The following is a 144,179-nucleotide window of genomic DNA, read 5'->3' as shown; positions in this document are numbered from 1 at the left end:
TTTATAGCTTGCATTTAACTGAAAGTTTTGGATGTTTGCAATGAGAAACTGAAAATTAAACAGCTGTGTCTTGACAGCTTTGGAAATGCTGCTCATTGAACTCCCTGAGCAATTCAGAAGACACTGCTGAAGAAAAACCACGTGCCTGTGTTACAGCACTTGGAGGAAAGCACTAATGCTAGCTACGAGGGCTCTGGATTACTTTGCATAACTGGCATCACAACCTTTGTTTAATATTCAAGCAAGATTATACAGATAAAGAAGGAAGGCAAGAGGGAGGAAAACTTGAGCAAGCTGTGGTTAAGACAGTCTAAAGGTCAAAATTGTAATATTAAATAAATCTTACATGCTTTTATAAACCTTAATTTATTGCCTACGTGCAACTGACATTTTAGCTTTGGGTTTAATACCAAGTACTTCAAAGTATTCTTGTAGAAGAATGGTCGATAACCCTCTTACACAGTATAATTGGAATTCTGCATGTTAGAACATTTGGTTTCTGAAAGATTTTTGTAAATGTTAATAGCTGTCTTTTAAAATGGTGTAAGTGTGAAATGCTATGAAAAGCAAAGGTTTAAATGTCACCATGTCTATAATTTTCATATTGTAAAAACTAAATAAGCTTTTACAATATGAAAAACCTAAAGGCCTGCTGCAAGTTTGAAGATATAAGCTAGCTCATTATTAGTTTTTTGAAACTGATATGACAGACACATTTTTTAAAACTGTGCATTTTACTCTAAAATGTAAAGTTGAACATTTAATTGTCTGGAAGTGTTACTACTGCCAAGTCCTCCTCTTTCGAATCCATGATCTGAGTCTGGCAATAAAAACCTGGGAAGCCTCCTAGAGTGTTACCAGAAGTATTCTCCCCATACAGACCCACTGGCACTCAGACTGAAAAGCTACTCATGTTTATCTTGGTTGAGCATTATGATCTGCACCTACTGACAGGGTGCCCTGGCACATCAGTAGGATGGGAATGGAAAACACAGATGTTTTCACACAAGGTAAAGTGTGCAAGCTTCTGTATTCCCTTGGGTGAACCATCGTGCCATGAATTTTGGAGTGCTAAAATTTGGAAAAAAATAGATTTTCATAGCCTAATCCTCTGCATTCTTTGTTAATAAAGTCAATAATGCAGCAATGCTATATAAAAAAAAAAAAAAAAACAAAAAAAAAAAAAACCAAGAGACAGCTATTTATGACTTATTTATCCTTATTAGATTTCAATATATTTTAACAATAAAGAGGTGGCTCAAGACAGTCACAGTCTCAGCACTTTTTGGGTATCAATTTATCTTCCAACCTGCCTAAATCAAAAGGACAATAGCATTTAGGAAAGAAAAAAACCAACACATTATAAAGAGCAGACAACATAAACAGAAATCACATGAAGAACACCTTGTCCTCTCATGTGGGTTTTAGGAAGCCAAAGCAATCTTTTTCTAATGTACTGTAGTAATAAGGATTTACTCTAAGCAAAACAAGATAAGATAATCTTTGTGAGTTAAAAGAAGGAACTATTTAAAGTCTCATTGCAAAGTATGTGATTCCTCACTCCCTAAGCTTATTTCTTTAAGTAAACTTATTTGCAAGAATTTTATATAAAGAATGCATGAAGAGTTTCCACAATTTTGGCACTTACATCCAGGAATAAAACATGAAATGGACACAGACCACATCCTACAGCAAACAGCCACAGTGTAGGGGACAGGAGCACATACCAGGAGAGACTGTCACAACTGTAGTAGATTTATCACAGCAGAAAAACTTCTGTAACTTGAGTTGCTGAAGGTTGTTAAGTACCTCCAGATCAGAAAATTGCAATGGTTTTTATTATACTGTGGTGTTCTCAGGTCTGAAAATTGTGGGAATGGAAGGGGAGGCAGGGAGAGATCTGGGAACGGGTGGTAGGGAGCAGAAGAAGAAGAAGAGAGCATGTCAACCTTCACGTAGATAAGTCACCATGAAGGGTTGGAAAAAGACTGTTCTACAAGACTGGAATTAGTGCAGCATCATAAGGTCTACAGTTTAGAAGAAGTTTTCTGATATTCTTTTTCATGGTTTTTTATTACTGACTGCTGTGTTGCTGCTATGGAACACAAGAGTCTGGATCTATTTTTGTGCTCTTCTCATCATCCTAAAAATTAGCAAGAAATAATACAAGGAGAACAGGTTATAATTTTGCAAGGTATCTTGTTCCCAGCTGCTTTAGAAAAGTGAAACTCTGTCAGACAGAAACTAAAGCATGGTTATACTAATTTGGTTTTTTAACAGATACTGACTAGACAATAAGCAAAAATCTGAAAGTTTTGTTTTTCCATCAAAGAATATTTAGGGCACCAGAACTCTCAGCTATTACCTTTATATATATATTATTGTTAAAAGGGATTTATGGTATATTAATTTATAATTTGCAGGTGCTTAATTCTCCTATTCTGTACTCATATTATCATTCTAGGAATTTACAGCACTTGAAAATATATTACACATCCTGAAAACCAAGCCAGTGACCTTGTATAATGGCCCATTTTCTCCTGTAAGAGAATAGTTTTTGGAAATTATAGGGGCAACATAAAAGACAGCTACTAGCACCAAGTTTCATATTTACAGTAACAAGGGAAATCTTCATCATGGGTAGAATCCAGTAGGTTGATAGGAACATGCAGTAAATGTTAGCTAAAGTATATTATGTTAGAAAAGGACATTTGTTCCTTTCACATCCTGAATGATGCATGATTTTATGATGCCATCTCTCAGTCTTTTCATTTTCCCTTTTTCTCATCCAAATTCCATCTTTTCAGTCAAAGGAAATCATCAAGTGACCTTGAAATCTGCACTGGTATTTTCCTGGCAGAGAAAGAAGCTCACTTTTCTCATTTGCAAAAATGAATAACAATTTGATCATTCTTAAAACTTCTAAAAGGTTAATTATGCTCTCTCCATGAGCACTGAATAAAAACCTGCTTTATCTCTGCCCAAATGAAACCCACAGGGCTCTCATTCTCTCTAACTCTGCCTGGAGACGAAATCCTGCAAGCTGTCAATTAACTCCTATCAGCTCATAGATCTGTGCGAGCTGCAGATGATTTTTTCATCCAAAAACTATGACAGCTCTCATTTGCCAGAGCTGTTGGGTGACTTTAAAAAATTCACAGCAGGAAAGTGTTATCTGGCTTTGGGCTTGCTGGAGAGAAAAAGAGTGAGAAAATGAGAGGCAGAAAGGTCCTGGGTTATGGAGAGTTCATTTCTGGCTCTGAGATTTCCGTCTGGTTGCAAAACCCCACTTGAACTTGAATTACATGTTTTAAACAATAATAGAAACTGAACATGTACCACAGAGATGTTTCCTTGAGTGTTTGGGTTTGGTTTTAGATTTGGATTTTTTTTTTTGTATTGCTGTAAAATAACAGAGGAGCCACAGAGATGATAACGGCAAAGTACAGAATTAGTAGAACAGGCACCCCAATGTGAAGTATTTAGCCTGCTGATATTATTTCCTGGTTGAAAAATGGCTTGTTAATTTGGAATCTGAAAAGGAAAGTGTGAGAGACCATAAGAGTACTGTTTCACTTACCATGCAAGATGGATGCTGCTTCCAAATGAATAGAAAAAGAAAAAATTTCACTGAGCACTCGGTGATCACTATATTCCTGCCCATCTACTTTATTTTTGCATTGTGGGATAAATTATTGAAGAGTCAGCTATAGTAACAAAACCCTAGGGACAGGGGCTGATGGCTCTGTTTGTATTAGAAACTGGAGTTAAAGGGATTAATTTTAGATCTGTTATACAGTGATTGTGCTACAACTGCACATGCATGGGACTTGGAAACTTGGGGTTTGCTCCTGGCCCTGCTTCTTTGGCCTCTGGAAAGCTGTTCATTCTCCCACTGTGATATTAGTGGGTTAACCATAAATATCAATGCCTGCTCTTGTAGACAGACAAAAAACAGCTCAGGTGTACCTCAGTATCCACTTAGAGCATTCAATTAGCAACTTCAAAGAGCAATGGAAACTACAAATTCTTACTGGAAAAAAAAGAATTGATCCATCTCTTCATTCTCAATTTCTGTAAATTACAATGAAAGGTCTTAGGGACAGACACATTGAGACTTTCTTTTGGAAATTTTTATTCTAAAAACTAAAAGAAGGCAGGAGTAAACTCATTACTCTTTATTTGTGGAAACAACTTGAGAGACAATTTAAAAAATAAAATTAGTCTGATGTAGCTCCACATTTGTAAAATCTTCTGTTTCTGTCTTTTTCAAACTTTCCTGATGTGATGAAGCTGCTACCAGGGGAATCTTCCTCAGGATTAGTTGGTTGACTGATCTCAGCACAGAGCAGGATGCATTTTCCACCAGAAATATCTGAGTTGTAATGCAATTTTACTCTGCATGCACTAGGAGAGTCCCACTGTTGTTAAATATACCAGGATTTCATATCAGTTCTAACAACATTAATAAATGAGAGATTCCTGGACACTATACGAGCATAAAATCAGCCCAAATCAACTAACAGAGAGGAGTAATCAATAGTAAAACAAAGTGAACTAAAGGATAACTATACTGAGAATAAACTGAGAGAAAACTTTTGAAAGAACAAATGTGCCTACAGAGTTATCTGCTAATATGGTACCTGATTTTGGGGATGGTACAGGATTCCTTTACAGCCTTGCAATTTATCATAAAAATATTAGTATATGTACTCTGATGTTTTTGTCTGTAATATAATTAGCAATGGGGAATGAAATGATAGATCCTTTATTTTTGACAAATTTCTGAAACAGATTTCAACGTGATGTATTAAAACATCATGAGGCATTATCTTCTTCTCCTAAGGCAGCAGAACAAACCAACTGTCATGGAATATATGTTGTTTATAGGGCAATATTCTTCCACTTCTTTGAAAAGAACTAATGAAGGCTGCAAATTCACAATGATTTAATTACATTTTAAATGCACCAAGAAGCTGTAATGAAAAGATTTAAGCATCTTAATTATGCTATCAATATTACCTAATGCAGAGAGAAAAGGAAAACCTACTAGGCAGTAAGTAACTTAAATGCCTTAAATAATGTGAAATATTCAAGCATTATCTGATTTCACTTCCGGGTTCTAAAAAGTAACCATGGAAATTTTCACCTTAATATTCCCTATAGCAACACATATTTTAAATTTTCAGAAAAAGTCCTGGACAACACAGCTAAAAGCACAGTATCTCTTAACAATGCTACAGAGGTAGAATAAATTGGAATCCAATGTGTAAAACTTCTGAACACCTAGTAAACTATTACATATTTTCATTCTTTGACCTGTTAGTCTGTGTATGAAGCAACACCTATTCTTGGTTTTTGTCTGTTACTTTCCTGAGAGATTTGCTTTCCCTTCCTTTCTGTTTGTTTCTATCACAGTTTCTCCAGTTGAATTGTACTTGTCCCTGGCTGCTTTCTTGGAGGTAAGCATAGCTTAGTTTCTGCCTAAAGTAATCAGAATTCAGAAAGATCAGTAGTTTTGGGGTTTAGTTAATGAACTAAAAAAGTTGACAGGAATAAAATAGACTAGTATGGGGAAAACAATATATACTTCACTGAGATAAGTGTTTAAAAGTTTAATCTGCCAGAGGTACATGGCCCATCACTATGGTATATGCAGCTGGTTCATTAATGGTGTGATTTTGGGATCCATCAAGCAAACAAAATCAAAGGTAGCATGATCAGGACAGTTCAGTCAACTGAAACAGGTGGCTTTAGTCGGACTGGGAGCAAATGGACTGGCTGAGGGTCCAAGCAGTGCATGGGAGACTCAGCAGGATGCTTCATGCCATGAGTTAAAGCTGTGCCATCCAAGAGAAGGCCTGACCTCTGCCTGAGGTTTTAAATGTCGAAAGGAAAGAATGTGTGCAGGGAACAAGTGAGATGCTTTTGTGCAGGGACCAATACTACTTGCTGCGTTACAGATCTAAAAATTGTCTTCATTACAGATGAACCAGTGTCAGTCTGGAGTTCTCAGTGTAGACAGAAAGACATCAACATGTGGGAATGCCAGCTCCTCTTCCCTTGTCACCAGCGTGCCTCATTCCTCCATTTAATCACTTTAATCATTTCCAGGCACTCATAGGACATTTCTCCAATAGCAAATGTGGTTGGAGCTTTTAGGGAAAAAAAATTTGAAAAGCTGCTGGGAGCCAAAAGTAGAGTCAACCTACTATATGTCCTATGGAATTAGCACTTTCATGTACTTTTATCTTGAAAGGTGGGGCAGAATTTGGAAGCAAGGGTTTATATTCGAAGTTTGCTGTAACAAGTGCATCTGCAAAGCCCTGCACTTGTATATGCCTGCCAGGTGCAAACGTGGACTTGTGAGAAGGTTTCAAATGTTTCCTATTATTTACCAGTTCAGTGTTTTTAGCTATATACCAGTGCAAAACGGCCTTTTATGCAGAGCTCAAAAATGCTGGTGTATATTCAACTTTTTATTTTGAATTTGCATACCATTTTTTAAAAATGCAAAATAGGAACATATGTACCCCTAGAACATTTCTGCAAGTGCTCATAAACAGAACTAGTGAGTACATTCAACTCTTCTGCCAATGACAAACTGGTTTTCCCAATTTTCTATTTTTCTTGTTCTTGTGGAGTTTTTTGTCTAAAGGCACTCTGAATTCCAGATAATGATTTATCCAGATAATGATTTATGTAGTACTCCATGTTTCCAATAAATAGCTAGATTTGTGGAATGTATTAAGGATGTGATCATGTTGGTATTACATTTCTTTCCAGTTTCCATTATAATCAGGAAAAAATTCCCTTTGATTTCAAGGACAGTTCTATCAGACCAGGAGCACTTAATTTTTTAGAGCAATGTTAAGTGCTGCTGTTGGCTGACATTGTTTCCCAAACACCAGCGATTGTTCACTGACCCAGATGTGAACTTGGTTTTTTTCTGCCTCTGTTTATAGACACCCTTTCTCTGTTGTGCTTATCAACCCTACTCAGAGACCTATTTGACTTGCTGGGATGTTGTGATGGACCAAATTAGAAAGCCTGTGAAAATTGTTTATAGCTGAGTATGTGAAAAACAGCATTAAAAAAGGCACAAAATTAATATTTACATAGATCAGGGACCTCTACTTTACATTCCTGCCATTACTCAACTGTTGGAAAGAAGCATGGTCTTGAAAGGGGAATAAAAAGCAGTCCACATTGTAATGCCTAGACTCTGGAATGGATGCCATTGTCTGCAGCTCAGTACTTCAACCTGGCAAGGCAATGCACTAAGTTTCAGGAAATTCACAGTCTTTTCCAAATGCTTGTCCATAATTGTGAGCAAAGTTCCCTCTTGCAGGACACAGAGATCCTCCTGCCTAGCAAACAAATCCCTTTTTTCCCCTTTTTCTTTTTTCTTTGTTTTGTGGGGTTTTTTGTTTGTTTGTTTTTTCAAGCTGACAAACCTGTGAAAGCTGGAAAGGAAACAGAAACAAAATGGAAAGAGATGCATTCCTATCTGCAGTCTGCTTCAGATGTAATGATTATGATTATAATCAACAATGACTTTTCACAATGCAGTATTTTTGACCACTATTGGGTTCTACATTAACTTGCTCCTATCCACATAAACACTGTTAATGTGTCACAGGAAAGCTGTCTGATGTTTCAAACTTTCCATGTCAGATGTGTCTTTAACAAAGTCCCAACATTTAAAAAGTTAGGTATACAATGATACTAAAGACCTTTCGACTTCAGAAGAGTTATTTTGCCTGTGTAAATGAGCATGTGTTTTTTCTTCTCTATTATTCATTTAATGAATGTTCAGATCAACTATGGACAAATAACACTCCCAGGAAATAATCAGTTCTGAAACTAAAGAAGTTCCCATTTCTTTTGTTCACATTGTAACTATTTTTAAATTATCTCTGAGCTTTCTAACTTAGTGAAAATTTCAGAAAACTTGGAGCTTACTACCAGATAAGTACTTTTCAGTCTAAACTCATCATAAAAGGTACGTTTTATCAGGAAGGAGATAACAGACAAAAAATAAAGTATGTGCTCCCTAGTGACAGATGATATGATGTCACCTTTGAGATCTGTCCTGTTTTCAGAATACTATAAAACTTATTATCATTGTGGTAAAAGCTCAACAGTTATCTTGAATTTTTGGAGGATTATCTTCAATTATGAGTGTTTTCCAGTGACACAAGGGACACAGCCTCTGTGTGGGGAAGTCCTTCATTACTGCATGTAGGGTAGCACTGTAAATCAAAGCAGTGAAGGGTTTCATGGTAAATGTATGGACAAACATTTAGGGTTTCTTTTCCCCCTATGAATCTTTAGACCAGATCAGTGCATACCTGGTCCTGTATACTCACCAAAATGTATTGAGGAACAGATCTGGTGACTGTGACCTGAGCTTCTTCTGTGAAATTACCACATTTACCCAAAATATATTTACTGGGATCGTATATTTTAAAACATGTTGAGCAAACAATTGAGCTGGCATATTTAAGTAGTAATCTCCAGCAGGAGAAAGGAGCAGAGCAGGAGTGCACACTGAGATAACACACCCTCTTGAATTGGATCTTCCTTTACATCACTGCTCTTTTTGCAAATATCAAATCACTTCCGTACAGGTAACTGATGTATGTGACTGGCTTGGAAGCAAAAAAAACTGCAACATGTAAAAATAAACCTGGTCATTGTCCTGGTGCTTTCACTGACATAGAAATCTGTGCACTTAGAAACTGCACACTTGAAGGTACATCACAGCTTGTGAACTTCACACACTCACTCTGTTTTCTGTAGACTGGTATTTATAACTTCAAATATCAGGAAAAAATATTCCATGAAAAGATTTGAGGGATAAAAGTCTAAATTAATTGGAATAATTTTAGTCCTGAAGTCAGCTTAAATGTCAGTAAATTCTTTGCTGAAGTGTTCAATGCCTGATCATTCGTTGCCTCTGCAGTTAGCTGACTGATAACAGCAGATTAATATCTGACTGATTTGGCCTGACTTGGTGCTCAATTGATTATACTTATTTATTATTACTTATTATTGCCTGCTTCTTCCATATTTTTGAGATTATTTCAGGCAGATCTACTACAGGCTCAAACCCCTGTCCAGACTGTGGGGATAGGGATAACTTAGAAAGCTCTAGTGCTCTATCTTCATGCTCAGTAAAGTCACCTGCAGAGAACCCTTACAGTTTCATGTCATTACCATTAAAGCTGTAGTGGATGGCCCTTCTCTCTTCTGTTTAGCATAAAGCATTTGAATATTACATCTCCCTAGCCTGTCTTGCACTCCAGTTTAGAATTCTGTTTCTCTCACTGGCCACAGAGAACACCTTTCCCCTCTGCTGAGAAGTACAGGGTAATTTTACTGCACAGCATCCCCCTGGCCCATCAGATAAGTATTAATACACTTGTAGGCAGTCACTGCATGGCATACAAGGTTTGACATTATACTGAGCTATCTGGAAGGGGTTTTTAGCCAGAAAAAAATGTTATAATGGATTTCCATAGCAACTTTCTTGCACAAAGGCTATTCCATGTGTGAAAGTATTGTCTTTAAAGACTAGGGAGGCTTACATTGTATTCAGTCTGGGACAAAGATAAATGCACCAGAAAGGCAGCATGGCCTCTTGGAAATTGTTTCTGTGCAGGCAAGAGGAGAATGTCATGCAGTGTTGTGCAACTGGACATGGGCTGTGCTGTGTGCTGTGCAGAAAAATTGATTGCAGTCTTCTGAGTACATTTACAATAATATTTGCTGGCAAAACCATTGATCTGACTGTACTGACTATTGTGCAACATCTGCCTCTTCAACATCTGTGAACAACACATATCATTAAATTACTGTGCTGTAAGACACACTGTTAAAAGCAAATTTTAATGGTTATTTCTTAGAAGCTCTGAGGGAGCACTGGCAATCATATTGCTTCTTCACGGGGGCTAGATGGCTTAAATCACTCAGAGAGGCTTTGCTGCAGTGGAAGATAGGTTACTGAATTTAAATGATCCAGTACAATCATTAGAATTCCTGAAAATGTCTACAAGTCATTGCACACAGGTATTTTCAGATTACCCCTTGAATACAGGAAGATTGGCAATGAAAAAAAAGAGATGGATATGAAAAGACTGCTAGGCAGCCTTTCACTGTTGCTATAATAGACCCAGTTCTGGAGTTGCTAACTACTTTTTGCTGCTATTTAGCAGTTACAGCTTCAAGAGAAATAAACAGCACATACCAAGAAAAGCAAACCATTGTTGCATTCATGACCTTATACCAAACATCCTTCATACTGAGCTCGACTGACTGGCATGCAGATTTGTTTCATAAACAAAAAGTAGTGTTTTCTCTCTAAACAATTCATTGTGAGCAATTTGTCATTGCAAACAGCTTCTGGCAGTTGACCAACTCCTTTCAGATAATCCTTCTTTAAACCAACTGGCCATTAAAATCTTGCCTCCCAACAATGGCACCAATTAGTTCCTAATGAATAATTTGTCTGGATTACTGCATTTGCTGGACGAGATGGAATGGAGCTTGCGTGTCATAAGCAAAATTGTTACCACTAATTTATCATTTAATTGCCTTTCTCCTCATCTAAATAATCCTGGGTCATTTTTAATTCTCTCTTTTTCATGGGCAGCAACTGAACCTGTAGCATTTATAAGGCCAGAGGAATGTGTTTGATGAGAGCTATTGATTAGGTCCTGCATACACATACTTCAGATTTTAGGTAATTATTTTCCTTGTATTGGGTGGAAAAAACGTAGTCCACAATAAAATAAATTCACAGAAGCAGTTAATAATTATGATTTAAATTTAGTACAAAAATAGGGAAGGAACAAGCAAGCATCACAATAAATACAACGTAATGAATATTTCAAAACAGGTAAATTGGCATTATAAGTTAGTACTAAGTTCATATTTCTGGAATGTGGAACTACTAATTATAGATTGGAACAGCAGAATATGAATATTCACATTTACACCACATTCTTAAAAATCTTAAAATTTGGCTTGTATTTCTTTCTTTTACCCTTTTTTCCCCTCTCAATCAGCAGATTTTTATTTTTCTTTGTAGGTGTGTAGGTGTGTTGAGGTGAAACCAATTTATACTAGCTGTATGTGTCAACTGTCCCTGAAAAAAGATTGTTAAAAAGAAGGGGTTGGATTGAAAAGTAGAACAACTGAAATTCAACTCATATTGTCATAGTGATCAATTTTTGTTCAGCTTCCTGTGCTCTCTGAGGTCTGAAAGAAGCTATGTCTGCAAGGTGTGACTCCATTTTCACATCTGAGAGATGAAGACACTAATCTTTCTGATCTCCCAGGTGATGTCTGATGCTAACCTCATTGCTTTCTATGAAAGCCACAGGTAATTTGGAGATGAGAGCAACAGAAAGGTCTATAAATAAGATAAAATAAAATTCGTGAAGGAAGCATTGATTTTAGTCAGCACTGATAATATTTCTTGTCAATACTGACATATTAGTTTCATTTTCCATTATTTCTAGATGTTTTAGTTAAGCTAAAAAAGTATAGCCTCTCAAACAGAGTTTGAGAGGTCTTATTTATTGGTCTATAACCAAGTTCCAATGGCTATGTAACTTCCAGGGCAAGTCATAAAGTGTTATAAATATACACAAGAGGTGTCTTTTTGTGTCAGCCTTCTAGACTACAGAACCAAGAACACAAACATCATAACTAGTAGATGATGTGAACCAGAGATCTCCCTTGTAGAGAAACATTCACCTCCCATTGGTTGTCCATCCCTTCCCTGAGCTCTATGACACTACAGCTTTGCTTACATACTTTTGAAGAAACAAAAATTGCAGGAAAGGTACATTGCCTGAGATAATTAAACCTGCTGTAATCTTCAGATTTCTCTTGCACTGAAACTTAACGAGTCAATAAGATTTTGGAAGGCTAAAGGACTGGAGATGAGGTCAAGCCCAATGTTAACAAAGTGTTCCCTTGTTCTTCTGGTCTCATAATTTGTTAATAATTACTATGGAATGGATCAAAGTACCTGAGAAGAATTGCATTCTCACTACCAAATACTGCAGCAGAGACAGGGATATTAAAAAAAAAAAAAAAAAAAAAAAAAAAAAAAAAAAAAAAAGAGAGTATGGAAATGGAAATTTTGGTCTAACAATTTGTCTCTCGTATTACAAGCTTGCTCCTTGATTCATTATTGTGCCTGTACCACAGGGACTATAATTTTATCCATGTCCATAATCCTTTCTAGCAATTCCACAAGGTTTCTATAGTAGAACAATCAATTAAAAAAAGATCCAGAGAAAAACACTATCTTAAAGTGCAAGACAGCCTTAAAGCACTTTCAACAAGTGCTAATTTTCAGACCAAAAGGCAACCACAAATCTGCAGGAGCTGGCAGCAGGGCTCACCAGGAAGCCAGCTGGAACAGTTAAAAACACGTTAGCCATAGACTCATTGCTAGGTCCTGAGGAAAACACAGGAGTCACAACTTCTTGGGTTGAGTGGCACTAATGTGTCTTCATGCATAAGTGGTCTTAAAATCTTTTTCACTAAAGCCAGTAAAATCTACTGTGTGACAAAACCATTTGAGAGTATTTGATCCCAGAGGAATTGCACAGGATTCTCACCAGAGTGAATATGTGCAAAGAAACATACAGTCTTGATGCATTTGTTCTACTTCTCAATTTTCTTATGTAAGCCTGAAATTAAAGGCCTTGTGATTAAGAAGAGATAATGTCTGTGGATATGGATGCATAAATGCATATATATATATATATATATATATATATATATATATATATATATATATATATATATATATATATATATATACACACATATATACATATATATATATATATATGTACATAAGCATTTCCATACCTATACCCATGTACATAACTTATATTTACACTTAACTATGTATGTGGCTTCTTTCTGTCATCCAAATACCAATCCTGTATGCAACAAGACTCCCAGAAAGACACTACAAGAATAATTCTCTAATAAAGAATATCCAGGAGGCATATCCAGGACTAATTTCTTTCATTTTTTCCTGAGAGTAAGATTTCTATGATTTTGTAAATAATGTAGGGAGTTTTCTCTTATTTATTGTTAATGTTTATTCAAGGATAAAAAGTATGTACTTTTATTCATATTTATGCAATGTCATTGAAAGTGATGGTTTACTCAAATGTTAAGGACAATTGAAAGGCTTTTATGAGCACAATCCCTTTTAAAATAACTTATAACTTTTATATCCAAACACAGTCAACTGACAATTCAGAAGCAATTAGTAATAAAAGCTGATTATCATATGGTTTGCATCATGTCTCTGTGTGTTTTAAATCTCCTACTTCCTTCAGAATGATCAGTCTTTGGGGCTAATCTCTCCCACGTGAGTAATACTGTAAAATTGCCTTCACTACAGAGCAAAAGAGAAATTGTTTAAGTAAAGGTAGAGACTGTGTAAATCATAAACCACTCTCTCAGATAAAGGCCATTAGGTAGGTCTGTGTACAAATTTGGCACTTTGTTTCCCAGCCTTTGACAGCCGTTTAGAAAGGCTTAAATGTACAAGACCTGACTAAAGCTTTCAAAAATTCATCACGGAATATTTGTTAACCTTGTTCTCCGTGATAGCTGTAGAACAAAGATAATACTCTTCAAATGGAGATAAATTACAGTCTTTCAAAAGATTATCACCAGTCTTAATCGAGTTTGCTCCTACAGCTGAACGGTCAGTGACCTTGTTACTCGCACAATAAACATACCTGCTGCTTTACCCTCGCAGGGAGCGGGTTTACTCCAGCCAGGCAGCCCAGAACAGCTCCACAGGCCTGCTGTGGTTCTAACTGCTGCAGATAAGTTGGGAAACTCAGCTGGCTGGAGGACAATCTTTCAATTGCTTGAGTGCCGTGGCTCGTGAGACCCAGTTGGATTTCTGGTGGAGGTTGTGTACACAGACCGACCGACACGCAGACGTGCAGATGTGAATCAGCATGGCCCTGGAGATCTCCACACCACACCTACTCCACTTCAGCTGACAGCCTGCCCAGGCAGCCAGCTGCCCTCGCCTTCAGCAGCAAAGGAGCTCTGAACAGGCAGAGAGGGATTTTTAATCTAGCTTCGTGCCTTTTCAACGACCTCTTTTTGGTTTTATTTCAGCTAAGAGTGCTTGTACACCTCCTTATTTGACATAAGCATTTCAGCACCCATTTTTCATATTATAACACATTGGCTTGACAGGAGCTGCACTGCAGGAGTTGGCACTCGAGTCGGTCGTGCTCTCTTTCTTTGCAGGGATGTTGGGGTGGAGATTAGATTTTCATTATCTCCTAATGGCATTAGCACTGTATCAGTTTGGGACTGTCACACTAGCCCACATTCAGCAGAATCAAATTAAACATCACAGGTTTAATACGCAGTTTTTGCAGAGAGAGCACGTTTTTTCCCCCCTATTAGCAACAGGACCTTTATTGGAATCAGCAGCCCTTGATGTTGCACAATGGCACAGAGAGGTAAAGGATGAAGCTGGGGTGAAGGAACAGCTCTGTCTTCTCTGAAGCAGCCTGTGCACTAGCAGGCAGAGCTGTCTGAGCACAGTTCAGTCAGTCCTGACATGAAAGTTAAGCCAAGGCCACTGTAAGATAAAGCATTTGGCATTACAGCCACTACATACATTGGAGCTGTGAGACTCTCTGCTTTCTTCTCTTCTTTTTAGTTTAATAGCTATTGGGTTTACTGAGTATTTTTTTCATGCTTTTAGGGGGGAAAAAGGCCATTGTGAATGCTGCTGAGTGCTTCAATGTCTAAGTGACAGTGGAGGTCACCCAGCATCACACAGAATCAGCCCATTAGCAAAGACATCCTCAAGAATTGAATAAAATCTCCAAAATCCCATCACCCCAAAAAACATATTAAAAAAAACCCCCAAAAATAAAAACAAAAAAACCCCCACCAAAACCCCAAAACAACAACAAAACAACAACAACAAACCCTGAAAAAAAAAGTCCCCCAAATATTTCTTAAAATTGCATCCAAGGAAATTATAGTATTTTGCTCTCACCCTAGAATTCAAAAAAATATCTCAAGCACAATAAAAACAATAATAAAAATTGAATTTTACTGTTGTCACATAGCCTCATGATGAACTTTCATAAAAAACTGAAATCATGTTTTTGCTGTTTGACATTCCTCTGCCCTCTTTCATATCTAATTGGTCTCCCTATTCTCATGATTTCTTTTGCTTCTGTGATTATCAAACTGTCCCTACAACTTTTCCTTATACACTTCTGCAGCAGGCTTAGAATAAAAGAAACAAAAAATTCTTTGAAGCCTTTCACTCATTGACTCACCCTGCTGCTTCATGAGTTGATTATCCCAGGAAATGGTTAATAGTGCTAAGTGGTTTTATACACTAAAGCAAACCCCAGGATTTGACTGTTGCTTTTGTAAGTGAGCTCATGTGATTTTATTTTTTTAGGGGAGAGGAAAGAGTCTGTTTTAATCATACGGCTATGAACTGAGCTTCATTTTCTAAGAAAACAGCACATAAGACTTCCTTCACAAAAACAACAGTAAAACCTTAGATCCACAGGGTGGGTTTTTTTGTGGGTTTGACACAAAATTATTTTGCATAACCTCAAAATTATGCTTACAAGGCACAAATAAGACAAAGCTAAGCAGATTCCAGTATTTATCTTTTTTTAGCTGTGCCTTTGGGTCAGTTAGGCTCTGTTTTATGAAGAGATAGCTGTGCACCCTCCTTCCCCAGCTTGCTCTGTAAAACAGCCTAGGGCCCTTGGCAGGGCTGCTGTACTCACAGAGGTCAGCATTACTCGAGTTGTTTTGGTTTGTAATTGCCAGCAAACCCCACTAAGCTCTCTGGGTCTGAGGATTGGGCTGGACTGCACAGCCCCCATGCAGGCACAACACCTTCACGCCACCCGGGCACAGGGAGCCTGGTCCAGCCGCTCTCCCGAGCTCACAGCCCCTCTCCCCGGGATGAAAATCCCTCACCTGCAACACTGGCTCGGGAACTGCAGTGGAGCCAGCATTCCATCCACAGCTAGCCTTTGCTGGCCCTTCCAGGCCAGTGGCAACTCTCTGATGTGCTGCCTGAGGACTGTGTCTCAACACAGGGTTCTGAGGGCATCCTTGCTGTAGGTTTTGGCTGGCAGATTTAGCCTGGTGGGGCATGTTAACTCTCAGGTAGGTCTGTGCAAACTGGAACTTGCAGACCCTAGCTAGGCTTACTGCACAAATTCTGTAGGTATCTGCAGGCACACACTCACTTAGGATATGCACCCAAATCAGTTACGCTGACCTCTCTTCTATATTTACCACAAAAGTCTTGTGAAATCACTTAATTTTATAGAGTAAAAAAGCTGAGTGTTTTCAATTTTCAATTGAAACCTTCAGAAGAAAACCTTGAAGAGAGATCTCACATTAAGAAGGAGCTGCTAAAGTAGAAAACTTTGATTTCTTTGCAGAGATAATCTGAGGACTTCAACAGAGCACATCCAGGCACTGTGATGGCACACTAACAGAGGGAGCCAAAAGAAATTGTGAAATCTTGTGTAGTGGTGAGGCTTTTATTATGCTGCACATCTATTGCTTGTGACACCTGAGTTTCTGCAGGTTTCCAGCCAATATATTCTCTTAATCAGTAACCACAATAGTGCTACATGTTTGCACTTCCATATAAGAAATTGAAATAGAGACTGGAATTATCTTTGATCTCTGTTGCTCTTTTCCTGTAATTTATTCTCCCATTGTTATTCTGCATGAAAGGCTGTTACCTTGCCACAGCAAAGTATTTTGGGGCAGGTCATGCACATGAAGGGTCAGACTCAGTGCTACAGTGTCACCTGTAATCCCAACAGAGTGGGTGATGGCCCAACTTTCAAGCTCCTGCCACTTTCTGAACAAGACCTTCCATCATAAAACACAGGCTGAGCACTCTGTTTTAAAGAGTCAGAAATAAATTGCACATGTAAGCATGTATGTTCTCTAAGAAAACACTGAGTGTGTTAATTTGATATTTGCAGGAGTTATGTAATTGTCAGGAGGAAACTGCATGCAGCAAGACTGATCCACTCTCAGCTATGGCAACTCATAACAGGTTAGACAAGCTGCCACACACAAGGTTTTTCTGCATGATTGCACATTTGACCTTTCAAATTCTAGCCTGAAATGTCAGTGATAAATATTATTGTTTGTTATACAACTCTAGCGGTGTAATTGTTTTTTAGTCCTGTTCTCTGTTTTTACTACTGTATGTGGTTAACCCCAGGATTCCAGAGGAACCTTTTCTTGTTGTATTACATGCTAATTTTGCTTGTTGTGCACATTTTTCCCTTTACATGACTCAAAAATAAGGCACAGTGAATCTGTGGCAAGTAGCCACAGTTAAGAAAGAGTCTGTGGTTCCACAGAGCTGTTTGTTCGAAGGATAGCCAGGACAACATTGGTTTCCAGAGTTTTTTCTTTGACAAGAAAACATTCTTTTACAGAAGCATTCTTGAAATCTGGACTTTAATCTGTCTCATGGAGAATGCTTGTTTGTTTGTTGGTTTTACTTCTTTCTCTGCTGCTACCTTCATATCTTTCCTTACTTAAGGGAGAAAAACCTTAGCAGAAGAGCTCTCCTTTCTGAGAAGAGAGAAAACCTCCTTTTCTTCACTGACCTTTCCATACCAGGACACCTGTTCTTCACCAGCTTTTTTGTAGCATTCAGATGGTTAAATTAAAAATGAGCTGGAACTTGAGAGAAGTTATATAGAAATATAATACATTTCCCTTAGAACTTGGATAATATTGATTACAATTGTCTACAATCACAAGCTATTTTAGGCCTTTCCCAGTCCTTTCAAAAGTCTGCAAAGCAAAATAAAATTCTCTCACTGCATTTGTGGCAAAATTTGACAATTGTTCATGGTTTTCTTCTTGAAAAGTATCAAAAAAATAAAATGACCATATCATGATCCCCAAGGACAGGTCCTCATCTGCAATTAACATATCTAGCTAGATACAATTTTACATGAAGACACACCTTCAACATTCCCTGAATCCTTGCAAATGCAAATGATAGATAATTTACATAGCTAGCCAATAAAATTGGAATCCTCAATTGGAAACCTCAATTTATATCTATAACACAAGAATTCCTGCATGATTGTCAGCATAGACTATTTATAGCAAATGCATAAATTGCATTTGGGAAAGTCTTGTTGGTCATGTTATATAAAACCTCCATATACTCACATGGTGATTCACTCAATAAGTTTTTTATGGGACAATATTAACATTAGGACTTCCTTCCTTCCACCAACATCAGCAGTTAAATGTTAAATGTTGCAGAAGAAAACATGGTTCTATACCAAAGACATATTGTCTCCTACTTCAGTGCTACTGCACTATCATATTAACACACTTCCTAAGTGAAATATGCATTTTCATAACTATGACTACCACTCTAAGACCAACAGGTCAAACATTTTATCAACAAACTGACAATGGAATATCAGTAGAATTTAATTCCCCTAGGTGGCAGAGGTTAAGGGCAGTATTCATTACATATTGTGCTGTACTTCTGCCAAAAGTGCCTAAATTGGAATGTTGGACTTCAGTGGGTAAATCAGCCTGTTTAAGTACCTGCTTTGTCAGGCAGAGCCTAATTTTCTCTGTTAGTTTGTTAAGGAATGTAGAGAAAATACCTTTCAAAACTAAGTGCTTTAATTCAGGCTTTTTCCCCAAATTTTATCACGACACCTCTTCCCCAGATTACTTAGGGCCAGATTTTCCTAGCAGCTCTAGCCACAGCAGACTGCTTTAAATTGCCTGCTGCTAGAGAAAGATCCTTGAGTGTGCTGCCTGGTGTGTTTTGGAGAGCTTGGGGGGAGATAGGCACATCCCAAAAGGAAGCAGCACTGCCAGCACACAGAGCACTGGGGTCACCATTCTAGACAGACAGCTGGCACAGCATCCTTCTCCTGAATCTCCAGACTGGAACACCCTCCTGGAAAAGGCTATCTGAAATCTTTCCTCTGAGGATCATTTCTCTCTCCTTTAAATAGGAAGTGTAAAACTTGCACAGAAACTAATCTCATCAGGTGTCTCTTCAGCCAAAGGGGATCACCTCTGTCTTCTTTTTCACCACCCAAACCACCAAATGCTAGGGTATTTATGGTCTGAGGCACTCATAAGCCTTTTTTTTTTTTTTTTTTTTTTTTTTTTTTTTTTTTTTTTTTTTTGCTACAGCTACTTTATTTAAAAGAAAATAATATAAGATTACCAGAACCACAAAGCATGAACAGATTTCCTAGAATTTTCCTAGAATGATAGACACAACACATCTTATTAAACAGACAATTCTTTAATATTAGTCCACAAAGGCAAAGGTAGAAGGCTGCATCGGACTATACAAGTGCACAAAATACTAATGTTAAAATGGAGAAATATAAATGGGCAAAGCTAATTGCAAACTGATGAGAGTACCAGGGAGCACCAGAAGATACTCAGTCAGAAAGAAATGAGGACAAAGAAAACTGAAAAGAATACAGGCAAGTAAAGCTACAAAGGCCAAAAGCTGTAAACAGCAAGAAAAGTGTTAAAGAGAAAGGAGGGCTGTTGTTGGATGCTGCTAGGAAAACCAGGGAAAAAGCAGCCTTGAGACCTTGCCTTTCTCAGGCCTTTACAAGGTGAAGAAGTTATAACAATGATTATGCACCTGCAAGGTTCGTGAGAGACGTGATGTTTTGTAAAAAACGTTTTCAAAGAGGTGTTGCCTCCTTGGACCAATGAAAATTTTCTGTTTTGTTTTGCACGTACTATCCTACATAGATGTGTAGTGTTTCTTCACATAAAGCTCTCTCTCTCTTGCTTCTCCATTACATGAGGAACTATGTTGCATTATCCTTCTTGCCACTCCTATAGCCTTAAAATGCAACAGAGGGCAATTAAAACATTTATGAAAATTTATCAGACCATTAGTGATTTTACTGTTAAAAGAAGGATTGGCTTTGTCTGATAAAATGAGGCTTAGCTCCACTTGTTAAGCAAAAGAGCAAATGTGGATCATAATGAAAATTACAACACTTACTCTGTGGATGGATAATGATTCAGTTTTTTCAAAAGTCACAAGAAAATTGTTGAAGGAAATTGAAGAAATATCTTTTCACTCAGTGAGTGTTAAAACACACCTGAAAAAAATTATCCTGAAGTTTCTTTTCTTGTCTTTCTGTCTCTTATGTACCGAAGGGGGAGGAAAATCACCATTCCAGGTCCTTAGACTGAACAGCATCCATCGTAGACAAGTCTGTCAATGATGCCATTGAATCCAGGAGGTGAGGAAATCATGCCACAAGCTTGAATTTCTAAATGAGCAGACCAAGCTTCATTGCACATTGTTTGGTGTATTTTCAATTCTACTTTTCCTCATGAGCAAAGCATAGAAAATTTGAAGATGGCAGATACACTCAGATATTAATTGCTGTTTCAATTGCTTCTTGTTCAAGATGTTTCAATAATAGTCTTGTAAACAGCAATGTGGAACACAAATTCAATTCTGTACATTTTATTGGGAAAAAAACAGAGCAGATCAACATAATAAATTCTACTTCAGTATTTTCAGTCTCAAGAAATGCTTTAAAGAACCACTAAGACTTTCTTCAGACAATGTCTCCAGCATAGATTTGTTTTCCAAAAAGAAAAATCCCCCAGATTATTTTTAATAGCTTAACTATTGTTAATTATTTACATTTATATTAAGCAAATTGAAAACGAAAATACTTAACTAATAACAAATTAAATATAGTTATATCAAAATATGATCTACAAATAAACAGCAGAATAAAATGTGTTAGTATTTATATCAATTTTATCTTTGTGCTATTCATTCATTGGCTTAGGGATTAGATGGATGTCCATTGAGTCTGAGAAAACCTCCCCCTCACATTCTGGAAAGCTCAGGATTCAATGCCCAGCAGGATACTCTTGCCTGACATCCAAGTCACACTTTTGAGGAGCCATGCTGAGAGGCACCTCTGGCCTTTGCACATAAAAAGTGAATTATATTATTCCTGGATTTTATAAAGTCTTCAGAGGGATTTCATTTGGGACTAAAGAATGCTGACTGAGAGAAACCAGGACAAAGAAGAAGCTGCAGAAGTTTCAGCAACCACATAAGGAGTCACTGAAAAGACTTCAGCACCCTTGCTCACCCCCTCTGAAGCATATGCATGCCTACATTTATTGGGGAAAAAAATAATAGTGTCTGTTCTCATGCATATATGGTGTTCATCTGGACACTACTCTTTCATAGCTTTTTCATTTTCCCCAAGGCTTTGCTGATTCACTGCTTTTATTTCTAATAAATTAAAATCTTTTGTCCTGACAGACATTTGAGGTAACTGCATTTCATGGCAGAAAAACTGGGCTGTCACTTATTTCTGTGGACTTCCTAGTATCCATAATAGCTCCTACAGAATCCATAACAATCTTTTATTCTATAATTTGAGGAAAACAACAGTATATGGAAATCTATTTTGAAAGGTCATAATTGTCTATTAAGCTGGGCAACACCATGAGAGAAAATTAATCACAATTTTCCTTGATACACCACTTGTAAATTAATTTATTTAAAATGTATATTGCTTTTCATCAAACAGCCTTTAATTAATAGAAATCTTACAAAGTATGCTGGAACACAATATGCAGTGTTTTCCTGCCTATGTTTTCCGCTAGGTTTTCATGGCACTTTTCCTCAGCAGTCTCCATGTTCTTCATCCCAAGGGTAACCACTGCTTCTTTCACAGCAAAGAATCTGAGGGTAATTTTTCACATAAATATTGGAGATGTCCTCTAAACAGTAATGCCCACTTGATTTGGTTTGTTTGTTAGTTTGTTTTAGGTTTGGTTTGGTTTGGTTTGGTTTGGTTTGGTTTGGTTTGGTTTGGTTTGGTTTTGGTTTTGTTACTATTGCTATTATGATGTAATTTCTTGCTTGTGTGAAATTACAAGCAAGCAGCCAAGGACAGATGGAGGGAAGAACATCTCAGTTTGTTTCACCATCAAACATGCAATGCAATTACAAGCTGTAGTACATGCAGGTTACCCTGCCTGTTAACTTCAGCGAGGCAAACATGAGAAGACATGAAGCTGTGATTTGAAGCACTGAAATAAATGTTGTGACAGCAGAAGCTGGCCCATTTTCTATTTCAGCCTGTACAGCAAAGGTGGCACTTTGCCTGCTGACAATATGCAGGTGAAATGGCAGAGAAGGATCAGTGTGAGCATATGCTGTTTATTATAGTGCTTCCAGATGTGGGTTCTTAGAAGCTGCATTTTCTTCCCTGTGATCAGAGGTCAGGAATCCCCTCCAGTGACAGCAGTGGGAACCAGCACTGACAACCAGCACTGTTAAAGAAGTCTTAATGGAATTTATGGAGATTGAGATGCTGTTGGAAAGACTTCACTGGAGATTTAGGGATTGCCCACACTGAGATGCTTTGGAGTCATCTTCAAGAAGAATTTCACATCCTAGTTTTCCATAAGTTGCCAAGTCAGGTAACAATCAGTCTGAAAGGAAGTAAGTTTAGTTTCAAGAGCAATTTATGAGAATAAAATACTTGACTTTGCAGAAGTTTAGCCTACTAGTTTTTTCCACATCCCATTACATTCACTGCTCTTTGGGGCATGCCACAAAGTCCTTCTAATCTTTTGTAGGTATTTAGCAAGTCTGCAAGTTTGTAAGAGAACAAGTTGAAGATTACAGGAGACTTTGTTGATTTTTTATGATGTGCTATTGCCAGACCTCCTTCAAGAGCCTGTGAGAATCTGTTAACAGGAAAATTCATAATAGGCAATTTAATGAATAAGAGGTTTTACTGGGAAGTACTACATTTTCTGATTGAGTATTAAATTTTAGAGGATTCCAAGAAGTCTGGAGAGTTACCAGGAAATAAAATTAAATGGAATTAAATAAATAATTCCAAACAGTAAGAGATGAAGGTACAAACGAGGTCCAGTCTGGACTGAAATGTTTAACATTTTTTAAAGAGCTCCATCACTAACTCTTCTCTTGACAGGCTTATTCCTATAGCAAATATTTTTTAAAATATTTCTTTCCATGTGGCACTGCCATATGTTTTATATTGCTTAGTTTTCCATAAATAGAGCACATACACACATTTTAAAGACTATTGATCTTTTTCCTGCTCTGAACAACATCGAAGAGAGCTTTTTTCCTGGTTTTTATTGGAAAGTTTTTGGGTTTTTTTGTTTGGTTTTTTTTTTTTTTTTTTTTTTTTGCTGTTTTTTGGGGTTTTTTTAAAGACTGAACTATATCATGTGCTGTTGGGGAGGTTGGTACTTTTCTAAGCTATTCCTTATAGTGACTAAGTGGAGTCTAATAGATTTTCTTGTTCGGAAGAAGTATTCCGTTAGCCAGATATCCCAAATGCTCATTTCAGTAAATGAGGTCTACCTGGAGCTCTGCTACAGTCACTGAGGTCAGTGGGGACACCTCACCTTTCTGTGGCTAGTCCACATCAAGGCCTTGCTTATCATCTCTTAGTGCACTGAGACCACCAGTTTGAGTGCTTCCACTCTTTCCAAGTAGGACGCACTTTTCAGAAAATGCATCTCGTAAGGTATGCAGTTAAGCAAGGTGAATCACAGCCATGAATGCATCTCTGAGCAGTGCTAATGCTGTTGTCAGACACACTTAGCCAATTAGCTGCTGGATTTTGTTTGCTGTAATGTCAGCTTCCCTTAAATAGAGAAGAGTTGAGGAAGAGATCACAGAAGTATGTCACAAGGTTAAAGCCTTGCTATGAGGTCCATATGCCTCTCCTGCTGCTGCAGAGGTCTCTGCCCTCTTAGCTGCTGGCTGATCCTCTCCAGACTGGTGTCACCTTGCAGCCAGAGCCACCACAAGTGCTTATGTGCTTGTGCTGTGAGCTGGGATCAGGAAACTGATACAGCTCAGAGACAGCCCATGTCTGTCTCCATGTGTTTCAGCTGGATCAGCTCCCTTATCTGCTTTTAGTCTCTGCCTCACAAGTGCTGCTTCTGGCAGGCTGCTGGTCAGCACAGTGGGGGGAATGGGCAGTGTGGGGTGTGCATGGGAATGGTTGTGATTTTGGCAGAGCTGCCAGCCCACAGGTGCCTAATCCTGCAGCCTAAGATTGTCAATAAATGATGAGGCTTCATGACACAAGGGTTCCGTGGATTCTTTTCTCTTATAAATTAGGCATGACTGAAAAATTCTGTATACTACTGGTACAGAACTTATAAATAAACTAGGAATGGAAACAAACAGGCAATGCAGACTTAGCAATAATTTATCAGAGCTGCATTTTTCTCCTTTCTGTCTCTGTTCACAGCATTAAGTCACTCAGTTGAGCCCCCTCTTTATTAATCTCTTCTTAGTTGAACAGGATGGCCTTTTCTTATGACCTGTTTTAATTATAGAAACAATAGAGAATAAAGATCATATATGGATGCAGGATCTCTTTTGTCAAGATTATCCCAGGTAAAGCAGAGGTGAGCAATCACTATATCTGCTCAACAGATAAGATTTTCATCATGTAAATTTCTACCAATTCACAAAAAGTCATCATAGTGGGAAAACGTCTTCAGAAAGGGAAAACATGCATCTTGTCATATTCTGAAAGGATTGTGTGCAATTAGTAGAACAGTAATGAGAAAGTTAACATTTATATTCCTGTATCTTTCTCCACACAGACTATCTAGCAGATTATAATTGGAGGATTGTTACCAGTGGAATATTTTTACAAATGCCGTATTTCCCACGACCTGTCCAGGAAAGACCAGTAAAGTTCATTTGTACTCAAGGGAAGGGAAAAGAACAGAATTTTCCATTACAATACCATCCTAAACCTTCCTTTTAAGGCCATGTCTTTCACTGTAATAAACCACTATGATACACATTACAGAACTCCCACTCCATAATTATTCTTTTAGCAAATGGTAGCCACTGGAAAACAAACAGACAAACCAACCCAACCAAACAAACAGAGAACACCACCCACAGTTGCAAAAGCTTATGTGAACCATTTGAATAGCATTTGTCTGTAGCAGATACCACTGCAATGATAGAAAAAATGGTGCCAATTCATTCAACTGATTTTAACCACTGTTCCCAATGGGTCAAACGTTGACATGGCCAGGAAGATGTCAGAGCTGGTAGGGCTAGAGCAGTGCAGTCCACTGGGGTGTGAACAGCTTCCACCACCTAAACAAATCTGTATTTCATGTTGATTCAGCTGCTCCTGCTCTTGAATCCTCAGTTTGTTTTGCCTTGGTAGAGTCTAAGTTTTAGGACCTTGCCTAAAGCAATGTTCTGTTTACATGTGATTTTTAAGTGTTGGCTACTAATTGTACTTGAAGAGACCTGAACTCAAAAGATCTTGAACAAAATTTTTATCTCTCTTTTCATCCTGCCATGCAATAGCAAGACTATAAAAAAAAAAAAAAAAAAGTCAAAAGTCCTGTTGCTTGTCATGGTTGATAAAATAAATATGTTTTTCAATCCGTTAGTGATATAGTGCTTTCAACAGAGGAGTGAATAATACCAGGTGTTCTGTGGGATAGAGACATTGTACTCACATTTCGTTTCATAGGAAACCATGGAATAAAGCCATGTTTGCACTCTATAGCTGGAAACAAGGAAGTGTATACTCTTGAAGTGGCTGCCTTCAGTGTGAAATGTGGAATGAGAGAGGCTTTGTTTACTGTGAGGAATGTCACTACCAAGTTTCTTAATCCTTTGTCAACACCGAGCTAATTCAGCTTTCATAAAGACAGGGTAGGGCAATGAGTAAAGGGATCAGTTACATTCTTCTACTATCACACTACACTAACATTAGAATTTACAGGTTGCTCTGCTGAAAGGGCTGTCTAAAATTTATGTTTCACAGGGATTTTTTTATTTTTTTTGCTAAATCTTTGGCAGACGATGCTTTAGGAATACAAGCAACAAGCTAGGTGCAGAAAATGTCTGTGAAACAAACACGATGATTTTGCAATTATCTCAGCTGTGCAGTAATAGCAATTAAAAGCTAAAATACCTCAATGGTCACTACAATTAATGCCATTAAAGTAATTAGGCCCAGCAGCTGTAGGGTCAAATAAAGACAGCTCTGTAAATGACAATATGGCAAGTGAAAATTACTGACATTTTCATCTAAATTATATTCCCTAAATTATCACCTTAGCACTAAATAAATAAAGCTATGATAATTCAAAGACAGATTACAGATGGAAACTAGCGCTAACTGCTTGCTGCAGAGTTGGCTAGTGTTAAAATTTAGATGTAATTAATAGCCTTTGCTCACTGTCTCTGGTTATACATGGCGTTTCTCATTTACATTCCTTTGCAAGATGCTGACAGCACTAAACATCTGAGAAGAAAGATCTCATCCACCGGAGGAAAATGGTTCTTCATGTTATAGTGCTTATAATGGACATGGTTGCTGCACTGTTCCAATAATAATGACCAGGAAAAGGAATGTGGGAGAGGGAGGCTCTACGCTGTTTTCTTTTCAGTTTTGTGTTCCAAGCCTTTCCTGGAGTCAACGTGAAATGTAATTGCTCTTTTGACCTCTATCTTCTCTCTCCCCAGGTCTGAGGAAGAGCTACACTGGTTGATTATTGCAGGAATGAAAGGCACTCTGACCTTGCCGACCGAACGCCTTGCTGCTTTCAATGTTGCCCATTATGCTGGAGGCAGGCAGCTCCTGGAGAGAGGCTGGAATCCGCAGGAGCGCAGGGCTGCCAGCCAGGGCTCCAGCACTCTCGGGAAGCAGCTGGGGGAGGCAGGGGGAGCCTGTATCAAAACATGGCTAGCACCGGGGATAAAGAGCCCTCAGATGCCGATCGCAGATTGCTTCTTCGTTAGCGAGACTTTGCGTCACCCACCTGAAAGGGAAAGGAGCGGGGACGTAAGGGAGAAAGGAGAGCACAGCGACAATGTGGAAGTCATTAAACCTAAGGGGAAAAAAAAAAAAAAAAAGGAAAAAAAAATATAAAAAGCCAACAAACCAAACAAAAAACCTGAGCCCAAACCCACAATTTTCACAAGAATAGACAGATTGTTGCTGTATAAGGATCCATTGAAAATTTTCCTCCAAGGAAAACTGATCAAATATTCAGCTGCTAAAAACTATGCTAGATTGGAAAACATTCACCATAAAATCTTCCATAGAATATTTCTGGAGCTGTAAAAGACTGGAAAACATACCAAATTCTATGTTTGACAGATTCCCTCTCTTTTGTGTGTGTGTGTTGTTATATTTACATAAATTTCAGAAAACCAAAACCTCAGAATTCACAGAAGTAATAAGATATTATTTGAAATTATTTCCCATTACTCTGACTGTAGCTTTCATTGCCCTAAGCCAGCCACAACGACTGGCTGAATAGGTTTGTAATTTGACCTGGGGATAATATGGACACTCAGGTGGAACTCTTGAAGGGCACTGATAGTTTGAAGACAGCCCATTTTAAATGAAGCTGTCCAAAAAGATGTTCAAATAACATGAGCATATCATTTAGAAGCTGAATTTATCCCAGCAGGTCACTAGTATTTCAATGTCATCATGACTTGAAGGCTGCCTAGTGACTCGTACAAAATGAATTGGTGCTCTTTTGTTTGGTGGTTTTTGCTTTCTTTTTTCTCTCAGTCATTTAGTCGAGAAAAACTCAACTAAAATGCAGGCAAGAAACATGCATGTTGTTTCCTCAGGATCCAGCAGTCATGGCCCACATTCCCCAGCCCTGCCAGGCTGTGGACAGCAGCCCTGGCTGCTCCTTCTGTGTTGGCAGCCCCTGCAATGCCCCTTGCCATTCCCCATCCCCATTCTAGACAGCAAGGCACATGCCATGCCTTCACAGGCACCTTGAGAAGGGGGTTTTACCAGGTCACTGCTGCTCACCCCACTGGTGCTGTGCTGCTGACCAACAAGCCTGGAGGAAGAAAGCCAAATAAACTGGTTGTAAGTCACGACCAGAGCTGGGAATATGTTCTCCTCATTGCTTGGGCCAGAGTATTCGGACCAGCAAGACAGAATTTACCAATAGTCTTTGCATATGTTAATTGTTAATTTTTAGAAGGAATGCTGCCCATCAGGATGGCACTGAGGTGATCTGTTATCACCAACACACTCCACACAGTTATATCTCCAGTGGAGCTCCATATCATCAAATTTCTGATTCCTTAAAGGAATTTGTGACTATGCTCAACATTCTTATTCAACTTCTCTGTGATGAATAAAACTGACTACACACCCCAAAAATTTCACAATGAAGCCTGTTCTCCAGTTTTTCAACTTCTCCTCTAATTCTGTCTGCATTTTCTCTAGAATATCAACATCTTACCTGAACACAGTGCTCCTATACAAACTATCCTACTCAAAATATCTTGAACCTTATTTGAGAATCACCCAGCCTTGTTATTCAGTTGACTATTCCCAATAGGCCTCCACTCATTTTCAGAGCTGCTGAAGTCTTCTACCCTGAAATACTGACTTCTATTATTTGTTCCAAGCTGAATTGCTGTATGGTATGTCTGGTTCTTTTCTCCTTCCTTTTGTTGGATAAAGAAAAGCCATAGTCTTGTGTCAAATTGAAATAAGCTGTGCTTTAAAACACTATGTGTAAAGAACCTGACTGAGCAAATACAGGGGATCCTTTCATGCAGTTACCATACCTTCACCAGTTTTTCCACTGAATAAATACAGATTCTATTCTGTATTTATATTATTATATTAACACTTCACCTTATAGAAAAAGGGCATTCATATTGAATACTATTTCTGCTATTACTTTTATTAATGCCCTGTACATTCCAAGAAGCAGCTGCTAGGATTAGTGAGGGAGATGGGGGCATATTGTCCAGGCAGAATTGACATAGTAACAACAAGAAAGCCAGGTGAGCAGGAGTCTTACACACAAATGAGAGTAAATATATTTTCTTTAACAGACTAAGGAGCTAAGTGACTTTTTCCCCCATTCTTTACAGAGTTCAAATCCCCAGCAAATAGCTTGCTGCAGCTCATGTTATTTTGTTTGGAAAAATCTAAAAAGGTTAAGCCAACTAACACCATGAAACAAATGGATCAGAGGTATTTGAGCTCAAAAGTCAAAGTATTAAATAAATTGTAAATTCATACTGCGCCAGTTCTTAGTTTTCATTGCTTTAATTTGAAGGATGAAGTAAAATACAACTATGTTAGGTAAAAACATAACAAAATAAAAAGGTATGAGTAACATGGCATGACATATATAAAATACTAAATAATTGTTTTCACTCAGTCACTTTACATAGAACCTCAGCAAATCAGCTTATTTTTCTTGAAAGCAGCTCAAAGAACACAAGCTGCCATTTGTACCCTGTGATTTTTGCATCTTCCATGCTTGCTACCTAAATGCTTTGTATTGTAGATACAAAATAGGAGCTTTGACTGTGAACCTGATAACACATTCAGTGTTTTTTGGCTGCCTCATGAGTGCAGCTCTCAACAATACTAGTATCTGCTTAACACAAATGGCTTATGAACATAAAGTATGTACTTTCAAAACTAAATATTCCTGAATATTGAGTGTGCTTTGCACACACTGGCTTGAGGCACAGATGCTTGTTTTGCCTGCAAATCAGGCCTAGTGGGTACTTAGCCTAGAAGTAAATGCATGCTACATCACATATGCTCTCCTGCCCACCTCATCCTTCATCCTAGGAAAAAATAATAGTAGGTGTCATTTTTCTAAAATATGGTGGTATGTTCACCATAAAACCACTGGTAGACTAAAAAAAAAAAAGCAAATCACCTAGTATAGTTCTAAAAACAACTTAAGGAAGACTTTGTCTTGGTCCAGAAAAGAAAAAAAAAAAAAAAAAAAAAAACATTGAAAAGATTAAAGTAATTTTCCAGTGTTTGTGTGCATTTTGGTGTACAGTGCATTTGGAAATTGCCTTTAAACTTTTGGGGAGGTTTTTCCCCTTTTTTTGCTTGCCATTTTTCTTATACATATGACACTTTTTATGCTTAAAGCTCAAGAGAAGGAGTGTTAGTGAACTTCATAAAGAGTGAAATCCCTGAAAAATACATTAAAATGTTGATTATCGTCCTCTCTGTCAGACCCTGCAAGGTGGCAGAGTTTTACTGCTGTCATTGATCTGATCTGGGGCAGATGAACTCCTGAAGAAATCATGCATCACTGAGGCCCAAGTGTGTCTATGGGTTCAACAACCGAGCTTGATGCAAATGTGCAATCTAATTCTTGCTCTTTGCTTTATTTTAAAGGTTGGAACGTGGCATTTCAAAAACATAATGTCAGATAAGTAATAAGTGTGAATGTTAAGGGTTTACTGAATGTAAGATTTCATCCAAGGAGATGAGAAAGACATAATTTCTGCAATATTTGCTAGATTATGGCTTTTATTTTCGTAGGAAGGGTGGCTGGCAGCTCCTTGTCAGCAGATGGGTAGGAGTACAAGAAGCTTCCTTGTGTTCAGTATCAGCAACTCCTGTTTAATTTGCATTTGAGGGAGTTTTTTTCCATAGTGTATTCATGTGCCAGTGAGTTAATATGTCCCTGCATAATCAGATAAGAATGGAATAGAATTACTAATGATAAGAGGAGGTGGAATAAGGGCATGCCAGTAGAGCAGCCTTTCCTTCACCCACTTAATCTGAGTAGATTGTAATTTCAACTATCTCAAGTTTAGGTTGGTCTTTTCCTAAGGTAGGAAAGTTTGTTTGTTTGATGTTTGTTTTTATGTTTTTTCCCTCTCAAAGGTGAGTTTAGAAAATTAATTGCTGTGGATTGGCTATGTCAGCGACTACTTAATTCTGTGAAGCTGCAGAATACAGAATTTACACCCCCAGCTAGAAAAATACATAATTTACCTCCTAAACCAAATAGAAGGGCAAACTAATTAAAGCAGAGTAAAAAAAATATTCTCTGTGGAGCATGAAGTGAAAACCAAAAAACCCCAGAAAAACATTGGTCCCAGTGCAACATATTCTTAATACATGCAAGCCAATAGCCACGCTTGCATCAGAGTGAATGGAAATGCCTTAAGCCTTTAGGGCTGCAACGTGCCACTCGTGGGGCAGCCAGCACAGCCAGGGAAGGAGGACTTCCGAAGAGCTTTGCCAGCTGCTGTGTGGCCCCGGGGCTCAGCAGCTCTGCTGTGAGCAGCTCTGTGAGCAGCAGTGCGTGGGCTGCCCGGCCAGCCCCGGTGATGCTCCAGAGGTGGTGCCTTGGCCTCGGCCAGAGGTCACGGCTGCACTGCAGGGCTGGTGCTGCAGCCAAGGACAATCCTCCAGGCTGCTTAGCAATGAACTCATGGGCCCCCCTGCAGCCTTTGGGAAGGGGCACAGTGACCAGCACAAGGCTGAAACGCGAAGCTGCGGCGCGTTAAATAAAACACCCCGCAAAACCCCACGAGTAAATTCACCCCCATGAATCTGCCACTAGTAAATTCATCCCTGCTAGAATCTCCTGGACAAAGCAGCAGCACAAACGCCCTGGAGTTTTATGTTGCATTATTGCTCCTAAGCTTCTGTAACTCCACACAGATTATCCCTTCCAGCTGAAATACTTTGTGATGTAGATGAAGCTACTTTTGAATCGAAGAGACAGGTGTTAATGGCCAAGATGCAGGATGCCCAATTTTAAACTCTTGTATGATGTAATTTCATTTGGATTAACTCAACTGCTAATTTGGTTTTGTCTGTGCAAATTCTCAGGAAACCCAGTGAGCTACACCATTTAAACACAATAGCTGATGCAGAAGGTGGATATATCATATATTCACTAACTCTGCTTTACAAATTTCATTGTGGTTTTAGCATAAAGCTGTGAGTATGTAAGCCATGATATATTAAAAGTGTTATGAATATCCATGGAAGTAAATAAGCAGTTTGAAAGAAAAGGAGAGGAGAAGAAAGGGGAGAAAAAGAAAGTGGTAAAAAAAAAAAGGGGAAGGAAAGAAGTGCAGGGGTAAGGGAGAGAATGGAAGGGAATGGAAGGGAAGGCAAAGCAAGGCAAAGGAAAAAGTCTCTAAACATGTATTATGTGCCAAACCTTAAACAGTTTCTTCAGCCTGAAGCATTCCTGTGGATTTTGCTTGGGCCCCTTAAAATTCTTAGACATTTCCTATTTGAATTTCATCTGCTCAGCAGGACAGATATGCCAACTATAAACTATTCTGCCTAAGTGACATAAACTACATGACCTTGCACTGGCCTTTGCAAATGATTTGGACCAATGATGTGTTTAATTGGGAATTTAATGAGCGAAATAGATGTTCCTGTGCTCCTCCAATTCACAATTACATTCTTCTGCTTTTTCTTCCAGATAACTCTACTGACTTTGAAGAAGTTACAGTTAGAACACAATTTAAAAAAAAAAAAAAAAAAGAAAAAAGGCAGAGCAACAGGCCCATGAGCACTTCACTGCTGAAAACAAGCGGATTTACACCACCACGGAGCAAGTAATCCAGATGTAAAACAAGGCAAGTAACTATGTCTGCTGAAACAGCCTCCCCAAAAGGAGCACCAGATCACTGAGAGATCTTTCAGCTACTGACACTAAAACTAAACTTTGAGATTGCAAAGCCTCTTGAGCATTGAAGAATGATTGATCTCATCATTGAAATTACAAACATCTCCCTCAACTTATACATCCCAAGACTCACCTTAAAATTATTATACTATAATCCTTTCTGAAGAAAGCCTACCCTTGATACTACCAAGTTCAGCATTTCCAGTTACTTATCTTATAAACTCTTTTTTTTTAGTAGCTTAATTGAGGAAAAATTACAGCTATCTCACCTGAATGAGTTTTCTACACTTTGTCCATCACTGTAATGCTTGAACATTTAGCACTGTCTTGAGAAATATAACATGCAGAGTTATGGGGTTACTCATTCCTGTAGAAATATACTTCAGAAATCACACTCAGAATTCAGATTATTTTTTAAAAATCTAGCTTTGATTACCTTCAAAGTCACCTAATCATTAGCAAACCACAAAGAAGATGCGATATGCATGAAGGTCTGAGACCCACCATAGAACACAGAGCAAGAGGGCTCATCTCAGACATTATTTAATGCAAAAGTGACAAGCTAAGGACATCTAGCATATAAGGTAGATACCCATACAGGATGAACAAAGTCATTGCCCAAGACATGGACAGTGTGTTCAGATCACAGGGACATCAGGAGGAAAAGGTTCTGGTTCAAGTACAGTGTGCTGTGAACAGATTTCACTTTTCCACTGGCTGATGCCACTGAATCTAATTTAAAAAAATTAAAAAAAAAAAAAAAAGGCATGTGCTGGCAGTGCCCACACTAGTATGACAATGACTAATTGCTAATTCTTCATTCGCTCGCAGTGTTTATTTATGGTAGGCAACTGATAAAGTGACAAGAACTATATGCCTCTGATTTTTAAATATCATTTTGTTCCCTTTGTACTGAAGATTCTTTTCAAGCACAACACATAATTTAGTGAATCACTAAACTTGTAAGAACCTCGGGTCCACACAAAATTTTCCAAAAATAGGTGCAACCAGCTTTCATACTTCAACCTTCCCTCAATCCCCTAAGGGACTGGTGTTGCCCTTCAGGTACCCAGACAATGTCTGGGAATGTCTGTGATCTTTAGAATATAAAATTCCAGCTCCACCGTATTTGTACGGAAGCCAATTCTGCATTTTTCCCTAAGCCACAGAAAATGTCAAAAGCCGTAAGGCATAATGACAGAGTTAGAGTCCCTGCTGCATTATTTATACACATTAAGATATGTCACAGCAATTGTCCCACATAAAGAAGCCCAAGCAGCTCGTATTTTTAGAGGTCTTCAAGTGGATATTTACATGACAATGCCTGTGAAGAACCAGTAGGTGCGTCCTGCTAGGAAAACCTCTGTGAGTCACTTGTTTCTGCAGCTGGCAAGAGTTGTTACATAGTGCCGTAGGAACGTCCACAAAATTGTTGTCAGGTAGCCAGGAAAAAAAAAAAATTAAAAATCTGCATTTTAAGAAGGATTTATTTATTCGCATAACTAGACTTTAAAGCTGTGTGTGGCTGTGTGCTTCCATTGGTCCCAAAGCCGATGTATGGACTTACTGAACTGGCCCCTTACAGCTTTTGGTGCTGGCCAGACCTGTCTAGATTTTAGTGCAAAGCGGAACAATTAATTTTGTTTACACAAACCACTCGGGTTCCAAGCTCATACGAGCACAGGTCTGTGTTTAGGATCTATATTATCTCCATCAACAACATAAAAGCCATGAGACACAGAGTCTTCAAGAAAGTTACGCCGAAGCCTCTGAGCCACAAGGATTTTGATCCAGCAAGGAAGATGAACATCCATTCCTGCCTATCCATAAAGCACCAGAATGTTTCTAAAACAGTGAACTTGGAGAAAAGCCACAGACTAACAAACTGGATCCTCTGTGGAAACAGGATCATCTCAAATAATCGGGCTACGGTTTCTGGGGCTGCACAGTGAGGTGGAAGGATCAGACTTCCAGTACGTGGGCAACGCTCCATCGCTTTGTATCGGACTGTTGCTGCCCAGGCAGCTGCAGGGACCTGCAGGGATGCTGAGCAGCTTTGCAGAGACTGTACAAGAGGTCCAGCATTCCTGGGGTTGAGCTTCATGCAGCATCTGGTGGAGCCTCTGGGAATGGAGACCTGCAACTCCACGCTCTCAGGTGGCCGTGCACAGCCTCACAAAGAGTGAGGAGCACTCAGAAACAAGATCCATTACCCTTTTGTTTTGGTGAATTCTTCCTGAGTTGTGAAAAACAGACAAAATGATCACCTTTAAGCTTCTGAAATGTACGTGGTGATGAAAGACCTACATAAATCCTGCCAACAAAGTTAATTTCCCTTTTTCTGCTTTAGTGTGTCATGGTGACCTATAAAAACATCCAATGGGCAACAGGGAAAACACTGGGAAGAAGAGGAGACGTTGTTAGCAATCAGGTGTTCAAATATTTGGGGTTTTTTTCCTCCTGGTTTTTGTCAAACAACTGCGACTCAGAATTAAAGTATTTGATTGCAAAGTCTTGTGTATCATTCTGTATTACTGGTCCTATTGTATTCCTTCAGCAGGGCGCAACAGACATCAGTTGCTATTTGCAGGCTTGGTGATGTATATATTTATTATATCTTTCCTGAAAGGCTTGAAAATAAAAGCATTTTCATTTAGCTTATTAACATTATGCAAATGACAACATAACTAGTCTTGATTTGCTGCCACTACCTTGGAAATATTTAAATATTATTATTACTGAGCTCAAGCTTTCAGCTTTATCTTGGAAATTTATGCTTTTAGGCTCAATTTATGCTTGTCAACAAATAATGATCATAGATGTGAGCTGGTTCATAATCCAGAGGTACTAGGTTACAATGTGTTGCCATGGAAACTGTGTTTTATTGCATTTTCTCTACTTGATTTAAGACATTTGACAATCATAGCAACTGTTTGCCTGTCTTCCCATATCATAAAATATTCAAAAACACAAACAACCTATAGGAGACATTCACACATTTCTTAGACCTCACCATAAAAATAATAAGAAAAAAGGAATTACAACCTTATATTTAATAGGGACCTTTTCTGAATAGTTTATCTCACAGAATGTCAAAGAGTGTTGGAAAATTCAATCAGAGGTTAGTCATCGAATGGACCTGTCTTGCCTGTGGTTCATTTTGTTTATTGCATCATATATCTTTTATGATCACTGGGGCTTTAGCCTGAAACAGCATTTTCTTTAACAAGAGCCATGTTTCCTCTAACGTTGTTTATTGCATCTGAAACATTACTCTTTGAAACCACAGTACATTTTCAATTGAGCAAAGGTCTGTAACAGAATACAGCATGTCTGTGTTTATTCAGGATCGTGAGTAAAAAATATCCCAGTTCATGTAACATTAATCACTTTGCCAGTGTTCAGCTGAGGTCATTGCCACATTCCTAGCAGTATTAAGCCAAGTCAAGATTAATCACGTACATTAAACCCTGCAAGGAAAGCATGTGCAGCGGATCTGAAATTAGACATTTGGTGAAGGACTAAGAGAGCACTGTAACAAAATATGTTAGCAGTGTTGTAGCAATCTTTTAGAACAATTTGAGATTTTTACCTCCTATGTTCTTGTCAGCTCTTCTATATTTAAGGCTTTGTTGCTGTCTTCTTCATTTAGCCCATTTTTAAGAAGTTCTAAATAAAACCATTAAATCCTTTCTAGATTGTAAGAATGATTCCCCTTTTTTTCACTCATTCATATATTTAAAAAATGTATTAATGTATTCTTATCTGACTGAAATTTGGCTTCTGGGATTTTTAATAGTAAAATGCCAAGTTATTTTCAGATAGAAGAGTTAATTATCAAATAGCATTTAGTATCAATTGTCCTTTCAATTGTCCTTTCATACTTTCACTTCTTTTTGTATGTGCGCACACATTGTTCCAAAAAGCTTCATATTTTGTGCTGATGTTGCTGGAAGTGTAAAAGATGCATTTTATACTGCCTGTATATATTCTCCATGGCAGAAACTTGGAATTCCTATGTCCCTTCTTGTAAACTTCCATTAAAAATTTGTTTGATTTTTTTATGCAATACAATCATAGAAGGATAATTGAAGGACAAATAATTTCCACTCAAAATCTCAAGGAGAAAACCCTGTTGTGACATGAAGTTTACAGTCAGTTATTTCTGCCTTGAGAATATATTGACATGTCAGAAAGACCTGATTCATGTTTTTAAAAAAAATTAGGAAACTTGGCAATTCAGCAACATAAATGAGAACTAAACTGCTGAACTATAAAATTAAAGGAAGCAGATTAAAAGTATTTTCCCATTCTGCAATTGCTTAGCAATGGCCTTCAATACCAAATGCTTTTTTTTTCCAAGGATAACAGAAAGTATTTTCATACAGCAAACATCCAAAGTCTGGGCTTGCCATAATTGTAACTATGTACAGCTGTGTCCTTATGCAGCAGTACAGGGTCACAGAAGTGTATAAAACACAATCTCACACCACCAACCCACCAACAAAATGCTCCCAGCTGGGGATGGATGGACTGCACATTGAAGGCAATCCTTATCTGTTTGGAAAGTTCTCTACTGCCTGCCTGTCTTCTGTGATCAGCAGGAGCAACATCCTCACCTCAAGGTCCTCAAGAGAAAGGCTGTATTCTACAGAAAAGGTAAGGGCATCTCATCTTATCAAAATCTCTCTGGAAAAGGATGTCTAGCACCAGTTTCTGCAAGGGTTCAGACACTATATCACTTTTTTATCTCCTTCTTTATGAACCTTCACTCAGCAAGAGTGGGCTTTTTTGTAGCAGACCAGCAGAGAAAGCAGTGAGAAAGTTTAATGCTTCCCTGCACTTAGAGAACAACATTTCTCTTGTGAGTCATCAGAGGCAATGGTCACAGCTGAAGGCAGGAGATGCTTCTAGTAGCAATGACATTTATGAGACATCTGTGTCATGTGTGTTTGCTACAACTTTATGCTAAACTGATATCTGGAAACAATCCTTATTCAGATGTAATTGGCACATATTCTTGATGTTCTTCCATAGAATTAATCTTTTTCCAGTGGTTGTGTGTGAGGTTCCTCTCTGCTACAGTGGCTGACAACATAGGATAAAAAGTCTGCTGCCTTCCTTGGAAATACTATATCTTTGTCTTTCCAAATTTTTATATAGGTCTCATATTTGCTGTAGGACTTGGGAATGAATTCTGTGGCCTTTGACATTTCAGTAGTGTGAAGAATATATATTCTGTGAACCTCCTAAAATACTTATTGTAAGGTTTTCTGCTATGGCAGAGATTTAGATTTCTTATACAGTGTCCTCTCCAAACTCATACTCCAGGGATTCACTGATTTTGACTGTTTTGCCCCAGATGTTATGTGTGACATTTGATCTTGTTCTTCTCCACACTACTTCTGTCTATCTAGCATTTTGTCTACTAGGTGTCTGTAATATTTTACCTTCTGATTTGTATTCTGAAAGAGTATTTATGAGAAATAAACACCTCTTCTCATTATTTTTAACCTTTTGTAGAAAATAAAAGTTAAGAAAACTTACCCCAAAAAATCTAAAAGACAACATAAAAAAAGTGCTGGACTCTTTTTTCTTGTCTTTTGCTTCGAAAAACTTTATTATTGCAAGTTAACTGAAAGTCAACTGAAAGTACCTTGCATGCCTGCAGTTTATCTAACTGCATACATTTTCTCTGGAAATTAATTTACCACTGGCTTCATTCAACATCAAATTCAGAATATGCTGAGTTGGAAGGAAGCCGTGAGGATCATTGCATTTAGCTCCTGGTCTTATGCAGGACACCCCAAGAGTCACACCATGAGCCGGAGATCATTGTTCAAACACTTCCTGAGCTCTGTCAGGCTGGTGCTGTGACAGCTTCCCTGGGGAGCCTGTTCAGTGCCCAAACACCCTCTGGATGAAGAATGTTTTTCTAATACCCAGCCTAAACCTCCCCTGACACAACTTCATGCCATTCCCCAGGTCCTGTCCCTGTCCCCACAGAGCAGGGATCAGTGCCTGCCCCTCCTGCTCCCTCACAAGAAGCTGTGACTGCAGTGAGGTCTCCCCTCAGTCTCCTCCAGGCTGAACAGACCAAGTGCCCTCAGCCCCTCCTCACACGGCTTCCCCTCCAAACCCTTCACACCCTCACGGCTCCTTTGGACACTCTCTGACAGCTCAGTGTCTTTGTGTTGTGGCACCCAGAGCTGCCCCAGCACTGGAGGTGAGGCTGCCCCAGCTCAGAGCAGAGCAGGACAATCCCCTCCCTTGCCCGGCTGTGATGCTGTGCCTGATGCTCCCAGGACAGGCTTGTTCCTCCTGGTGCCAGGGCACTGCTGGCTCATGTTCAAATTGTCATTGACCACGATCCTCATTTGTACAGTATCTGTGCCAATGGCATTAAGTGATACCATAATATTGTGTCAGAGTAAAAGTATTAATACAGTTAAAGTTTCATCACCCTAACAACCTGACAATATTTTCCTGAATATTTTTTGGTTTATTTTGTTTCACGTTTTGGTTTGGTGTGGGTTGTTTTTTTTTTTTTTTGGTTGTTTTTTTTTGTGTGTTTTGCTTTTGTTTTTTCTTGCTGCTATTTTGTGGGATTAAGTTTTTTTTGGTTTTTTTTTTAGCTTGTTTTGGTTTGCTGCTGCTGTTGTTTTTGCTGTTGGGTTTTTTGTGGTCTGGTTGGTTGGTTCTGTTTTTGATTGATTGATTGACAGGTTGAATGAATTATGGATACCCTATTACTGATTTGGAATGCATAGTAAATCCTAAAAGTAGGGATGCCTCTTAGAGATAATTACACATGCTCAACTTCAGAGCTAAGGAAACAAAATGAATGTCAAAACAATGCCACTAAACAGTCCTAGGTTAGTTAAATTCATCACAGAAAAACTGTGAAAAAAATATTAAACTGTGGCTTCATGTGTGTGCAGTGAACACTTCCCAGACTGATGAACTGAATGCCAAGGGAGATACCAGACAAAATGTTCTTTATGGGTAAATAGCCTGCCTGAAATACCTGGAAAAAGCCAGTGGGTATAACATAGCAAGAAATTAGGTGACTTTGCATTGAGCCCATGTATCTGAAAGAAGCCACACGAGATTTACTTTGGGTTTCTAAGATTTTTTACAAATTTGGAAGAGTATTTTGCAGTCAATAGCCTGAATATTCGCTCTCACTTTTCCAAATAATTTGACTTCTCAACTGCCTTCAGCTCAGCTCATCATCTATTGCATACGTTGATCTCACAGCCAAATCGCCTTAGTCTGCTGTGAAAACAGGTTTATTTCTTCCCTTCATTTATTTAGGATTTCCCATGTGCCTCCACGAGTTCCACCTTGATTTCTTTGATATATTCTTTTCACTGAGGAAGTTACTGCAAAATATACTGTTGTGAATTTATAACACAGTCGTTCTTCTGCACTAAATCCCTCACAATGCTGATACTCTAAGGACAGAGACAGATTGTTTCTTCTTACTGCAGCCACACCACAGGAAAGGATTTCTATCCCTAGGTACCAAAACTTTTAGCTGTTCCTCTAAATTAGGCGCTTTTATGAGTATGTCTTTGACTGCTCTTGGAAAAATTAATGGGAGCGGGTTATGTCTAAAATGTAGTTGTTTTGGGGCTCTTTATTTTGCAATTGAGCCCACAGATCTGGTGATGGTAGGTCTCCGTCCTTATGATACATATAACCCAATTTCATGGTTTACTGCAATTAAAAAGGGTCACCTTGCACTGCTCTATTTCCTCACCCCCGCTCCCACCTAAACTGTATGTGCCCTTAAGAGGTGACACATCTGGTCTGGGCTGCTGCACTCATTCAGCCCACTGAGACAGCAGCAAACCAGCCCCACAAAACAGTCAACAGTTTTTGTTGGCTTAACAAACTCCACCGACTCACTTAGGGGTCAAATGGCTGCCAGATCTGTGCAATGGAGAGGATGGGACCACACAACTTGAAGGGCTGGAGAAAAAGTGGGAAAACGGGGCCTTAGAGAAAGGGACTTCCTCTTTTGGCAGCACAAGCTGTTGGAGCAGCTGAAGTGTCTGTCTGAACTGCACCCTCACCGCGCACAAAGGATGCCCGTACGAGAAAGAGTGCAGCAGCTGCTGTAAAGTCACACCCCTGCATACTTTGCAGTAACTTCGCTTGAGCCATAACTCTTTTGTTCTGTGTTTGTTCTCCAAATTCCCTCCCTGCAGGCAGGTAAGGGAAGCAGCTCCAGCTAATCCCCTTAGCATACCTATTGTCTGTCTAAAGTACAGTCATTATGTTCAACAAGCCTCCATTGTGACGAGTCTGGGAGAGAGAAGACACAATCCACTGTGAGCTGGATACCCTTTTGCCAGGGCATTCAGAAATACTGAAAACCTGTAAGCTCACTACACCAATCAGAAATCCTAAATCTTACCCCATCGCTGCATTATGTCAGAGTTCAAATTACAGGACATTGATTAGGTGGGAGAAAGGTTTGCCAGAAAACTTTTCTGGCTGAATGCACATACATTGCACAGCAGAACATGTCGGGCCCCTTATCTAATTAATTCTGTAATTAACAGACATTGCCCTGTTTTGGAGAGCTCAGCCTTTTTTTTTTTTGTGCGTAAGTAATGCCAGTGACTGGGACAGAAAATGTGAGTTTGAATTAAATTTTCAGTGACCAGTTCTGACCTATTCCCTTCAGTAATTAGCAAGAATATTCTACTATAATCAATGGCCTAACAACAATAGAGGCAGCTCCACGATATGACTACTGGGCTGTAAACAACCACTGCAGATGAAATAGAGCTATTTTCTAAGTCTATTGTGACTTGTTTATCACTGCACTCCCGTGTCTCTTCCCAGAAGTAACTAAATATCAACTCTTCCAGGAAGAGCCCCCTCTAAATCACTTCTACCGAAATGGGTTCGGCTACTTAAGCTGTGGGGAAAATAGTTTTGCTAATTTGCCTCATTTTAGTTGAAATGATCTAGAGAGTGCTCAGGTGGAAGGAATATGATGTACTGTCCCCAGGCAGATGATGAGCTGTACCTCTTCACTGGCACAGCTATTTGCTGAGTACATTGTTTATCTCTACTGTGCAGTCTCCCAGGGAGACAGCCAGGGATATCTTCAGAGTAAAAAAGTTTTAAGGTGCAATTAGATATATATCGGATAAGCCATTAAAACATCATTTCATTTTAACGATTTGTATCCGCAAGAGGACATAAATTAGTAATGGTTTGTCAAACTTTACAGTTAAAGTTATTTAAAAAGACTTCTGAATACTAAGTGTTTAAATATATATATATGTACATACATATAGTCTCACACTTACATTACTACAGAAAGAGCTAACACAAGCAATTTTTTTTGTCTCTTACAAAAGAAATGGTTCACACATGTTGTCCAGCTTGAAAGTTTTCAAGAGAGCTGATTGCCAGCAATTATTTTATGTTTAATGATGCATTCTTTCACTCTGTATTTGGTTTTATTCATATGGAGTGCTCAGTACAATACAAAAGTTTGTATAGGTTTTATAGGTTTGGAACTCCTCAAAGCATGCTGCTATTGACAGAGATTGCTTTAGAAAAAAACCAAAACAACAAACTTTTCCATAGCTGCTGCTTGCTCCTGAAATGCATAAAATTATTTCAAGGAGAAAAAAAAACCTGTAAAGAGAAAAAATAATGAGAGGACACTAATTTTCCTCATTCTGAGTTGGAGGTATAATGTCTTTATAAGGTAATAATTAAAAAAATACAAAACAATGATTGGTGCCTTATCTGGACCTTCCAGCTGTACTTCCCCCTTTTGCATTAGCAGTGTGTGTTCTAAGGTTATGAAAAACCATGAAAATTGCATCTTAAGAGGAGTTTTATTCTTTTTCCTCGGATTTGATTGAAACAGACAGCTACATTTTGTGTATATATAATTAGGCAGTAAAATAGGCTTTGAAGGCAGATTTCTGTTTAGTATGTGAGTCACACACAACAGTCTTTCATTCAGCAACGAAAGACTGATCTTTTTAATGCCTCAACTCGCTCAACATGTTTTCTGAATGCTACATCTTGCAGGCAAGAAAAAAAAAAAAAAGGAGAGAAGGGAAGGGGGAAAAAAAAGACAATCCAAGCAGATTTAAAGCCATATTTCTTTCTTTCTTTCTGTTTTTTTTTTTTTTTTCCTGTTTCCCCAAATGAAAAACAACCTGAAAAGCCAATCTAGCTGGTCTGTAGTGATTTAACCTTATGACAAACTGATTTTTATCGTCTTTCTTTCCAGATTGTTGTCCAGGGCAGCACTGAATGCTGCACCAGCTCTAGGCGTATCTAATCCCTCTCATAAAAGGCCATTGTGGTTGTAAAACTGAGACCAATGGCTTTTTCATTCTCCACATCTCAGCCCTCCAAAGTTATGGCAATGGGGTCTCCTCTTCATGTTTTTCTTTTCAGATGCATAATTTCTCCTTTTAATAAGGCTAAAATAGAGAGAAATAAAAGGAACACAATCACATTTTCCTCAAAGCTCTTTCTATAAATACCTTCTGGATAACTGAACTTAGGAACAATTATCTGTATTCTGAGTTGTGACACAGTGTGAATATAGCACACTATCCATGGAAGTTTCTGATCATTATGAACTATGTGAACATATTCTAATTTTGGGCACTATGACTTAGGGCTTCATATTTTCTGCTTAAGGTCACACTGGCATTCTTCTTCATTCTAAAGCCTAAGGATGCAATAAAGGCAATGCTCAAAACCAGGACAATTCCTGTACTTATTCCTTGCAAAGTAATCATGCAAAAGCAATTACCCATTTATTATGTGCATTTGCAATGCATTCCACTAAATAATATTTTCCCCAAATCATAATCCATATATTCTTACAAAGAACAACTAAGAAGGCTAAACAACAAATATTCTCTGGAAAAAAAAGTGTATTTTCCTTTTTTTTTCCCCTCCTCCCAAAAGCCTTGACCTCGGTGCTAAATGTTTTCATTAACAATATGTTAACGGATTATATTTCAGAACTAGTTCACCATTTAGAACAGCAATATGAGAGAGTTGGCCTGCATTTGATTACAAATTTTTATTTGACCTCAGAGGAATGCTTTTAACCAGCAAATACAAAGTGCTAGATAAAAAGATTTAGAGCCATAAACAGTTCACATAAACTCATTTTTCCAAATAAAAAACCACTGCATTTTCATACCTGATTAATATTGATATACTTGCAGATATCTTGTTATATTACCATTAAAATTAAAACTCATCAAATCTGTTTAAATAACAGGCAAAATATTAATACTTTTTTTTTTTAATTCTGAGATAATTACATTTGTGGCCTTAAAATTACAGATGTGTAAAATGAAAAGCAAAAATTTTATAATAAGAAACATATAATCTATTCCTAAATTTCAAATTTGGAGACAAAAGGAAGGAGAAGTGTTTAGTTTGCAAAATAATATTCCAGGGGCTAGAGCATGGAACAATTCCTAAGCATCCTTGACATTTAAATACAAGAAATCCCCTGGGAACTCTTGATGAACATGAGCCAGAATAGACTGTAGAAGCAGTGACCCTCACAGGACTTCTTCCAGGTTCCTTGTGGGAAGATGGTTGAAACAACACTTCTGGATCCAGGGCACCACAGACAACCTCCAGAACAATTCCTAAATATCTCCTAAGGACTCAAGACTTCTTTCACGAGAATTACAAAAAGTGCACCAGGTTTTTCTTTTTTCCACATCCCCGGCAGCTCAGAGAACAAGACAAAAAGTCTGCTTCTATCCCAGCTTAAAGGGTTTGAGAAGCACAGAGCATCTTTACATAAGGCAGATAAAACTGAGACCCTGTGTGACTCTTGGGACTTGCCACTCTTTCCTCTGGTCCCAAGAAGACAGCAGTTGCAGTCACTGGAAGGTCTGCTTTAATAGCAGCTATTTGCAATACAGGTCTAAATCTAATGCAGATGTTCTTAATCACATTACACTTGATCTCAATATGCTTAACAAACACAGTCCTCAGGGCACCCTGAAAGGTAAGTAATCACTGTTACATGAAATTACAAGTGAGGAAGCAGAAGCTTTGTGATGAGAAGACCTGCAGGTTTCAAAGTCCAGACGGTGCACAGGCTCACCAGCTGAACAGACCACCTCTGCTTTCTTGCCTGACACAAACAATGCTGCTTTTGAGCACACAACACTGCTTTAAAACAGACAGAGGTGAGGTGTTCAGTTTAGCTACAATCACGGCTTTAATAAGAAGAATGACAAGCAGATATGATTATGTTACTTTCTTGTACCACAGCTGTGGTGTGTAACACCAGCTATGCTCCTTGGCCCCTGCTGTGGTACAACTCCTCGAAGATGTACATAAAAATATTGCAGTGTCATACACTTACCATATATTAACAGAATAAGACCTCACTGAAATAATTTTGCATATTGTATAATGTCTTCTAGATCTCCATGTGTTTTACTGCCTTTAGTGGGAAAATCCCATTGTAATGTTTTTTGGTTGGTTGGTTGGTTGGTTGGTTGGTTGGTTATTTTTTACTTGATATTCCTTACTTCTATCTTGGTATATTCCCTGGACTTTTCTGGTTTTGGTTTGTTGCTGGTTTGTTCTTTGGGTTTTTTCAGTTTTGGGAATTTGATTTTGTTTTTGTTTGTTTTGTTTTGTGGTTTATTGTTGTTGTTGTTGGATTTCTTTTGGGTTTTTTTCATTTTCTCTTTTATTTACCAGGCTTCTTTTCAAATTAAACTTTTGCAATCAGACCTCTGAAGAAAATATCTAAAAGCTGGATAGGTCTCCTCATCAAATGTCAACAGTGCAGTTCTGCAATGCTCCAGGCAGCTCCATGGAGAATGTAAACCTCAAAATGAGTAACATCTCACCCGACTGTGTTTCATCATCCACTAAAAAACATAGCTGTGTTACTTTTGGCTAAAGGAATCATTAATGTTTTTACATTCACTTGTTGCTTTAGTTACTATTTCAAGGCAAGATGGCCAAATTACAGAAGTTGTCACATAATGACTGTGAAACAGCTGAGAATATACTGCCCCAATTCCCCTTCTTCTGTACTAAGCTTCCCTTTTTGTATTTACATTGTCATCTTTACTCTCTCCTTCTCTTGGACTCATGAGCCCCTCTCCTTCTCTCCTGCTGTCTTGCTCCCTGTTTCCTCACGCTGCTTTTAGAGCAGGTCCCTTCTTGTGCTGCTGAGGATACAAAGCCTTCTTTGTGTTTCTCTCCTGCCCTAATAGAGCAAATGAAACAACAAAAGAGCAACAAGGACAGTCAGGAAAGCAACAGGCCACAGTTCTTTCTCTGGTACACACCCTAAGTTCTTAGGGTTATATTCTCTTCACTTGCAGCTCCAGTAGCTAACATATTCAGTTTGTTTAAATGCTTCTCATCCTGATTATCAAATTTTTTTATATTTGTCTTGCCCCAGAGGATAGGTTTTCTCCTTCCACACCTCTGCAGTTTTCAAACCTACTGGGTTTAAACCTACACCCAAACAAACTCTGATTCTTCTCTGGTGGATTTTCAAGGGTGGATTTTCAAAGGAGCTCTTCGAGCTCCTTTCTGTCAAAAACATAGCAGCATGTTTTCCTCACTCTTCCCCCGAGGATGATTTACCTAACCTTGGCTCTGAAACCTTTCGGAGTCATTCCTCACTTTACCAGACAGTACACATTCTCACCGTTAGTCACCTTTATCTTATTCCTGGTATATGCTATCTGATCTTATATCTGGCCTGTTCTTTCTGCTTATTCAACATCATGCCTTCTTGTTCCTGCAGACTCCTTATGCTTAACTGGCTACTCCCCTGCAAATTCCATTTCAAGACTCATCTTCCCTCTCCCTGGCCTATGACTCCTAGCCTTTCCTCTAATAAAGCAATACAACCCTATTCACTAAGCCTCAGTTTCATTTCCCCATGCTCATTTGTTCTCTCTGAAAACGTGAAGTATGGTACCCAGCCTTTTGTACATTTTTCACCTTAGCAAGACTACAATATGGACACGCTGTCCTACTAAAATACTGAAACTGCATCCATCATTTTTATTACAAATTATAATCGACTGTGAAACATTAAGCTGAGGCTATGACAAGACTGTAACAGATTTCAACATTTATTGCTTGTTTCCCAGAACACACTCTCCATCATGAAAGAAATAAACGTATTTAATGTTATCTGAATGTTTACACAAAGCACTACATAAATAAATGTGCTGTTTAAATTACTTTAAAAATTGACTATCTATACAATGAACTAAAGGCTATACTCGTGTCTAGGTAAAAGATTTGTAATTCAAATCGTACAGCAGAACTTCAGAGAGCTGTTAATTTACAAAAAGAAAAGACCTATAGGATCATTCAGTCCACTCTAATGCCAAGATGGAGTAATCACCCATACTATTTATTTTCAGTGCTTTTTCCAGCCTAATTTTCAAGTCCTATGCAATGGGACTTAGGAACTTCCTCCTCATTTATTCCTTGTGTATAATTAGCACATTTCACTGTAAGGATTTTTACTTATTTATTTTCAACTGTTGCTTTTCTCATTTCCTTTTTGCATTTATTCTTTTATTTTCCTTTCTTTTTTTTTTCTTTTCTCCATTTTCTTTTCCCACTTTGCAGAGCCAGTAGTTTGTGCACATCAATTGAAAGTTTGTCCATAATACTGTGGGATATTCCGAGGGTTCTAAGGATGCGCCAACCCAAAACTTTCGGATCCATACAATTTCCAGTGCTCCGCTTTCAAATCTTATTATGAGAAAACTTTTATGTGCGAAACATTGTATAGGAGAGAAACGCCATTCATTGTTTACATAATTAGTCTGACAAGTAAGTCCAGATGAGAAATGGATTTTTGCCCTCTCTTCGGTGCAAAGTTGAAGAGAAAGACAACGATGTGCTGTTAATCTCTGCGGACATGCTGTCCATAATGCCGAGAGTGGAGGCCCGGACGCGTACCCGTGCTCCTGTAACATGGAACGCGGGAACAAAGGGAGAAGTGGAGAGAGGCTGAACGAGGGGAGGCAATTACGGCTTTGCAGCACATGCGGGCAGGACTAGGCGGCATTGCTGCGGTTTGGCCGGGCAGCTTCCACCCCAGCGATTTAACCCCGGCGGGCCGGGCGCGGGGCCCGCACCGCTCCCCTCACGCGCGCGCCGCCGCGGCCCCGCCGCCTCCCCCGGGGCCCGCGCGCGGGGGCACGGCGGGCGCGCGGCCGCCGCCCCGCCCCGCCCCGCGCTCTGCCGGCCAATGGCGGGCCGCGAAAGCGATTTCTGGCGCGCTGATTGGGCGGCGGCCGCTCAGCGCCCGGGGGAGCGGGCAGCGCGCGGCCGCGGAGGGGGCGGAAGGAGCCTCTCCTCACGGCGCACGGGCCCGGCGGCGGGGACCGCGGCCTGGCGGGCCCTCCGCCAAACAAAGGGCCCCGCCGCCGTGGCTTTCGTAGCGTGTGCGGGCATATGTCTGGCGAGGTTAAGACAAAAACAGAGCCCCAAAAGCCAAAACCGACAAGAACTACACAACCCTCCCAGCAAAAACAAAAACAACAACAACAACAAAAAAAGTAACTCGGACACGGACCGGCGGGGGAATGGTGATCCGGTATTTTTAGCGATCTGCAGCTGAATCAATTAAACACGGATTTCCTATTTTAGACAAACATCACTAATTTATTGGCCTTTTGTCTGTCTTGTAAAATGCGCAGAAATACGAAGTCGTAATTTAATTTGGTGAGCAGGTAGAAATGAAGGCAGAAAAGCCACTAAATCACCCAGCGGGCCCTGGCCGCTTTTTGAAATACTGACGTTCCCAACCTGACAAGACAATGTGAGTTAAGTGGTCCTTTTGCAGCCACTCATGGGGATCGGCTGCTGCAGATTCACCCACGGGCCGGTGAGCAGCCCCGCTGTAATTTCTGCCACAGAAATGGATAAATAAAACCCTGCTTCGGTAGCCATGCGGTACGCCGGACAGGCTCCTTCCCTGTAGACTCATGCACAAAAGCCAGGGGCGAGACGGGAGGCTCCTCTCTGAAATTTGTGATCTAAGGAGGTTTTTAAGGATGCTTTACGCATCAGATGGCCTCTGTGGTTGGAGAAATGGCTCTTCCACTGACCGTTGCTTTCAAAAATTAAAATGATGGCGCAAGGCAGATAAAGCAGAGGCATTTTTGCAATCTCTCCCAGTGACTGTTCCTTGGCTAGTTAACAGACCATCTATTCAGAAGCAATTTTCTTTGGGCTGAAATTATGTGCTGACCGTAGCAGATCACTTCCCATAATACCCCTTCCCCCACCCAACGCTAAATACAAACCGTCTCCTACTCACTGTATAATAATGTGAAAATGACTGTAATTTTGCAGACGAGAAGCAGCCCAAAGTGAAACGTGTCTAAACAGAGGTCGATACTGAAAAAATCAGGGCCATTACCTAAATCTGAAAAATACATACTGTAAGGAAACAGAAATAGTGATCCACGACTAAGTAGATCAAAAGCTTGGTGTTTCTGATGTTAAAATTTTGCTAACCGGTGAGTGACATCACTCAAGAGCCACCCCGGGGAAACTGTGATTTTCGGTACCTTGTAACATTATGCATGCCCGCTCCCCCACAAATTGCAAACGCTGGGCACAAGTGTCCCGTCCCTGGGGGGAGGGTGGCAGTGTCTCCAGCTTCCCACTCCGCTGGGAAGTGGCCGCTCCCAGGCTCTCCTTGCCTCCAACGTCTGGGCGGCAGGGCAGGGATGTGTTCACTGCTCACAGCTCAGCATTGCTTGTTTGTGCTACACACATGCCATGACTTTTTTTTTTTTTTTTTTAATGCTTCCTTCCCCTCCCCCCCTCCTTTGTAATGGCTTAAACATTTATTGTGATCAAGGGCCTCCTTGACAATGAACATATCCCTGCTAATAAACCCTTCATTATCAGCCCCTGAAGGGGAAGTATTTTTACGCAGGAGAAACGGGGCAGTCTCAGACCGGGCAGCCCCAGGGCCTCCCAAGGCAGCGAGTGCTGGTGACCCCAGTGCCCGCGGCGTGAGGGGCTCACAGGACCTGCAGGGAGCCTTTTCCCCAGGGCCCTGGTCACGGTGACCTGGTGGCCGTAGCGCGGCCGGGTGCCCCGCCACGGGCGGGTTTTACCCCCGCTGGTCTTGTTTCACCTTCCGCAAAGCCGGGTCTGAGGGGGGCTCGCTCCTCTGGTGCCTCTCCACTAATCGCTCCTTTGATGGGAAGCCTGCAACCTGGGGACGCTGACGCGCGTGATTTGCTCAGCTGGACGAAATCCAAAGAGGTATTTTGTCACCCTGTCTTGGGTGTGCAGGACATCGTAAATGCCACGCTTTGACTTCTTGCCGGAAATTTTGACTTGGGCGATGCGTACGTTTGGCAAGAAAAACATCCCGTATCGATTTTCACAGGGAGATCAGTCCCAGCGAGATCAAGGGGAAAAGGAAGAGGGGAAGAAAAGTCAAAGAGAGGGAAAAAAAAAGAAAAAAAGAGATCGTGCTTAAAGGTATTAAAAGGAACGTGATGTCTGCGGGGCCAGTGCCCCTCACCTCCGGACCCTCGTGGCCGCGGGCGGCGGCCGCCGCCGCCCCCATCCCACTCCGCCGTCCGCGAAGGGTTAAACGCAATTTAACGCAGTGGTGTAGCATAATGGCTCCCAACGTAAACAAAAGGAATGATTAAGGGGGATATTTTCGAGCTACACAAAGCCCGATAGGGAAGATTTGTGTTACTAATTCCTGTGAAAGGATGTTCACGTGGTAGTTATAGGGTCGCTGGCATTCACACTTCAGTGCGTGCGGCAGTAAATCAGCAGTCTGGAAACAAAAGGGTTATTTTCTGCTCCCCTTCCTTCCGAAAAAGAGGAAGAAAAAAAAAAAAAAAAAAAAAAAAGAAGAAAGAACGAATAAAACCCGACCTGTATAACTTAAGCCATATTGTAAAAATGAACATGTAATAAAATACACAAGGAGCTGAAAAAGTGAATGCAAGGAGAGTTGATCCGAGAGCGGAGCAGAGCCTCGGTGACCCCCAAGCAGAGGTGGGGGTGCTGCCCTACCCTGAACCTCCCCTCAGCCCCTTCCTCCAGACACTGTTTGCTTTTCTCCTTCACTAAGCACGAAAATAATCGCACAAGTGTATCAGCAACCCTCTCTCGCTGGCTTCAAGCTGTTATAATTTTGAATGAGGGGGCATTTAAAAATTATGACTAAGATTCTAAATTGCCTCTTTGAAACCGGCACAGAAAAATCATTCATCATGGCTTCGAAAACTGCCCTGAAATTAAATTAAAACGAAATGAGGGAGTCTTCCTCCCGACGTGTGAGTCTTGGCAGAGCTACACTCCACCTTGGTTTTCTATTTTTTTTCCCCTCCTCCCCCTCTTTTTTTTTTTTTTTTTTTTCCCTCTCATTTCTTTTCCTCTCCCTAAGCCTTAAACGTTCTGTAGGATAATTGAAATGGGAAACACGATTTGTATCTGGCTGCAGCAAGGAGGCTCGGTGCAGACTGCGGGCTGCAGAGCGAGGGGCTCCGTGTGCGTGTGCGCAGTGTGAGTGTACAGTGTGAGTGTGCGGGGTGCAGTGTGAGTGTACAGTGTGTGTGTGCGGGGGTGCAGTGTGAGGGTACAGTGTGAGTGTGCGGGGTGCAGTGTGAGTGTACAGTGTGTGTGTGTGTGTGTGTGCGGGGGTACCGTGCGTGTGCGGGGTGCAGTGTAAGTGTACAGTGTGAGTGTACAGTGTGTGTGTGCGGGGGTACCGTGTGTGTGTGCGGGGGTACCGTGTGTGTGTGCGGGGTACAGTTTGTGTGCGGGGTGCAGTGTGAGTGTACAGTGTGAGTGTACAGTGTGAGTGTACAGTGTGTCTGTGCTGGGTACCGTGTGTGTGCGGGGTGCAGTGTGAGTGTACAGTGTGAGTGTACAGTGTGTCTGTGCGGTGTACAGTGTGAGTGTACAGTGTGAGTGTACAGTGTGAGTGTACAGTGTGTCTGTGCGGGGTGCCGTGTGTGTGCGGGCCGAGGGCTCCGCGCGGGTGTGCGCCGTACAAGGCGCGAGTGCGAGCGGGCGCCGGGGGTGCGAGCGGGTGCGTGTTTGTGTCTCTCGCCCTCGCCGGCAGGCAGGAGGAGCGCGGGCCAATCGCAGGGCTCGGTTTCATAAAAGCTGGGCGCTGATTGGCCGGCAGGGAAAGGGCATCGCGAACAAAGAAAAGTCCCTCTCAGGTACCGCGCGGAGCGAGGCTCCCACTCCCCCGCCTCGGCCGCTGCCGTGGGGGCAGCGCCCCTGTCCCCTGTGCCTGTGTGTCAGCCTGTGAGGGGACAGACACACATGCCGGGTTTGCCGCCTCTGCCCAGTTTTTATTTTTATTTTATTTTGGTTTCCTTTCTTTTTTTCTTTTTTCTTTTTTTTTGTCGTTTTAATTTTGTTTCTAGAAAGAAAGGAAAGGAAGGTTCATGATATCTGGTGTTCTCTTCCTCCAAACACAATAAATCTGTTGAAGACATTAGAATTTTTTTTCCTAAAATAAAAAGCGGCTGCAACAAAAACACACTCAATGCAGTTAGAAGGAAAAGGTCAACTCGATCCAATACAGACCGTAAGTACGGTTGCGTGGTGTGTCTATAGCACTTAGAGGGGATTTTTTTTTTTTTTCTCTGCAAACGGGAGTGTTAAAGAGTTTTGGGAGTTGAGATAACTAGGGTTTTTGGGGATTTTTAAAGGAGGAAAAAAACCCCAAAACAATCGCACAAACAGGGTGAGTTATTTGAGGGAAGTAGGAGGGTGAAAGCACTGTGGCCACACAAATCATACTTGACGGTGCACTTGGGGGGCGTTAAAGCATAGTGCCTTTTTTGGGTTTTAACTAACCCAGCGCGGGGGGAGGGGGGGAATAAAAGTGACACCATTACAGCCAAGCCTGCATTGCTTCCCCGCCCCCCCGGCCCCGGGAGCACCGCGCTCGTTAGCAGGAGCGATGGGGCACCGACAGACCGGGAGGCACCTCGCTTGTCACACCGAGACACCAGAAACGCGAGGCTGCACCGAGGCGTGGGGGTGGGCTCGTCCGTCGGCGGCTGATGCCTCGGCCGCTTCCACCGCCGTCTCTTTCTGCCGGGCCTGAGGCGCAGGGGAGGGAAAGCCCTGAGGTAAACGCGCCCCCCGGGGAGGCGGCGGGGTGCCGGCGAGGCGTTGCTGGGGGGCACGGCGGGGCCGCAGCCGAGCGGCGGGGCCGGCGGCGCGGCGCGGGGCCGGGGCAGGGCGCGGCCCGCCCCGCCGGGTGTGTGAGGGGCGGCCCCGGCCGCGCTCCGGCCCCGCCGCCGCGGCCAATGGAGCCCGCCGGCGTCACGTGACGCGGGCGGCGGGAGCCGCCGCGCCGCCCCTCCCCCGCCCTCCCGCCGCCGGCAATTCATTACGGCTTTTAGCTTCCCATCGCCGGCTAATTAAAAATACTAAGCTAAAGCTCCGAGACCGTCTGACTTGGGGAGGGAGGCGAAGGGAAGGGGGAGGGGGTGATAACGGTAGGCTGCGAGGTTTGCTGAGACAATAAGGTGGGAGCGATCTGTCCTGACAAAAAGGTCGTCTGCTTTATCTCCTCGGACTCTAATTACTGAATTACTTACCGCATGACTGACTAGCCCAAGCTCACGGGTTTTTCGTTGTTATTATTTTTTTCCCCCTCCCCGAGACAGCAATTCGAAACTGATACGTGCCTCTGCTGATTTTTTTTTTTTTTTATTCCTATTTTTAAAAAGCGCTGATCTAAAATTGGTGGGGGAGGGACGGACGGGGACAGGCACCCCCCTCCCTGAAATCTTACCCCTGGGAAAATTTAGTTCGTTCGAGAGCACGCAGTTCTCCCTCCACTCCCACAAAATGTTTTGATAACCGGTTTATCAGATCAGTGATTCCCCCCTCCCGCTCCTCCTCCTCTTCCTCGCCCCCCCTCTTCCCCCTCCCCCCGCCTCCCCCGCCCGTTTCCCCTCAAGTTACTTCAAGAAATCAGATCTGTCAGGACGGGCGAAAAAAATGCCACTTCCCAACTAACAGGCGGAATCCAGCCCAGATTTTCAGTCCTTTCTTCTTTTTTTCCTTCCTCCCTTTCACTAATTTATCCCGATGTTAGCACATTCTGTCTTGTAACACCCGGGCGCCTGTAGGTTTGTTTCGTGGGATCATTACTTACTGATCGGGATGGCTCCCAGGTCCGGGGCTGAAGACGGAGTGTGAAGTTGGGGAAACATTTTTTTTTCTTTCTTTCCTTTTTTTTTTTTTTTTTTTCTTTTTTTTTTTCTTTCCTTTTTTTTTTTTTTTTTTTTTTTTAATTTTTTTTTAATATTACTGTGATGATTATTACCTCTCGGTGCTTATTCAGGAAAAGCAAACAAACAAAAATCTGGTCCTTGATGCTTCACTTCTGAATGTGAAATATTACCTCCCAGCTCGTAAAGTTGTGAGGCACAGCATTTTTTTTTTTCTTTTTTCTTTTTTTTTTCTTTAAGCAAGGACGAAAAAAACCTAAACAAACAAACAAAAAAGGACTTCTGATCCGTGTGCCAAAGTAGGGGGAGATATGTTATTGACCGATTTATACTGGCTGAGATGATACTTGCTTTCTACTTCTTGATCACTTGCTCTTTAAGTAAAATGAGGCACAGAGTTGTTGCTGAGACGAGTGGGAACAGCATTTTGATTTGCTGGTTTAATTAAAAATGATAAAGGATTAAAGGTAAGCATTATGCATATATATGTATAAATATTTCGGCAGTCGACTGTAAAAGGGAGAGATCCCTTTAAAAATCGTTTTAACTAAGCTTTGTCAAACACACACTCATTTGCGGTCACTGAGGCCACCTTGGTGCAGATCACTTAAAGTGTATGTCTTAATCAGTTTCCTGTACAGTCAGTAATACTATATTTAACAGACCTAACAATTGTGTGACCTAGGAATACATTAGAGCTGCTTTTAGAACTGTTATCTTAAGGATATTTTTTTAAAGAAAAGAGAATTTTTATTCATTCTCATTTTTTTTATAAAAAAATTAACCTACGGACTTTTATATTTTCCAGTAAACATTTGAGTTTGTAGGTTGTTGTTTTTAACAGAAGATGTATTGTGGTAGGGAAAATGAGGTTTCCCACTTCCCTTAGCACTCTCCTCCCCCACCTCCCCCAAGAGATTAAGTGGAAGGGGGGTAAAAGATAATACAGGAGAGTCCCAAAACTTCAAGGATCTGGTTTAAAGCCACAAAATCCATGGAATGCAGCGAAGAGTGAATCCGTGTCCTTCCTTTTCTCCTTTTCGTGCCTAGGTGGTGGTCCAAGGGCTTAGATTACAACATGTGCTCCAACAGCTAGGCACCACTTCTATGACTGTATTTCCTGAACTTTGTGGATTTAAATAATGTGGATAATGCTTTTCTTCAATTTTTTTTTTCTTCTTTTTTCTGGACGTGGCTTTGTGGATGTTGCTATACAACTAGATTAGAAGTGCTCGTTACAAAAACACCACAGCCACTGCCTCTGGCTTAACAAATTTAAGAACGTGGCAATGGTGAATGTTTTTGCTCCCCCCTACCTTGCCCCCTCTTTATTGAGTGACGTTGTATTGTGGTAACACCCAGACAAGAAATACTTGACTATTTCCCTCCTCACAGGACAACGTGGATGTGGACTGCAGGTTGTGAGCCTAGACACACCTAGGGGAGGAAGACAAGAAGAGTTGAACTTAAGAGAGAGCCCAACGGAGATAAACGAATGTCCCCACATCTCCAAAGGAAAGTTCATCGGATTTTTACTCTAGAGATCTTATCTTCAGGATGTCATTGAACACTTCCACTGCAGGAAAAGGTGTGGATCCAAACGCAGTTGACACTTATGACAGTGGCGATGATTGGGAAATCGGTGTTGGGAATTTAATAATCGATTTGGACGCCGATTTAGAGAAGGACAGACAGAAATTTGAGATGAATAATTCTAATACCACCAGCAGCAGCAACACCAGCTCCAAGGATTGCGGGGGTCTGGCTTCCAGTGGGGCTAATGCTACCTCAGCCTTAGCTGATGGCCTAAAATTTGCTTCTGTTCAGCCCACTGCTCCCCAGGGGAATTCCTCTCACAAAGAGACTAGCAAATCAAAAGTGAAAAGGAGTAAAACTTCTAAGGATGCTAATAAATCTCTGCCTTCTGCTGCCTTGTATGGGATTCCTGAGATCAGCAGTGCTGGCAAAAGGCAGGAAGTCCAAGGGCGCCCTGGAGAGGCAACTGGCATGAATTCAGCACTGGGTCAAAGTGTGAGCAGTAACCCAAACGGCAATAATAACAACACCAGCAACACCACCACCGTTGCCTCTTGTGGGAAAAACAAAGAGGAGAAACCAGGTAAAGCCCCAGGCAGCAGAGGCTCCAAGCGGGATAAGGATGCAGGAAAATCCAGGAAGGACAAGCAGCATGACCTGCAGCAGGGCCACCCCAATGGCAGTGGGGGTGGCAATAGCCAAATTCCCTCTGGGCACCTCTATGGCTTCGGGGCCAAGGGAAGCAGTGGTGGAAGCAGCAGCCCCTTCCACTGCACCTCCTCTGCTGTGGGGGAGGTGAGCAAAAGCACCCCGGATTCAGGGTTAATGGGGAACTCTGTTTTGGTAAAGAAGGAAGAGGAGGAGGAGGAGAGCCACAGGCGAATCAAGAAATTGAAAACAGAAAAGGTAGGACAAAGCTCCTCTCCACCTCTTCTGTGTTTCCCCATGTCTATAATAAGTGTCCCATGAGTGTCCCATGACTGTATGTCTGACTCCTCTGTCCTCTTTGCTGTGTATTTGTGACATGCATTTGTCCTTCCTCCTTCCCTTACCAAAAAAAAAAAAAAAAAAAAACAACAAAAAGAAATGACCCAGAGACCTCTTCCCTATACGGAAGATACCATGTTTCCAGCTCTTCCTTGTGATTTCCTCTCCTGCCTTCTGAGCTGGAGAACGTTTTTGTTTTGTCTGCTCATTTTAACTTCTTGCCCACAAGGAGAAACGCAGAGATGGCCCGGGCTGAGCTGTGCCCAGTTTTAGGAGAGGGCAGCAGTACCAGCGGGAATGGCATGTGTTCTCAGGCTGGGGGTGCATAGCTCAGGCTCCAGGCGCAGCAGGTCTTGCATGTGCTGATTCTCCCACAGCATCAGCAGCCATTCGTAGCCATTCCTCTCCCAAGGTCTAAAGGAGCCCCTCTCCCCTCTCTGACCCGCTAGAGCTGAGGTTGTGCCTGGGGGAGGACACAGGAGCCATGGGCAGAGACGGGGCTCCGCCGCTGTGCCTCGTGGAGACGCAGGATGCTTATTGTGCTGGGGGCTTCCATGGCACCGCAGCCCAGAGGCCCCAGAAGCTGGTGTAGCCACTGGGAGGAAGGAGCCAGCAAACTGGCAGTGCTGCTGTCTTCCTGGAAGGAGGATGCTGGGAGGAGGGAAATGCACCTTGTGCTGAGAGCCGTGTGTGCAAAGCAGCTTCTGGAACAGAGTGGAGCAGTTTGTCTCCTGTCTGGGGGAGCTTTCCTCTCTGAGCCACGCTGGCTCGTGGATTTGAACTGCTTGCTTGTTGGGCGGTTGAAATGTGTGAAAGAAATCAGATGGGAGTGTGTGTTTTTATTCCTTTCCGTTACAAGGATGCTTTCTGTATGAATAGATGACTGCTACTCTATTCTTCGGGAAAGGTGGAGGGAGACCTTGTTGTCTTTTGTCAGCTGCTGGCTCAAGGATGTTCTGGTGTTGGTGGGAGTTCTGTCCCTAGGGCAGAAGCCGTCTTCTGGGGGTCCAGAGGGTGAGTGTTGGCCCAGGATTACAAGAATGGTAAATTCTACAGGTTGTTAAACAAAGAGAACCTGCTCTGCCTGAAAAATAAAGCAAGCCAACACCCTCTAAATGAACAGTCTCAGGGTGTTAGACTGTGATTGTATTGTCAGCTGTTGGTCCTAAATTGCCTGCTTTTACAACTTCCCCGAGTAAATGTTCAGCAATGGGGAAACTTTCGGGTTGGTCGGTGTTAACTGAGTGGTCTGCAAGCGCCTGAGAGGGCTGAAGGTCTCCGGGAGGGGAGAGTTGTGTCTTCTGATGACTGGCTGCCAGCTTTTTGTATTTCAGTCATGAAGTTTTTGTAATGCTAAGTCGACTGGAGGATTAGATTTGGGTGTTTGTGATACCAGATATTTGTTACTACTGGAAGATAATTCCAAGGGATTCTGTTCAAAGCAAGGAACAAATTAAATTTCATATTGTATGCATATTATTGCTTTTAAGATAGCATATCTATGGATGAATTTGAATGAGCCTTATGACCTTGTCTAAATGCAGATGAGAAAACCAGATCGCTGTGTAATTCATGTGTATATGTTTGCATTTTGATTTATGAAAAGTGCTGTTCATGGCAGAAAGGTGTCCAAAAATCTCATGGTCTCTTTATTAACTTAGTACAGTAGGCATTTACTTCTGTTGCCAATAGTCTTCAAATTGCAGTTCTCTAATCTGTTTTAACTATCTAGATAAATTGCCCTAATCCGGTCTTCACAATGGCTGTGGTTAAAGAGTCAGAGCCATTTGATTGGATTCAGTGGCTGCCTGGAATGTGGGAGGTACTGCCCTTTTGCAACCCCCTTAGCCTTTTAATCTCTCAGCCAAATGTTCACATTCAACAATTTTGTTTAGCTGGCAATCTGAACATTTCAGTATCTCAAAGGCTGCTGCCATGGCAACGGAGATTAGAGGGTGGTGTGGTTTCTCCCGTTGTTGTGTTCTTTCAACTCTCCAGTCACACAGGAAATTGTATGAAGAATCTATATACGAACGAGCAGTCTTATGTGCAATGTAAATGGGGCGGCATGCAAATCCAGAGCAAACACGTATGGAGGAGTCTGAGCGCCAGTGGCACGCTCTGTGTGTTGTGGATGTCGCTCCAGGAGAGGTCTGGAGCCTGCACTTCCAGCGACAGCCGCCGCTGCTGGCACACACCGACTGCAGCTCGGGCAGCCCTGGCCATTGTCTGGCACAATGGTGTGCTTGCTTGCTGCCTTAAGCAGCTTCCTTAGCCAGGAATGTTCCCTTTTATATAATAACAATAATAACAACAACAACAAAACAACAACAAAACAAAACAACAACAACAACAAAACAACACCACAACAACAACAATAATAATGATAATAATAATAATGATAATAATGATAATAATGATAATGATAATAATAATAATAATAATAATAATAATAATAATAATAATAATAATAATAATAATAATAATAATAATGTTGTAGCTTGTTGCTGGTAGTGGTTGACACTGTAAGTCCAGCCAGTGGCAATATTAGTAACATTCAAGTGTTTTATGCTTGTTTTTCTGCTTTTTTCCCCCCTCCCCCCCCCCCCCCCGCCAAATGATTAATCGCCGTTGGAAAGAATTCTTTAAAGGTTTTAGATTGCTGAAGTGCTACTGCTTTGATTGTTTATATGCTAGAACATATATGCCATACTTGCACAAAGCAATTTGTATCTGTAGATAAATACATAATTTTCAGCCTGCCTGTTGAAATCAATGTTCAGTTACCTTACTGTTGTGCAAGACATGCCTCATGAATTTGGAAGTTTCCTTTTACAATCAAATGAGTTCATGACTGCTGATTCAAAATCTACATGTTTTTATATGTAGTGTGGAATATAATACTGCATTTGTTTACTATTTGTGAAAAGCTTGGAGCAGATTCCCAGGAGTTGTAGTCACTGTTTAGCTTTCACGGCGTGCTTCAATTCTATTTTTAGTCTATTTATTATGTTTCCTTGCTGCAGAAAGTCATGTAAAACATGATAAATTGGATCTTATGAAGCCTAATTAAATCAATGACTGTGTTCTGCTGGCTCTTTTATGCAGAAACCGCAAGTATGTTGTAAAAGTCGCCACTCCCCTAATATGTGGATAAAGTCAAAGTGTGCTGTAATTCTAAGATGTTTGAGCTATATTTGTGCAGTCCATTTTGTGGCTAAGCCACCAGTGACATGTCTGAATAAGTAGCTTTGACAGGTAGGCTAACCACTCCTAAGATTTTTGGTGTTAAAACCTGTCTCCATTTTCCATTTCTCATCCATACTGTTTTTAGCACAGTTACTGACTGTTTGTCAGCATGAACTCTTCATCTGTTCCAGCTAAGTTTTTTTGCATTTTTAACAGCTGTTACATTGAAAAGTGTTCAGAATAGCTACAAAATTTGCTTTGTGTGCATTGTGAGGAGATTTTGGAATTCATTCAGTCATAATTTACTCTGAGATACGGGAAAACTTTATTTGGTATGTGAAAATCAGTATGTTTACATGAAATTAATGCAGAAGATACAAAGCTGTAATCAGAAGGGTTTCATTACTGTTCTAAATGTATCAGCCTAGTGATACTCCAGGATGGATTTTTTCTCTTTTTTTTTTTTTTTTTTTTTTTTTTTTTAGCTTAGGGCTTCTCATTAAGACTGCATTTCACATATGAAGGTTGTCTTTAGCGAATTAACGTGTTGCTAGTATTATTTATTTTATATTCACCTTCTTTGTTTTGTTTTAGCCTTAGGATTTGAGAATGTTTTGTACACCATCAGGAATCTCTGGGTGAATTTTACCTATTGATGTAAATCATTTAAGTACATGCTTTGATTAATGATGTTATGGAGATATGCTACTTCATGTACTTTTCTGCCGGCCTTGTGTGTAGTTTATTCACTGTGAAATAAAAGGGCAGGGAGGTCACTTGCTGTAATTAAAGAACAAAGTCTATTGTTGTTTGACAGCAAACTGTTTTGAAAGCTACATAAGGGATTTAGCTGTTAAAAACATTGATAAGTATGGGTGTCTAACAATAAGCACAGCTCAGGGTTCTTAAAGTTCTGTAGTGCTGTCTAGTAGTGTGACGGTGCTTTTTGAGCTGGGTGAAGAGGTGCTGCCCTTTGGCCGAGGAAAGCTTTCCGTGTGAACCTGCTGACCTCTGCCAATATGTATGACCAGATCTTCTATTGAATTCCTCTGCAAAGCAAGAGTTAGTGTAGCACAATGGAGGCTGGTCTAGAACATCTATCAAACAAAGTAGGGAAGCTGATAACCATATTCGGAACTACTGGAAAAATATTTCACTTTGGGCATTAGTAATTTTACAATTTTAATAACTTCATAAATACCCAGTAAAGAGGAAAGGATTGATTGTCCAGATGTCATGAGGTTAAACATGTTCTCCATGTTAGAGGGCTTTCCTGCAAGACTGTTTTAATTATAGCTATATAAAGACTTGTTTTTCCAAAGTAGCATTTTATAGTCCAATAAATGAAATGTATGTTAAAAGTGCTAAGCAAAATCTCCCGTAACCATAGAGGTGTTCAATAACCAGATTCAAGCAACATGGAAAGTACCATCTGTTTCTAGTTTTCAGCATAAGCCCAGGAATTGAAAAGCTGAGATTTGCTTGTATTTTTCTGACTCTCTTTCTTTTTTTAATTATTATTATCATTATTTTAAAAAGTTCACCTGGCACTTTATAGAAGCTTTCTGAAATGCAATAATACAGGAGAGACTGTGAAAACACATGTTCGTACATACAGTTAACCAGTTCCACTTCCATTTAAAGAGATTTCCAGAAGCTCAGTCATTGAAGAATTTATAATAGTGAATCACCTCCTGCAGGCAAACACAATAAGGGTCAGTTCTTCAAAGATCTTACTATTGAGGTAGGACCTGATTTACTCTGTCTTTCCTTAAGAAGTAAAACCAAGGGGGAAAAATCCCCACAACCCCCCTCCCACAACAACAACAACCAAAAAAAACCCACCCCAGCCTCTCAAAGGATAACTTTAGCAAGCTCTTATCAGACACCTAATTGCATATGATAAAACCATTGACTAAATTTTTCCATGAGACTTTACTGCTGTTCAGAGAAGTGTTCTAGAATTGTTGATAGGGAGAAAATCACTCTTTTAAAGATAAGTTGTTCTAAACTGTTAGGCAATGAGATTCTTGGCTGCAGCCTATGAGCCCTAGATAAAACGCCATCCGGCCTTTGTTTGAGGTCTTTTACTGAAGCTAATGACTGGTCTTGTGCCGCCCTGAGATAAATGACATTATCTCTGAGTGGTCTGACAGGAAACAGACATGTTAATGGTGAAGCTGCGGGGAGGATCTGCTGTAGTTCTGACAAAAGAGTAAAGCCTGGACCCCTGGTTGTGATCATTAACACAGAATGCATTCCTTCATAATTGGAAAGCTATTTTATCGACAACAACGTAAATCACAAATCTGAAATTAAATCACAAATCTGAAATCGGCAGGGCTTTTTTCTTGCGTGCTAAACCTGGTGCCTTTTTTTTCTCCACCATATAAGAAATGGGTTATCTCCATAGTACTGACATTAGTGGGAGAGCCTGGGGTCTGCTTTCTGTTAACTGGACACATCCTTTGCACATTGAATTCAGGTTCCCCTTTATGTACCCTGTGTTATCCATGCGATTTGCATTTCTGAAAGAATAAAAAAATTCTCTGTGTTTCTTCACATCTTATACTCTAATTGATACATGTGATATTGAGCACATTTTACAAGCATCATCAGGAATATCATGGCAGAAGTACTAACATTTCAGCTGTCCTTCACCTTTGCTTCCATTTTTGGATGAGGACATACATATATTTTGGATTTCTGTTATCCACCCTTGAAAAAGGTTAGATTTCTTCTGCAGCAATTTAGGCAGGTTTGTGTTATCACCCCATGGTCCATATTTCTCAAACAGAGAATTCCCTTCTTGAATGGCATGTTCCAGATTTGTTCCATGGTATACAGTTGGAATTGCTGGATGTTAGAGTCTACTGTGGTCTGAGCTAAGATATTTTGCACAAATAATCCAACAACTAGGTTATTATTTTTATAGAATTCTTAACCTACCAGCTTTATATTGTACCTATATGATGTATTAATACACATAGTGATATATTGCTATGTTCCCTGAATTGGCTGGAGATTGTCTGGCTTCTTAACTATGCTTCATTTTTTACACCAGAAATACATCTTGCTGAAGTCCTCAGATAGGCTCACACCTGTGGATTTGTGGATTGCTTTCAACTGAAGGGCTGGCCATATCTTTGCTAAAAACTTGCAGTTTTTTTGCCGTGTTTACGTATCAAGGAGTTATTTTTATTTCTTAACAATTACAGAATACATATGGATATTCTAAAAAAAAATGTGGTCTAGTGCATAACATTTCCTGTTGGGTGAAAGACAGCAAAACATTCTTTCATGAAAATTTCTGATGATGTCAAAACTACAAAAAGTAAATATCTTTTTAAAAAATCAGTAAAGTTCATATATATATATATATAGATGTTCTGTTTCATAAACCTTTTTCTGTTTCTCTCTTTATGCCATTATTTCTGCCTGGTGCAGCTTTTTCAGTGCAGCCTTTCATCAAAGTGAACAGTAGCACAATATATAATTTTTTAATTTGCTTAAAAATGTTTGAAATGTGAAAATCTTAATAAATATAATTGCCAGTTGTTATAGCAGGATTTGAGGAGTTTTCTTAAATGAGATTCTAAATCACGATATTTTAAAAAATTATTATTGTGTTCTTCATTTAATACCACAATGTACTAAAGGCAATGAGTAGCCATTTGGGGAAAGAGGTCAGAGAATGACTTTTGGTTGTGCTGTAGGATTTCAGTAAGCACTCTGTTGTACTTTCTCTTTTAACTCTTACAAAATGTTCTTGGCAATTGGAACAAAGCCTTTACATTTGAATGTAAGGTTGTAAAACTATTCAGAGCGACTTGACTGACAGGCAGGTCCTTTGTAAGTTTTTTTTTTTTTTTTCTTTTTTGAGAAAGCTGAGAGAAACATCAAGGAGTGGAAAGGTAGCTTGCTCTGACGCCCCATGTACATGTATGCTTCCATAATATATATGCTTATGTATGTATAGCACTGCTTGATTAAACAGTTTGAGTGAGTGTTCAGGGCAAGCTGCATGCAATGAATTAGGAATCACGTCTGTATAGATAGTGACCCTAGAGCTGGAAAACCTATGGTGTTGATTAAATTTTCTGAAATCTTATGCCAACACTGCAAATAAGAAAGTTGCATGTAGTAACAGAGATTTATAATATGTCTGCTTTTATGGTAAGTTGACAAATACTGCTAAATCTCAAGGTGAAAGGATCAACTTCTCTAGGTTCTGCCTGTAACGCCTATTAGGATTTAAATGTGCAGCTCTTTGTTTCACTAATTTTGAAGTGAAATTGTGCTACATTGAATTGTATGTCTTTTATGATAAATTGTCAACCTATCTTCAGAAAAAAAAACCCCAAACATTTGGTTCCCTTATCTTCTCACAGCTTCTGATTCTTTCTAGCCTAAATCTCACTTTTGTGCACAAACACAGCTTGGCTGAGGTGTTTGTCTCAAGAGAAACTCCACCAAATAATACTGGAAGGAAAATGACCTCATGAGGATGTTTGAAGTATATGCCAATAGTGGCATGTGAATGCAGTTTTTGCAGTCAAAAGAGCAAACTAAAATCTATGGATTGTGGTTACTTGGTGTTTTCAAAACACTAGCATTCTAGTTGTTGAGTTGTCTTGTCATGTTAACCAAGAAGCAGATGGCATAACACCACAGAAGTGTATTTTTACTTAAAGAAACTTTAGAGGTTTTGATGTGTTTTCTTTTCCTCTTATTTCCCTGATGGCTTCTTTTTATTGAAGAGTAACATGAGGAGACCTGGTAGCAATTTTATTGCTTTCCCATAACAGTTTGAAATAATAGGTTGGTCTTTGGTTGCCAGTCAAATTTCTACCAGTCAGCTTGATTCTGTTTTTTATCATGTGGCAGTGGAATATAAAAAGTATATGTTTGTAGTTCGCCCTCAGAAACTGGCTTTTTTTTCCGTGCTTCAATTAGCAACAGAAGACTAAGCTCCAATTGGTCACACTTTCGTAAACTCTGAGAGCTTGCTTTCTTCATTCTGATGAAAGAAAGAGCCAAGTTTAGGCTGTGTTTCCCAGGAAATTTTGAGGCACATCTGGCCTCTTTAACTGTGTTCACTAGACAGTTTGATTTTGCACACATTTAGTCATTTGCATTATCCATTGAATTAATTCAGGGGTTTTGTTAAGCCCATCCCCCCCTGCAGCACAAGTTCATGCTATTCAAATGCCACCTTTATTGATGAATTTCAGTGATGCTGTGCTGAACTCTGGTAGAAATAGGCCTGTGGGTGCCATAGCTGCTTGTTACGTAAGCATAGCTTTCATAGTTTTCACCGCTTCCCTCAACCAGTAAGAAGAGTGAAAAGCAAACTGTAATCTCCTTTCTCATAGTGCACAGGGCCAAACCAAATTATTTTTGGATTTCCTGTCACCTCCTTGGCTGATTTCTGTGGATGGCTTATGTTAAAAGCAACAATAATGTTTGAATTGGAAGGGCTTGGTCTTTGGGTTTTCATTCTTCATGGAGAACTGTTTATTTGAGTGTGGTTCGCCGCAGTACACGGATAGTACTGTCAAATCTGTGCTTTATTATGGGCTTGTAGCAGTGAAGTAATGGCACTATTTGCATGTTTCAGGGTTTCATGTTCTTGCCAATTCTTTCTTTCTGAAGGAGGGAAATGAAATTAGATCTGTATCTCTTCAACAAAAGGTGATAGTTAGAAGCAAATACAATTAGAAATGTACCATGTTACTTTGCTGAACTTTATTTTTGCTGGTAGGAGTTTTAAATCTGATTTAGTAAATGTTGAGGCAATTTTTAGTTAGCTTGCACTGTGGCTATAAGGATCTAATATTCCAGGAGTATTTATGGATACAATGAACATATTTGACATAAAGTTTGATGGTTAATTTTTGTTCTGGGTTTAATGTTGGGCACTGTGTGTTGTATTGCACTGGAGTTCTGGAATTTTGCTGCATTTTGAGAACAATGAAAGTTGTTGTTCCACACCCAGTTTTACTGAAAACATAAATTGATGTTCTTGCCCACTTCAGCCAATAATAAGGTGCAATATTGAGTAACAGTGTTACTAGTTGCTGTTTTAGGAGAGAGTTACACACGTGTGTACCTATATCAATATAGATATTCACATATATGCTGGAGGTGCGTGTGTATATGTGCACACAGAGACACACATATACATTTACGTACATACACAAGAAAAAAAGAGCTGCTACTGTTTTATAAATACAGCAACTGAGTTTTGGCTAATAGTTTTATTTACATTTCATGTCCAGATCTTTTAACAGTCTTTCCTGTGACGCTGCAATGGATGCCAAGCACTGAAGGAGAAACCTAGCAGCTGTTTCCATTACATTACAGCATTGGTACATTAGCCTCTGCACTTTATTTTCGTTTTATGATCTCCTCAAACCTTTCCTAATCACCCCTTAAAAAGGCTTTTCCCCTTCTGCCTCTGATTTATCTATCTGCAGGGTTCTGTGTTTTTCTTAGCTCTAAAAATGTAAAATCTGTGTGGGTTTTTTTTTTTTTCCCTGAGAGCTTAATGCTCTGACTCTTACTCACACTGAGCAAGGGTTTACTGTTCTTTTTCAGCTCAAGTAAGTAGTTCCTTGTGTTATGTCTCTGTAATCCCTTACTTGAGATGAGTCCAGGCTGCAGAACAGGACCTACTATGACCAATTATATTATTCTTGTAACAACTTGAGCCACTGTATGATTTATAGGTTTTTTTGCACGCCACCTGAATGGTGTTTTGTTCGTTCTTACTCTTTCCTTCGCCTTCTCTCTGAAAAGAATTGTTTCATGGCTGTATGCTCTTATTGCTGAGATATGGCTGAAAACTGCATGCAGTACAGTGAAGCACATTCATTTTCATCTAGTACCCGTTTATTGCCTTGAGCACTGTAAATCTGTCAGCTCTTCACGATGCTTTCACCTCTTTCTTCATTTGCTCCAGCTTCTAGTTTGACAATGTTCCCCTGAGGCAGAATTCTAATCTGCTTCCAATTAGTTGCAAAATGTGACTCAAATTTCCACATTATGGCTGCTGTTTTACTTGCACGCACACATCTAGAAACAAATTAATGCTCTTGAATATTTATTTTTGAGCCTTCAGATTTACTGTAGGTGGAAAAGTTGCCAACTACATTCAAACTACATCCAGGATTTATATTTTTTCTCAAACTGAAATACTCCTTAAAGGTTTAAAATGCCTCTTACTGTTAATTTTCACAAACCCTTTTGGTTGATAATTATTGAGGGTACATTGTGTTTCAATAAATTAAGTTAACAATACACATAATTAACGTTTAAATATGGATATGATTGCTGTGTCAGTTCAGGATAAGAGACATTTCTTTTCTGCAGGGTGAGCACGATTTTTTTTGGAACCTCTAAGTAGTTTTTCAGGATGAGCATACACACCTGACACCTGTCTGACTGCCACCTATTATTTGCAACTTCAGAAGTTGTCATTTGGCTGGGGGGAGGGACAGGCACTGATTTGATCTCTGGTGAGTCTTAATAGATACACCTAATTAAAATTCTATTGTGTGTCCTTTTGTATGGACCTGTGCTTGTGTATGCATCCATATGCATGAGTGCATGGGTGTGCATTTAAAATATGATACCTTAAATTAAGAGGGTTTTCCAGTCGTGTTCATTCTTCTCTGAGTAGCTACAGTAGGAATATGTGGTATTCAGTAGGGAAGAAGTTATTTTTAGTGGAAAGTGTGGAAATCAGGACAAAAACCCTGAGGAGAGGACTGGAATGTAATGGGAGTGAGGCAAAACTAGCATTAGGTGCTCTGTGACAATTCTGCTCCATTGCCCATCCACCTCTAATGTCTTATGTCTGTAGTTGCCTATACAGAGAAACCCAGAGTGTTTAATTCAAATATACCAGTAGCTAAACTTGTAGGTGAAAATCTTCAGTGGAGATTAGCACTCTAAAGCCTGGCAGATTGATGTCAGCAGCCGTAATAGACTTTAAATAGGCTTGCAGAATTTCATTGGAAGTATATTGCTGAAATTGAAATGGCTAAGTACTTGTCATTTCTAAATGAGATTTACACCTGTAAATTTATCTATCCACTTACAACAATTTACTTATTTAAGGTATTAAGCATTAAAAACATACAGTCATGTTTTTTAAAAAATACTTAATTGCCTTTACTGTCACACCTTGAGGTGGTAGCTGTGTTGCAAGTAGAAATATCTCCATGAAGGCAAATATATATATGTTGTGTTCTGGTTTTAATCACTGAGAATTTATTTTCCAGAAAGAACAAAAGCTTAAAAATAGAGATAAAGGAGAATTTATCTCAATGTTGTTTTCTCTTGAGTCATCAGTGACTTTTAACTGCAGAGATGAAAAAGCTAATGTTATTTATTTCTCTGAAGGTTTCACTTACTCTAGTAGACTCCTGTGATTCACAACACCGTTCTATAAAGAAACAATATTTGCAAACGTTGTGAAATGCTGCAGTAGCATGGCTTTTTTTCTCATACAACATCAAAGTATTTGAGGTTCAGCTTTGTAGCTATGGTGAATCACAGTTCCTGTGATTGTCAGTTGTTGATAAAAAAGTACACAGTCAATTAAAGTTCAAGTGAAACATATGTATTTGTAGCTTACAATACTGGCTTTTTAAAGACATGCAGAGTTTGCAACCAGGCCAGTACATAAAAAAACACCCTCACACATCATCCACATGTATGTGTACACACATATAAACGTGGAACCACACATTATTAATTTTTCAGGCTAAAATCACAGTGCTTCAGAGAAGCATTAAATGCTTTTGTTGATAGCTTATAGTTTTATAAACTCTAAATGAGCTTATTGCCTTTTAACCAGCACTAAATAATAGAAGAACCTATGAGCCTCCACACTGGACAGCAGCCAAGCAGCCAAAGAAAGAGAGGGAGGAAAAAAAAAAGAAGTGAATAGCTTAATTGTAGAGCAAATCATTTGTTTACAGATTAAGACCTATTTGGTAGCTAAATCCTATGGACAAGGAGGTGAAAGAATGAGGCACTAAGGTACAGGAAATGAGCTTTATATTTTGTGCCTAAGTCTTGCTATTTTTGCCTCCTCCTAAAGCGGAGGAGGCAAGGAAAAAATGAATTGTTTAACAGCAAAGGCTGCTGAACAAACCGCACATATTAAGTAGGAACAAAAGAGTGGGAGAAGGGAAGTGTTGGTGCACTTACGTGCTGACAGGAACCTGACAACTGGAGCTGCTTCCAGCTAAGGGGCACCAGTCTGTGGCAAGAAGAGCTGCCCTATTTTGTTTTCATTTTGAATGGGGTGGGGGAGAAATGCTTCTGTTAATTTGAGCAAACATAATGCATTTTCTGAACCTCTCTCCCCAATGTGCTGTTTGGTTTCCTCACTAGAACTGCCTACACCCCTTTTTTCTCTCTTGCCTTTTCTCCTCTCTCCTTTTTAAGAGCAAGTTTTTTTCAATAGGCCTTTGTTTCAGTATCATAATTAATTAGTTGACAGTTCAAATGGTTAAGAAGTGCTTGTGATTCGTGCTTTATTGTTGTACAACATTTTTTTAAAGACCCACTTACTGGTGGCCTGTAAATTTGAAGATATCATTTTCATGAGTCAATGGTTTAAAGATCAAAGCCACGGAAGCATTATAGCAGAAATGGAGTAACCTCTGCAATAAATGTTGTTTAAGCTTCTTCAGTTAAAACTCACTTTTTCAGCAATTTAAAGCCTTTCAAAACTTCCCTTCTGAATTGAGTTTTCTATGACTTCTTCTCTTCATCACTGCTGTGAAAATGAATTTACAAAGTCTGAATAAGGAAATGGGTCCATAGATCACGGAAAATAAAACATTTTATTTTACAGAACATCCCTGCTGTCGTTATCTTGGTTGGTAAAGCCTTCTGAGAAAACAAGTAATGATTATTTTGATTTGATCAGATTATAAACTGTCTGAAGTATATGTTTGGCCTATGTAAAACAGCTATTCCAACTTCCATCTTCACTGGCTGTAGTAATTTACATGGGAAAAAGAACAGATATAGCTGAGTTTGGTAAATTGTGTCTGGTTGTCTCTAGTCATAAAATACTTTTTTAGTTTGATCTCCTTAACTTATAATAAAATGGGCATTTTTTTTTCTCCTGTGGCTAGTGGCAACTTTCTGTAAAGAAAAATCAAAAGATGTGGGAAAAAAACCAATCCAAAACTTGTCAGTTGTTCTTATTTGAAATCCAGTATAAGAACAGGGAAGTTTTTAGTGTGTAATTATGCTTTGTAATTTTTGTAAGGGGACAAGGAAAAAGTTAATGAGCTTCAGGTGTGACCTTCCAAGTGCTTGCCAATGCTGTGCCTTGTTTCTTTACATATTGCTCTATTGAAATATACTGATGTAATATAAAATGTTGCTCTTTGCTTTTGTATAAACAAGTGCAGAATGTGTTGCCATTCTTGTGCTATTAAAAATATATCTCCCTCAAACTAGAGTCTACTAAGTAACTACCTCGAGAAAAGTATTCTTAATAGCGTTTCTTGCTTCAGATTTAGTTTCTGCTGCATTTCCTGATGGCAAGAATGAGAGAGAGTGAGGAGAAGTGCTCCTAGCTCATTCCCTAGTGTAGGCCACTTCACCCATCCCATTAAGGCACAGAAACCAATTGCTTCAAAATGAGCAGCAGCATGAGCACTGACATCTCTGCAAGAAGAAAGCTGCTGTGGAAGTTATGAAAGAATTGTGTCTTTTATATGCAGACTAATTATAAACATATTTGTGTATGTTTACACCCCTTTGTATTCTCCCTCAGCTCTGAAATGACTGTCTGTGGGAACATTAAACCAGGCTGTTATCTGATATCTGTTTGGTGAAATGAGCATTGACATATTTGAAGTGACTGAAAGCAGTGTTCTTAGTGACTATTAAAGAACTTTACATTATGTGCATGGTATTGTGATTTTGTTCACACTGTACTTTAAAACCTGTATAATGTGACTGCCAGAACCATAAAACCAGAAAGAAATTTTTAGTAGGAAAATTTAAGGCAAAACGGTTGTAATTTTTTCATCTATGTTCTAGCAGATGCACAGTTGGTCTTCAGACTGCAAAAATTACAGCATTGAAATAACAAGTGAAGTTTCATAAGTTTTCAAACAAAATTACTTTTTTTGTGTGTATGTATGTGAGGCTTAGCTACCAGTAGACAAATTCACTCCAGGGTAAGTCTTTCATTTTTGATCAGTGTAGTGAAGTAGGACCATATTTTTCTTTTTCAGTCATACCTTACCAAGTGCTAGATGGGCTTAATAAATTTGTTTGTGTCCTTGGCAGAGTAAAAACCAGTGGTTAAGCAATGCTGCCTTGAATGAAGTCTAAGTAAAGCCAAAAGGAAATCTGCATTCTAAATCAACAATTAGATTTAATTTCATTTAATCTTAGGATTTGGAGAAATCTGATAGAAATTCATTTTAGTTTTTTGTTATTGTTGTTCTTGTACTGGTAGCCAAGGGGCTTGTAAAAAGGAGTTGCTGACACTTCAGCTCATTAGGATAACAATAGATCTGGATAATATTTATGGCATCACGAGAGCTCATCTTTCTTATAATTATGTTTATCAACTTTTAATTCTTTCTGGAAGAGCCATGCTAATACAATATTACTTTCAAAATGGGAAGTGAATGGTGTAAGTGCACTAACAGATTTCAGTATTTTGTAGGGAACAAGTCTTTGATAAGTTTAAGTATGGAGGTCAGAGCACAGTTTTCTCTGTTCTATTGGCTTGCCATTGTTGCACAGTAAATCACTGCATTTGCTTTTGTGAATAAAAATCAGTTCTGTGGATGAGGAGTGTGACAGTTTTGTGGTTAATTCCTGTACTTTCAGTATTTTCAGTGTTTCAGTGTTGATCTGGAAGACTCAAGTCAGTACACTAGGTTTGTCAAGTAATTAGGCTAATTTCTTTCAGTCATTACTAAATTTGTAAAACTTTGGCAAACAGACCAGGCTATGAGCAGAGAGGAAATATTACTTGGAGGTCAAATTACTCTCCTTTTAAATTGTGGCTTCATTTAAAAGCAAACTTGTCACCCACTTTAGAGTTGAATTACTGCATTTGTTGGTTTGGATGAGAGCAAATCATCATTACATGTCTTTAGGACAACATATTTTCTTTGGTTTGATTTAAGTTAGGCTGCACTTAGAGGAACCAGTGCAAGTTCTTTACCCTGGATTAACTCCTTTTACAGCACTGCAGCTTTTCTACTGTGGAAGTAGGCTATGGTAAATCTTGTTTTCTTCAGTTCTGGACACAAAAAGTCATGGTTTTGGTCAGTTTTCCCACAAAAGGTTTTGCCCAGTGCTCATGCAAGAGTGTCTGCACAGGTCTTGGCTGTACCTTAGTCTTTGCATCTGGAAAAGCAGTGAAGCTGTATCTGTGGTGTGTGAAGGAATGGAGCAGTGCCAGTACAAGACTGGAAGCTGATGACCAGAGCATGCCTCAGCCTGCAGGTATCAGTGGAACACTTTTGTTAGGTTTCTGGAAATGAAACTTTGGCTGTAATCCCATGCGGGGTTCTAACAGCATCTACCATGAATACTATCAATACATACCACTGAGGAGTATTTCTACAAGGTGGGACATTCCCTAGCCTGCTTCAGAAAAAGGTTCAGGTGATCCACAATAGTGTGCTTTTTCTAACCTAGTGTCCAGGTTGGCTGGGGTGAAAGGGGAAGGTACACAGGCAATGTGAAGGGAAAGCAGTGATCTCCAGAATAGGTGTGTTGGGGCTGGTGATGAATACCTAGCTTTGATACCCTCATTTCTATTTATCTCAGCTGTGAAAGGATATGTGACTTCAACCTAAATCTATTGAGTTTATTTGGGCATTTAGACTGAGGTTTGGAATCTCCTGGATAAACAGCAATTTATTTAAAAGAGTAATCATTGCATTGCATGCTTTCTTCATGAAGGCCATCACTACTTCATGTATAATTCTTTCTCCTGCTTCCCATGAGATGATTATTCAGACTTTTTCTTAAATTTGCAAGATATTTTTGTTCCTTGCACGCTGTAGTGCCTTTTAATGTTTTTCCCATCTTATTCCACATTCAGTGTTAGTAGAAGAGGTGGAATATAAGAAGAAAAGTTTCCTCAGGACTCCCCTGTTCATTTGACAGGCTGTATATGAAGTTGAGTCTCTGGTTCCATGGTGTACTGTGTCTTTCTCCCCTGTTGTTTCTGTGAGCTTATCAGCTGGTTACTGAGAAGAGAAAAGTATTTCCAAATTAATAGGAAAATGTGTTGTGAAACCACAAAAATGTACAGAAGTCTCGAGGGTAAGCTGTGTATCTGGAACACTTTGTCAGGGCTTTCCTTTTTAAAAGCTTTCATTAACCTGCAGGGACAGCACTTGCAGAAACCTAATTGCTGAAATCCCTGTCTCTGTTTGCTGTTTGGAACTCTCCATCTCTTCAGCAACATTTGAAATTCTTATCTGGCTGTCTGATGGCTAGGTGCTCTGGATGTAACTATGAGGAGTACCACAGATGGTGAGAAGGGCAGATTTTTCAGGCATAATGGTCGGGGCTGGAACTGAGTCACTTGATATAAATGAAGCTCACTTAGATGAAAATTTACACAAGTTCTTCAGGGGAAGCTTTTTGTTTATTTTTTTTTTTATTTTTTTTTTAATTTTTTTTTTTTTATGAGTTTGGGGCAGGGGGTGGAGATTGAACAACATCTGTTACCTGGTCATGAGGAGTTTGGTTTGGTTTTTTGTTGTTGTTTGCTTGTTGTTCTTTGGTGGTTTGTTATGGTTGTTTGGGGTTTTGTTGTTTTGTTTTGTCTTTGTTTTCTGGCCACTGTTTTCACACCACCAGACTCTGGAAAACATTTGCTGTAGCTGGCTTGAGATAAGAACAGCCTCATCTTTATGTTTAACGGCATTTTGCTCCTTCATTGGTCTGTTGATTGTCTTGTATACCCAATGAAGTAATTTATGATAACCTATGGAAATAGGTAAGCATACAAATCCTAATGCAAGTGATGGAATTTGACAGGTTCTGTGTTTAAGTTCAAATCTCTGCTGTTAAGGGAGCCAGGTGTGACATTCTTTTACTCTGCATTAAATACACGTCAGGTAGCTTTCCATAAGATATTCAATGATGAAGAAATTAAAAATCACCTCTTTGTAAAGGAATAGGAAGCGAGTGTAATCCTTTGGCAAGGGAAAGACAGTCTCTCCACTGACTGTGTTGCCCATCTTGTAGCACAAAAGTGACTCTTGCTTTCTTTCTCTCTGTGGCCTAGGCCAGGTACTATTGATGGTGCTGTATTTAATGCTGAAATGTAGCTTCTCAGCAACCATTACAAATCAACAAAATTTGTAAGTTTCTTCCTTAGTTAGAAGTGTTTTCTCAGCAGAAAAGGCTATGGCACTAATTGTTGAGGAGTTAGTTTTATCTTCAGTATGTGAGTATTTCCATATGGATGCTTATGTGTGCAGTTACTTGGATTTCCAGCTACTTTCACCAAGAGAAGCCTAAGAAACACAAGAGATGTATATTGACTGAGGGCTGAAATCAAAACACTCTCTTTCCTTGCTGGTTACAGTTAACCTCTGGTTGAACTCTTCACTGCTCAAACTGGCACCAGCCCCATTTTTTCCAGAGCTTCCTCATCCAAATTTGCACATAGAGATATGTGGGAGTTACTAGGATGACGACAGATGCCATTTACAGGGCAGTGGAGGGCTAGCTTGATTGACCTGATCTGAGAAATACGCTTTAAGTGTTGTAGAGACAAAGGTATTTAATGTGTGAGACAAACAAGCCTAGTAATGACAGTAGCTTCCAGACTGTTCTCCTTTGTCTGGCCTAATTAAAGATCCAGAGGGTTGTTTTGTAAGCTGTGTATTGTGCAGGGAGCCATAGTTACTTCCATAAAACTAAGCTTAAAGAAGTGTGCATAATAGGAGGAAAGATTTTGCTGAGATGGGTGTGGCTGCAGATCCTGAGCATAGAGAAAGGGAGGCTGGCTGTGGTTTGCCCGCAAAATCTGTGGTTAATCTAGGGGATAATAATACAGCCTTTGATTTTAAGTTTCAAAGTACGGTGACATACTGTTTGTTCCCAAGCTGTTAGGTTTCTGAAAAGTCACTGAATCTCAGTTAATTAATGATGTTTATAGGATCAGCATGTTGTTCAATAAGCAAATCCTTCACATTAATTAAAATGTGAGTGTTATAATTTTAGAATGCAGTTATCTGACCTTTTAAAAGAACGGCTTGTGTGCTACTCTGTGCCACTGTTATATTGAATTAGAAATAAAAATCTAATAATGAGTATGTTTCCACTGTAGTGAAACTAAATGTGGAGCTCTTTTCCCTGTGTGTGACTGGTGTGACAGCCAAGGGTGTTGTCAGTATTAAAATTTAAATACCACCTCCTCCTCCTCAGTGTGATGACCCACCTTTAAGGGGAAGGTGGGTCATCATCACATTCACTCATCACTGCTGAATAAAGTTGTTTTTGATTGTAACATTGCAGATTAGCAGTTCCTGAGTTCCCATGCTGCTCTCCAAAGCACAGGGGTAGCCTAAAATGGCTGCAGATTATGATGTATGACTGCTCTTGTGAAGCTGCAGCTGTGAATCTCAAAGAGGATGTAACCATGCAGAATCGCTCTTTTAGATGGTCATTAGCGCTGCATAAGTACAAGCCTCTTTTTCAGACAGCATTTATTCTTCACGGTTCTTCTACTAGTATGTGATGGCAATGTCATTTGCCAAGCATTGAATAACAATGAATGTTTTATTGAAGTACAGTATTCTGAACCAGTGCTTTTTTTAAGCTGTTTAAGTGCTTAATTTTCGTTTGACTGCTCCTTTTCATGCAAATGTGAGTGTAGCAGAAAAATCCAATACATCCTCCTCCCTTGTGCTTGTGTGATGTATTGGACTAAACTGAAGGCTTGTGTGGCAAAAGAAAACAGAGCATAATTTATCAGTTATTTACTGGCATCCTATCCTATTCCAGTTTTAGCTGTCTTTTCTTCATTTTATTTAGAACAAACATGTGCAAAAAACCAAACCAAACAAAAAACACCCGACATTTTCCTGTGTGATACTAAGGAAAAGAACAAGTCAAGAAACTGTCTCTTCCTTGCTCCTAAAACTGCCCTCAAACAGAGGAAGAATTAAGCACAATGTTCATTTTTTGTGAATGAAAAGTAGAATTTGTTCTAAATATTTCAATGCGTGGTTATTTCACTCATCTTCCAAGGACCAAATTGCACTTTGAAGCATTATGATTTCATTTATGAGGGGCAAGTTTTTAATGTGGTTAACACCTACAACTTTGGCAAGATTTTTCTGAACAGGCTAGCACCTCCTTTTGCCATTATGAGGATCAGAGGGAAAGCTCATGCACCCAATGTGCTTTGTCCTTTTGAACATCTGGCCTCTTGTTTTGATTTGTGAGCTATCTTGAAAATCTGGCAGCAGTTCTGGGGTTTAAGTTCTAATTAAATAAAGTACACCGTCTGGCCATAAGCTTTGCAATACATTGAGGAAAGGAAGGGGGGGAAGTTACCTTCATTTTATAGTCAGTGACACTGAGATGGGGAGACCATAGAGTTATTGAAAATGATCAGCATATTTTGATACTGCATATTTCCTTCAAAAGTCCTTTTAGTGCTTACATACAGACCAAATGTGTCTGTGATCTCAGAATTCCTAGGTTTTAAGACCACAAAGCAAGCTCTGACATTATGGCATGGAAATTAGCCATAGTGCAATACATGATTGTATCCATTCCTGTGTTATCAGTAGACATGATTTGGGAATGCAAAATAATTTTCAGTTGTTTGGGGGGCAGAAGAACAGATACTGTGTTTGTTCTATGGAGCAGTAAACTAATACTCATCAGAATTCAAGTGCTGTGACACTAATTTTAATAAAACACATGATCGTTCTCTTCTAATTATAAACAATATCAAAAACAAGTGGTCAGTCTTCAGGAGATACTCAAATTAATCCAGTCTAGGTAGCTTAAATATGTATTTCTTTGGTATGTAAGAGAGGAGATCTTTCTATGTCATGCTTATTGAGATCAGAGAAGGCTGGGTTTATCCGATTCTTTTTGCTGTTTTTTCCTCTATAGAAAAGTTAGGTTGAAATGTAGGAATGTGTTTGAAGTTCTTTGCTTGTATTCAAAGATCCACTAATTCTACCTCTGTGTCTTGGGTATATGATTTTTCCAATGTCTGTGTGTGTATGCCTTCTTTCTCTGTCCTCAAACAAGCAATGAACCTTCAGATCATTCATCCAGTCTTTTCTGGTTGGCCATTAGTCATATTGATTCTCCAGTGGTAAACGAAGCTTTGTTCTCAATGCAGTTTTAACAGTTCCATGTCAAGGTCTGTCACATAAACAATGTTGAATCAGAGAATTTGCAAAAACATGTAACTTTGCAAAAATACAGTTATATTTTTCCTTTTGTATTTGAGATAAGGAAAGGAAAACTGAGCAGGTTGGTTTTAATGTCCGAGAGCAGGAAAATTCCAGAAGCAAATAAAAATGAAGCAGCTCCCTCAAAATTGAAGAATAAACATGTCCTCAATTTCAGTATCTGAAAGTAGTATTTGAATTACTTTGTTCACAGGTAGGCTTTGAACTAAAATACTGTTTACATACATACTGAGAACTGTTGTCAACTGGTGCACTTTTTATATTCCTGCTTTAATCCATTTAATCCATCCAAGAGCCAGTGCAATGAGAAGGAAAGGAAAGGCAGCCAGAGGTGTAATAAACACTGATTTAATTTTTACAGCACAGTACATTACAGAACTATAAAATTGTGTGATTAGCCAACTCATTAACACTGTCTTAAAGCAAATAAGTGTTTAGAGCTTGACACACTTAGTGCTGGAAACCTTTCTAATAGTAAATTTGAAAAGTAACCAGTGTTGCTTGGAATAAAGATTGTGCTGCTGTGCATCATCAGGAGCTCTGTATTAGGGCTGTCATCTAATTATTCCATTCTAATGCATTCCCTGTTTTACAGCACTCCTGTCTATACTGTTTTGACACTTCCTTGAGAGTGGAGCCTGTAGAACCTGCAGAGCACTTTGTACAGGACTGCCACGAAAATAACTTAATTGATTTAAGTACTGCCCTTCACTTTATAAAGGGGTTTCTTTTAACTTGCTCTTTTGTCCTGTGTTTATTAGTCATGACTTAGGAGGCATAGTAAGAGCCAATATAAGAGTCATTGCAGTCACCTAAAGTCTGTTTTTCTGGTAGAATCCTATTGATCCAGATGCTGTGTTAGCTGTTTATGTGCTTAACATTTTCAGTGATGATTTAAAAGATCTAATAATCTGTGACGAGACATCTGAAAATTCCCATATTTTTGTACAAAGACTGCTCATGGAGTGCTTTCTCCATGATGTATTTGAGCTGGAAATTTAGAAAGTCTTCACCCCTTTTGTAAGAGTCTAAAAATAGATAAGCCGTGTCTTTTTAATTTGCTAGATACTGAGGGGACACTTCTGTCAAACTAAACTCATGTCACTTGGTGCATTAACTTCAACTTTTGGTATTAGTTTGAATTGGTTTATTAAAATTTGAAAACAAGTTAGAGAATTCTTGGAAAACAAATTTACTGTCTCAGCCAGCTTAACAAAAACACAGCCTCTTAATAAATTTAACTTCTTTGAATCGGATTTTTTTTTTAGTCATTATCAAATATACAATGATTGAATCGCTTATTTTAATGCTATGCTTATAAAGTTACTGCTTTGGAAGAGGTCTGCCTGATAAGTGTTTCCTCAGGTTAGCTTTTAAGCAATTGAATTGCAAGATCCCATCAGAGAATGACAGAAAGAGGGACCACATGGAAATTAAAATCTCAAGATGTTTTAGGGTGAGGCTTAAAGCATGGTGTTCTTTTTTGAGTATATTTTAGAGGTAACTTTTTAAAACAGATCTATTCCAAAAACACATTTAGGACAAGATAAAATATATTTCTAAAACTGTGGCAACCATTAAGGTACAAGTGATCTGTCTTTAAGGACCGGTTGTGTTTGAGACATTTCTTTTGCTATGAGAAAATAAGTATTCACCTGAGTGAGCAAGGGGACTCTCACACACAGCATTAAGCTTTGTGATAAAGCTCATTGATGCTAAATCAAGTGAGTAGGATATTATATTTCTGTAGCAGCAGTTGCCATCTGCATGTGCTGACAGAATGATTGTGGGAGAGAGTTCTGTCCCCTTCGGTGCGAGGCTCATGTGGTGGTTCCACCTCTGCAGAAGCTGATTTCAGACTGAGCCATCACTGCCACACTTTGTCATGGACCTTGTGCAATGAACTGACACGTCAAGATGAATACCACCAAAATTATAGGATGAGTTGTGGGATTTAGGTCAGGTCTTACAGGATGCAAGACTGTGCCTTTAGTTAAAATTGTCTTTACAGGCATCCCTGGAGCAGTAAAGCTGTGGAAGGTAGCATTGCCCTGGCTGCCTGAGCAAACAGTGTGGGACTGACACCTCCTCAGTCCAGCTGTTTACTAAAGGAGGAGTTCCACAATGTCAGCCTGTTGCTTGACATACTTGGTGCCTTTATGTGCTTCCTTGAGCAGTTAAAGCCCTCTTAGCTGTGTCAATTTGACTAGCAGTATGCCATCCTGAAGTAGGATACGGGATGTGTGGTACTCCAGGTAAGAAACATGAAGGGAATGATTGTCTGGAAGACCACAGCAAAGTGGAAACCTTTAAAACTGGTTCATGTCAGAACAGAATATGTATTCTGGAGCTGTGCCTAAAGCTCCTGGCTCTGGGACAGTGAAGAGTCAAAAAGGTTCCTGCTTCTTGCTTCCTCTTTGCTCAGAGGTTAATTACTGGCAGTAACTGAGATAGCTTTTGTAAAGGTAGCTCTGGAAAATCCCCATAAATAAATTCTCTCCTCCCTTAAATACACAGTACTGACAGGATTGGATTCAAGTTGTTTGCAGCCATGCTGTGAAACCTCTCTATTTTTAGACCCTTGAGTTGAGTCCAGAGAGGGAGGACAGTGATGGGACTAAACCATCCAGCTAAAAGTGCTGCTTTTAAAATGTCAGTAGCAAGTTGTTTGAGGTTCATCTTTATAGGCCTGTTTGCTTTTGTACAGAGGAATAACTGTTCCCTTTGGACTTAAATTCTTGGCTTGTTTCCATTCATTTATATGGAAGAAGAGTAAACCTCTAGTCAACCACACTCCATAGAAGTCAACAAGAAAGGCATAATTGTGGATTTTTTCCCCCTCCACATGTTTGAAGACACACATAAGCCTGAAAATGAGTTGGTAGTATTTCTGCTTCAGCTCTTCAAAATCATTAGCAATGCAGAGTAAATGCATGCCTTGAAGTCTGGCTAATTTGTATATAATGGTAAATAGATCTGGTTTTGAGGATGAGAAAAGTCATCAAACACTTCTGTGTACAGATGTTCATTTCCAAATACCTGAATAATAGTTGCAGGACTGATACATTCAGGAAAGGAATACAGAACTTGTCGCCTTTGTCCACCAAATAGAGCTTTTCCAGCCTTTCACAACTTCACATATGTTAATGAAAAACATTTTCTGAGAAATTGGCAGCTTCATGCTTTGTAGCTAATGCCAGCTTTTTTCATGGACCAGTTCAAGGCAGAGCAAAGGGAAAAATGCCTTGTTTTAGTGCGTGAATTACTCTGACAAGCTTTCACATTGCCCCTCCTCTTATTAATATTCTTTTTGATGTGAGCTTGTAAAACAGAGGATTGGCTGTTAATCTCTGGGATCTCAAGGGCTTTTGGCAGTGGCCCATAATTGATGTGTTCACATGGCTGTTGTCTGACTACTAATGATTAGACAGCAGTGTTATCTCCCAGCTAAATCAGTGTTGCTTATAAATCACACTTGATAAAGTGCAGTTTCATTTCTTCAAAGGGTCTGTACATGTCTATATAGTTTGATACAACTGCCAGAGCCATTGCATGATTTTGTGACAGCTTAGATTAGGTTTATTTTTATGACCAAGATATTTGAATTTCTACCAAGCATTCAAAAATGTTTTTTTCTGTTTGTCTTTGTTTTAAGCTTATTATGCAGTGGGTAGAATAAAAGGATATGCACAGTTAGGGCAGATCATCCTAGAAGGCACAAATAACTGGAGAAAATAACACATAAAAAGTTAAATATGTGGACTGTCAATTTCTTCTGCTTTATTTGAACAGAAAGAGAGCTTCCTTTGTTTTATATGTTGATCACACTGTTGCACTATAAAAATAGTCTATAAGAGTATAAGAAAAGACATGTGGAAACACAAGGCATTTCAACAATGGAGTCTGGGATTTTCTGGATGAAATCGAGTCATTTGCATGCCTCCCTTCTTTTTCTGCAGGACAAGAATGAAAAATCCATAGTAAAGCTCTTCAAATACAAACTTCTGTCTGTGTTTGGGTTCCTAGAAAGCTAACAAGGATATTAAGGCAAAATTAATAGGTAAAAACGTTGTTGAGATAGGGACATGAAAACAGAGATCTCAAGGTAACCTGAATTCTGAGCCACTGAAAGAACAAGATTTGTCTGTCTGTAATCAGATAACTTGGATGCTGATAGTGTAGATGTTCTCATGAAAAATAACTAAGAGAACACTAAATCTGGGTTTCTCCTCTCTACCCAAACTGAATGGCATCAGAATTGAGGCAAGTAGGTAAGCAAATTTTGAAAGGTATTTCTTGCTGACTCTGGTTCTTGTATTTGCCTTCACACTGTAAAATTAATCTTTCAGTCTCATTGTTAAGGGTTATTGGACACTTTGTGTCAGAAACTGGCACCATAATCGGCACAGTAATTTGGAGGGAACAGATATTAGTGGCTTCGTCCCCTCAAAGATTATTTTTCTTTAAAAGATCTTTACTGTACATATATTATTTTTGGAATTTTTTTAGAGCCCTCTTATTTGAAGTGCTTTCTACTTTTCTCCCTGCTGAAACAACCACTACAGTTGCCCACAGTTACGCTACAGTGGACCTACTCTGGATTTATACCAGTGAAAGTGTACACCAGTTGGGAGAAAAAAAAACAAAACACTTGTCATAAATTGTCTTTCCTGAAGACACTGTAAATAGATCAAACTGCATTTAAGAATAAAGATTTTAACTAAATATCCAGCAGTGGGTAATTTCAAGGAAAGCTAAACAATGGTGCTTCAGCTCTTTTTTCAGTTGAACTGTCACAGTGAAAAGGGAAGCTGAAAGGTCATTTTAGGAGTCTTTCCTTTAGTGACTTGCTAAATAATCATGAATGTGCATGTCCCATTCCTGAAAGTAATAATACTGTTGTCTTCTTTAAATAAAATTAGGACACAATAAAATTGGTAGTGTTTGATACTGTGAATATTTAAGGTCTAAGGAATAGAGAAAAAACCTAACTGATATGGCTCCTATGCCCTATCAAAAAGTGTAAGAAGGAGACCTCTTAGGCAATAATGTAGGAATATATTAGTTAAAGACCCACATGACTTGCTAAAAAGCCTAAGGGCTTTTTAAATTAAAAATTTTGGGGCCTGTAGACACCAATGAATATAGGGCCATTAAGTCAAGTGCTCGATTTTCAGAACACACTAAAAGTGCTGTCCATAAGAATGTAGTCAGGCTCATAAAGGCTTTTGGTATACATAGACCATCAAGGAACTTCAGTTCTGCTTCCTGAGGGTTACAGAAAGTCCTTCACAAGCTTTTGGAAGAGAAATTTTTAATTTAGACAATCTTTCTTGACAAAAATTTGTGAATTCAGGAAGCAATGGCCTCAGTCATAATGTGGGCAACTTTGCACTCGCAAAGTGAGTGGTCAGCAGATGGGTAAGAGGCAAGAGTGGGCTATTGACATGCCAGTGGACAAAAAAGTACAAAGAAGCCATTTCTCTTCTGGTTTTGTTGCCACTTTATTATATATTGTACTGAAGCCCTGGAAAAACTCACAATGTTTTATTAAATGTCTTCTGTACTCCGGAATGGCTGACACAGCAGTGCTTCCACCAGACTGTGGTCACATCATCAAGTAACTGAAACCATGTTTTGGAACTGGTGAACTTCTGCTTTGGAGTCACAGGGTCATTATTTGTGTGGACATTGAGAACTAAAATTTGCAGTGGAGCAGTTAAATGATGATGCAATCAACTTAAACATTATTTTCCTGTATACAATTGAGAATGAGAAGATTTTCCTTGGTCACTTGGAGACTTGATGTGTCGTCGAGCAACCATACTTCCTTCCTCAGGTTGAAGTCTCACATGTATTACAAATAAGCATAGGAAAACTGGAGATATATTTATTTATAATGCTGTGAGACCTATGTAAGCAAATATCATATCTGTTTTCAGGCTCAAAAACTTGAAAGGTTGAGTGTAGCAGAAACTTTAGAATAAAAATAAGTGATTGCTGTTGTTTAAATGAAAAGCTTCTAAAGGTTCATATCAGTTCATAAAGCAATATGTAACCCTCACTAACAAGTAAGAGGACATGCCTTTTTTTTTACCATATTCAGTTGCATGACACTGACAGGTACTGGGCATCATTATGCAGTCCATCTAGCCCCAGACAATACAGAGAAGTTTCTTCCTTTACTATTCAGAATAATTCCTTTCTTGATTGTGGAATTGTGTACCTCTCTACACAGGATATGTATCTTGAGTGAGTTTTAGTACTTGTTTATTTTGTATTAAAGTTTAGCAAAGCTTACTGGCTGACTGAAGAAAGGTTTGGAAGTGCAGATTGACCGGGAAAAATCAGGATTCAATGCAATAAGGTATTCTAGAGACAATTATCTCAACGAATGTGATTTACGTAGGCTGAATGAGGAGAAATGTCTCTACCAGAAATTTGCAGGTGGTGATCTGGGCATCCTCCCAGAACTCTGCCAGGCATTAGAGTTGACATACAATTTTTCACAGACGAAGCCTTGGCAAAAGGATGTCACTGGCAGCTGTCAAATGCTAATCTTTCTCACAGTAAAATGGGTGAATGGCTTGGGAAATCCCACTCATCTGAGCTAGAATAGCAGATCCAGGAGAGGAAAAGGAACTTTCCTTACCTGTTGTTCAGCACTGTTGTGCTGCATTAGACCCTGCTCTGAACTTCTACTTTTCATCATAGTCTTCATTAATAGTGTTCTAAAAATAAAATACTGGCATTATCATGTTGGTGGAGGTGCTGCAGTTCCATAAGGTCACATAAGGTCTGTGGAGGTCTGGAGGTCACCATATAAAAAGACCATGAAACTTTCAAAAGATGAGTTTGTAAAACTCTCTGTGCTGGTTAATGTGGCTGATGTGAGTGGCAAAGAATATCTTTGGTACAAGGGGGACTTTATTTCCTTGTTCCCGGTATTGGAAACTTAGTAGCAGAAAAAGTGTTTTAAGTGGACTTTTTTTCTTAATAGCAACTGTTCAGAATATTCAAATCATTTCAGATGTGAGTGATTTGAGGCTTTACTAGAAAAAGAAGTGACAGTTCTGTTAATGTCTTTGTGCTCTCTCCAACTACTCAGTTGATTGAAGTGGACAAGATAATGTTAAGAGTAGGAAATACTTGGAAATTGCAGGTAGATGCTACTTGTGTTATCAGTTCAACACAATTATGCATCAGGTTTCTTGCTCATGGTAGAATATTTGTAAAGCACAAACATTTTTTAAGAAAAATATTCTCAAAGAAAGGTTTCAAAGTGTGAAATTTGGATGAAATTTAGGCAGTATGAATCATCTTTGTCATTCTTTTACATTTAAGCTCTTGTGATTCTCAGCTAAGTTCACCAAAATATGTAATTTTCTTAGTACCTCTGACCTTCTTGAGCTTTGAATGTAAAGTATGCAATAGATATGTCTGTCCTATGGCAGAAATTCCTTTCTACATCCGTGTCTTACAGTATTTCTTTTTTTCTATGCTGTCCTTTATGGCACTGATCTTTTTTCCCTCCAACGATTTGATGCAGAATATTTGAAGAAAAAAAATCAGTTCTGTTAAGCATTATGCCCCAATGCTTCTGAGTTGGTCTCTGATACGATTTATAGGTAAGAAATACTGAACTGAGATTAAAATGAGATCTTTCAAACAAAATGGAGATTCTCCAGAGTGGTAGTTCCTGTTACATGGTGGAAAATGAAAGAATAGCTTTAGGTTTTGAATATATAAATTCTCTGTTGGGCAAGGTTTGTAGCAAGAAGTGAGTTAAAACTTGGTGAGATGTCTGGTAGTGCAGACATGCTTCTGAGCACACAGACATTTTTCTCATGTCACATTCTCCCATATTTCTTCTCTTCCAAAGCAGTGAGATTAATTTCATTAAAATTGCTTCTGATTTATGATGCTGTGCATGAGATTACAATGAGGTCTTCTGGGGTCACTGTTGCTTTAGAAAATTAAGATAGAGGCAAGTATACTTTATGTATAAACAAGCCAGTCTCCTTTTCACCATAAAATCTATAGAAAGCAGGATTGTAGGATTTTTTTGTAGGATTCAAAACTTCCAGATAGGGCTGAATTCCTTTATTTCCTGTTTTCCTTTCCCAACACAATGATTCTGTGAAGTATTAATTCATAACTCCAAAGAACTTGTCAATGTAATTTTCAAGGTTGGAAGTTTCTTAGTCTTTTCTGTCTTTATGTTGCTGTCTTTTAGATAGAGGATTTAGGTTTGCAAAGGGCTAGGCTTGGTTTTTCAGTTAGATCCTATAATAGGATTCAGATCTTCTTTTCACATTCTTTCTATTAGGGCAGACATTCCCACTGGGAATGCTTACAGTAGATTTTTCTTTTTTTCTCCATTTAAAAAGCAGTGCTTTCTGGGAAGAGCCTGTACTTAGCCTGGAAGCTGCTCCTCTGCCTTTCTCCTGTCTGTGTTGGTAGATGGATTAAATGGCTTTTGGCATGTACATTTCAAAATCACCTGGTGGATGACACTGCAGTAGTGTATGACCCACTTCAGTCTTAGATAGGTAGACTATGTTATTGTTGAGATATATCTTCAAAGACACATCTTCATTAAATCAGGAAGGTGAGTTTTGCTACACAGAACTTGATTCCAGCATGCAAAGTGCCTGAGTGACTGAATGTACTAGAAATTGCCAATTTCTTTTTGATATTTCCTTTCTCTTCCATGTGTGCTTCTTCCTATTGATGAATGCTATACAGCCACCAAATCAGATAAATCAGATTTTTTTTTTTTTTTTTCTGTTTTTTTCTTTTTGGTAAATGTTCAGATAAAGGATTGCTCCAAGGTGCAGTGACTACATTGCTTGGCAGGCAGTCTTCATTTTCTGTGAGCTTTCTGCTACTAAGCATCATAGCTCCCTGATACGATCAAACACTTGGCAGTGGAAAACTGCCATGAATAACACTGCAGCTCTGTAGCCTTTGTCACCAATCAGCTCTCAAAAGCTCTTGGAATCAGGTGAAGAAAATATTGCTTGAATATTTCTGTCTTTTTTTACTCCTTTGATTGTGTGTCTAAAGAGAGCATCCATGTAAATAACCTTCTTGAGATTCAGATTTTCAATCTCATATTGGAATCTCTTGTGTGATAAACAGCAAGGCTACTGCTCAGTGTGCGCCAACACCTGGGAATAATAATGAAAAAATAACAGTGAGAAACTGCAGAGCATCTGTTCTTGACATTAACTTTCCTCAGTTTGACAGACTGCCACCACCAGATGTTAGTCTTATGTGCCTTTTTTTCCACTGGAGATGGCGGCCTTCCTGCCTCCCTTTGCCTCTAATAGCTTACATCAGTGCCCTTTGGAGAATTCATGAAAACAATTGTGTCACCACAATGTTCTCTAGGAACCACCACTTTGCAGTGCTGTTACGATTATCAAACAGGATGGGATAATTTTAAAACATGGAAATCTGGAGCAATGTTTAAGCTTAGTATATTTTTTTTCTTGTGACTAAGGTCATGCTTGTGCAATGAATATGTTCCTCAATGACAGTAAGTGTCCACTTATTTCTCAGCCACAGGTTTAGCATTTTAATTCACAGAGAAACATCCCCATTTAGTGCAAGCGCCCCTATTTGGCCTTGTCCTGAGTGAATGTTTCTAGTGGAAAACATGAACATTTATTAGCAGGTCTAAATAAACCAGAACTGAGCACAAATATTTGTAACAAAGAACTTAATAGGATACACTGTCAGATCCATGCTTTCGTTAGCTTCCCTAACTGTTTAGAATAGTAAAAAAAGGAAAACACATCTGTCAATTTAGCCTACATTCATTTAAAGCATTGGCTACATGACCACAGAAAACACTTTGGATTTTTCTGCCTCTGGTTTTGTGATGAGTCTCTTGTATGGAAGAATGATGTTGCATGTGTAGTAGGAGGTTTTGCACAACTTTGCAGAGCACCATGTAAACTGTCGACCAGGCTGTTCATCAGCATTTTTTGGGTTCATAATGGGATGTGGCTTCGCTTTTCCTAAGTGCTAGGCTCCATTTACCTGCCAGTTACTGATCCCAGCTCTCTTCTGGTTGGAAGTAAGGTGTGCTAAGAGCTCCTGAACTGTGGCTGGGCGGATGCTGACGCGGTTTCCCTGGCAGAGCAGCATTGCCCAGCCAGTGCCAGGGAGAGGGGCTCTGTGCCATCCCTCCGGGCAGCAGGAGCTGCAGAGAGGAGAGTCCGTGCCTCCCCCTGCTCAGCACACGCAGTTATGGCTCTGTGGGATGTGGGATGCTGCAGGTAGCAGCTGCTGCTGGGGGTCAGGTGGCGTTTGGCTTTCCTGTGTGCGTTCAGCTCCGCTCTGCAAAGCTTTCCACCTGTGCTTTAACTCTGCAGCTCTGCTGGCATAAAGAGAAGAATAAAGACATCATTGCTAAGTGCATTGTTCTGTGCCACAGGAACTCTGCTTTAACCATTTTGATGGTATTAGTAGGTTTTTACTCCTTAGGGATGCTTCCAGTTATTTATGTTTTGCTTTGGTTTTGGAGTTGTGGGGTTATTTTGGTGGTCGTTTGGTTATTTTTGTTTTGTTTTGTTTTATTTGGTTTGTTTGTTTGTTTACCTTTAACCTGAAGATTTAATTCTCAATAAAAATCATACCCTGCAAATGAGGAATACCTTGGAGAAGACTGTGGTTGTATGTCCTTCCCCTCTCCTGTTAGTTCTGATGTAACTGAGATTAGAAGCCAGGCTGGTCATACAAAGATCATGCAAAACATTTGTACAAAGTTACTGAGAATTATTTAGCACACATAAGGCTTGCACACATGATTAAAAGCCTTGGCTGTCAGTTTGCATCTATGAATAATGCTAAAAATGACAGAATTGTTATGAAGGCCAATGGTAACAAATGTTACAATTTTTTAAACGTTCTTCCTAATTTGTCCTTTTATTTTCTCATTATGAAGAGTGTCCATTTGATGAAGTTAGCTGATCTAAGATACATGTAAAATGCCATTTAGTCTGTCCTTTTCTTTGTATCCCATTTTGCTTTACAAGAAGACAAAATGAACTTTGACATGTTATTTATTTGATAACTTAAGATACATTTGAGCAAAACCTAGATGATGTACAGTGAGTCATTATGCCTTTTCTGTTGAGTCTTCTTGTGAGGTCCAAAAATTTGAAACAGCATAGTCTTGAAGACATTTGATCATCTATTCCAATGCAGCTGAAAAGCAGCTATATAAAAAAAAAAATCATTAGGTGTGATCATTTAGGTGAAGTGTGATTTCTTTGTATATTTATTTCTTTCTTGTGATATCTGTGATCCAATGGGCCAAATGAACATGAGTTGCAGGTGGTTTAGCTAGTTGACTGGGCACGCTCATATCCTTGTCTAGGTGTCTTTTATGGGACAAGGGACCTTAGAGCCAGAATGAAATACCATATGGATATTAGAATTGTTCCAACTACTAATTTCTCTATGATACACATGAAAGAATAACGTTTGTGTTGTTGTACCTGTCTTTATAAATGTCTTTCTTTAAATAGAAAATTAAGTGCCCAGTTCACAAAATTAATTTCCATCCACAAATCAGTCTCTGTCAGTGCCCAGAAAAAAGTAAACTTACTCATTGTTTTAAAAACTTATTATTATTTCATACTAACAGTCTATGACAACAGGGAATAGTCTAGTAAAAACTTAGCAAGTTGTGTTGATTAGCATGATGTATGATAGATATTTTTATACTTAGTTTTTCCTCTGCAGCATTTGGGCTAATGACAAAAAATTTGAACTCATAAGACTGAAATTATGTGTGATACACCAAATCCCTACATAAAGAAATGCAGTCTTGGCAAACTGGGCTGTCTATTACTTTTTAAAAAATTATTTATGTTTTTTGTTTTGTTTTTTTTTAATTATTATTTTTATTTTTTTAACGCTCACAGCACCATTATAGTAAGTTTGTCTGTTGTTTTCAGGTTGATCCCCTGTTTACAGTGCCTGCACCTCCACCTCCGATTTCCAGCAGTATCACACCTCAGATTCTGCCCTCCTACTTTTCCCCATCTTCATCCAATATTGCAGCACCAGTCGAGCAGCTTTTGGTACGGACACGTTCAGTGGGTGTAAATACTTGCGAGGTTGGAGTAGTAACAGAACCCGAATGCCTTGGACCCTGTGAGCCTGGGACCAGCGTGAACTTGGAAGGAATTGTGTGGCATGAGACTGAAGAAGGTAAATTGTTTTTTTCCATTAGGTTTGTCTCTGAGATATATCATCAGTATGTGCTGTATCTGCCTGGGTGCCAGCTAAAGGCTTGCTGATCTGCTGGGACACCATTATATACTGTGACAGTCTCAGCTTTACAGTTCAGCTAGTGAGCTTTTATTTTAAAAACAAATGGCAGGTCTTTCCATTATTTAAAGCAACTGTGTTTTCCAAATGACCTACTATGTAACCCCAGTTAATAATAGAATTGTTTCCTCTTGCTATATTAAGAAAAAGTATGAAGAAATTGCTAATAGACTAGCATAAATGTAATATTTAAATGTACATCATGAGGGGGTGTTTGTGTGATGGGAGTGGATATATGAATAGTTCAGATGAAAACTTAGAAAGCTGAATATTTCAGCTGATAAGAAATGCCACCATTACATAACAATAGAGGCCCCAGAGACCCTGCAAAAATTCAATTTGATGTGATTATTTTTGCATTTTAGTTATATAAAATATGCTTTAAGAGGAAAGCTTTCAGCCTCGAAGAAAAGCATTACATGTGGTGAAGAAGTGCTATCAAAACCAAACTGATTTCTTTAATATCCTTTGAAGACATTTGTCCAAGTAGGAGTGTTGGAGAGCTTTGGGAAACACAAAATGTTGATTTGCTATGATTTAGGACAAAGTAAGTAGGAAGAGGATTATGCTGTGATATGCAGATTTTTCCATTTTGGATTTCAAAAGCTCATTATTAAAATACCAGCTTTCTCCTGCTAGAAATACTGCATGTGTACACTAAACTTCTGCAATTTTTCCTTTAATAATAGCAAGTGTTTTCATTTATAGCTGTGTGAAAATCTTCTTGTGATAGTTCTTACATTTCTTTTGAGGGTAATTTAGTTTTTAGTGATCTACCTTCCTCAACAGTGAGAACAAGATTATTTACAAAAAGATATAATGACAGAATGCAGCAGTGCATCGCTTCATGATAAATCCTGACATGCTTCAGACCATATGCACAATGGCATTTCGTCCTTTGCTGTGATATATAAGACCTCACCAAAGTGCTCTACGCTGTCCTCTCAAAAATCAATACAGAGAGTCAGATTTACTTGCTTTTATATGCTTTCATCCATCCATCTTTCTCTCTGTGTATGTCTGCAGCAGATTCGTAAGGTAGATTGATCCTTTTAGATTGTTTTTAAAGCACAGTATAAATTCTGTTTTAAAATATCCCTGCAGAGATGACTGCCCTTAGCAACTCCAATCTTTCTTGACTGGCCTGTATTAACCAGAGTTGGAATGTGTGGGTGTTAACTGTGTTGACATGAAAGAGCAGTAGCTGTTAATAGTGTTATTCTTGCTGAATAAACTAAACTTCTGACCCTCAATGAATTTAAGAGGCCTTCCTTGCAAAAGGTTTGGCACCAGAAATGAAGTATTAAAAAAAAGTGCATTCTGGTCAGGGTGACATTCCATTTACCAGTATCTCAGCACTCTAATGGTTTAAAAACTCTCGCTAGTTAATGGAAATTAACTCCCTTAGCCTTTTCCTAGTTTGTCTAAAACCATTTTCTGAAACTACTCAATTCATAGATGGCATGTTTGAGCGAAACTGTTTTCATAGCTTTACAAACACTCTTTGGGAACACTACAGCTATGAGTGACTACAGACATAGATAAAACAGGATTCTAAAATACTCCAGAAATATAGCTAGAGTGTAGATCAAGAGACTGAAGATAGTTGATATGATATCATATTGTGTGGTTTGTACCACACTCTTCATGTTTGAGTGTTTCAGACCCTGCTGACTGATCAAAATAATACAAATTTGACTGTTTCATCCCAGAGCCTGCAATGAACACTGTATTAAGAAAAATTATTTCCTAATGATGATTTTTACATTTTAATTAGGTTTTGATGTTTGGAGCACACATATATATTTATGTGTTTTCAAACTTTATGACATGTTCATGAAAGCAGCTATATAGAAGCTTGCATGGAGCCATTTCTGCCAAATTCTAGGAAACAGTGTAAGATGGGTTTTCTTTTCACCTTTAATAGGAAAAACAAATATCAGATACTCATTTTCTTGAGTTCTGATTTTGACTTTAGGGCAGAACACAACCTTGCCTAAACGGGTGCAAATTCATCTTAGTCTAACCAAAGTCTTTGTAACTAGGCACATCTAAAACCATTCTTGATGTGAATAATGACATACAAATTCCTTTTGTGATTTTCATGTGTTTCTTTAGTTTTCACTCCCTTTACTGGTTTCTAAAACTTAAATAAAAACACACATGCAAACTGACATTTCTCTGGCTGTCTATATATCCCATAGCTTCTTAACATAAAACAGTTCAAAGAAGCTAAGGAAGGCATGAAAATTTCTAATCCTGGCTTGTGCTTTGAGATCTTTGAATTATTTTCTATCTAGTTCAGCCACTCTGTAAAATGAGTTGTGAGGTGATAAAGATAGGCTTGTAGGCTGGCTGAATGCTCATAGGAACCAAATGTGCTGCTGAGCAGCTTTGGTGTGCTGCAGCAGCTAGTTGAGGGAATGCAAATACAGAAAGGATGTGGTGAATCACAGTTATTACAACAGGAATAGTAGCCTGAGTGGAGAAAGATAAAATCAAATAGTTTATGCAGATCTCATTATTAGCACAAATGTAATACATGCTTTATAAAATAGAAGGTATACACTGAGAATTCCTGTTATGATGGTATCTGAAATAACCAGTTTTCTTTTATGTATGTTGAGGAAGTTGTCACATTCTGTTGCATTTGTTCTTTGAGATCAGAAAAAAGATGATATTGAGGCTTGTGAGTCATGTTTTTAAGATAATCACTCCAAGGGTGGGGAGCAAGTGAAGAAAGCAATACTGGATTTCAGACAAAATTCTGAAAGATCGAAAAGGGCATTGTTACAGCTCTTTTCATTACTTCCACACCACTCTATTTAGTTTACTTGATTTAATAAATCAGACATTTTTCCCAGTGTGTTTTAATCTTTAGATATGTAGAGGGAAGCTGGTATCTGAACTCTGTGATATTTAATTACAGGAGGTGGTAACTAACTCTAGGTGGTTACTCCTGCAATTGGCTGAGACTGCTGGTTATCATATGGACATTTCTCAGTTGCTCCACTAAGTTGTGTAATGTTTAATTGCTGCCTAATTATGCCATAGGCATTGTCATCTGCATAACAATCTTGTTTGGATATGACTTGGTGGTGTGTCCAGAGTGGTGCTAATGGCTGTGAAACAGAGCACTGAAGGCACTATGTGAGGCTAGCCTGTGGGAGAGGAGAGAGAAATGATTATGTGGGCAAGTCAACCTGAAACTGGCAGCTGATGGGGATATTTGACACCAGAAGCTATCTGCAGGAAAAATCCTTCACAGAAAGCAGCTTGGTAGTGCTAACTGGAGTGTGTATTTTTGTTTGGTTGGTTATTCTGACGTTCTGGGAAACAGCTGCTGAAAGTCTCTATTGCTATAATGAGAAAAAAGTTTATCTTGAATCAGGTACTTGCTAAATTGCATGATTATCTTCTGGGTAAACAATTTCTAAGCAAGCAATATAATTTCTTCTTGCTGCCTGGAGGAAATAAAAATGACCCAGAAAAAAGGGAAACCACCAACCAACTTTCTAAATTGCTTAGAGCTTGTGCTTTTGTTCAGCTTCTCACACGCAGTTGCCCTGGGTCACGTCCTGGTTTTGGTTCTGCATCTAGTAGTAGCCTGCCTTTAGGTGGGAACCAGCAGTACTGATGATGCCTTCTTTTCCTGAAAATAGTGTAGGAGACAGCCCTTGCTGCCTTCGTGTGCAGAACGAGCTGTCTGCATGTGGTGACATTCTTCCTCTTTGTGCAGGTCAGGTGCAACCTGCTCAGTAAGAAATAATGGGGAAATGAGTTGTGTTTTTTAATCAGGGTTAGCTTCTTGGTCTTTATAACTTGAGACTGGTTGACAAACGGAAGAAACAGGAATCTGCTGGATCTCAGAAACCTTATGGGATCATTTCTAGGGTATTCCAAATTTATCATGCAGTCAGTTCTGACACAATTTTGCAGAATTTTTAGAGAAATTTAGTAGAAAGGAGAAGGCTTAGATGACAAAGAGGTATGCTGGTATTTGTTGTGTATGGGGTTTTCCACTGCCACTTTTGCAACTAACATGCATAGTTTGTTTTGAAAATGTTATCTCTTGCACAGAGCCAGTGTGGATTCCTCTCTGCCTTACTATGTGGCCTTAGTTTTGCAAAGACTACTTTGAAAGAACAGTCTGTGTTAAATATCTTTGGTTAGATATGTGTTTGTACATGTGTGTGTAAGTAAGGGTGTGTATGTGTCAACAGAAATAGAATTGGAAGAATGAGTAGTCTGGCTGCCTCTTATTCCTGTTAGCAATTTTTGTGGTTTAACAACCACATTTTCTTACTTTGACAAGTACAAAGGCATGATGAAACAATGAAGCTGCTAATGGTGAAAGCCATGTCAAATATGTAAGTAAACAAATGTAGAAATTAGAGATTTTTATCAAAGAACATTACAACAATTCGTATAAATTTATAGAAACATGTAAAATCACACTGTTGTCTTGAGCTCAAGCAAGGTTTATTGAGAGAGGCAATATGCTTTATTAAACCAAGTGATACAGTTGTAAAAAAGAGACTCACTTTTAGACTGGGTGCATTTATATTTGTGTGTGATGTAGACCATTTACTTGCTGAGTACAGGGGCTGGGTATTGTTAACCACCATATTTAGTTCAGAATTGTGGCTATACATGACAGAAGCATAAAGATAACTACTGCTCAGAAATCAGGCTTTGTTATGTCTGCATTACAGAGAAGTGGTTTTTGGAGATAAGTAGGGTTTTTGGCTAGTTACATTAACAGAACACCTAAAATACAGAGGTTTCCTCCTGCTGCATGAGTCATCTGCTGACCCAGTATGAACATCACTCACTATCAAAATGCCATCTGTCAAGAAAAAAGTTATATTTATATTTTACATGTTATGTTTAACTTTTGCTCCTTCTACTGTATGTGATGCCAGACCCAGTAAATCAGTGGATTTAAGGAAGCCTTAAATATGTGATTTTTTTATAGACTTTGGCTGTCTCATTGTATTATCTCAGGCACTTGGAGCCTGACACGGATTGCATGTTACATGGAAACTTGTAGCAGAAGAGATATGCTCTGCCTCTCACAATGGAAAGCCACAGCCTTACATAAAAATGTTTGTGGTTTGTGGGAGCTCTACCTACTTCACAGAAGGAATCTGGGATGTGCTCAGACTGAAACAAGTTTTAGGAGTTGTAGGATTCATACCACGAGATGGATTTAGCTGTAGTTAAACCAAGGTTTTTCATGTCTGAAGGGGTCATTTTGAACATCTCAGCTGTTTGGCTGACCTTATCAGAGCATGCACTTGTTTAGGGACATAAATTCTGGCACTGTCCTCTAAACTGCCTTCTGCAATGTTTCTTGTGAACTTCCTTGAAACATAGAGTGCTGGCCATTGTTAGAGCCAAGGAGTGCCTACTACTTGCAGCCTGTTTTATACCGTTTTCATCTAAAGGAAATTAAGCAAATAATAATTTTAGAGTATCCACAGATGCCCCTCAATTGGTTTTAAACCATTGGGACTGACTCTATGAACCGGGTGCACATGGTTGTGATGTAGCTTCAGTGAGTTGCCCTGAGTCAGCTGGGTCACAATAACCAAACCTTTGCAGGCTCTTTGTTCTCAGTAAACTGTACATAAATCATGTCAGTATAAACATCACTGAAGCAGAAATTCAAAATACCTTATGGCTGGTCCCTGCTGGCAGAGGAAGGGAGATACTTTGAGTTTCTTGAGCTTTAATTTTGATTCTATTGCAAACAGCTCCTTTTCCCAAAAATTTCAATTAGTCATTCATAAAACATAAATTTAAGTTTGAAGCTGTTTGTCTAAGTAATGTAAAGCACCACAGAGTAGTGAAGATCTGTAAAAGAAAAAAAAAGAAAAAAAAAAAAAAAAAAAAAAAAAAAAAAAAAAAAAAAAAAAGAGATGAAAGCAGAACCACTGTTTATTTCCAGGCTAAGTGCAGCAGAGAAGTTAAGCTATCTCATCACCCTTTCCATTTCTTCCCAATACCAATGCTTCAGATTTTTGAAGGCTGCAGACCAACACTGAAAGAAAGGCACTTAGGAAATTTGTGCTGTTAAATGTTAAATTTGGTATTTAAATGTCAGAAGTATTTGGCATTCCTCCTTGAACATAAACACCCCACAGGGTCTAGCCAGTGCTAGTCCTACAGATTTGTTTAGAGAGGCTGTTTGCCTCTGTTGCATGGAGGAATGTGTGACTGCTTTACTGCTTAGTGCTTCTCTTGTTGGTTCACTCTTATTGCACTGATGTAATGCTAAGCAAAGTGAGCCACAATACATCACAATAACCGACCAAAAACATCAGAACTGTCTTAACTTAGCCTGGGTACTCACAGGCAGCTTATCTAAAGGGACCTCGAAACGCTGCATTTTCCAACTGAGTGAGAATCTGGGTGTAATTCTCTTGGTATAAACCAAAGCAGAGAATGAAAAAACTTAACAAATTCCAGACAGTGCTTACATAAAACTCTGCATATTGCCAGACTTCTACAGAGGAAGACTCCCTGTGCTGCTTGTACATACATAGAAAATTATCCCTTTTATAAACAAGCATATGGGGGCAGGGAGGGTGCCTAGAAAAAGGAAGGAGGATAATTGAGATTGGAAACATTTGCTTGGAGCTATTTGAATGTGAAACTGAGCTTGCTCAAGCAGTGAGGTTATGAACACTGAAGGAGTTGCTTCAAGAAAAGCAACAGTTTTGAGCATTTATTGCTCAAAAGCAAAATCTCAGTAGCAGCAGATTGCTTAGAAGTGAGACTGTTCCAGTACAAAATACTTGGAACATGTGATGTTTGGATTTGTAGATAGCAGGGGGAGAGATGACTGCTAATGAAGTGCGTGTGCATCCAAGTGTTTCCTTACTAAATAAATACCATTGGAGTAGGGAATGAAAGCAAAACTGAAATGGTATCTTTAGTTGGTGTGCTTCAGGGATTAATCCACTTATTTAAAGATGTTCTCTTGGTCACTATTAATTTTGTATGTAGTTTAAATAGCTAGGACTAAGCTGTTGTATTCCAGTTTTGCTACACTCCTAATCAGTGCCAATCTTGTGCAGTGGTGAATGAGAGTTGGTAAGACTATGTTTTTACTAATAGAGATTAATATAAATTTTAAAAATAATCCTTTTTTTCACTGTTTGAGGCTACATCATGAGCTGCTTTTGGCATTGGGACTAACTTTCCAGTATAAGATCAGTGGCTGGCCTAAAAGGCAGCTTTTAGTTTTTTTTAAGAAATAGTAGACACTTATATTTTGGTATCCTGAGGCATATTTATAATTCTTTCTAGTTGCTACTGATATAGTAGTAACTAGCTACTAATCTGGAATTTTTGGTGGCAAGTAGTAATCAAAAAGAAGAAGGAAAAAGTCAATTAAAAATTTTGATAAGTGAAGAGCCCTTTGAGCTTCAGGGTTAATAAAAGATTACTGGTTATGTTTTTGTTCTAAAAGAGACAGGAAACACAGAGGTTGAAAATGTAGAGGCTGAGGGAGAAGAAAAAGAATATAAATAAAGAAGAAAAGCTCAAGGGAAACAGCTTTTTTGATTTAGTCTGAAAATGTAGGTCTGTATTTACAAAAGCTTGTGTTGCAATGGAAAGCACAATTGAAGTTCATCAATTTTATATCCCCAAGTGCCATGAAATTTAGGGTAATAAAACCCCCTAGAAACATCTGGGATGAAGAACAAAAGGCTAGTATTAGAGCACTTTGCTTTAATTTGGGTTTTCTGGTGGTTCTGGGGTTTTTTGATTGTTTTTTGTTTTGTTGGGTTTTATTTTTTAAAGGAGTATCAACTAAAGCAAAACACACATCCATCAAAATTAGCACTGGTTTGTGTTTACTGGCTGTAAATTTAAAGCTCAATAGAATTTAAAGGGGATATGGAAATAAAAGGCTGTAGAATTAATTTTTAAGGCAGATTTTTTACCATCCTTGTTAAAGATTTAATCAGAATAAAGAAGAATATTTAAGGAAAGCCTTAAACGCTTTCTTTTCCCTTTCTTTTCCTTTTCCCCTGTTTTAAGATGTCAGGTTTATTTACTAGGCCTTCACTTGGGTCAGTACTTCGTATATTTAAGGGATTTTGTTTTGTTTGAGTTTTGTTGTTGTTTCTGTTTGAGTGTTAGAGGCAGATCAGGCTATTTGCTATTTCAGTAGTAATTTAGCTAATAGTATAATGATTAATAAAATGGAAGTGAACATTAGTTGTCAGGAATGGCAATTCTGTAGCCAGTCCCTAATGCTGAGGGTAAGTGTTGTGGAAAATCAGTTTCAAGTGAGGGTAGTTCCAAATGTATTTTCAATTAATCTAGAGGTGTTTTTTTTTTTTTTTTTCTCCATCACTTAAAACTTCTTCATTTAAGTAGGTTGAAGCAAGTAATTATGTTTTACTGCCTGTTTACTTTCCCCTGCAGTGACCGAACCTGTACTTCTTAACCTTGCATTCATATTGAGCTGGCTTTTGTGGATCTTTGAAAGCCCTGAGGCTATGTGACCTGCTCTAGCTGGGATTTAGAAACAGTAAGATGAGTCTCAGGTTTCACTAAAGGAGCTGTTTTCCTCAGGGAAGAGAGACACTGATGGCAATTTTTAGCAGAGTATGACTTCTAGTGTGTTACAGACTTTAAAAAGAAGGTTGCTTTATAGGTTATTCACTACATTTTTCTGAAAGTCCTGAAAGTTAAGAGTGTAGATTCTGTGGAGAAAGTTTTGCAATAAATGAATACTGCTTCTTGAGAGATTTTGTTCAAATGTCACTCTCACCTTTGACAGTGAAGGCACTACAAGTCTGTCTGCATCCAGGCCAGTTTCATCCAGAAGAATCACTAGGTGCTGGTAGATTTCATGTAGCTGCAGATTAGGAAGAATCACTGGTTACAGGACTGAGTAATTAAAAACTGTTTAGGAAAAAAAAAGGCTCCTGGGTTCCAGCAATTTCCAGTCAGACACCTTTATTTAGACGTGATACTACCAGAAGGCCAACAGATGCTACTGTTTATTACTTTAATGAAGATCAGATTAATTTTGCTGAGTGCTGAAGAGTCAATGGCATCTTCACATAGTTGCCCACATTTGAAAAAATCTTTCATTTTTCTGTTATTGTGTAAAAGAAAAAATTCTCCTTGATAGTCTTATAAAAATTTAAAATTCAGCATTTTTAAGCACATGTGACTCTTAAGTGGAAAAAATTTAGCCCTTTGACAGTATCCAATTCCTGAGCTTTTTCAGCTTCATCAGTTTTTTGCAAACCCCATCTGTGCCCCATTTCTTTCAGGGTGCGGGCTACTTAAGATGGGAGTGAAAGATCTGGGGTCTGAAACATAATTACATAGAAGTTTATTTTTCATTAAACTGCATAGTCAAGGTTGGTTAAAAACAGATTTATCTGGGAAAATGTCCAAGGACACTTCAGGGGTAGGGAGGAAAGGCGGCAGCAGTGTTAGTGGTGGAAGTGTTGCTTGCAGAGATCTCCACAGCACTTGGGAGGTGCACATGGTCTCTGGCCTGTTTGAGAGCAGTCTATTAGATTCCTTTTTTGGTTGTTTTTTTTTTTTTTTGGGGGGAGGGGGGGTGTATCCCAAAAGCTGGACAGACTGGTTTCCTTGAACTTTCCTTATTTCATCACCTAAACTTCTGTGGACCTCAGTCGCGATAGTTGTGCCAAGGTGCTGCCACTTCTGAGCAGCTAAAGATATTTTTTCCTTCAGGTAAAGATTAAAGGTAGCACAGAGGTCCAGATTTATTAACTGATGCATTTTCATATGAAATATGAATGGTTAGGCTAATGCCATTTCTTTTTACTTTGATTCTGCCCACACAAGTGGCACATGAAATCAGTATAAATGAGGGGCAGGAGTAAATCTGTACCTGGTTTTGCTTCAAGGCAGTAGGTGGTGATTGCATTACAAATGATTTTGTTCGTGTAGACAAGCAAGTGACAGAAAATAACTTAGAGAAAATGTTTTTGTATCTCCAAAGCATTATCTTTGAGAAGCACAGTTAGTAATGCTGTTGTGAAAAGAAACCTCCGTTTGCACAGACAGCTTGATGCGGGCAAAGCTGCTAATTTGTTTTCAGCTTCAAGGAGATTTAGAGTCTTTGCATCTCTGGCAGTAACACACAATGTAATTGTCTCCTCTCCCCTTAATCTTCAGTCTAGATGCATTGGTTTAATGTAGCTAGGAGAGGGCTGGAATGTTGGCTGAATTAGCTGCAACAGATAGCTTACCCTAACAGGTGAGGAGAAGTTATTCCAGCACTCTTGACTTTGTAGTATGAGAGAACACTGGCTGTTCTTTTCATCATTGCATCTAGTGGCAGAAACACTTTTAAGCTGAATGGAAAATAAATTGTGGGGTATGAAAAGGAGGTGACAGAACTAATGTTCTTGCACTGGCAACATTACTCAGCTATTAGGGGCTCTCTGTAAATAACAGCTTTGCTTTCATCTATTTTCTGCCTCTTTCTTTCACAGAAGTAATTTTGTAACACTACAATTTTTAAGTACTGCAGAAAAAGCTAACTGTGCACCAGGAGATTTGTTTGCATTCCTATTATTCAGTTTGGCATTGTTGGTGGGCAGCAGCTGCTTACACTTTTGGAATATGTGCCATTAATTTACCACTGGTTTAAAACTAGCTCAATTCACCAAAACGACAATCTTCAGTAAAGGGATATAGCACATCATTGAGCAATTAAATTATTTAGTCAATCCAGTGGTTAATATAGGGTCAGCTTTGAAGGGTAAGTTTCATTGCTGGGATACATTCTTGGCTACGAATGAATGCATGAATAATCTGTCTTTGAACCTTAAGATGCACAATAGACACAATAACTCTTGAGTTGAACTCTTGAGAGTGGGCTGATTTATGGGCAGCTGTTGAAAGTGCTCCTAGTCAAATTATTTTTTAATCTGTGAAGTAGAAACCTGTAGTATATTAATTACTGTATGCCATTCCAGTGGTAGACAGAAAAAAAGCTGTGCAAGTTTTTACGGCGGGTTTTTAATTTATAAATTAAAGATTAAAAGGAAAAAAGTAACGATTTTGACACGGTACACTGCAATAAAATGAAAATCACTTGTCAGGGCTCCAGCAGACAAATAGCTGAAGGCGCTGTTGACCTCAGCTGCTCAGCCAGGTGACGTGTGAGCTGTTCCCGACGCTGCTGGCGCATCGCGCTCACAGCCAGCGCTGCGTCATCTGCTCCGAGCTGGGCTTGGGGTGACCAGGGACCTGACACACATCCCCTGCTCCCTGCCCTGTTTCATGGTCCACAGCCTCAGAGGGCAGGGGCTGACTGCAGGAGGGTGTAACATTCGCTGCACCAAGACTTGGCTGCGTTGGCTGCAAGGGTCAAGAGGTCACTTTTGTGGCCAGCACTGTGACTTGGCTCCTCTTCAGTGCTGGGGGGAGGGAACTCTCCTGTCTCAGTACCCCTTTCTGAGCTATTGTGTCTGCATTACACAGTGCTAACAAGGTTTGCTGATTGTTGTAAGGCGTTCTGAGTTACTAAAACTGTGCCATGGAAGTTGGGTTTTTTTTGAGAGTTCTGAGAATTAGTTACAGAAGGAGCAATTTGATTTTATTTTCTTTCAGCTAACGGGCCAAACAGATGGGGAAGCAGACCTGGAGTAGTTTTACTGGCTGGCTGCCATGATTCTGTAAATTTTGATTTGTATGGATATGTAACAGTTTTATTTTTCCCTTTTTGGAAATGTATGCCTTGTAAGTCTTTGGGAAATTAATCACTGGCTTCCTGTGAAACGTGCACTTGTAAAACAAATGTTGTAGCAGTGTGCCATGCAGACCCTGTGTTGTGTCAATTAGGAAATGTGACATCAGCAAACTCCATAGACTGTCAAAGGCTAAAGCACTTTTCAAAGCATCGTTCATTCACAGCTCTCCAGAGAAAGAATTAAAAAATGGCAGAAATTAGAACTGCAGTTCAGTACAATTTTACTGTTTTTCTTTGCCATTCAAAAGGCACTGGGCTTGTAATTGTGCCCAAATGAGACTTTTAATACCATTTGACCTTGCACTGTTTTGTACTTGAAATTAACAAGACATTCATATTTTCAAATCTGTAGTAATAACCAAGTGTGAGTTGATCAAAACTTGGAAATCCTAAAGTTAAAGTTCCAAGGGAGAGGAAAAAAACAAACCAAAAATACAACCTCTGGTCATTCTCCCACCATTTCATGCTACTCTCTGCACCTCCATACCAAAACAACCTGCAAGCAAAAGTTACTAAAGCTTTTATGAACTGTGGTGTTGATGATGATGTAGCCACTCATTACACACCAAGAGTGTTACATTTAACAGTAAAAATGCTAGAAATTTAAGCACATGACTGACAGCTTGGGCTATAGTCCTTTTTTTTTTGGTAGCTTTTTCCCTGGAAATTTTTAAGAACTGAGTTTCTTACTGCTCACTCAGCATTTGGATCTTCAAGATCAAAAGGCCTTTCCTTCAAAGAATTTCATGTTGTTATTTAAATGGTAATTGGATCTATCCTCAGTTCAACTGTGAGCGTTTTCACTTCAGTAGACTTGGGATTTTCATTATTTTCAGTTCTGTGCTTCTAATGGAGGACGTGATTTGGGCAATGACAAAGATTAATTGCATATTTGGAAGCTAGTTACTAGTGACAAGAGTTTAGGAAGTCACATAGGCTATTTGAGCAACATGTGCTCCATAATGAATGATTTTGCTGCTCTAATAATTTGTCCCTTCTTTTCCGGTGACTTTTGCATATAGAGTAGTTCCTTACTGACAGATTCATATTTGTACACTATGGACTGTTGAAGTATATATAAATTAAGAGATTTGTTAAACTATTTGCCTGCAAACTTTTGGTTTAATACAGTACACTCTGAAGAAAATGTCATGGCCATGAAAAGGTGATCTTCAGAGAGGCAGTGCTTGAAGACTAGTAAGCTTTGGTGTATACCTTCTACTGTAATCTTCAGTACTTTCTGGTGAGGAAGAAGTAATTTTTACATCATGTCTTTGGGAGACAGAGCCAACATTTTGCTTTAATCCTACTCTTTGCTGAACTGGACTTCAGTTCCTCCCTTGTGGAGTCTTACCACCTTCAGCTGTCACTGTGATGAAGCAGCATGAAAATTGCTATCATTGTTATCCAGGAAAGACACTTTCCTGAGGAGACATATTGCTGTATGATATCACTACCATCGTAGTAAATAAAGTGCTGCTGAAGAACATGATGAGACACAGCTGTATTTCCTGCACTTGGATACTTGGTTTTCATTTTTCTCTGGGGAGAAAACCCCAAAACACCCTCAGGTATAAATACTGTTAGACTGTATTCAGGATTAAAATGTCCCTGTGCTAAACATTACACAAGAATCTGCAGACCTGAATCAGAGAAACAGACAGGTGAATGTGACAGTTTTCAAAACACAGCCGTACAACTTCCATGAGTGAAGGAAAGAGGCATCTGCAGAGTCAGCAGTGGGGTCTTTGTATTGGTGGCATAGCACCAAGGACTGCCTTAAAAACCTCTGGTGTTTTCTAATAATATTAGATGTACCTTCCCATTGACAAGCTAATTTTCTTTAGACCACCCCACATCACATCTAACCTGCAGCCTTTTTTCCCCTGCAGTCTCCTTCCTACCCTCCCCCAAATGTATGGTGCATGTGTATTCATGTTTTTGCTTTCTGTTCACGGAGATACCCAGCTGGGAAAATATAGTGTGTACAATACTTTCTGCCTTCAACTGACATTTCTCATAAATTGCAACAGAAACACTGCTATCAGCAGCTAAATAGCAGGTAAAATACAGCTCTACATAGCAAGTCTCAGCAGGACACAGAAACTATGGTTACCAAATTTCCAAAGAGAAAGGGTTGGGAGGGAGAGTTTTTATATAAGAATAACTAGGGAAGGGGAATGAGAAACATTTAAAATGAATTCATTGAAAGCTGCCTTTTTCTTAAAAAAAAAAAAAAAAAAAAAAAAGGCTTATAAGGGCTGACTCAGTGGCTTCACATTCACTTTTTGCTGAATTGTTGTTTTAGAAGACCTCACAAGAGGTTTCTATTATAAGCAGTGCAAAACAGTCTTTCCTAGTCCTTAAAAACACCTCTGCCCTCCACAAACATTCCTTGAAATATTTTTTTGGAAAATATGTAATACTTAACTGCTGCTGTAGTATAAAGTGTTTATGACAGAATGCCTGGGTCAGCCACAGTGCATTTATGGTTTGGTGGAACTAGACTAGTAAATATAATTATGTTCCTAATCACAGGATTTAAAAAGTTTCATTTTGCCCTCAGCTCTATTCAAACTCAAATCTTGACCAGAAAAGGTTAGAAAACAACCTCACAGCATAGGTTAGAAAAAGAATTTATTGGCATAGGATTTTTTAGGTTTTTTCATGTCTGGGGTTTTGTTATTTTTTGGAGGTTTTTTTTTGTTTTTCTGTTTTTTGTTTTGTTTTGTTTGTTTTTTGTTTTTTTGGTCTTTTTTGTAGTTTTTCTTTTTTTTGGGGGGGAGGGGGGTTTTGCGGGGAGGGGTTTAGTTATTTTGGGAGTTTTTTTAGTTGGTTTGAAGAGGATATTGAGTCAGATGAGACCTTGTTAACCATGGGTTGGTGTGTTCCTTGTGACCATGGTAAAAAGGACAGGAAACAATCATCTTAAGTTGTGTCAATAGAGATTCAAGTGAGATATTAGAATTTTTTTTTATTAAAAAAATTAACAGCAAGGATGATGAGTGGAGTAGGTTGTCTAGCAGCTTGTGAAGCCTTCATTTAGAAAAAAGCATGTATGAACATTTTTCAGGATAGATGGTACTGCTTCACAAGTAGGAAAGGGATGGACTGGACAATTCCTGAAATCTTCTTTGCTCTGTAGTACAGTTCTGAAAGCAGGATAGTTCATAATTTGGTCTAGTTTCCATTTTGGGTTTTTGTTTTATTGGTCTGGTTTGGTTTGGTTTGGTTCTCACATAGAGAGTTCCTAGGAAATTAGAACATGGTGGGTCACCTTCTTCCTTTTTTTCTTCCTTAGATTAAAAATTAGTTGAACAGCATAAGTGAAATATTTTTAAAAGGCCATAAAAAGGAGCTTGTTCTGCCTAAACAAGGACTATATATAAATTATAGCAGACAGCTGTTACTCAAGGGCTCATGGGAGCCAAATATGGAACAGAGAACAACTCTCTATGGACATCCTAGCAATGAAGATTCACTGTTGAATCCACACAGCTAAAGAATAAGGACAGAGTGCAGGTACTCTCTACTGGAAAGTTACTCCTCTGCTTGGCTTCAGCTTTAATTTTTTTGTACCAGCTAGTAAATACCTCATCATTTTGAAGGATGCTTCCCCAGTAACCTTTGTGTTTACAATAATCTTTTAAAGCTGTCTTATGAGGAATGAGGGAAGGCAGTGTTGCAAACACAGTACAGCATATTGAGATCCAAGGATGCCATCAAGTCTGAGGGAGGCACGTAAATAACACTAATCTTTCTTCTCTGAGGACAGCTATTGGTTTCAGTTTGGAGAGTAATGAGGATATACTGCTCTTCTTCAGTTTATCAAACTATTTTCAATGGAATGTTTTTCTAGCAGTAAGTCTTCATTATCATTTTTGTTTCTTCAAATGGTATTGGTTGTATGCTGAGTTTTGCTTGGAGAGAGCTAGAAAAAAACAACTCTTCAAGGTCTCAAAGATATGGCTATTTTATTTATGCCATCCATAAGACATTTGGCAAACAGCCTTCAAGAGACAGAGTTTCAGTCTCAGTCTTTCCACTTTTCTCATTCTTCCTACCCTCTAATGGTAATAGTATTTAAGGTTTTCCTAGTTTTGAGTCGTTTTCTCTCTGACAGAGAAAGAGTAATGGTGAGTTTTTTCAGTAATGTTCTCTTGATTAATTCTTCAAGTTCTTTGCACAGCTTCCCTTGCACTCCTGAAGTTTTTTGAAGTCTAAGTATCTCATACGAATTTCTCAGTTGGTCAGCCATACAGTTTTGTCAAAGAGCAGTCATTATCCATCTCTTTATCTAACCACAAATCTCCTTGGCAGTGAGCAATTAGCTTACAAATGCATTACATTTCTCTCTGTTTCTCTAAAACAAAGAGGATGTTACCACACAGGCATCAAGAGAAAGCACTCTACTCTGAAGTAGAGTCAAGTGTTTGGACTAGTCTATAAGTGATTAAAAATAATAAAAAATTTCAGAAAAAGAATATGAAGCTTTTTGAAAGGAATGGATGTTAAATTCATATTTAGCTAATACAGATTATTTCATGACTGTGTTTTTATTTCAGTATCCTATCAGTATAAACAACGTAGGTATAGTCCATATGAATTCTTTGGTCAAGTTTGCATTTCTAATGGAACAAATGCAGATTTTGGTAAATAGTTCTCAGTCACTCTGCAGTTTTATCAAGGGAATAAAGGGCCTTTTCAGAGGACAGAAGGTAAAATTGCAAGTCTTACAAGAAAGTTAGAATGCATCTGTTGGGCAGCAGAGAATCTTTGCCCTAGAGGTTTTCCAACAGAATCCTGCTATTTTTGAAACATTCAAATGAAGGGTAAAGGTGGCAACTTTCTACCAGTCTTCCAATCCTCTGAGCTGGAAAGAGATCACAAAAACCTGATGTGGATTTCTCTTGGTGTATCTCTTGTGTGTCGTCCAGCCTTTTTCCTTGGAATCTGATTCAGTTCATTAAGCAGTCTTTTTATTTGTCTATTCCCAAAAGCAGATATTTCTGATTGTGCATGGGCCTATGCAAAATGAAATCAGGCTTCTCAAAAGTAAGATGCTAACTGGATTTGGGCTCTCTCTAGTATGGTGAAAGGAAAAAGACAAACCCTTTATAAACGTATTCCATGAACACATTAAAATCCCAGTTTACTTCCCTTTTATTTTCTTTTTTTGAGTAGTCTGGTAGCCATTTTTTGTAGTTTCAGATCTTTGTTAACAAGAATGTATCAGTTCCTGTTATTGAATCTGCATTTTTCAAATCTTCACTGCTGTTCCTTGTTTCAAAGGCAAGTTTCTACCTTCCATAGAGTTTTCATGGATAATTGTAATTTTCTCTCACAAAATGATCTTTATAGAAGATTTTCAGGCAGAATTGGAAAGGTCTTCCAGGAGGAAAGACCCCCTTATCAGTGGACACCAGTCCCAATTTTGTTCAGTTCCCAGAAGAGGCAAAAAGACCTCTACATTTTTGTGTTCCTGAATAGTTGAAACAGATGTGTGGCTTTCCCTTGATCTCTAGTACTCTTCTCTGTCTCTGTCACAGGGGAAAGACTATGAGAAGAAATGCATCCTCTGTAATCTAAGCAATTATTATAATAAAATACTCAAAGATCCTTGGGAGGACCTCTGAACACAGTGAAACTGTGAGGAAAAGGTGCCACAGCCTCGGCTGCCTTCTGGGTGAGGAGGGAGGCTTCTGCCAGAGATTTGAAAAAGGCAGCCAACTGTCATTCCTTTCACACCTTCCTGAAGTGTTACAAACTTCTTGTTGTGGCATCTGTTGTTGCTGCATTTGGTTGTCTACTGCTCAGAGATGGAGTTCATCAACAGGAGACCATGGGTGGAGGCATACGGAGATCTGCCTTTTTTCCTCCATTACCACCCTTCCTTTGTCAGTGCTGCTTTTTTTACCTGATTAAATGCCCTGAATCTGAGACATTCTACTTTATTCTTCCTTTTAAGTGGCCTTAATCTGCTGGTGAATATTGCATATGAAGTACAAGAGAACAAAAACCAAGTACAGTATCACTTTTTGCTGATTACTTTTGTGGTTTCAGACAGTCATCTTAATAAAATCGTAGAATATGCTGAATTGGAAGGGACCCAACAAGGATCATCAAGTCCAGCTCCTGGCCTTATGCAGGACACCCAAGAGTCACACCATGTGCCCAAGAGCATTGTCCAGATATTTCTTGAGCTCTGTCAGGCTGGTGCTGTGACAGCTTCCCTGGGAGTCTGTTCAGTGCCCAAACACCCTCTGGGTGAAGAACTATTCTCTAATATCCCACCTAAACCTTCCCTGACACAACTTCAGGCCATTCCCCGGGTCCTGTCCCTGTCCCCACAGAGCAGGGATCAGTGCCTGCCCCTCCTGCTCCCTCACAAGAAGCTGTGACTGCAGTGAGGTCTCCCCTCAGTCTCCCCCAGGCTGAACAGACCAAGTGCCCTCAGCCCCTCCTCACACGGCTTCCCCTCCAAACCCTTCACACCCTCACGGCTCCTTTGGACACTCTCTGACAGCTCAGTGTCTTTGTGTTGTGGCACCCAGAGCTGCCCCAGCACTGGAGGTGAGGCTGCCCCAGCTCAGAGCAGAGCAGGACAATCCCCTCCCTTGCCCGGCTGTGATGCTGTGCCTGATGCCACCAGGACAGGCTTGTTCCTCCTGGTGCCAGGGCACTGCTGGCTCATGTTCAAATTGTCATTAACCAAGAACCACAGGGCCTTTTCCATGGCTCTGCTCTCCAGCCTCTCATTCCCCAGTCTGTCTGCACATCCAGGGGTGTCCTGTCCCAGATGCAGAATCTGGTGCTTTCCCCTGTTAAACTTTTTATGTTGAGTGATTACCCATCTCTTCAGGCAGCCTTGTCTCCTGAAATACAAGACTCCTCTTCATAAGCAGGTAGGTGAGTTGAAAGAGTCTAACTATATAAATAGTGTGGAGAGCCAAGGGCAGAAGAGCAGTCTTACCATGGTGCTGTCTCCCAGCCAGGAGTAGAGTGAATATCCACCCCAGAGAAGCCCCACAATCTCTGGGGGTATAAGGAAAAATGCATTGGCTAAATGTATTTATGAAACTGCATTCACAGGTTAGGACTGAGGGAGGTAGATTTCATAAGGGTTTGATACATCACACTGGCATTCATGGAAGGGGAGGTCCATTTGAGATATGCAGATTATTCCATGTAGTAAATGATGGCATCATTTCCCTTGCTTCCATCCTGACAGAAACCATTAGCTGTAGTGGATTAGCTGCTGTCTGAGTGAAAGTCGTTCTGACAAAGATGATCATGTAAGGAGTGAGCTGTAGTTTTATATTAGGAGAGAGATCAGAAAACTAATGCATCAGAGGATTTGAACAGAAAGAACAAAACACTCCCAGAAGCCTTGCTTTTGTGGCCTGTCAGAAGCAGCTTTCTTCGTGTGGCCAGAAAGAATATATATGACAATAAAACATGGGGTGAGGAGTTGTACTTAATTTGACTAAATGCTGTGCATAAAGTCTTTATCAATCTTGTCTGCTCCTGCTGTTAGAGGCATATATTTTCAGTCATTCAATTAATTTCCCCCTCCTTCTTGCTCCTAGGCAGGGGTTGCAAAAATTCAAATTCGTCGATATTTTCAGTATCATAAATAGAGAGTGAAATATAATAATACTAGTATGACCCTAGTTCAGACATGATATTTCTTTCCTTTTTCCTCTCCCCATCAGTTATACTGCGTTATTAAGCACAATTTGCAGTGTAGTGGTGATCGAGTTTACAGGCACTGTCATCACAAAGGTGGGAAATGAAAATGTTTCTTGCCAAAATTTATGAAGAAGTAGCAGGTGAGGCGTGGAAATCAGAATTAGGCCCTTGGGGCTTTTGGTCAGTATATGGTATGCTCTCCAGCAAAAATCTGCATAACAGAATGAAGGGAAGGATTTTCCTCATTAATCCATGCGACAAGGAAGTGAAACAAACCACACAGCTTGTACTACAAAGTTTTTATTGCTTCATAAATTTTATTGAGATAGAAATTACCCAGTTTCCTCTGTGTTTTAAACAGAATCAGTTTGTGTTTATTGACACAGGGGAAGCTCATCTGTGTTCAAGAATAGATCTGTTTTCTGTTAGAAAAGGCTGCATTTCAGAGAATTTTTTAATGGTATAATGTATTAACTTGCCACACCATGCTTAAGAATCTGTGGTTTGGGATTTTTAATTTAACAGCAACCATTTTTTCTACCTGATTGGTTTTATGATAAGCAGTGAAGAATCATGAAAGAGGTACTGAATTATAAGAATGCCACTCTGATCTGGAACCGATGTGCCCAAGTCAAAAAATATTTATCTGCATTTCCAAAAATTTTTCAGCACTGCATCCGCATTAGGTCTGCTGCCATGTTTATTGAAGCATTTGAACTCTGTTTTCCTGCTCATTTAGGGCAGACTGTTTAGTCATGGGCATCTTATGTTGTGGCAAATGTATGCAGGATTGTCTTTCATTTAAGCTGTATTATTCATTAGGAGTTTTAAGCTGCCCTAATACATGCAGAACTTACACAGCTTTATTTGGGTGCTTCAATACAGACATGTCCATATTTGAAATGGAAGCTTAATGATCTGTGACTATCTGAAAAATGAAAACGTATAGGCAGAGCCCTTGAAACGTCACCCATCTTTTTTCTCTTATTTTTACAATAATGATTGTACAAGATGGGATTTGCATCTCTGAGCAATGAGTTAAATACTTCCAAATCTCCTTGAAATCAATCTTGTGTGTTCACGCATTGCAGATTGAAAACCATGACTTCGAGATTTACGTTCTGTGAATAAAATTTACGTTCCCTGAAAAGCAAAGAAGGCTGTCATTTCATGCTTCCTAACCTTCATTGTCTGTTTCACTTCAGCAGGAGCCCCGTGCGCCTGCGCACAGTCTAGAAGAACAGCTTTCTGCTGCTTTCTGCTCTGCCGATTTCTGTTTTATAAAAGCCCTGCTTTCTTTACTGCATTTACCTATTACATCTGTAAAATTTATTTAAGCTATGACAAATTTCTCTTTTGGGCCCGGAGTCCGAAGCAGCAACAGCCATCAGGCTGTTGGTAAAAGATTTGTTGGCTATGATTGTTCATTAAATGGTAAAGGTCTGTGGGTGAGGCTAGCTGTCTAAAGCTGCTCTGAGTAGGCAGGTTATGGGCTGTACTTAGTGAATATACATCATCAGGGAGATAAATGTGCTTCAGCAGCCTTTTGTTTTGTTCAGCTAAAATGGGTGTTGATTTTGGAAAACTCAGCAAAATCACTGTCATTTTTCTAAATTAGATATCATTCAGAGTACCCATGAAAAACAGCTTTTAGGTTAAATATAGCAGCATTACTTGTCGGCTTTGTAAGCTGACAAGAATAGCATTACATTTATTTCCCTTAAAAAAAACGCTCAAGCTGAGCACAGTGCCTGGGAGTGAGAGCTAATTGACAGCACTGTAAACAGGAATCCTTGCACACTGCAAGTCCTGTACAGTCCCAGGTGCTGCAGTGCACCAGTGTGAACTGCTTGACTTTTTCTTTTCAGTCACATCTTAAGTCCCTGTAGGGACAAGAAATTTAATGTTGGCACTAGTTAAAATAAAGGAAATAAAAAACATTCATAAAGATAAAACCTTGAGTTACTAATACTGTGACTGTTTGATCTACAGTGTCTACATAAATAAATTGAAAGGCCTGCTGTATTTTTACTTTTGATTATGCTATTCCAGCACCACCAGTGCTTACTATCTGTTTATTCAGATGTCCACCAAAATAACTGTGAAACTTCATCTTCACCACAACCTGAAGGCAAGCTATTTGATGGACTATGAATTATGAGTTCTTCTCATTCTTTAGGGCATAAATATGCTTTCAGTTGAAAGCCAGGGAGGGAGGGGAATATATTTGAAACAAGCTTTTAGTCTGCACTTGATCTCCTCTGGTTTTGTATGAAAAGCCACATTGGACTGAATGACAGCTGAAAAGGCAAGCTGCTGTGTCAGAGGATTTAGCAGAAGGAAACTGCTGTTCTTTCAGCCAGCACCTTCCCAGAAAGCTCTCTGGGTCTTACACCACCAGTTCAGAGCACTTGTGAAGTCGGAGCAGTAAAATATGTGGATGAAACAGTTTAATTGAAAATACATCTCACTGCCTAAGTACTGCTATTCAGGTTTAACAAAGTAAATAAGTCTTCACTTATGGCAATTTTTTGTCTGTAATTTAAAATGGGATGATTCTTTCATAAAAGCTGAAGTTACAATGGCAGAATTATCTGAGGCTAAATTAATTTAAAAATACCCACCACCACCCCACCCCCAAAGAAAAAAAACAAAAAACCTCCCACAAAAATCCCAGAAAGACAAGGAGGACTTGGCTAACTGCAAAATCTACTTGTGTTACACAATTATTGAAATTCTTACACAAAAAAGGTTTTTTTGTATGTGGCAACAGCACCTGTTGGTGGTATTAAGATTTATGCATGCAGCTGAAATCATACAGAGTTCTTTCAAATTAATAGTAATAATGAAGGGCAAATGTCTTCTAAGACAAGTCAGTGTTCTTCCACGTCACACATGCAGAAGTCCCACTTAAATGATCTTCAGACCTCAGAACAGCACTAGGAAAAATAACATCATCATGATTAGTTCTGAAAGTGTTTTTCCATTTTGAGCCCAATGTGACATTGATCTTTAAATACTATAGGGTGACTAAATTAGAGAATACCCATTTGTCCACAGTTAGCATGGCACAACTCCACTAGGGATATTTTTAATTAAATCTGTTATGGTCTCTGGTTTTCTAATACACAAGCTATATTATGTATAGCAGTTCTGTGCAACTGAAAGCTTATCCTTCTTGATGTGCATAAAATTATCTTCCAAAATCTTTCTTATTATGTAAAGATAACAATTCTGTCTGTTTCAGTGTTACACCTCTCACATAAGTCTGAGTCTAAGGACTGATCTTTGTTACCTATGATTATTGGCAATTAGGAATGTGTTGCTTTCAAGGGAAAGGCTTTGGGGCCATTGTTGTACAGCTCAGAGTCAATAAAATCTGAGCTGCTCATAATAGCCTTTCTTTCTCATTGAAGCCTTGGACTTGCTCTAACTTCATCAGAGCAGAGGAAGAAAAGAATGATGTGAACAATAGGAGCCCTGGAGTTTGACTTAGGCCTAATGTGAGGAGGCTGTAAAAGCTGTCAGGGAGCTTGATTGATTGGCTCTTGGGCTGCAGTCCTCAGTGCAAAGCAATAATGTTCCTGCCTCTTGTGAGAGGGCTGGATGTGTCACCTGGGGTCAGAGCTTATCAGCCTCAGGGGCCAACATTTCAGATGAGGCCAAAGTGCAGTCAATAATTTATACAGAAATTTGTGTGTAGATTCTGGAGTAAAGCAAGCTTTATCACGAAACTGTTTGTCTGACTAAAGAAATAATTAAGTAATGTCTGAAAGTCCAGTCCTTTTTTTTTTTTTTTTTTTTTCCCCTTAGTGACATGGGAAAACAGTCTCCTAGGATAGAAATATGTGTTTCTGTCATTATGCTGGTTGTGCTTTTGATGAGGGAGAGCATGCCTATGATAATCCTTTTAGGGATGTTACACTGCCAAAAGAAACATAGAGATTTTTAGCTGATTATATTAGGTTTCCTAGCATCCTGAGTTTTTGCCTACATTATATGCAACACTGAGCTGTCTTCAGTGTCTAAATAGTTTTGTTTCTAAACCTATGAGGGTCAAAGGTTGATCAGGTCCAGTGCATGAAAAAGCCAAGAGAAGCTGTAGTAGAGGCATAGATCACAGCACGCCTGGGTAAACTAGCCAGGCTGCTATTAATAAGTGGAGAAACTGGGACAGCATGCACAAAGGATACTTACAGGAAAATTGTCCAACCAGTTGCTGGCAAGAGAAGGAAAGTCTCACAGAAAGTATTCTCATCTCTAGTGGGTACTCATTTTGCTGGTAGCTTGCCTTTGCATTGCGTCAGTGTTGTTGAGCACACGGAGTAAGCCAGCTGGTTAACTAGATGTTTTGCTAGTTTACCAACTTGGAAATAATTTAAAACATAGGAAAGAAAATCATAGTGAACTTCTCTGCAGAATTTTGACCACATTGAAGTGGGCTAGCTGACAAGTAGCTCACTTTTGTTCTGTCCCAGTAAAATGACTACTTCACTTCAGTAGATGCTAACAAAAGCCCTTTTACCTTACTTCTGCTCAAGGAGAACACTATTAGTCACAGTTCATTAGGCATGTTTACAAAACTGAACTGGTATCTTAAGTGGGTAACTGAAACACTTTTGACTGCTAGGGGCATCTTTCCACCACAAAACTGCAAGAATTTTATAATGGGAAGGATAGTACTGCCTACTATTTTTCAGAGAAAACTAGTTTGTGCAAAAAATTATGTAGCATATAGCTTTGGCAATGTCTAATATTTGTTTCATGTTTTTTAAATCTAGAAGTTTCAAGCATAGTTTGGTTTATAATCTGTTAGCTATAGTAACCAAAGACCTTAAATGAGGCTACACGAAATCCTAAACTGAAGCAATTATGTAGGAAGAAGAAGCCCAGATTTGTAAGGTTCTTGCTCTGCTTTTTATAGACAGAGGAAAAATGGGAGTGCTGGGCCTGGCCACACTAAACTGATTCCTTTTTTGGTGCATGAGTGGGAAAGAGTTAGAAGAAAGAGAATTCATCATTCACACTTGGAGTTTTCATAGGATTCCTGTGTACACCCAGTGCTTGACAATATACCACTTTCATCTCTATGTACTTTGCCATGAGGTTTATTGGTGGCATATTTCTGTATAAAGATTTTAAATAGAGTTCATATCCCCAAATATAAAGGATGTGTCCCCGTGAGCCCCACAAACTAAAAGAAAGAAGAGTTTTTTGTCTCCTGTTAGCTATTGCAAGAAAACCTAAAGGAGTTCTGCAGAAAAAATCCTAGATGTTTTTATTTCCCTCCCCTTTGTCTTGGATGTGTCTGTCTTAGGTGTTTACTTACCCTTTTCCCAGGCTAAAGACAATGAAGTCTTCATGGAATCAGTGAAGCTTAATGCAAAGAGAGAGAAAGATGTAAAATGCAGTTCAGTAGATTTCAATGTTTTCTGCCACTGCTTTAAATTGCTATTTTAAATTCCAGTGAGTGGAATAATAGAGAAGTTATCATGTCTACTAACTGCAGTTGGCCTTTGTAAAGAATGACTTGTTAGGAGGCTTTATGATTTACTGAGGCCCACAGCTGGCTGCCAGCAGAGCTACAGGAGTGTGTTCTCTCTTGGGCCTGGAAGCCAGAGATGAAAAGGATCCAAAGCTGGCACAAAAGCAAATAAATGCTTTGACTTTAAATAAAGCATCATAATTTATAAGGGGCTCTGCTTCTCAGTCCCAATGAGGTACATGGATCAGCAGCAGCTCTTTGAGGTTGAGCAGGATTGTCTGTCTGGCTCAACTGCAATTCTGCTATCTGCTGTCTACAGATTTGGAAGAATTTTCATGGTTTGGGATTGGAATTGTTTCTTTATTCATGCCGTTTCTTTTCCATAAATTGTCTCTCTTCTGTCTTCCATGTCTTTATGTTTCATTAGCTGCTCTACTGTTTGATAAATAATTGTACCAGTGTTTGCACCTGGCAGCTCTTTATCATGATGTACAGCGCTGGGAAACAAATCACCAAAGACACCTGAAGGTTTATTAGGTGCTTTTTGTCGTCTGTTACTTGCTCATCAAGTTCTTACAGTAGCAGAGTTCAGAGCTGGGAGACAAACTTCTGTTGAAATGCCCTAATACATGCCTTAGGAAGGGAAAAAAAATAAAAATACCTGAGCTCTTTAAGAGGTTTTTGGGGTTTTGTTAGGTTTTTTTTTTATAGTTGCACACACATGCATACACGCATAAATTTATACCAGCTTCCCCATTTCTGCAGCTGTTTCTCAACAGTCTGCTGATGAAAACAGTATTTCTGTGGTCTGGTGTCTGGGAAGAAGAATAGAAATGAGGCAGATAATTCTTAAAAGGAACTCCTCAATGCTTGTCTGGGTGAGAAAAAATTGTTTTGGTTTTCCCTTTTTTTGGCCCTACTTCTTGTGTTGGAACAATAGCTTTTTCCCCCATGCTCCAGACTTGTTTCGCTTTGCTATTTACTTGCTTTTAAGGGAGAAAGAGTTTGGGAGAGAAGTAAGTAGCTGAAGAGTTCCTGTAATTAATATAAAGTGCAGGAAGCAAGTGTGACAGATTAGTTGAAAAGCCCTGTGTTCTGTTGCTTATCTCAAGTGACATATGGTCCTGGAGTGCAAGCAAAGGCCGTGGATTGTGGGGCTTCTTTTTCTTTTGCTCTGCAAGAAGTCAGAAGAGTGTCCATGTGTTCAACAGGCCAGCAACATAGGAGCTGAAATAACACTCCTTGAGAAGCGAGTGGGAAACTCAGGGGATTACGGAGCAGCATTTCCTTCTTCTAAAATTGAGACTGTGGCACTTTGCAGTGTCAGGCTTTGCAAATCACAGTTATGATTACTGAAGTAAAAAAGAAAAAAATCTGCTAGAAACAGAATCCTTTATTTCTGAAACAGATATGGTTTTCTTCAGAACACACAGATGTTAAATGATTTTCAACTTGCATTTTTAGTATCAGCTGAAATAAAGTAAGCCTGCAGTTTTATTCTCAAGCTGTAGTGAAACAGTGAATTTGTTCAGTTACTCTGGCCAAGAAAAGGTAATGGCTGCACAAAAACCAACTCTTTAGTTGTACTCCAGAGGTCAGAAGCCTATGGTTAGTTTATAATAACATTAATTGCACATTTTCTTGTAAACACTGCAATCATGTGGTCTGACATTCAAGAGGTGTAACAGCAGTTTATCCAAAAGTTTTCCTAGTCCTGCCAAATTCTAATCACTTTGATATAAATCTGGCAGGAGAAAATTATGTGGGTTGCTGTGGCTTCATAGTTTTCAAAATCACCACTCTGAGTAGCTCATATTTTAGTAGAACTGTTTAGTTGTGGATAAATCAACAAGGCATTTGGGACCCAATCTGATGTATTTTCTGGGGTATTACCCAGTTTTCATTGAGTCTTTTATTGGTCTTTTAATGAGTGTGAAATTTAGCCTTATATTTGATTAGGACCATTCATATTTCTTTCAGCCCTCCATTTGCATTTAGATCTTGGTCACTGGTTATTTTTTAGGCAGACCAGCTTTAGAAGGAATATATGCACTGAAAAAAATAATAACAGTTATAATTATAACTAATAAGGGACATGAGCTCTTTGATTAGATGCTGTCCTATTTTCCAGAGCCAGCCTGCCCCCAGCATTTCAGTCACAGCTTTGTCCAAAGGAGCTATCATTTCAGCTAACCTCAGCTACATGTCTTCCTAATGCGCTGGGTTTTTTGTACTAAAGCTGGAAAAGGGCATTGTTGCCAGAGAGGCAGGAAAAAGAAATGAAACCAGAGCTTCTTTTAGCTGACCGTTCAACTGAATATTGACCAGCTGTCTTCATGAGAAAGAAATAGATGGTGGTGGATAAGATAGAGTCTAGTTTTCCAAGAAGTTCAATGATTTTCCCAAATCAATACAGCCCATCAGGCTTCAGAACAAAGGATGCGTAAGACATGACAGTGATGGAAGTAGCTTGTGTTCTTTTGTGTATTAAGCACATGGGCTCAGGGGGAAACAGGATTTCTTCAGTTATTGCAGTGTTTATTCTTTTATATGCACTGGGATGAACTTCTAGATTAAGAAAATCCATTACAGTAATTATTAGGTGGGATTAAAAAGTTGTCTGCTTGATGGCCCAGCTCCATGTTTCCAAGAGCTACTCCTCCCTGTATAATTGCTGCTTCTCTTTCGGATGCAAATGGGATTATGTAATGCAAGTCCAGGGAATAGGTTCTATAAAACAGCTATTTTTAAACTAAGGTGGTAGCTCCTACTTTCAGTACTACCTTTATTTTACCAATGACTCCATAATGAAAAGAAAAGGAATCCATGGAATTTTAGTTGTCATTACCCAGAACTTACTGGAAATCACACAGATGTGATCTTACTCTGTTAGGCTGCTGCAGAAGCTACTGTAGTTTGTAGCCGAGCTTTAGCCACTAGCAGGGTGACATTAACTAAAATAGCAGGGTTTTGCTACTCAGCCCTATAACCTTTAAACTTGCTACGCTTTCAAAAAGTACAGAATACAGAACTAACACCACGGCTAAGCGCCTCAGTGGTTTATGACTACACCAGCAGTATTTCATTATGCTTCTTTTCCTTGATGCTATCCAATCTTCTCATCTTCATTGCCGTACAGTATTTGTTCAGATAAAGTCCAGTGCCCGGGATGACTAATTGCAGATCTGTGCTCCAGATGGTCTGATTACAGGATGTGGTTAAAGCGACTTTTTAAACATTCTCTGCTGCAATAAGGCTCGTGGAAAAAAAAAAAAAAAAAAAAGCCCACCAGCAAAACAAAACAAAAAAACCAACCCACCAGTCTTGTATTTTCAGGCCACCTGACAATCATTACATTCTCAGGCTGGCTGATGTTGATGCCTGTTACATGTGCACCTGCTGTAGATGTAGTTAAGTTCTTGTGCCATGCTAGACAGAGAGTGTGATTAAAGTAGTAAATAAACTGTACGTCTCCCAGATCAGCATTCACTGTATAAGATGTGGCTTCATACATAGAATGTTTACTGTTAATTTTAGATTACATTCTGGATGGAAGCAATCAGGGAGAAACAAGCCATTTGCATTGCAAGTCTAATATAAAAATTGCTCAGTGTTTTTTATGCCTGGATGAATTTCAGGTGTATATGTGGATGTGGGATTGATGATGATGTGCCGGATATGGTGGTTGTGAGGCAAATGAGTTGTACTGCTTTCACTAAACCAGTGTCAACAAAAAAGCTTGAGATAATCCTAAGAATATAGATTTTCATCTTGCAGCTTTTTGCATTCACATATTTTAGCTATTGTTAGAAGGTGGTGTCAAATAGATACCTGTGGGACCAAAAAAAATTCCAGTGCCAGATGTGGAAGAAAACATGTTAATTGATGGTGGTGGTGTACTCACTGATGACAGATATGCCATGGCTTGGCTATCCCAGGCATGTCTGTATTGTTTGTACTTGGCATGGCAGGGATAAAAGGCAAATCAAATTTGACTTGCAAACAAATTTGTGGATTCACTAATCATAAAGATACAAGGAATTGATTATGCTGTAGTGTTACATCAAGTAATGATGTGATGCTTCTCTATACCAAGGATCGCATCTCAACCTTGAAGAACGACTATGCCACAGATTTTTTTGCTACAATAATAACCTTTTAAAGAAGTAGTCTTACTAAAAAGATTCTGCAAAATGCAGTACACTTTAGAGATCTTCCTCTGACATCAGCAGAAGTTGTTTTAAAATTATACTTGGGATTGTAAAGTTAGTAGGCAGAACTATTAATTTTGGACTTTCGACCACAGAAGAATCCGCTTATGTTTAAAAGTGTGACTTGTGTGGCTTCTAAAATATAAATGACTTTTTAAACATACATGGCTTTTGATGACTGACAAGTAGACAAATCATTCCTAGTTTTGAAAGATCATTTAAATATTTTTCAACAGTTCAGTTACAGAAGTGTTCAGAAAGACTTAGTGCAGATCTGGTTTCTCCAGAATTTTACAGATACTTTTGGCCAGATTCTCTACTAAGAGCAGAGGGAGCATCTCCTCTTACAACAATGAATGCTTACCTACTCAGATAATGGGTGTGCTAAGTTCCCTGGTAAAATAATGAGTTTGCATTAAACCAGGATTTTGTAGCATTTGCTGTGATCTGAACACAAAAGCAGCCTATGCTGTAAAAATTAAGTCAGGCTTTCCTGTCTGATTAATTGAGTAGCTTCTACTTGCATTGGAATTTGAACATGTTTGTTTTCTAAAGCCAATATTTTTAAAAGCTGGGGCCCACATTTAAGGTAGTGGTGTGGTAATTTGATTCCTCACCACATGATCTCATTTTCAAAGTTTTGAATACAAACATAAAAATTCTTGGCTTATGTTCATTGCACAAAACAGTGAAGATAACAAAGAGATTCGTATCTGTTTTAGACTAGGTACTTCAGGGGTTTTTTGTCTTTAAATGAAGGAACATCTGCAGGAGTGTAGAGGTGTCTGCTAAACATGCAGGACCGGAGTAGTCAATATGAACAACACCCTTACTTGATACTGAAATGCCTTTGATTGTGATTTTTTTATGTCAAAATAGTACATCCTGCACTTCTTAGCAACAAGTTTAGTTGCTCCATTTCCAATTTATGATGGCATATTTCATTCTGAGATGTAGTTAGTAGTAAATAGCAGATTTTGGTTCTGGTCTTTATTATGCAGTGCTGAAAAGAAGAAGGGACAGGGGAAGAAGATTCATAAAAATTGAAATTCATAAAAAGTGAGGTTTTTTCTGTGGATTTTTGAAATTATTTTCTTACATACCATTTTTGTGACATGTGACCTTTCATTCCATAATAAAATTAAAGTACAAGTTGTCATAGTTGTTTCATACATGTTACCTATCAGAACTGCTTATGTAAATGCTTATTTAAAATGGTTTTGTGCTCCTTTGCCTTAGTTTTTCCTGCCTGAAAATTTTTTGCCATTAACATTGTGATTATGATTGTGATGAGTGAAGAAAAAGAGGTCATAATGGTACACATACAGTGAAGGAAAACAGCAAAACACAAAATCTTGTCTTGTTCCTAAAAGGCTGAAAACAGTGTTAAAGGAGGAGCTTCCATTGGCAGTGGTAGGCACCAGATGACACCCTGGGTGTACCATTGTCATACATTAATGCTTTTGGGTATGACCCTGCCTTGGCTGATAATGGATTTCAGCAGAAAAACTACAGTGAACTGTAAAATTTCTGGGTAACATGACCTCATTTTCTTACATTATAACACCATTTTGTAATTCCCACACATAAAACTTCCTTTACTTACTGTGTCTACTCTTTAATGATGAAGAGTAGCATGGGTAATAACTTCAGAACATTCAATTTTCATATTCTTGTTTACTTTAATGTAGGACATATGACACTGAAGACTGCAGAAAATATTGCTAATTTCAGGTATACTCTAACTGTAAATAGTTACATAGTTTGCAAATAGAACGATCAACCAAATTCAACCAAGAAATTTATATCTGTATTTTGGGGACATGAGTTTTTCTCTACTACATCCAATTCTTGTGAATTGCTCTGTAGTAATCGTTCAAACTCTTTAAGATGACACGCTTAGTTGCTCAAAGAAGCATTTGTGTGTAGTATATATTAACTGTTGTTTGATCCAACCTCACAAGAACAGAATTAGATATTTGGCTAAGTTTCCTCCTGAAACTTAGAGATTCTTAGAGAGTCCAAATACCCTCAGGTACATTTCATTACAAGTACCTGATTTTTTTCCCATTCTTCAATATTCAATTCAGTATTCAATGGGTATTTTAAAAAATTTAGCCTCTTGGGCTTTTAAGGTGAAAATGCATCTCTGTGTTCAGATAGTATGAAACCTGCAGGTTCCTCAGACTGTCTTTGCATTTTCTCTCTTGTTCAGACAATGTTAAATAAATTATTGCTACATGATATGCAGTCCAATTACAGTCATTACAGGGACTTCCTATGATTTGACACAGCCCCCAGGAGGTTTGGTCCTGTGTGTGATGTCCTTCACAAGGTGGAGAGGGTACATGGGCACCCAGGTGCACAGAGAGGAGCTGGGGTGACCCAGAGAGGGGTTAGTGCATCCCTGAGTGCATGTCAGAGTGATGCTGGGAGGTGGGCTGGACACTGCTCTGGCATTGCCTCTGGGGCTGGGCAGGCTCAGCAGAGGTTCTTGGGTTGAGCTTGAGTGCTGTGCCAGGACAATCCTTTCTCTTCAGCACTGCGTCAAGTACACTGTGTGGATTACCAGCTCAGTCATCTCCATGTTCATCTTCTGGTGAAAGAAGCAAGCCTCCACCAGTTGCATGTTTCCTTAGATCAGTCCTACCTCCCATTTATATTCTCCTCACCCATTCCTGTGATAATCTTAGAAGAGTAAATTAGTTACCTCCCTGCAGGTTCTGTGGAATCCTATGTGTGACTGGGCAATGTGCTGTCCATTAAGGAAAGGAAATGTCTTCCTTGCCACAGCTAATCCAGCATAGTGTGGAGATTAATATTCTCTCTTACTTGCGTGGGACCTCTGCTAAGCCTAAAAAATTTAATGAGATGCTACATGTAGCAGACTTTAAGGGAGGAATTTACTTGTATTTGCTTTTGAAATGCTGACTTTCTTACACTAGAAGATCATTTAAATATCTTCTTAGAATTACTGAAATATGTATTGATTTCAGAGGCTTTTATTATTTCCACATTCTCGCCTTCTGCCTTGCCCTCTTTTCTGTCAATAAGTAACAAACTATCCCTAGGTCTTCTGTAGAAATAAATTAATGAAATGCAGAGATAGGCAACATTACAAATATCAAGGAAGATGGATGCATAGGTCAGAATAAACCTTAAATAATTAACACACCCCCCAAAATAAAAACAAAACAAAACAAATCAAAGCAGACCAAACAAACCAACCAACCAAACAAGCCCCCCACCCAAAAACACCCAAACATCCCCACAAAAATAACAATTACTTTTTAAGAAAAGAGTAAAGATGAACTAGCTGGTGGAGAATAAATGGCAAACATAGCTCTTCAGTAATACTCTGTGGGACGTCAGAGAGCTCTCTTTGCTTGTTACTTTTTGGATACTGGACAAACACTGGTATGTGGGCTGGAGGGATCAACTGTGCTGCTTGCAGATAGATGGGCTGCATGCTGTAATACAATTTACCAGTGAAAAATACTCATGATTTTTGCTTGGAGGCTTACAGGGTCACAGATGACAAGCTGTTATAGTGGAAGAAAGGCATCAAGGCTGCCAGAGAAGCACCTTTACAATCTCTTTTCTCTAGGATGTGAATGGCAAGTGGGAACATAGCCTGGAGCTGCTCATTGTAAAAAGTCCCATTTCCACCAGCAGATATTTCCTCTTGGATGTGCTGGGTTGTTCTCCTCTTCCTCCTCATCCTCCCTGAACCCCAGCACACCCTGGCTTCCTCCATGCCTAAGCAAGGGGCAACATAAAGCAGCCTTGGTGTCCTTGCAGGCTGCCTATTTTGCATAGGTCATAAAAATACAGCGTGGCATTTTAACCTGCTCACAGAATCAGTTAGTTTGGGAAGGATGTATGAGATCAACCTGTGACCCAACACCACCCTGTCAAGTAGACCATGGGACTAAGTGCCACACACAGTCTCTCCTTGAACACCTTCACCATGGTCCTTCTAGGTACTGACAGCCTGTCTCAGACACTGGCTGGAAGTGCAATTTGTCTTTCATGCTTCAGATGCTTCAGACCAGTTCCCCCCAGTGTACAAAATTCCAGTTGCCTAACAGCAATGAAAAACCATATGGGGATAAATTTCAAATCTGTTACAGAGAATTTTCAAGGAAATCCCTTCTTCCCTGGTACCTCTGCTAACAACATTTAAAATACTTCCCTGCTGCTAAAAGATCCCTGAGGAAATAAGCTGCTGCTTGCATGTTAACTTCACCTCAGTGCAGCAGAGAGGGACAGTTTTAGTGCAAAATTAGAAATAGCACTGGTAAGACAAAGCAAAAAGATGGGCTGGAAGCATTCTGGCACAATGCCATAACCATATCTGTTACAGAGACACTGCAGATAGAATAAGGGAAGTGTAGAGGAAAAACAAGGCTGTCAGCTGCGAGTTGGTGTCTTCACGCCTCTCATAAATTTGGAACATTTTGTATTGTGCCTTTCTTTGTTAGATAAAATGTATTTCTTATTTCAGTGTGTGTTCTAATGAGAAGAGATGTCTGGTTCAAGAACATACCTTCTGTTTATCTGTGGCAGTTAATGAATTAAAGGGGTCATTATGCTGGCTGGTCCATAAACATGACGATAAATTATGTGAAGAAGCGTTTGAGGACAACCTGAAAACATTTGAATGACATGCCCCACATTTATTTTCTTGTTACTTACAATAACCTTATCATTCACAAATTTTACAGGGATAATTCAAGTAAAACGAAATTAGAATTCTGCTTTAGGCAGGAAAATTTGCATTTAATAAAAGTCATAAATGGAAAAGCAATTAAGTTACAGTAGGTTTTTTGAAGGATCCCTCTTCCTATATAAATATATATTGTAATTACTCTTGCTTTCGCTGCTGTATGGTTGAAGTTTCATGTCTAGTCCCTCGCTTTCCACAGAACCAAAAGCAAGGCAAATAATACATTTTTTCCAACTATATCTGCTGAACAAAACTTGCAGTGCATACATGTGTATGTTTGTGTGTTTGGATATGAGTAATTTCAAGTAAATAGAAGCATCATTATCATATTGTTCAAAGCAAAGCAGATTATTCTTCTCAGTCACCTTCTGATTTAAACACTGTAACTGGTGCTTAGTTTATGCTGGCTGACTGCCAAGTGAAAGCAATTATGGGCAATAATAGCAAAATTAAGAGGTGAGTGTTGCTGTTTTACAGCAGGACATGGCAAAACCCATTTCCTTCTGTCAGCTGTATCTTGATTACACACACACAGTCACACAGGCAAGCTGTCTTACACACACACATGCGTGCACACGTTCTTGTTCTTTGTCATTTGCAGTCTTTCCTGTGGGTTTTAACTTGAGGTCACCGAAACCAGAAAAGAGGAAGAATATAGACCAGAGTGTTTGAAAGCAAATGAGAGTAAATGTCTCACTTTTTGGGGGAAGGACAGGAAAAAAAAAAAAGAAAAAAGAAAAAGAGCAAAACAAAAAGCCTATCCCAGTTATTGTTCTAACTGTGATAATACTTTATTTTTCATTCACTGACAGGTGTCCTGGTGGTAAACGTTACATGGAGGAACAAGACTTACGTGGGAACACTGTTGGACTGCACAAAGCATGACTGGGCCCCTCCTAGGTAGGCAAACATTCTGAGTCTGTATTTTAACCCCTAATCTCAGGAAGAGACCATAAAGAGATTAATAAAGCACAACTAGTTATAACTGAAAGCATGCACCAGTGAAATGAGTAGTTCTCTCTTCCAGACTGAAACATGGGGTGGAAACTGTTCTTTATTTTACTTTCGTATTTTTGAGAGGGGAGAAGGGAATACATGGGATTCAGTCAGAAAGCAGTTAATTTCAAAATGCATTTCTACAGGTTAGCAAAATTTTTTGCTCCATTGTTCTAACCAGGTGGATATATCCCTACCATTTTTGTCCTTTTTTAATGACTTTGCCTTTGTCACTGCTAGCATTCTCATTTGTCAGAAGGACATCTTTCCTTTAACATGTGTGAGGGTTCTCTTACGGGACGTGGGGCTGGTTTTTGCCTTTTTTGCCTGCTGATGAAATCTCTGGTTTGTGCAGGTTTTGTGAATCGCCGACGAGCGACCTGGAAATGCGCGGAGGGCGGGGCAGGGGAAAGCGGGCGAGGTCGGCAGCAGCTGCGGCTGTGCCCGGGAACGACGCCAGTTTTGCAGAGTCCAGGGGGCTGCAGAATAAAAACCGAGGCGGTGCCAATGGCAAGGGGAGGAGGGGCAGCCTTAACTCGAGTGGGCGCAGAACACCCCCAAACTGCGCCATGGATGAAGTCAAAGCCAGCCCCTCGTCCACAAACAAGAGGAAAACTAAGCCTCCTATGGAACTGGATTTGAACTCCAGTTCAGAGGACAATAAGTCTGGAAAACGCATTCGTACTAACTCTAGAAGCACTCCCACCACCCCACAGGGGAAACCCGAGACTGCTTTTTTGGACCAAGGCTGCTCTTCCCCAGTGCTGATTGACTGTCCTCACCCCAACTGCAACAAGAAGTACAAGCACATTAATGGATTACGTTACCATCAGGCTCATGCACACTTAGACCCAGAAAACAAACTGGAGTTTGAGCCTGACAGTGAAGACAAAATTTCAGACTGCGAGGAAGCACTGAGTAATGTGGCACTTGAATGCAGTGAGCAAAGCACAAATTTGCCAGGCTTTGATCCACTAAAAGCACCGACATCTCCTTCCTCCATTGCTACCCCAGGGACCCCCAAGGGAAAGAGGGAACTGACCAGCAATGGCTCTGGTTCAGTTATCAGTTCCAAAACTGGCAAGAATTCTGGCAAAAAGAAGGGTCTGAACAGTGAATTGAACAGCCTTCCGGTAATTTCTAACATGGCAGCCACACTGGATAATTGCTCAGTAGCAGATGGCAATTTGCAAACCGAGATGCCGAAATTGGAGGCTGAAGGGTTAATTGACAAGAAGAGTTTGGGTGATAAAGGCAAGAAATCGAACAATTGCAAAGTGGATAAAAACCTTTCCAAGCTGAAAACAGCCAGGCCCATTGCCCCAGCGCCAGCACCAACTCCTCCCCAGTTAATAGCTATACCTACTACAGCCTTTACAACCACCACTACAGGGACAATTCCGGGACTGCCCTCTCTAACAACTACTATTGTTCAGGCTACACCAAAGAGCCCTCCACTGAAACCCATTCAACCAAAGCCCACAATTATGGGAGAGCCAAGCACTGTAAACCCAGCTCTCACATCACTCAAAGACAAAAAGAAAAAGGAGAAGCGAAAGCTGAAGGACAAAGAAAGCAAAGAGACGGGCAGCCCCAAGATGGATTCTAAGCTGGGGAAGCTGGAGGATTCAAAAGGGTCTGGAAAAGATTTATCTGGACATTTTTTAAAGGACCATCTCAACAAGAATGAAGTGCTAGCTAATGGACTGTCAGAGTCTCAAGAGAGCAGGATGGCAAGCATTAAGGCTGAAGCTGATAAAGTTTACACATTCACAGACAATGCGCCCAGCCCTTCCATAGGGAGTGCCTCCAGGATGGAATGCAGCACTTTGGTGAATGGACAATCTGCCATGGCCCCACTGCACGTGTTGACACAGAATGGCGCAGACAGCACGGCCGCTAAAACCAACAGCCCCGCTTACTCAGATATTTCTGATGCAGCTGATGATGGTGGCTCTGACAGCAGGTCAGAGGGCATGAGGTCAAAGGCCAGCTCTCCATCAGATATTATTTCTAATAAGGATGGTGTCGTAAAAGGACATTCTTCAACCACAGCACAATCAGCTCAAGGAAAAGAGTCTCATTCTCCCTATTACCATGGCTACGATCCTTACTATTCCCCAAGTTACTTGCACTCTGGACAGGTCAGTGCCCCAGCAGCTGGGAACAGCAGTACCCCGCAGGGGCTGAAGATTAAAAAAGAGGCTGAGGAAGAGGCTGAAAAGAAAGAGAAGGCAGAATCGTCAGATGCCAAGAAAAGCGAAAGCACTTCCTCTAATTTGCAGCCGCAACATCAGTCGGTAATAACTCAAAGACACCCTGCACTTGCTCAGTCACTTTATTATGGACAGTATGCCTATGGGCTCTATATGGACCAAAAGTCCTTAATGGCCTCCAACCCTGCTTACAGGCAGCAGTACGAAAAATATTATGAGGACCAGAGACTAGCAGAACAGAAAATGGCACAAAGTGGCAGGGACTGTGAAAGGAAGAACGACCCCCCCTTGAAGGAGATTGGGAAGGATGACAACAAGCAGAAGAATATTCCGTCTGCCACTATTTCAAAGGCCCCTTCAACTCCAGAGTCCAGCAAAAATAACACTAAAATCGGGTCATCAGTTCCTAACAAAGGTGACGAGACAAGCAAATCACAGATCCTTTCCAATCACCAGCAGCAGCTTCAGTCTGACACTTTCAAAGCCAAACAAATGGAAAACCACCAGCTTATAAAGGAGGCTGTGGAGATGAAATCTGTTATGGACTCAATGAAGCAGACAGGAGTAGATCCAACCACAAGATTTAAACAGGTGAGATCACTGGAAATGGAACAAGAGTGTCTTGGTTTATCTTCTAAGTTGTGAGATTTTCTTTCTGATTCTGCTACGTTCGTCTGCCTCTGCAGCCAAACAAGCTCCACCATCCTTTTTTCATGCTGGATGGTGTTGTAGTCTGTGAATAGACCAATAAACCTTCCAGATGAGCTGCTTGAAAAGAACAAAAAAAAAATAAAAATTAAAAAGTCTAGTAAGGTGGTGGTAGAGCTCAGGCTTAAGACCTAAACTGACTATTTTAAATTACATGCATGAATAAAATAGAATTAGGTTTCTCTTTTAGATGTAAATTCTAAGCAGTTTGCTTAGTTCAGAAATGAGAAATTTCAAGCAAAATAAGCAGCTTTTATTGTGAGAGGACTTAAAGTAGATTTGAAACATGGTTTGAAGTGTTTCTTTTTTTTGTTAAATGACAGTTGGCATTTACTAAAGATGGGTGAGCTGGTTCTTTGAAGAGTTGACTTAAAGCACAGCTCTTTATCTTAACCCAAGGTGACCTTTCTGAAGCAGTTAAGTTCCCCTTCTCTCCTCAACCAACCTCAAGCCCCTACAGACCTACACAATGGATGAAATCCTCTCTCCATTGAAGTCAGTGATAGTTTTGCCATTGACTTCAGTGGAACCAGAATTTTATCCAGTGGCTTCACGCTGACCCCCGTAGATGTCACATTGCCTTCATTTGAGGCAATACAACTGTCTCCGTGCTCTGAACTGGAGCCTCAATGCTTGATGCTTTCATGTTCTGGTGTGTGGTACATCCCAGACTTCACCCTTACAGGCTGTCTTTCAAGGTACAGTGGGATCAGGGGAGTGGGAGTAGAGAGCTCTAAAGGAAGTGGGATGGTACAACACTAAGTAGGAGAAGATTTCTGCTGATTCAAGTGAGTATTTGAATCAGGCTGTACAAGCGTTTAGTTGTGTGCTTATATTTCTGTGGCATGTGCCATAAGTGTCTGTCAGTTGGGGAAAATGTTGACAGTTAGCTCTTGCATATCCTGTACTAGAAAAAGAAGTCTTCCTACTGCTTCTCCATGCTGATTTGGTGTGGTGTTGCAAAGAACTCCCTTCTCTAGTTGTGAAACATGTTTATAAACTGGTCTATGTAATATATCATGTGAAAAAAATATTTACAGTGCCCAGTACATGTTCTCTAAACCACATGAACCTGCTCCAGTAAATACTTGCCCCTCTGTAACTTTACAAACTTAAAATAAGATCGTCAGCTGAAAGTCAGCTTTAATGTTTGATTTCCACTGATTCCTGGATATTTGTAATACCAGAGGCAGCATTAGAATCTTGCCAGCTAGATCAGCTTTTCATGTGCATTGTTCCAGGTATTCTAAATGCTCTGGCATATCATTAACCAGCTCTAATTTTGTGGTTCAGAGATACTTTTTGCTCTCTAGTGGGAAAAATCTCTCTGTGGGCTTTAATTAAAATGTTTTATGAATAACATGGTCTCAGAACTTCATTACATTGCACATGTATTTCATGATTAAACTAGTTAAAGGCATGAAGAAGGATATAAGATGAAGCAATTGAATTAAATTTTGATAATAGACTCTTGCTCCTTCATGGGAATATTGGCTTGACTTTGAGCTCGAGGCACTCTGTGGCAAGCAAACCTCTCCTCTACGTAATGGGGATATGGTATTAAAACAGCTATTAAAAATACATTAACTGAAATGTGGGAAATATCAATAACAAACTTAAGTTCTACGTCTAAGTTCAGAACAATTTTTTTCTCCTCTGTATCAGGATCCAGATTCACGAACATGGCACCATTATGTCTACCAGCCCAAATACCTTGATCAGCAAAAATCAGAAGAACTTGATCGTGAGAAAAAGTTAAAAGAAGACAGCCCTAGAAAAACACCTAACAAGGAAAGTTCCCTGCCTAACCTTCCTGTCTCATTAGCAAGCATTAAAGAGGAGCCTAAAGAGGTCAAGCGTTCTGATTCTCAATCAGTGGATGAGAGCAAGATAAAAAACGATGATCAAAAGACTCCTGTAAACTGGAAGGACTCTCGGGGTGCTAGAGTCGCAGTTTCCTCGCCCATGAGTCAGCACCAGTCATACATCCAGTACTTGCACGCCTATCCGTATCCGCAGATGTACGATCCCAACCATCCAGCCTACCGTGCAGTCTCTCCTGTCCTAATGCACAGCTACCCTGGTACGTGTTCCAAAACCCCCTTTTGCATCCTCACATTCCATAAAGCCTGCGTTTTTAATGTTTCTGTTAGTAGCTAGGCTAAATTAGAATCTTCGTGGGTGACGTTGTGCTGCTTGTGCTTCCACTGGGGAAAGTTCTGTAGATGAAACTGATTTAATACAAGATGTTACTTTTATGAACTGTCAAGTTTCTCAACACTTGACAGTCTGCTGTTGCTGTTAGACTGACAGATACTTTATTGCCTATAAAAATATTCTAAGCACTTACTGTCAGAACCATTATAGTTACTATTCCTTTTACTTAAAGAGGACCCATAAATGTCTGAAATGGCTATCAACTCAATCCTCTTTATAACCTCCATTCATCAGGGTAAATTAGGTGGTGAAATTGAAGAGCAGTGTGCCATTTGGTAGTCATGTGATCTACTTTTGATGTAATTCTCAGTTCTGACATTGTCTCCTCCTACCTTGATATAATCAAAATGTAAAAACAGTAACTTTATGTGGTATTTATTGTTTACCCACAGGGGCCTATCTCTCTCCAGGATTTCATTATCCGGTTTATGGGAAGATGTCGGGGAGAGAAGAGGCAGAGAAGGTCAATACTAGCCCGAGCATCAATGCAAAATCAACCACTGAGTCCAAAGCACTGGATTTGCTCCAGCAGCATGCCAGCCAGTACCGCAGCAAGTCACCTGTTGTAAGGCATCGTCTGTTCCTACTGAAGAGTGTCACATACAGGGAGGGGTAGTGGTGGGAAGCACACAGTCTGGCATCAAGCTATGAGTGCATGATTCTTCTTTATAGTACTGCTTACAGTAACAGCAATTTATACTCAGAATGCTTCTGTGGCATAAACTGGAAGCAACACATCTAACACTGTTCTGTACGGAGGTTTCCTGTCTTGAATGGACTCATACAGAAATCCAGATTCAGAGATATGTGCCTCCTGGTGCACATATTTTTGCAGTTAAACAGGAGCCTCCTGTTTGGAAACGTAATGAAATGAGAAGTTGGGCTATGGGATTTGGTAATATCCCCTCCCTGTATTTGCCAAGAATCCACATCTTCCGATTAGCTGATTACCAGCCCCCATTTCTGAAGATTTACAAACACGATTTACAAAGTTGGAACAAATACTTTCAGATTTCACTTCCAGATAAGTTGATGCTGGTCTTTATTGTGATCAAGTCACTGACTCTCAATATATTTTCTAATAGGTTTTTCTGCTATTCAGTCTAACTTGATTCCCAGAGAGTTTCAGAAGGCTGAGGATTAATTAACACCCATTTTCAGTTGCTTACCTAGTTTGTTCAGGCATTGGCAAGCCAGCCGTGCTTCAGGGAGCCCAAAGCTAGAAGTCACCATGGTGTCTTCAAGATGCAGTGTGTTGCCTCACAATCTTTGTGCCTTGGGAAATCTTCCATTAACCATAAGGATTAGCTTTAGATTAGAGTCAAGTGCAAATATTCCACTAGAGATACTTCTTCAGAAAAAGTTACCTTCATCATTTGTACTCAAAAGGTTTTTGACAGGTGGTAGCACATGGTTTTGTTGTGGTTTCATCCCTTTTAAAATCCTCACATCAATTTTCTTTCACTTTCTGTTACCAGCCTGTGGAAAAATCACCAGCTGAGCGTGAGCGGGAAGCAGAGAGGGAGCGAGACCGCCATTCTCCTTTCAGCCAGCGGCATCTCCACACACACCACCACACACACGTGGGAATGGGCTACCCCCTTATACCTGGACAGTATGACCCATTTCAAGGTGAGCAGAAAATTGCCAGGGGGTGGGATTAGCTTGCCTCATTGAATTGTTGCCTTGACACTGGAAATAGTGCCAACATGAAGCTTTGTGAATGGAGGTCCCGTTGTTAGAGCAGAAGTGCTTTACATTTAGGAAAAAGGCTTGAAGAGTCACAGCATATACAAGCAATAAATTAATGCCTGAGAAATACCAAATTTTGTTTCCAAAACTGGGTGTCAGAGCATTATTAAAGATGTACCAGTTAGGCTGTCATCCACATGAATGTTTTGATTCCTCCTGCAAACTGACATTAACACGCTGAAAGGCAGTAAAATATCCAAACCAAACAACCTCTTTTTTGTATAATTAGGGTTGTGTAAGCAATGGAGGAAGTGTAGCAGAGACAAAAGCTTTTTATACTGAACATATTTTATGTACAAGGCATTGCAGTCACAAGGGTTTGTGCTTGTTATAATTTGACTGTTTGAAAGAGGACTCTTTGTATTCTGGCAAGTGCTGTGTGCAAAGTTGCAGTCAGGGAAAAAAGCAGCACCAGTGAGATACAATTTATTCTCCCTAGGTTTTATACCAGTCTTTGAATGTTTTTTCACTAACCATGGACTCTAGCTGAATTAAAAGGAGGTTTCCTCCTATGCAGCAAAGTATGTGCTACCACAATTGGTGGCTAAATGACATTTCTTCTTTACGTTGACTTGGTGCCTCAGCACTTATTTTTCCAGTGTAAAAGTCTTGACATTTCTCAGTGTGATTCAGTGATTCCACATGTATCGTGCTTGTTCAGTAGCAAAACTGTAAAACTGAGAAGTTATTATGAAAGTATTGTATCCTTAGCAGCTGGCATGTAGTTTCTGTAATTCAATGTGACTTTTGATTCTTGTTGTTTCCTGATACCTATTATTTCTACTGAGCTTCCTATTCATGAACTCTCATACATACCACTTAGCATCACTCAGTGCAGTATTTGAAAAGGAATGCATCAAGTAGAAATGTTGTAATTTCTTGTAGAATACCTATCAAAGACAATTCAGTTTATTAAAGAAAGATATATTGATCATACTGGGCAGACTGTCTTAACAATGTTACCTGCAATATTTGTCATTTATGTAGTGTTAACCCCCCCCATACACACATTTTCTGGTTGTTTTCCTTAGAGATCCTTCCTACCATTTCTCTGACAAAAATCCATTAAAACCAGAAGTACATCAACATTCCTTTGTTTCTTCTTTCACTCAGGATTGACCTCTGCTGCCCTTGTTGCCACTCAGCAGGTGGCTGCACAGGCATCTGCATCTGGTATGTTTCCTGCACAAAGAAGGTAAATAGCCAATAAATTATATATTGTAACATAGAGAGGAAGAAGAAAATGAGAGATTTTTTTAGCCTGATGGTGTACATTTCCTTGTATGTCACAGTTTTTAAGGCTGAGGAAAAACTTGGTGCTTTGGGTTAATTGCAATTTTGTTCTCCTTAGAATAACATTTTGTCCTTAATTGTGTTTTTTAATTATAATATAGTTCATTAAGAAAGAATAAGTAGTCTATCTTCTGAGATTTTCTTCTGACACATAGTCTGTCTTCTGAGCATGTTTTAAGAACTGTTATTAAGATAAAACAAAAGGTTATGAAATATAATTTAAGATCTAAATTTTTAATAAAGTGAGTTAAAATTAGTGTTTGGTTGGCTCCATGCATGACCAGAAAAACTTAGGACTTTATGTGTTCTGCAAGTCTGCCTGGCTTGCTGATCTTGCTTTTAGAGAGGTTTGTTTGGGAGCCCGTTAGAGATGGCTTCATATTTGATTTGCACACCCATGTCATACATTTGTATACATTTATATGCCTCTCAGTTATTTACTAGGTTGCTAAGAGGAAAACTTCTGTATTATGATCATCCCATATCGAGTGAAAATTCCAAAGCGTCTTTTAACATTAGGGTTTTGTTCATTGCTGCCATGTTAAAACTCAGAGTTTAATGTGTTAAATAGGACTGTGAAGTTCCATGTTACAGGTGTCTGTCTGAAAGCTGATGCTGAAACTAGCAACCATTAGCTAGAATTATTTGACTAAGTTTGTAGCCCTAGAAAAGCTGGTGGATAGGGTATCAGAACCCACAAGAAAAATCCTGGCACATGTTACTTCTGAGGATGTTGTTCCTGGAAGGGGATGGATGAGGACAGGGCTTGCTGTCTTTACTTCTTGGATTTGAGAACACTTGTTCAGATTCCATTTCATGATGTGTTCAAGGTGCAGGAAAAAAGTCTGAGGAAAGGATGCTGCTTACTAAAACCTTCTTCTTTCTCTTTTCAGAGAATGATGAATTTGGGGATGAACATTGTCATGTGACTGGATCACATGAGGAAGCGCTTTATTACAGACATCAGTTCCATGGTGTTAATTTGAAATGCCTTAATGGCAGGCAAAAACCAGTCATTTCATTTTTGTAAATTGCAGATTTTATCACAGAGTAACAAATGTTGCTGTAATTAGACTTCTGTTTTTATATATATATATATATGCGTATATATATATATACATATATATATAAAAATATATATATATTCTTTACTTTTTTTGTATCAGTACCAAGGCTCGCACACAGGGTCTGCTGCTAAGTTGCGAACCACACACTAAATGGAGATATGTATTTGTCATGTTTAGAAGGCGTTAACCGCAAAAGGCTGTTCCTTTCTTTTCTCTTCTCCTTCTTCTTCCTTTCCTTTTCCTTCTCTCTCTTTTCCTTTCCCGTTGTAAATAAATAATGTTATGTATCAGTGTGCCTGAACCTTGCATACCCTTCTGGTATTTCCCACAAGCTCTCAGAGAGGCTAACTGTGATGACACTTTGGTACAATGTAGATGTCTATTTGGTGGTTCCTATTAAGATGCATCAGTGTAAAATGTTACTGTATTCACTGTTTCATTGTAATTGTGTATTGTGAAAAATATACCTTTGGAAGGCATGGGGATTCTAGTACCACAAAAACTGTGTTGTATATAATGTATAGATTTTAAATGGAGATAATGAGCATCTGTGAATAATGAAATGTCTTTTTTGATAATCTTGAATGGCAGATAACCTAATAGCCTGCATATGAGAAGACATCTGTGATTGTTCTATTACTTGAATAGTCCTGCAGTCTTTTTTTTAATGTTTACAATTACCCAGATTTAGAGGAGAGACTTTAATGCCATTACCTGTTTACTTGTTTTATGCTGTAACCTAGTTTATTTTATGTAAAACCTATATCAAATGCTTTCATTTTTTTACTTGCCTTAAATAATTTGGCAATCAGAATAATGAAAAAACTTTGATTTTTCTTAATTTTTTTTTTTTAATTTTTCTTTTGATTTCTGGGTGTTCTTGAGCCACTTTGAAAGATGTGTCATAGCTGTAGATAGCAGAGGGTGCAGCAATGGCATAGCTCCTAGTCATGCTCCTGTTGGGTCTGTGCCATTGTCCTCTCCCAGCAGGCAATGCAGGGTCCAAGCCAGATGGCAGATGGACCTCTTTCTGTTGACCCTGATAGGCTCAAAAAAGGCCCATGGTAACACTTTAGATGGTATTAGTGGAACTGAAGTCTCTAATACCTGTTTTAGAGCAGCTCTGTATGCTATAAATTATAGGCAGATTTTTCCTATTATATGTGTATTGCCCTTCCCCCCAAAAATGAATAGATGCCTAAAAACAGAGGACCTGTCAATTAAAAAAAAGTGAAATTCCTTTGCTCTGTCTGACCTGCATTACCATAAGATAAATATTTTATGTGGCTATACCTCCAATTTTGTTGCAATGCAGTCAGCAAAGTACACAGTAACATGAAATTGATAATTGTGATGTGAAAAAAAATCAGATTTACTGGTCAGGTTTTTGAGGCTTTAACTTTTTTCCTTTTCTGCATATCCCGGTAACATTGATTGTCAAAACTGGTTTTTAAAGTTTTACTGTTTTTTTCGTTTTGTGTTTGTTGGATTTTTTTTTTTTTTTTGACAGGGTGAATTACTACAAAGTTAAAGGTTGTTCTTGAAGTTGGTTCCATTTCTTCTACCTTGTGAATACTTAATACAGAAGGATGAATTAAAGATTCCCAACAGACAAGCACACTTGGACTTTTATATTACTATGATGAATCTGCCATTAATATTGCTATAATTGTTTTATTTTTATAGGCATAAAATCAGTTCCCTTAGTGAATAGTTATAAGGTTTATTGATTTTTACTACACATCATTCATCTGTGGCTTACTATTATTGTCTTGTTCTGAACACATTCAGAAGTCTCACAGTGGTGACATACTACAAGTTAGCCTCATAAAAAAAATGGGAAGGAAGGGGTGTTTTCTTTGAAAAAGGGGATATTGTGAATGCAGGGCTCTTGAAATAATAAATGCCTTATTACTTCTATAGTAAAGGCTCAGATGGCTTTTGTGTTGAAACATACCATTGACTTTTGTTTTTTTCCGCCTAAACCATTAATGCTACCACAGCAAAACATCTTACAAATTCACACCATTGGTGATTTTGATTTAGTGTGGTTTGAGTGCCATCAGTAACTGGAATGAATTACTCTGATTGATGCAGGGTAAGCAACAGTTAAAATTACAATTAATATTGTAGTTTTACTGTATCCTTGAAGCCCATAAGAGTGGCTAACATCTTGCCATTTATTGTCTTCCTCCACTTAAGATTATTACGTCTTCCATCTAGCTTCATAGTCTTCTTTTTGGTTTAACACTGTCCATACTGACCTCCCCAAAGGCTGTGCCACTGTGGTTCAGCACTCCCCACAGCCAAAGGGTATCCACCCACATGTCTGAGCACTCATGTGCAGCTCCAGGGTCATCTCACCACTGTGTGAGCATCCAAAGGAAGAGCCAACTGAAGCAGCAATACAGGAAGACAATTTGTACACCTGGGAGCTAAGAGCTGCAGAGGCTGCTCCCTGAAAAGGGGCACCAGAAGCATCATGGTACAAATACATTTGCACTCTGTTTTCCTCAGGATGGAAAACATTCTGCTACCTCCAGCTGACCTCACCACCCTGCCCTTCCAGCAGCAGCTAACGGTGACCTTGCTTCTGTCTTTATCCAGATGTTGCTGGATGTCTTGCAAAGGTGAAGCAGGGCTTATGCAGTACACTCCTTTGGGTTTCTAAGTCTGTCCACATAAATGCAGCTAGAGAAATGAAAGGTCTGTCAGTGCAAGCTCATCACACAGGCTCAAAAAACCCAGCCAGGGAGCTACTACCTGTGATGCTTGGAGTGGGAAAAAAGTGTGAACAGCAAAGGAGGGTGGGGTGCTTTTTGAGCCTGGCTGGCTACCAGGGCTGGCCTAAAGCTGGTGAAAATGGGGGCTAAGAGAAACATAACGTCAGTTTTGTAATTTTAGAATTCCCTGGTGGCCTTGGGGAATACCTGAGAAGTCACAGAGATAATTCTGTGCCACGCATCCCCTCCTTGATTCTGGCTGGTGCTCTGGATGGGCTTAACCGTTTGGTCTCAAGTCACACTTGTCACTCTGCTCTCAGAACAAGGACCCCCAAAGGACATGAATAGAGAATCCCTGAATCCATCCTAAAACACACACGAGGGATTGTTGATGGCATAAAATTTGGCATAAACAAAGGACACTGTAGTGCCCTTCTACAGCTCTCCACCCTGGCTCTTCTCAGAGAATCACTGAGAGTCAGGCAGCGAGTCTAATTCATATTTTGTTCCTGGCATCAGATTCTTGTCACTGTCACAACTGACAAAAGTACTGTCCTCATGTTCTGTCTCAGAATCTCACTCTTGTGTTGCTTGCCACAATCTCTCCTCTTTTCCCCTCTCCCCTCTCTGTGCCACTTGCCAGCTTAATGAGCCCTCTTACGTCCATCTGATACCATCAAAACTCTATTTGCACCTCTAAAAGCTTTCTGCATACATTTGTGAGCTTGACCCTTGATTAGTTCTCTCTCTTTCATCACAATTCCTCTGTTGACCTGCACCTTTTTCCTTATCTTAGATTGTGTTAATGTATCCTGCCTCTCTTTAGCCTACAGTGTTTGGGACAGAGAACATGTTTCACTCAAATTCATGTGGCACAGTTCATATTTATAGCTACCTCTTAATAATAGCTTCAGCCCCTCATAGATGGAAGCACAAGATGCCATGAGTAGCTAGGACAGACCACTGTTAAAAAGGAGCTCAAGGTAACTGACAAAAACATTTCAGTTTTCAAAGGTATTTTGAAATCCAATGACTCTAAACTGTGAATGATACGAAGCCCACGTAGGAAGTCTGAGCCTTTATCTCCCTGCATCAGAGGGAACTGGAGACATAAGTCATTACTTAATGTGCCAGCTTTGTTCTGCTTTAGAAAGAGAGCTCTGATTCCACTTTTAGCACTTTTGTAGCTCTCTGCACTAAACACCCTATAGCATTACTGTGAACTACAGTTTTCCCTCGGGAAGTTTTCTTTTTTCTCAGTCAGTATTTCCTAGGTTCTCATAGCTTCAGCCTTTTTCCAAAGTTGGCTTTTTTTTTCCACTCTTTTTTTTTTCTCTCTCTCTCTCTTTTTTTTTTTTTTTTCCCCTCTCATTCTTTCTTTTTTCTTTTCTTTTGGAGGGAGGGTGTAGAATCTTACTGTTACCAAGAAATGCAAGGGATTTTAATTAAGGAGGGGAAGACATCAGCTGAATTTGTGCATGTTCCAGTGGTGGGGAACTATTAAAATTCTGACACTGTTAGTGATTTCTGTACAACATATGCTAAATAGGGCTTTCAACTTCAGTTGCAGCTCTGAAATTTCTCATCTGAACTGATAAATTAGCAAACCTAAAGGTTTAGCAAAGGTAATTATTACTTGCAGGCTAGAAATATTTGTCATGAAGAAAACTGAAACTCCACCTTAAAATGATAGAAAAATGTTCTAAGGCTATGAAAGTAAGTTTTGTTATAAACAAATGAACTGCTGCAGATCCAGCTGATACTGTAGTTCAGTTTCAGTGGCCTCACGGATGTTTCAGCAGCATTCTGTAGTCATTTTGAGTGGTATAGTGGTGTATGTTAATTAATTATATGATACCTATCGTTTGAGTTCACTGACAGTAGGACACCACTTGCTTACTGCTTTGGGCATAATGTTACAGGATTTCCTCATGAAACAGTGCAGCAGTGCCTGATAAAAAGTAGAATTAGATCAGCAGGGAAAAGCTCTCTGAAAGCCTACTTAAACCCTTAATACAGGAGTCTAATTTTAAAGCATCCATCTTGACAAGTAAATGACTTCAGTTCTTTTAATTGTCTCCAAGGCCCTGAGGGTTTTACCAAGGCTTGCTCTCCCTGCCCAGCCTCCCACGGAGCTTCCTCTCCCCAGCCCTTCTCAGGACTCCCATTTCAGTCCAGGCTGTTTGTCTCTGGCTCAGGGATACAGATGCCTTGGGCTAGAGCTGTGCCCTAGTTGTCTTGCCCCTTTTCTGGGATCAGTGGAGTGGGACCTGCCAGCCTCCAGGAGCCCCCAGCCCTGGCTGCATCTTTAGAATGGCTAAGAATGAGCTCTAAGTTTCTGCTCTTAAGGGATTTGTGTTTAGGCTGTTTCTTACAGAATGTTATGCAGGAAAAGGGCTTCAGTAAGACCCCTGCTAATATTTTTTTAATAGACAAATACAAGGTTAAAGAGGAATTTTGTCTTTATATGTTTCAAATCAAACAGTGGAAATGAGGTGTGGAATAAAAAGCCCCAGACTGAAGAGCCCCCTGCATAGTTAACAGCCACCATGAAAAAACAGTCCTTTTTTTCCTTATTTCTTTTTAATCCTTCTTTCCTCAACATTATGAACTTGAGTTTGAGAGTCCCAGTGACACTAGAAATAACTTGAGGGTACAGGAGCATTTTTTTTCCTCTCTTCTTCCAGTGAGAGTGACTGAAAGGGACAATTAGCTGTAAAAGGAGCTGGCTCTTAATACATGCACTCAAACTAGGCACCTTCTATGTACAGAACATGTTTCTCATTAATGAGCTCCCTATTCAGCAGTGGTCAGCTCTGCCTGCTTCAGCAAGCTGACTGCCTTCTTCCTTTGGGGCTCTCTGTTCCCCAGAAGAGAGTGGGAGGAACCACATCAAGGGCTACATGGACTGCAAAAACAGCTGAAATTTCTGCTCTTCCTTTGCTTATAAAAGCCAGAGCAAGGCTTGCTTTTTATACTCCTTTTGTTCATACCTTTCCCCAGTCTGTCACTAAGTCAGCTTAAGTATTTGCAGTGATGAGCCTCATCAAGCCACTGATTTTCAAGTAGAGCTCCAGACAGAGAAGGTCGTTAAAATGTCAATGACAACATGTTCCATGCCGTGCACTGGAACATAACAATTTAATACCAAGCTATGCCACACGTATCTGCAGTCCTAATTCGTGATCTTCCTGATTGAAAAGAAGCTGATTTCCTTGAACAGAGAAATCGCCAAATCCTCTGACTCTAAATGACTTGTGGTTTTCCTGAAACCAGTTGACTGTTTTCCCTTTGATCTGCCACGATTTATTTCCCCAAAAAAGGTGTAGAAGAAACTGCTAGAGAAAGAAAACACTGAAAAAAGCAAGGCAGAGCCCAGTTCTTCATTCTAGAACACCTCTCATTAGGCTTAGGCAGTCTCTTCTGCAACTCTCATATGGATTTGGTCCCTTGAGGCAGAGCAAATAATTGCTATTTGATATAGCTCCTTCCTTCTTCCTTGAGGACATGCACATGTACTCTCTCCAATGCTCAAGTACTCACTCTCCCCTTCATTACAGGGTCACATAAATGCTGTATGCATGATTTGATACCAGTTTGCTTAGGGGTTTCTTTTGTAGCCCACTGGCAATAAAATAGCTCTCCAACAAGGACTGCTCAGCTTTGGCGTTTCGTATCTGTACTCACACTAGGTCACAAGCTTTTAAAACCTGTCCTACTTCTAAAAGGGTTAGTGAACACTAAAATCCATACTAAAAGTTGTTTTAAAGGAGAGCAGGATGTGTACATCAATGTATTGGCCTGGCAAATCATTCCATGTGCCCCCAGAAAGGGGAGGGACGATTAAATCTGTCCCTGATGTGTAGGGAGGACAGAAGGCATTGACATACAAGCAACTTGGCAGAAAACTTCTGAGTCTGCTCTAAAAGCTTGAGTGCTGTGCTCTGTAGAAAATACAGGGCTTTGGAGGCTTGTGGGTGCAGCAAGGCCACCCAAGCAGCACAAGGAGCTGTGGTGTCACGTAAGTCACTGAGCAGAAGCAGGTGAGTGCCCAGACACTGACACTGCAAACTTCAGTGAGTCATAATAAAAGAAAGCTCTGGCATTGGACAGGCAGACCTTCACTGTGGAGGTAAGGTGTAACAAATGCCCTCGGGGCAGACCTGGCTGTTCTGAAGCTGTTGAGTGCTTGCTGCTTGCCACAGGCTCATGAGCTGCCCTCTCAGAGTGCTCTGCTTTCCTCAGTGGCACTGCAGCATCAAGGGACAGGGTGCTTACAGTTCAAAGAGAGGCGAGTTTCCAAATACATCTGAGCAACTTACAGAGGATAAGAAGGGATAAAGCATGGGTCAGTCTTAAAGTTCAAGCATGGCCTGACAAAAAGCTGTCTTTAGAGAGCACTACAACTGTCGCCTGGCTGCCATGCAACTCGCATGCCCCAAGGGACGTGGCTTCTCCTGGGCATCATTCCAGCTGCTGTGCAACCAGAATACACCTTCCCTGTCTGCCACCTGAAGGCAGGAGCAAATTACAGAGAAAGAGAACTTCATTGCAGAGTAGAAAATTACCAGTCAAGGGACTGTATGTGGCAAACCAGAAGTGTGTGTCTCCAGTTACACTTCCTCTCATGGCAGTAAGGTGAAACCTTTGGTACGGCTCTCTCTCATTGTTTGTTATCATTATCAATTCTTACATTCTTTTGGGCCCTGTTAAATGGCAGTATTAGATTACTAGTCACCAGTGTAAAGGGCCCATATCTCCTCATTAACAGGCTGATGTGTGTTTAAGGAGCCATTTTGAATATTTTTGGCTGTAAGAAGGATATTTCCATCATGGGATATGATAATTTTGTACTTGCTTTTGTTTTGGCTGCTCTGTTTTCAAATATTAGCACTTCAGTGTGCAGCTTAGATGAGCTCAGCTGAATTTTCAGGGGGGAGTATTTCATATGTTCCTAAGCTCAAAATTGTTACTATACTTTCATATTTAGTGTCCTATATATTTAGAAATGCTTTACCGTCTTGTGATTTTGTTACTTGTTGTGGTTTTGTTTGTTTGCTTGTTTGTTTGTTTGTTTGTTTTAATCCTTGTTCAATTGAAAGAGGAAAAGAAGCTTGAAGGAATTCAACTTCGACAGTTTGGGGCCTTTCTCCTCATTTTTTTATAAGGACAAAATTCCCAAACCATTCAGATTCTTAGCAGGATCTGGTAACTGATAGAGAAAGCAAATTTCAAAACAAGTAATTGATTTAATGAAGACAACATTTATCAATAATATTATTACCCCTCTGACTCATGCTAAGACTCATTTGACTAGTATACCATGATCAGTAGGATGAGTTTGGAAGGCAAACACAGGACAGTTTTGAGGGTGGCTAGGAGCAGTTAGGGATGCAGACCAGACTGCCATCTCCCTTTCACAACCCCACAGCCCTCTGAGATTATGCTTTGCCCCTGGGTTGCTGCTTAAATTTGCTATGCATTAGTTCCAAGTGATAGCATCAAGGTCGGATGCTCTACTCGAATCAACAGCTGAATTACCCATATCTTCTGACACCATCAAGAGCAAATTGCCAGCTAATCACTCAGGAAGGGAGACAACAACAAACAGTTCTGTGACCAGTGAAGCTAATAAAGACCAGTTTTCAGTGGATCTCTTTTCTCTATGCTCAGATGCTGTGTGATCTTCTGTTTTCCTGCATGAGTTTTTCCTGCATGAGGCCACTAACAGGCCATCTATGCTTTGCTTTTTTAGCAAAACTCTCTTCAGAGCATCCAGTTTATTTTCAGCTGGTCGATGGGCTCAAAAGTGTTGTGCTAGAGAAGGGTTGTAGGCTTGGTGTGGTCACAGGAGCTGTAAGTGAGGGCTCTGCAAGGGTCTCCTCTGCATGGCCTCATTGTGCGTGTCTCCTGAGCAGCCAAAAAGCTGAAAGGTGGCCATGTGTCTGAGAGCATCTTTTACCCTCACAAAGGTGGGAGGCACTCAGGGCCAGCATGGACCCTGTCTGTGAGATTATTCCACTCCACTGTCTGGCACCATGCTCTTCACCACGTGTAAGGTGCAGAACCTCTCTGCTTAAACAGCTGTTGTAAACAAAGGTAACTGGTTCAGAATTTATTTAGTCTTAGGGTTAAGTTATGAACAAGGGAAACTGAAAAATGCCTAGGTCATGGCTTTGGGTCTTAAATCCATCAATAATAATGAGAATATATAACTTGGAAGGAGTCCATTATATTTATGTATTTAACTATAGGCTTTTTGTGTCGTTATTATATACACACAGGCAAAAAAAAGGAGCCTAGATTTAAGAAAAGCTGTAGTCTCTTTTAAATGCTTTTGGGTGCCAGCAAGCAACAATGAATTTTTCTAGGTGAATAATAAGCTAGTTAAGATACAAAAAAAAAGAACAAAGTTATTTTTGAAAGCTCTGGGTAATAAGGACATAATGGTTTCATTATCTAAAGTTCAGTCACAACAAGGACAAAGAAATCCCTCTTATGTATGCTGAAGAGCTTTTCAGTTTTGAAAAAAAAATCAATACTATATTCACACTAATGTTGGCTTGCATAAAATATTGACTGTAGTCACACTGCTGGTTTTACATAAAGACTTAAAAGCAATTTTGGTTGTCTGAAAGATTCTAATTGTTTTTTCCCTTTCCTGAAAGAGTAATGAAAGGACGACTAAAAAGCAGAACTATATAGTTATTTTATAACTGGCACTAACAAATTTCACCAATTACAGAGTCCATTCTGTAAGCAATGAATGTGTGGCTCCCAATTAATCTAGTGTACCTCCAGGCAAGGTCTAAATCAGCTGGATACAGCTAAAGCAATTTGCACACAGCTAAAAGCAAATTGGAAAATAAGTGTTCCACACTACTGCCTATCTTTTCAAGCCAAATACACAATCAGTATTCTGGCAGCAGCACTCTGTCATGTTATTTGCAACTATCAATTTTAATTATAACAATTATTGATTAGTTGGGAAAGTGAATAATCTAATGTTCAAATGAGGTTGGCGCGGCTGCTGAGGATCATTTTTCGCTTTCCTGCACTTGTACATGCAGTGTTAGGAAACACCATGCAAAGAATATACATGCAAAGAATATACCTGCACCACTGAGATGAGCTCAGGTAACTACCACTGAAGGGGCAGCTGTGATTTCTTTGTTTTTTTTTTTTCAGTGTGTTTACAACAAGCATCCAGTTTTAGGATTCACCATTCTGCTGTATAGAAAGGGTAATGTGAATTGAATTAAGGTGTGAGGCGAGTTAGTGAGGAACATAGGCAAATGCTTTCAAATTTGGGCACCTAAAGCCAAACTCCAGTTTTCTTACTTAACCACTCACAGAGTGCTCCTGTTGCCCATTGGCACGGGCTATTTTTCTAACCTATTTACTTTTAGACTCAAGCTGTTCCTTTGTAGAACAATGCTTCTCTTGGAACAGAGAAAAAAAGAAATATCCAGCCCTAGCTGAACTAACAAGAACATTATGTGTTTCAGCTAAATAAATAGCTGGGGGAAGAGGGCATCCTGACTTGAGCAGTTACAGTCACAAAGGCTGAACATGAATTCTCTGAATCCGAGTTCCTGGTACAGGTTCATCTCCACTGCTAATCAAATGCCCTGTGTAGTGTTTCTGAAGACATTCTGTTTCCATCTGAAGTGACCCAGTAAACACTCCACTAATAATTACTGTACTCCAGAGGAGCCTTTCAAGGGCACTGCAGCCTGCCTGTGCCGGGGCTGGGGAGGGCAGGGAGTTTTCCATCATCACACGTGCTCTGCTTCCTCGTGCTGAGGTGTCTGCTGGGCTGGGGACACGTCCTGGCTCAGAGCTGGCCACAGCCACTCCACCTGCCTGGCTGCTGCTCACACAACCAAGATTTC

At 39.4% G+C, this 144,179-nt stretch overlaps 1 protein-coding gene across 1 annotated transcript; it reads left to right on the top strand.

The window, feature by feature from the left end:
- The first annotated feature begins 51,611 nt into the window (after positions 1 to 51,611).
- On the top strand, positions 51,612 to 135,467 carry ZNF608 (zinc finger protein 608). The gene is made up of 10 exons (XM_056514380.1): positions 51,612 to 52,234; positions 55,293 to 56,339; positions 89,053 to 89,308; positions 124,125 to 124,212; positions 124,664 to 127,115; positions 128,898 to 129,315; positions 129,842 to 130,014; positions 130,928 to 131,081; positions 132,315 to 132,396; positions 133,388 to 135,467. Exons 2-10 carry the CDS (start codon positions 55,455 to 55,457, stop codon positions 133,392 to 133,394), a joined length of 4,515 nt encoding a protein of 1,504 aa, XP_056370355.1. The 5' UTR covers positions 51,612 to 52,234; positions 55,293 to 55,454; the 3' UTR covers positions 133,395 to 135,467.
- Positions 135,468 to 144,179: the final 8,712 nt, after the last annotated feature.

The sequence above is a fragment of the Oenanthe melanoleuca genome, chromosome Z (assembly GCF_029582105.1).
Source record: "Oenanthe melanoleuca isolate GR-GAL-2019-014 chromosome Z, OMel1.0, whole genome shotgun sequence".
Lineage (NCBI taxonomy): Eukaryota > Metazoa > Chordata > Aves > Passeriformes > Muscicapidae > Oenanthe > Oenanthe melanoleuca.
Note: the sequence above shows the minus strand (reverse complement) of the source record. Positions and strands in the feature narration are given on the sequence as shown.

What these genes read in the sequence shown, in the direction of transcription:
- ZNF608 (XM_056514380.1), top strand. Translation starts at nt 55,455, where the DNA reads ATGTCATTGAACACTTCCACTGCAGGAAAAGGTGTGGATCCAAACGCA. An exon ending in CCTAATGCACAGCTACCCTG is followed by an intron (nt 129,316 to 129,841) that starts GTACGTGTTCCA and finishes GTTTACCCACAG; the next exon opens with GGGCCTATCTCTCTCCAGGA. An exon ending in ACAGTATGACCCATTTCAAG is followed by an intron (nt 131,082 to 132,314) that starts GTGAGCAGAAAA and finishes TCTTTCACTCAG; the next exon opens with GATTGACCTCTGCTGCCCTT.